We start from the raw sequence: 144,179 nt of genomic DNA, 5'->3' as shown, positions 1-144,179 counted from the left end.
TTAGTCACATTTTAATTTTTATTTTTCATTTATTTGTCTATATGTATTAGATATATTATGTATTTTGTAAAAATCTATAATTGGGCTCAGATGTTAATTTGGTGGGTTTGGTGCATCCGCTCTAAAATCGCCAGATAAACGAACGACAGATTAACAGAACGGCAACTTTAAACGTAATTCTCGTTTTCTCGAATGATAGATTGCACATCAGATGACGAGTAACCTTTCGATGTGCACAGATGCAATTATTAAAATTGAGTTGGATCTTTCTGGCGAGTTTGATAAGGCAATATTCGGAACTTATCGAATCTTGCCTTATTAAACTCGCCTGAAAGATCCAACTCAATTTTAATAATTACCATTTTAATAATTGCATCTGTGCACATCGAAAGGTTACCCGTCATCTGATGTGCAATCTATCATTCGAGAAGACGAGAATTGCATTTAAAGCAGCCGTCCGTTAATCTGTCGTTCAATTTGTCTGGCGATTTTAGAGCGGATGCACCGCATCCTATTTTGTTATATTTTTTCTTTATTTTTATGAATTTTTACATGTGAGGCCTGTTGATTTTTCAATACATTCGTAAATATTGAATCATTAATAGTTGCAAATAATAATGAAACGAGAATACATACCAATGCTCATACCAATAACGATCATAAGTCTACATATCAAAAATATATAAATTTAGAATCCTACCGATATCGAAATAGGCCATCTATATATGTATGTATGTACATACGCAATTCCAATTACTATATGTAGAAAAATGTTCACCGGAAGTGGAAAACGGTCGGACATTCCGGTCTCGGCGTTTGCTTATCCCTGGTCTCAGACGAGGGCGTAGGTTCTTGCATAGGGCCAAATCGAATTAAGCCCAACGGGCGGATGTTAAGCTGAAAGGTTCCGAAGACTTCGACGCCGCCAGGAAGCAAATTGAATTGTACCGCGCCCTGCCAATTAACAGCCTCCGCTGTAAATTCCAATGAACACCCACAACCTCACCCCCCCACCCCCACCCCGAGCACCCCTCACATCCTTAGGGTGAAATATTGATTGATCGATATTCCAATATTTACCGCATGGTCGTCGCTGGGGTTTCTTTTCAATTAGCGTGATGGCTATACTGTCAGGGTAGGAACATTAAGGGTGACACATGTTTGAACAATGTTCAACGGGTAAATACATTCATCTTAATCCTTCCTGGTCAAATGACATTATCTATCATAATATGTAGATATGATACATCCAGCAGCGTGGTCTAGTGGTGAGTGTTGTATTCTCTCGTGCTAGGTGTTATGGGTTCGATTCCCACTGGAGTCTCGTTGTTGGCCAGACCTTGGCTTGTCGAGTTCGGTCTGATTTGAAACGATTCCTGTAAAAAAATGGCTTTTCCTATCCAATTTTCTATTGCTAAAAGCTTGAGTTATTCGTATTTCTTAGGTTTTTGCCAGATTTTCTCTCCACAGATGTCTCTATGGATGATTATTGAAATGTAAAAATTACATAATGGGTTTGGTGCAAACGATCGAAAAGCACCAGACAGATTGAACCACAGATTAACTGGATGGCTGCTTTAAACGCAATTCTCGACTTCACGAATGAAAAATTGCACATCAGATGACGAGTAATCTTTCAATGTGCACAGATGCAATTATTAAAATGGTAATTATTAAAATTGAGTTGGATCTTTCTGGCGAGTTTTTAATATTTTAATAAGGAAAAATTTAATATGAATTATAAAAAAAACTGACTTAATATTTGATTTAAAAATAAAATTATCAGTCTAAAAGTCTAATCTATATAGACTACATATATATACATGCTTAATACTTCAAGCAAGCATTAAAAAACTTTTTAACATTAATAAGAAACACGATCACTAAATATAAAGTAACAGACAACTTAATATCCTTGGCTTTATCTTTAAACAAATCAAATTGCAATTGGTTGTGAACGATTGGGATTTGAAGTTGTGAAGACTATTTTTATCATCACTTTTAAACGGTGAATAGTACCATTACCATATATTCTACATTATATTATTTCCAAATACAATAACTATTACAACAAACGACCTTATTAACTTCACTGATTTTATTTTAAAAGGAAAACCAACAGTCTTAAATCAAAACAGAACGGGTTTGGTGCAAACGATCGACAAGCGCCAGACAGACTGAACCACAGATTAACTGGATGGTTGCTTTAAACGCAATTCTCGACTTCACGAATGATAGATTGCACATCAGATGACGAGTAACCTTTCGATGTGCACAGATGCAATTATTAAAATTGAGTTGGATCTTTCCGGCGAGTTTAATAAGGCAAAATTCGGAACTAAAGTATCAGAAGCACAGAACGTATACAGGGTAGGTACATATGTCGGGACTTCGGGTAGATTTCGCTTAGTGTAAGTGCGAGCAGTGCGCACGCATAAGGTACACGTGTCTTTAATCTGTGGTTCAGTCTGGCGATTTTCGATCGTTTGCACCGCATCGTTACATAATAAATGTTATTATTCGTATTGTTTACGATGTTTGTAATGTCTAAGCATAGATGTCAGATGTTGTTTCGATGTGTATAATATGTATATTATAATTATGTAATTAATAATATATGTAATATATAATTTCTCTAGTCTTAATCTGTTTAGCACACTCGCCGCTTTGGAGCAATCTGTTAAGCGAGTGTGCATGATTAATTGAAAACTAAATAAATGTCTTTTCTATCATAATAAAAAAACGATAAAAATTCAGAATAGTGTATCGAAATTATTCAAAACTCACTAAAAATAGATACATTATTCGGGAATCAATGGGACGTATCAAAAAAATTGATATTTCTGATCAATTAATTAAAAATTTCATTCCGTCCTTTAAATGTCCGTTTGGCCAAGTTTCCGTTCGGTCAAACGTCCGTCGGCCTAATGTCCGTTCGGTCAAGCGTCCGTCGGCCAAGTGTCCGTCAGTCAATTGTCCATTCGGCCAATAGTCAGTCAACCCATAGCACACTCAAAATTTTGCCTGATGAAAAATAGCAGAAAATCTTAATTAAAAAAAAGGAACTCATCAATCCGTCGTGCATTATACAGGAAATACAAAACACGGTACAGATTTGTGCAAATCACATGACAACAACCGTGATATTGCGTAATCGTTTCGCGACCGCTCGTTAATCATCTGTGCACAATATTGCTATGAATACATATAACATATTATGACGGTTGGTATATGTTGTTTGTTCCGTTACAACGAGCGCGTGTCTCGCTTATAGCGAACTCCTCTCGAAGGACGCATGGCACTAATGAGACTCCCTTTGTGTGTTTTGCATAAGAGGCTCGCATTAGGATGAACTGGAATAACAGATTCTGGACTGGTTTTCTACACGGTGCTAATTATGTACATCGTTTATCAATGTAGTCGACTAACCAGTAGGGATAAGACACAACATTGATTTGTGGCACATCTAATTTAATAAGTAGCACCATTGATTTGTGGCACACCTAATTTAATTAAGTTGCACCATTGATTTAAAGCTCATCTTAAACACTGACAGACATACGGGAATGTCTGTCCCGGGTCGACCCGGGTCAGAAACCCTAGTGTGGACAAATGCGACAGTATGGACGATAGACGTCACCGCGAACGAAGATGAAGTATTTCCAAACGTGTCTATTACGATTATTTTTCACCGTCGTAATTGCGGACGTCATTTCCACTTAAACTGATGACCAAACTGAGCAAAATGGCAAAGTTTGAAAACGATCGGATAAGAAACCAAACTTCGTCACACGACAGAATCGTTTCTGAACTACATAAGAAGAGGTTATTAAAAAAGAAAAATTATTTCATCTTTCATTGGAATGTGACATGATAACGGGAATAAAATCTGATTGATTGATACAGTGCTACCAACCCTTTTGGGCTGTGAATTTACGACACTGGCGAACATGCGCGGCCGATTGATTACACTGTTCGACACGAAAAATGGTTCAGAGGCGAGATATGACTTTTCTTATAGATCTATGCCCAGTGAAGATGAATCTGGTAATAAAAAATGTTGATTGGCTCGAGATTCGGAGATATATGTATATGTTTTTTAAATCGCGCGATTTTTCTATATCTTGGTGTTGTTCGGTCGATGTCTCAAAATCTGTCAATTTTCTGTTTAAAATGAATATTGAAATCTATAGCCGGGTATTTTATCTTTCATTTGTAGTACTTTTCAACTTTAATATATCTCTAAGTAGTCGTCCAGTTCAAATCAAAAGTCAAAAGTACGTATTTTGACTTGGGATTTTTTCCCACTGTTAATACTATATTATATTAAGTATTTTCTATTGAAACATGTTTATTGGAATAATGTTCTGGCCACACTATTTTTTGTTTTCGTTTAAAAGGGTTAATTGGAAGTGTGCTGAGCTTTAAATCGGTAAAATTCGAGCTAAAAGCTCGTACTAGTATTTACTCGTATTTACACGAATCTGAATTTGAATTAATAGGGATAATATATTTAATTGTCTTTATATTAGAATTAAATAAAATTTCACTTTATATTAGAATTAAATAATTCTTGTGAATTGATAACAAAAATTCTATTGATAACTGGCTTACCTCGATAAAATAAACGAATTTTTGTTATTGATCCACAAGAATAGTCGAAATATGATTTTTCATTACCAGATTCGTGTTCACTGGGTATAGATCTATATGAAAAGTCATATCTCGTCTCTTAACCAAAAAAAAGTCGTCATTTGTCGAACAGTGTTATTCGTTACGTAGCTATTTAACGATTTTGCTTTAATTAAGAACGGTCAGTTTTTCAATTTTGATTCGTTATTTGGTTTATTTGAGAATGCAAAACTATTAAATACATAGTTTGCAGTGATTTGACCGATACTATGGTTTGAATAAATTATTGGACATCGGTCCTTATTGGCGATCGGCGATTGGGCGTGCGACAGATAAAGTTTAATTAAACCGGAAACAACGTTCGTGCACGTCCACATACAGGTTTGCAGGTTTGTAAACAAATTTAGTTAAGTCTATTTTGGTTGGACGTGCCCAGAATCCAGAAACGCCAGGGGTGCCACCACCATCGAAAACCACCCCCCCCCCTCCCCTATTCTCCCACCCATTAAACAGTTAGTAGGGGTTGTGCTGAAACTCTTCTGAACACAACATGTACACAACCCTCGATATTTCCTTTCTCATCTAGAATTCATTTCGGCTAGGATTCGTGACCTACTCGTATTTGCCATACGCTCACACCCCGCTCATTTCCCGCTTTTTCATTTCACTCGGTCTTTCGTAAGATCAACTCCTTCTTTCACCCTGTCACAATAAATGGAAGACATTTTATTTGCTTGCGCTAATTTTATGAAAACTTCAAGCCTGGCCTATTTTTGAACTTCTGTACATATTGAAATATTGAATTTTTACTTTATCTATGTACGTATATAGTGATAATAGATGATGTTTTGTGATAATGCGAAAATTCGAACCCGAGATTTTGACTGATTCGAACTCAGAATCGACCACTGATCACGTTTTCATGATCTAGAAATTATCTCGCAGATAAAACCCAGTGAAGAGATATACTTTTAGCCGTGAAATGTCAAATCTGACATATTTGGCCAAAAATCAATATTTATTTTATTTTTACAAATCAATATACACTCGCCATTACAGATTTGCTCAAATGCGACGGGTGTACGTTAACGAAATACAGAATACATAAACAATCAGAAATCAGAAATACAGTAATACATACATATACAATCAGAATATATAGCATATAACAATTTATCAGAAATAATAATCATAGAGACATCTATGGATTATTTTTAGATTTTTTTTTGTATACAATTTTTATACATATAATAAATACGAAATTAAAGAGATGTCTATAGAGATATCTATAGATTTCAGATTACTGTGTATAATTATTACAAATTATATACAGGCAGATTTTGTGACAACAGGATTAGATCTAATACCAATTTTCAGGAACCGTTTCAGCAATGATCAGATAAAATTGGCAAACTCTGATAGAGAAACGATCGATTTGGAGTCACAAAACCCCCAAATCCAACCAGCAGTGGCGAGGAGTCGAACCTTTGACCTCGGTGGTGCTAAATATATACGCTACCACTAAGCCAAACTGCTGGCTATATAATATATATCGTGTATTACTCTACAAGAAGCTACACGCCAAATTTGAAATTTATATATACATATGAGAGTTAAAACTATAAATATTTATATATTAGAGATAACGAGAACCAATAGAGCAAATTTCATAAAATATAGAGTGAATTATAGGCGTTTAAACAATTAAAATCTTATATCGCCATATCAAGGCGAACAGGTTGGAAGATACGGGACGAACGCTTATTAAACCTCAGGGAGATTTACTTTCCGCGTGTTTAAAACGCGTTGTATACGATATTTTATCTCCAACATAATGGCAGACGATACATTAACGTGTATTGATGACCAAAATGAGCAATATGGCAAAGTATGAAAACGATCGGATAAGAGATAAAAATGACCACTGACACGAAAGCCATGTGAAACGTAAAGGAGGTATGTAAAAAATGTATGTGTGTGTCTGTGTATTTTGGGGATTTTTTAAACACTATTGGTCGTATCGAACTGAAACTTAGTATCCGTTACTGATATTTTTATCGATACGATGTTATTTTTTTTAAGTTGACTGGAAATGGTATCTTCCTTTATAAGTGTCCTCTTTTTTTTTATGATTTTGAATTTAACTATATCTCAAACAGCTAACCAAATCAGACTGAACGCTTTTTACATGTAATATAAATTATAAATTTTATACCTTAATATTTTTACTTCAACCGGAAGTAGTACTTTTACTCTGGAGAATCGAGGTTTTTTATGCTTTTCTCATTAACGTTTCCGTTTATTGAACTAAAATTTCATATCTAGAAGTTTTAGCTTAATAACAATTTATGTATAAAATTTGGTGAGCATTTCTCAATAGAAAGAGACAGTTTACTCTTGTTCCATTTCTATTCCACTTTTTTCAACCCCTTAACCATTTGTGTTCTTCACGAAAAAATTCAAGTATAATTCTTGTATCAATGTGATGAAAATAAAAATAAAATATTACATATAACAAACCGGAAGTGGGATTTTATCATCTTAGAAAAGTCATAAATTTTGTTTCCAACGATTTTTTTCACACCCCTGAACGTATCAAGCTGAAAATTTATATTTGTATTCTTTATGTACTAACTTGCTGATAGGGTTTTGGTCAAAATTCGTTATCCGGAAGTAAGTACTAATTTCTTTAAAAACAATATTTGATTATTTTACTTTGACCTTTTAAACAATTCCTATATTTTTGATATTGTGTAAGAAGCCTTAAATTTGCGCTCAATTTTGTATCGAAAATGCTCTCATAGCCAGTATGTGTAAACATGTATGTATATGTTTCATTATCAAATTTTGTTTTTTATCCTTCTTATATTCCTCAAATACATAGATAAAGTCATAGGTTGATCACACCCGAATTTTTTTAATACAACTTGTGAATCTTTTTGACATCGAAACTTTTGAAGTGAAAATATAGGTGAGATCCAGTGTAATGTACACATATACATATAATACATACTACAGAATATTAATCAAACTCAAACTTATTTTTTAATATACTATGTATATATTTTTTGATTTTTAAATGCTTTTTATTATTATGAAATTATGTTCACAATACATCTTATATCTATTTTAATAGCTACTGATCTACTGATCATTTTCTATTTTACAATTTTAATTTAATTTGGTTGGTAATCATAGTATTATATTATTCTAATGTTTATGTACAGCAAAATAGGAAAAAGAGCTCAAAAACCTATTTACAATTATTTTTTAATATATGAATATTCGTATATATATACGTATAATATATGTATATGTACATATGAACAGGAGTTCTTACCCGGTAGAATTGGTCGGAGGGAAGGAGGAAGGGAAGAGGCCGATCTCGCAAACTGCGTTAACCGTTTGAATTATGACCTTTTGATATTTTGACCTATGTTATATATAAATTATGGCCTGCAGGAAAGTGACAGCCCCGACAGGCGCAGGGTTAAGATATTACTTAGGGTTAATCCGATATAAGCGCGTTCGACTTAATACAAGACGAAAGCTCGCATACATACATACAATATCTAAGCATGTTTATAAATACGAAGGACGTTCAAAAAGTTCTTGGAAAATTTAAACAAAAATAGGTACAACGACTATCACGATGAAAGCTCTGTGAAAATCCTCTGTGCTAATCCGTCGGATTTGCCTAAAGTCTAAGCCATAATTTACACTTTTACTGCAGCACGGATATTTTCACCAGAAATCGAAGGTGATAAAACAATCAATCCACTGATAAAGATTGGCTTTATTTAATGCATTACCTCTGATATATTTGAAGTCGCCATATATTGTGCAATTTCTGAGAGCATTAGGTTATTATTAATTCATGTACATATATCTAAAGAAAAGTATCCGGGGGGTTACAAGTCCAATTAAATTCCTGTAAAGGGATTGTCAGATAAGATAAGAGTGCCGGAATTCGCCCAACCCAAGAAATAAAGAAATCATTTATATACATATAGATCGCCATTCGATCACATTAGTTAGTCATCACCATCGAGACTCCGAGAGTGGTAGTCATTAATATCGACCCCGCGAGTGACGGTCAGCACAGCAGCAGAAGAAAAGCGAACCAAAGTTAATTAGTGAAACAAAGTTCTACATTTTAAATTCACCATCGCTCCATAATTAAATCTGTAGTTTTCGAATATATCTACCAATAACATACATAAATTTATCGTTTTTATGATAATAAAGAAATCTTGTTGTTAACCAAGTAATTTAAAAATATATAAACTGCGTTTTGGAATATGACAGTGCATATGTATGTATATTGCAGATTTAATGCAAATTTACGAGTAATCACTAAGTGTAAAGCGGGCTCTTCACTCGCCCGTGAACATCGCGCCGCGACTCAATGAGTGTGGTGACATCTTTTTACTACTTTTTACTTACCCCTTAGCGCCAGTGGCGTAGCTAGAAATTTTGGGCCCTGATGCAAAAATTTCTCCCCACTTCCTGGGCAGTTTTTTCGCTCCTGATTTTATTTCTTCGTATGAATTTTGTAATTTTCTAACATTCTCATATATACGATTCAACACCAAAGTGGTTTCGTCTCAACTTTAAAGTAAGATCTCGTTTCTTCAATATTTTCGTACTCGAGCGGCTACACGCCTGATTTGTTATTGACAAGCCTACTTAGCTTATGCAGTGGCGTATGGTGAAATTTTTTCATATCGAGCGTGGGCCGTGATGCTTTGCATCGTTCTGCGCAATGGTAGCTACGCCATTGGACTTCGCGAGAAGTTCTCCACCAAAAATGGGGATCTTCGCAAAGCGGTATGCGACAGCTCGGCGACGTGATTCCTTCGTCGCCGAGTCGCTTCGTCGTTGTGACGTGGTCCCTTAGTTGCGGGACAAAACACGGGGGACGCCGCGAGGTGCGAACTCGAACGCGCGAAACGCACACACTCACATTTCGACTCACATGCATGCTGTTCACTGCCGCGCACGGCGCCAGTGTAGAGCCCGTTTTAGAATCACACAACAAGTTGCGAATAACCGATAAAACAATTATCAAAGTATTTTATAGTAAACAATCACATTTAGAGATTATTTGAAAGCCCTGCATACCAGTGGCGTAACTAGGGATTTTGGGCCCGTAAGCAAAGAATCATCTTGGACCCCACGAATTTTTAAATCGAAATACCAAATTTTTGGTTTCGCTACGCAGTATTAATATAAATATAATTATTATTAATATGTAAGTACATAGTATAATTTTCTTAATTTAACTCACCTATTTTAAAATTTCTTCTTTCCAACCATACTGTTAACAAAATCATGAATTAGTTGTTTGAGGTCCAATTTAACTGCATATTTGTGCTCAATTGTAAGCAAAGATAGTTCATTGAGTCTGGTAGGACCGATCGAATTACTTTTGTAATCTTTAATTATTTTTAATTTATTGAATGTTCTTTCTTCACTAGCGACAGTTACTGGAAGAGTAAAAATAGCATACATAAGTGCGGTATATCCATACTTCTGAAAAATCACACTTCAAACAACTATGCTTGGTAATAAGTAATTCTGTAAATTGCCTTATGGTCATTGTTTCAGAAAGAACATGAGCAAATTGGGATTTGAATAAATCTGAGAAAACTTCTGGATATTTTTTTCTAAGATTCAAACAACGGTCTGTAATATCTGTTTCCAACATATTAATAATTTTTCTAGTTTCAAGAAAACCGAAATAGTCACTACCCACATTCCCGCCAAACTTGGTTTAATTTAGCAGGGGTAAGCATTGCTTACCCCTGCTATGTACATACATAGTAGTTACGCCACTGCTGCGTACATTACATGTACTATATTATGTATACCAGCGGTTTCCAAACTTTATGCTACTACGCCTCCCTAAAAAAAAATTTTTTTTCCGCGCCTCCCTACCTTTTATTTTTTAATAGATATAATAATATAGACACGTTTTAAATAATAAACCTTTATTAAAAAATGAAATAATGAACTCTACAATAGACAGAATAATAAATAGGTTTTGCTATAACATAAATTTATACGAACACGTACATATATTTATTTTTATTTTAAATTACTAATTAAACTACATCTAACACATCAAAATTGAATGCGAAGGATGTTGTTGTTTATTGACAAAGTTTATCAAATCTTGGGGGCAATATAGAGAGTGCCACTCGTAACTCCTTTTCGACTATTAACCTGATTCGATATTTGGTTTTCATTGCAGCTAGTGCCGAAAAGCCCGTTTCGCATAAATAAGACGTTACGAACGCTAGCAGCACTTGCATTTATTTGCAATACAAAGATTCATACTATCCACTAGGATTCACCCAAAATTTAATTATGGTTTAATTTTGAAACTTTTGTTTTAGTGAGCTATCGCATGATAATTCTATCAATTTTTATTTTTCGATGGTTGTCAGCTCACATTCGTCTTCTTCATTGTAGTTAAATGGATTCTGTATCCACAAAAACTTTGAGAAATCAAGGTCTTTGAAATAATTGGAAAAATGCAGCACTAAAACATCCAAGTGGTCGGTAAAAATATTTTTACTTGCTTCAATATTGGCTGTGGCCCAGAAATCTTTGGAAAGTGAAAACCTATCCAACCCATTCTTTTGTAAATTTGATTTCCATAACTTAAATTTTTACATACCTCCTTTACGTTTCACATGGCTTTCTTGTCAGTGGTCATTTTTATCTCTTATCCGATCGTTTTTTTAATGAAAGCTTTTACTTTGTCTTTTTGAACAAGTGGGTGTATTTGTGATCCCTGCATTGATTTATTTAAACCGCTCAATTTTCCAAAAATTTCAACCAAATAGGCAAGTTTAACAATAAAATTATCGTTCGTCCACAAATGTGCCTCTTCATGTTGGTTTTCTTCGAGAAAGGTTGCTATTTCTTCTTTGAGTTCAAACATCCTTTAGAATCATTTTTGAACGAGATTGCCAGCGAACTGCACAATATTACAAAAGTGAGGTATAATTAGCTTCCATATCAGCACACAGCTTTGCAAACAGCCTTGCTCTCAAAGGACTATTCTTAATGTAGTTTATAATTTTTATAAAAATGCTGTTCAGTTCCTCGCTCATATTTTTTGATAATAGAGCTGCTCTGAGAATCATACAGTGTGTCCACATAGCATGTGGTGCTTTCTTATTGATCAATGCTTTAAGACCTGCTTTGTGTCTGGACATTGAGTGAGCTCCGTCGGTACACAGTCCAATTATTATTTTATGTCGTTCACAACGCAATTATTTCACTTTATGTCGTTTTCTTCAAAAAAACTGTCTATTATATTAAAAATTTCAATGGATGTGGTCTTCCCAAGAATGTGTTTGCAAAATAATATATCTTCTAATATATTATTATCCACGACATATCGAACATATGCAATTAAATGGGCATCTTTAGCTAAAACAGAGCGTTTGCAAAGGTGCAATTTTTAAAATCTTCTTCTCGGGATAATTTTTTATAGGAATTAAATGTATATATAAAAATGAAAGAAAAACAAAAATAAACATTCATGCATTGAATTTTTACTGTTAAGCTACGATATGAAGTTTTATTTATTTGTAGATATTATGGTATGAAAATTATTTTTTTACTAAAAAGTTTTGGCGCCTCCCCTGGCAATAGTCCGCGCCTCCCCTGGGAGGCGCGCCTCCCAGTTTGGAAACCGCTGATGTATACGATAATACAATTTGTGATGCACTATCGTCGTTGCGCTCGTTTTTCCGATCTGAAATTTTCATTTATTCACGCATCGCGAATTCGAATCGTTTGCATTCTGTCATGGCGAATACAAAAGCACGCAAAAATAAATACACGACAACCCGACATGGGCTTTTCATGGGATGCATCCCATCGGTGCAACGAGCGCGCGTTTCGTACGTGTCGTGAATTGCAAATTACACGCGGAAAATGCATTTTTATTGCGCATACCAATGATTTTAACTGGTTTTATTTCTCACGCCAATTTCCGCAGTGGAAATTCGAAAATAAAATAATTAAAAAATTATTGTACCGACGATGTGCGAATGCTTTATCATTTCGGGGAAAAGTTAGCCGTGTTTTGATTAGATAATGAATTATTTTCAGTGGCGTAGCGTGAATTCCTGGTGCCCCCCCCCCCATATATTCATATTATTTACTTACAGCAAAATAACTTTCCAAATTAATAATTTATACCTTTTTTTACGTATCGGTATATGTACCTATGTATGTATATATCGAAGTGCATTAATAATTTAATATGGACGAACAACAAGCAGTGCACAATCTGTTTAATGTAACTGATGGTGAATTTTCCTTAAAAACTTCCCACCTGTTTAATGGTGACAGCGAAAAATTTATAGATTTTAATCATATAATTTTGTTTTATTGTTTACACATTGAAAAAATATATGAAAGAATAAGAGAGAATTCTCAGAAAATAGGTTGAAAAGTTGCACTGACGTTCAAAAGATGGAAAAAGACGGCAGTCTTCGAGCCCTATTGGCATAGATCAATTACACAATGAGGATAAATTCAAAATATATATTATAATGTACATATGTACATATATATAGAACAGTCCGACCGCTGTACTCTGTGAGGTGAAAATATCTGACTATTGATTCCAATACTCACTTTGAGCGTAATAATCCTAAATTTTGAGTTTAAGACCGCAAAAGCTAAAAAACTGTAAAAATCGCGGATTTTTTTAAACGCTCATATCTCGTACACGATCACCCACCAACAAGAATCAATATCATATTCGAATTCAGTGGGTCAAACTTAGTAAAGATTGGCTAGTCTCCGCTCTGGTAACTCAAAAACGTGATTTTTTGTTGCTCAGTGTAATTAATTAAATAGATTTTCAATAGATGGCGCTAAATGCTCCGAGACAAATTGCCCTAGAGGAAACATTGGTAGCAAACAGTATATGTACATACAAAGAAGTTTTTCTTGATCTGTTATTATATTCGTACGAAATTTGACGGTAATTTTGCAACCCCTAATCGTAACCGACCCAAATAAATTTCGATAGTTGAATTTTGAATGTCTTTTTTGTTTACATAAATAGTCAAAAAATCAAAACTATTCTCAAAAAGAGAAAGAAAAAACTTAATTTATATCATTTCTGTCGATATTATCTAAAAATCAAGGATTATTATCTAAAATCAAGGATTATTATCTAAAAAGACACAGGATATTATCTAAAATCCAGGATTTTTTGGCCCTTTCATCAATCAAGGATCAAGGAATGTGTCCGACTACGTCCATCGTAATTGTGATTGTAATTAACTATCAATCTATTTAAATAAAAAGTATAAACAATTATAAAATAAGTAAGTAATAAAATATTTGAATTTTATAAAATTATAATTCAACATTCGGAATTCATCAAATTATTAAGTTTTTATTTTATTTTTTAAATAATTACAAACCGATTGTGATCTAATTCCATAGCCAAGCGAAAATATAAATAAATAATTCCGACCAAATTGTCTATACATATGTACATACATATCTCTCTTTTATATACATGTACATACATACTTTTGTCTTTTTTGTAAATATTATTCCAAGCTTTTTCGCGGACCCAAAATAGCGATGGAATCGTATTGTCATAAATTCCCCGACTCCGAATATAATATATCTGATGTTTTTTTGTATGTAAATACGTTAGGGAATTTCCTTATCTAATCCTTTAGAATGAAAAATGCCAATTTCTACGGAATTCGGAACCGTTTGAGTATGCTTAATCTCGTAATGCCGAGTGCACGCATGCTTAAAAGATCTCGTTTCGGCGATTCATTCAATTCGGAACGGAAGGGAATAAGGGCCCGACGAGCCCATACTCCGTCGATTTTCACTACCCCCCCCCCCCTCTCCACAGATACACCCCACCCGGAAAAAGGAAGAGAAAAGAAAAATCATCGGGACGAGGCGAAGAAACGCCTTTGTTAGCGCAGGACACTGGGCATGGTTCGATCCGATTATCACTTTCCAGAGGGATCCTGGAACCAAAAGAACCTTCGGAGAGTGAGAATGGGGTTGGGGGGAGGGTCTGTGCGTTTGTGTGTTTGACAAATTGGGCGAGAAGGCCAAGACCGAGTTGGCTTCTTTTGGAAAAATAATATTTTCTTTCTGGGTAACGACCCACTTAAGCCGGGCATTAGGTGCGACTTTCCCGATGGCATGGCCGCAGAACGAAAGGTGGCCCTTCGTTCGGACTTCAAGGGTGGAAATAAAATAAAAAAATATATAAGAAAAGCTTTAAATCACGCGATACGAATCGCCTTCGGTTCGAATAAGCACCGGGAACGGTTACAAACTGCCAAAGGGCTCGGATGGGCCATAAACATGCGGAAAAACATTCGCGAAAATTCGAAAACTATTCAAATCGAACCGATAGCGGATCTATTGGTATATATTTTACCGCTATTTGTGTTGAATTTCAATCGGGACGTGTGAAAGCGTTGAACCATCAGCCCTTCGAGACACTTATTAACATTAACGATTCTCTGTCTGAAGATGTCTAAGCTCAGGTTTAACCTCAGAATGTCATGTGTGATGAAACGGAGTACCAAGAAATATGCCAAGCCTTGGAGGAATTAAGCCATTGTTATAAATACATTCATATACATAGATATAACGTTGGTTTGTAGATCAAATATATTATAAAAGTCAAATCCATAAATTAATAGAAATTACGTTTTGAAAGATTTGAAAATTCTGAATTGACGATCGTATGTTTAGAAATTAGTAATGAGTAAATAATTTAGCTTTAGATTAAATTAATCGTTCCATTACTCAGGATTTGTATCTCGTTTCTTCTTCGAAATCCTTTCTATGGTAGAAAGGATTATACCAACTTAAAACATAAATATAATACAAATTACCTAAACACAATCTGCTTTAGATCGCCGACATTAGAGAGTATTTAATTAATATTATGTATTAGATTTATTATAAACATTTATAAGAATTGTAAATAGGATTTTGAGCTCTTCTTCCTATTATGCTGTACATTGACATTATAATAATATAATACTATGGTTACTAGCAAAATTATATTAAAATTGTAAAATAGAAAATGATCAGTAGATCAGTAGCTATTGAAATAGATGTATTGTGAACATAATTTAGTAATAATAAAAAGCATTTAAAAATCAAAAAACATAATTAAAATACTCAAAGCAATACAAAAAATCATTTAAATATCATCACGTCCATTTACATACCATTAGCCAAAATCGATTACTATTCCAAAAGAGCATACCATTTTTCATAGATGTTGCAAACAAACTAACAACGAGATTCTATGAAAGAATCACTTACAACCATACTTATAAAATTGTGAGGAGTGTCGTCTACATACATATGTATACCCTTGAGGTATAAACACAAATTACCAAAAAAACTTTTACCATAATTTACATATGAATATGTATTATTAACATGTATAAGAATTATTAAAGGGTTTTTTTTTCATTCATTGTTTAGAGCTTTTTTTTCATTAACAAAAGATGATATATGTATGTAATTACTAACAAGAATTATGAAGGAATAAAAAATTAAATTTGAGGTTATGAGTTGCTGCCGGCAATATGTATACTCACTTATGCCGGGAACCTTACAGTTTATAGTAATAGTTTATTAATAACCTCACAGTAATAGTTTATTAATACTAATATTACTTAAAAAATAGTTTATCAATGTATGATTGCCCATAAATGAGTTTATGTATTTACAGAAATGAACTTTTCAATCATCAGATAAATTAAATCAGCTGATAACTAAAAATAATTGTATGTGATGTATGTATGTATGTAAGCATATTGTAAAAAACTAAATGTATGTAAGCTTATTGTAAATCATATTAACAATTAGATACAACATAACTTCTTATTGAATACTTATCTCGCAGATAAAACTCCGTGAAATGTCAGATTTGACACATTTGGCCATAAATCAATATATATCGTGTATTACCCTACAAGAAGCTACACGCCAAATTTGAAATTTATATATACATATGAGAGTTAAAACTATAAATATTTATATATTAGAGATAACGAGAACCAATAGAGCAAATTTCATAAAATATAGAGTGAATTATAGGCGTTTAAACAATTAAAATCTTATATCGCCATATCACGGCGAACAGGTTGGAAGATACGGGACGAACGCTTATTAAACGTCAGGGAGATTTACTTTCCGCGTGTTTAAAACGCGTTGTATACGATATTTTATCTCCAACATAATGGCAGACGATTCATTAACGTGTATTGATGACCAAAACGAGCAATATGGCAAAGTATGAAAACGATCGGATAAGAGATAAAAATGACCACTGACACGAAAGCCATGTGAAACGTAAAGGAGGTATGTAAAAATAATGTGTAAAATAGACATTTATCCATATTTTAATAGCTACTGATCAACTGATCATTTTCTAATTTACAATTTTAAATTAATTATGTTAGTAATCATAGTATTATATTATTATAATGTTAATATGTACAGCGTAATTGGAAAAAGAGCTCAAAAACCTACCTTTAATTATATGAAAATTCTATTTATTATTGAAGTATGTTGCAGGCAAATTATAAATAAAAAAAATCAGTTCCTTTTAAGGTTTCATTCAGAAGTATAGTAAACTTCCACTCTTATATGTACTTGTTATGGGCTATACCGTCTGGTGGCTTCATTAAGAGAATTTTCAAAGAGGATTTTCTATAATATTCGACCGGATTTCATTTCCTCTTTATATCTCATTTAATGCTGTATATCCTTGATTATATCCTGAAAGACATAGAGTCGGTTTCGTGTGTGTGTGTGCGTCATCGTATTTGATTTGTGCTGGTTCGAAGCGATACGACACGTACTGGGTGAATCGAGAACTCCACTGATTGATAATTAAGATTAGGCCGCCTTTAACTAACAAGTCCTCGATCGCTAACGTTCAAGCGAAGCATATTAACAGGGCTGTCGCGAAATAACGTCCCGGCCATCCATTTAATACGGCCTTCTCTATGATTCAGAAAGTTTTCGAGCGGGGGTTTATTTCCCGTTCGCTCGAATTTCCCATTCGAATTTTCCGAGAGTTGCGCGTCGGCCGCGTTCGATTTTTTAACTCGGATGTTTGAAATATTGCCGCGAATCCTTTTTCTTTTTCTCGGCCGTCAAAAGAAATTTTTCCTTCCTCCTTTTTTTATGTGTCACGTTCGACAATCATCCTAATGGACAATGTTCACATTTGTCAACATAAGTGACAGGGGGTCCTCCACGACGAAATTCTCGGTCTGGTTATTCGAGACGATGCGAAAAGATGACTCTTCATCTTCGGACAACGTCGTCCATCCCTCCCTCTGCTTTCCTTTTTATTTTATTTTATTTCTGTTGGAAAGAGGCGAAAATTTTCGGCTATTCCAACACTCTTTCAGTCGAGATTCGTCGGTGATTTATTCTCAGAGCTAGCGTGCTATTAGTATTGTATAACCACTTTTTATTTTGGTTTTTCTTGTCTAACAATCTTTTTTAAATATACAGACTATTCACGAACCGTTCCTTTGTTGAATAGTCCTCGATGAACAGTCTGTTTATGTATCGTGATTTGTTGAACAATCTCAGATACCTTTTGTTGTAAATATCTTTCACAAAGGTAAGAAATGCCTGCCATCTTTAAAATTTTGTAATAAAATTTCATTTTAATAAATACTGGAGCGGAGACTTATCAATTTTTATTAAGTTTGACCCACTTAATATGAATATAAGAATGATTTTTGTTGTCTTCTTCTCGTTTATGAGATATAAGCATTAAATAATGTGATTTTTGCTTTTACAGACACACTCAAAATAGTAATTTTGCGCCAAAAGTGAGAATTGGAATCAAATAGACGGATGTTTTTTTCTAATAATTTTATTTTTACATACCTCCTTTACGTTTCACATGGCTTTCGTGTCAGTGGTCATTTTTATCTCTTATCCGATCGTTTTCATACTTTGCCATATTGCTCATTTTGGTCATCAATACACGTTAATGTATCGTCTGCCATTACGTTGGAGATAAAATATCGTATACAACGCGTTTTAAACACGCGGAAAGTAAATCTTCCTGACGTTTAATAAGCGTTCGTCCCGTATCTTCCAACCGTATGTTCGCCTTGATATGGCGATATAAGATTTTAATTGTTTAAACGCCTATAATTCACTCTATATTTTATGAAATTTGCTCTATTGGTTCTCGTTATCTCTAATATATAAATATTTATAATTTTAACTCTCATATGTATATATAAATTTCAAATTTGGCGTGTAGCTTCTTGTAGGGTAATACACGATATATATTGATTTTTGGCCAAATATGTCAGATTTGACATTTCACGGCTAAAAGTATATCTCTTCACTGGGTTTTATCTGCGAGATAAGTATTCAATAATAATTTATGTTGTATCTAATTGTTAATATGATTTACAATAAGCTTACATACATTTAGTTTTTTACAATAAGCTTACATACATACATCACATACAATTATTTTTAGTTATCAGCTGATTTATTTTAATTGCTTTAAAATACTTATAATTAATTATCTAGCGAATTTTAAATGTTAAAAATATACTTTTTCACACATATTTTTTGCGTAATATTATGTATAAAATATATTTTTGACATTTAAAATTCGCTAGATAATTATAAGTATTTTAAGGCAAAAAAAAATCAAAATCAATAGTAAAATCTATCCATGGATTCGTATACTCACTTTTTGTAAAGCAATACTAGATTTTGAGTTAAAGACTGCAAAAGCCAAGAATCTATAAAAATTTGCGGATTTTTTAAACGCAATGTATCTCATAAAAGAGAAAAAGCCAACAAAAATCAATGCCATACTCAAATTTACTGGATCAAACTTAGTATAGATTGATTACCTTTCGCTCCGGTATTTTTTTTTGTCGCTTAGTGTAATACATTACAGTCAAATTTATATTATACTAGTTGTTTTACCCGGCTTCGCTCGGTATTTGTAATATAAGCTGCTTAAACATGGCTAATCTAATTGTAAAAATTTTATTAAATTTATTTGAATATTCATTTATTTTATTATTAAATTTATTGTCACGGATTCTACGAACCAAAACTTACATACATACAAACATACAAAGTCTCTTTCGAAATTATGTATATATAAGATTAAAAATCCACCAGTTTACCACCAAAACAGTTTGAAAGACATACATATTTGTTTATGATAAAATTCTTAGATAGATCTCCGTGCAAGTGAGGACCATTCTTATTGACAGGGTGCATACCTAAATACACATAATTTCAATCGAGGTGCCTCGAATCTCCTTTGACTGGATTTCGTAGTGCTTCAGGGTTCTCGAGATCTCGACAAGTATTGTGTCGTGGAGATCGTCAGGTCCAGATAGGGTTCAACCGTGAAAACTGGGTCTCGTCGCCCCAGGTCACCTGCCACCGCAAAGGTGATATAATTATTCTAAGCGGTGTTTGGCCCTTGGGACCTTAGCCCCTGTCAAACGAGCCCAGTAAGTCACTAATGTTAACCGCACAAACGTTACAGGACCTTCCAAGACGATCGTGTTGCCTCTCCCCCCTATTTATCAACCCTAAAGGGTCTCACAATCCGATGGTATATCTGACATACATTAACATAATAAATTTTGATCCAACGTTACAATTATTCGGATGGATGCGTTTACGCTTCGTTCAATAGTAGTTTGAAATGATTGAGAAATATTAAAAAAAAAAAATTGTCATGTTAAAAAATTAATATGCTATAGATATCCACCATAGGCATGTTTCTGTGGTTTTATTTTTTTTATTAGTTATTTTTTATATGAGCTAGGAGCCGCCAAATATCTATAAAATCACCTTTTTTTACACCCACGAAAAGAGTCCAGCGTGCTTATTTAACAGTTGATTTTTAAAAAAATACGAGCACACAAACATAGAAAATATCTTTCTCATACCGATGATGAAATTTTTTTTAAAATTGGTCCAGTTTCGGAGGAGAAAACTGGAGAATACGAAACCTCGATTTTGTCAATTTAAAATACGTATTATCTGGTCGAAGCGCAACTGTCACATTCACTCAATATATGTATATATTTATTTATTTTATTTTATTTTATTCTAAAAAGACCATTGTTGCATAACAGGAATTCCTAAAGTGCCACACATATTGTCGCATTCACTCAATATATATATCAAAGAAAGGAACGGAAACAAAATTAAGGTTTCGGGTATTTATTTTTTATTTTATTTTATTTTATTTTATTAATTGAAAAATCAACAGACAGGATGTACAGAGATAGGTATAAAAAACACAAAAAGTAAATAAATAATATATGTAACACCCGAGTCCAATAATAGATTTTTACAAAAATGAAAAAGATAAATATAAGGAAAACAAATTAAAAAGTAAAGAATAAAGGCATGACAAAATATGTAGTACATTGCATAATTAAACTATAGTATTAAAATAATTGGAAAAGGTTATAAGATAGAATATAAGAAGAAATTGAAATTTACAAATATAAAAAACAAATGAAAAAGGTAAATACAAAATAAACAAATGAAATGGAAAGGAATGAAAGCTATAATATGATTAAATAGCACATTACATAACTAAACTAAAGTATAAAAATAATGGAAATATTGGAAAAATAGAATAGAAGAAAAAATGAATCAATCGGTCAAGATTCTCTTGATGTTAGACCTGAATTGATGTAGGGAAATACCAAACAGATCAACCTCGTTCAGCTCTCCGTTAAACATACGATAAACGCGCTGCAGATAAAAATATTTTTGGGAATTAGTATTGAAAGGATCAAGTGAAAAGAGTGTAACGCGTCTAGGGTATCGAACTGGGATTCTGAAATTAACCTTATTCAGTAAATCAGAACAATCAAGGAAACCATTTATGAGCTTAAAGAAAATGGTTATGAGCTTAAAGAAAATGAAAAGGGTATTCAGCCCTCTGTATAAAAAGTGAGAATTAAAATTAATATTCAGATATTTTTCATATTAATTTGACTTTTTATTTCCTTTAAAATACTTATAATTAATTATCTAGCGAATTTTTAAAGTCAAAAATATACTTTTTTCTAACAATTTTTTTTACATACCTCCTTTACGTTTCACATAGCTTTCGTGTTAGTGGTCATTTTTATCTCTTATCCGATCGTTTTCATACTTTGCCATGTTGCTCATTTTGGTCATCAATATAAGTAAATGGAGCCTCCGCCATTACGATGGTGCAAATATATCGTGTAAGACGCGTTTGTAATTTGCCCGCCGACATTCTATTTGACATTTACGGTTGACATTTGTTTGTTAGTTTTAAACATAGATGGCGATAGTAAAAAAAAAGTATTGGTGTTTTTATTCAAAATAATAATTTTATATACAAATTATAGAAGAGGTATGTTTTTAAAAAACTTTTTTTCGTAATGCTATTAGCCTATTAATTGAGTTTAAAAAACCTTGTTTTTAAAAAATAATTTGAAATACAGTTTTTGAACTAAAAATACTTTAATACTAAAACTAATTTCTGGGACAACGCAGCATGTAAATACGCTGGAGAAATTCGCATATGAATAAAGCAATCGAAAAATATGAAAAAGCAGATCGATTTACAAATTTAAGGTTATGTACATATTCGCTGATGACTGTCAATCGAAATCGATGACGCAATACTAAAACAAATATCTAGGCCTGGTTTGGATAAATTTTTTATGTATATATACCTCGCAAGTTTTATTACAAAATGTGTGGATCGCATTTTCAAACTCATTCTGGATAGCATTACACAACAAAGTTTGACGCAGATAACTGTCAGAATGCAACTAGCGGGATTTGGCCGTAACACGTATGTATGTATGTATATCAGCATTATAATATGAACATTTTTTCATTCATTATATAATCTATTGGTGAAGTAAAAATATACATATATGAGATATACATATGTAATTAGAGCGGATAATGCACATTTTATAAGATATAGTATAAGATATAGTATGAAAAAGATTAAGTGATTGAGTTTTAAACAATTAAAATCTGAAAAAATGAGGTTCTAAGAGACACCTCATTTTGTCAGATTCCGCGAGGGACAGTACATTAAGTAATTAAGAATGTATTTTTAAATTAGCTAAATAGCTAAAATTATATAAATAAATAAATAAAATAAAATGCTTGGGGGGAGGGGGAGTCAAACATGTATGGGCAATCACCCAAACGTAATCAAGAGCTGTCACCGACTCATCTAATTTTCATTGTAACGGTCCCAAAAAATTGGCAGCCTTGCCCATTTTCTCGCAAAATCTCAAGTTTTCAGCAATCTCGAATTTCGCTGAATTGTATTAAAATGCTGCAAATTTACAAATTTGATCATAAATGTCTGTGGATATTAATTGATATATATTTATGTACTTTGTATAATACATATCAATGGTAAGCGGTACATACTCACTTAATTTGCGCGAGCAGGATACAACAGGAACAAGAGGAACAGTATTTTCCTCCCGTATTAATGTGCGCGCGCAGAATACGGGAGGAAAAGCCTGTTCCTCTTGTTCCTGTTGTATCCTGCTCGCGCAAATAAAGTGATTATGTACGTGAGTATAGACCGTTTACCATGCACCCTTTTTTTTTGATCTTTCGACTTAAGATCTTTCGATTTTCGATCTTTGCCTTCCGATATTTGCGTTTTCGGTAATTCAACATTCTGGCCCGTGAGGTAGCTTATTTTATACTTTTGTCTCAGCTTTTGCCATTTTAAACTTGCCAGAAAGATCCAACTCAATTTTAAGAATTGCCAATCATCAATATACATCGAAATATCATCTGCGTAGCCCCATGAATATCTCGTCTTTCGAACATGCTGAAATTCCAACAGTTAAAATGTAATCGAAAGAGCATGCAGGCTTGTGGTTTGCAATCATTTGCAGCAAACCCGATTTGTATACGTACTTCATATGTAAATTGATCGCTTATCTTTGAATACAAAACGGCATATTTATATCGTTTTTAAAATTACAAAAAATGATAATTCATAGATAATTTATCTAGTGGGTAAATTCAGCGAAAGTATTTGTAAATTCTATTGTATTTGATGTGCATTCTGTGACGAGCAACAAAGGCGTGGTAAACGGGAAACGTTTCAACGCCGTTGTAAAAACAAACCAGGGAAAATATTGACATCGGCCGCGTTCTGTGTTTTCCAATTAATTTTAATTGATTTCGCAAAAAAATAAGCAACTCCAGATATGTATATTCATAAACGATCACAGCCCTTTTTTATAAAAACAAAATTATGGTAATAATATTCTCACCTTCGTGTCCCGACTGCCTTTGTGAGCTCATCCTGGTGACAGTTTGAGAAGCCGTTTGACCAAGGGAAATATCGTCGTACGTAGACCAAGGAAAATTGTCCAATTGGTGCGGAAGACCAGGCGTTACTGGATGACAGCTGTTGCTCTGACACGGAACATACATACATACATACACGCCCCCGTTATATAAAACAACCCCTCGGGTTGACAGGCGTTGACTGCTTTTTTATTTATATTTCGCGACCGTTGTGTCTCTGAATATTTGCATAGATTTCTTTTATCGAATGGCCCGATACATTGACCGAAAATAAAAATACACGACATCGTAAACAAGTCCGAACCGTAGTGTCAATTCGAGGATATGTATATATGTATTGAAAAATTTCCTTTGGGACATTTTTCATACGAAATATAATACTGACGTAATATTTTTTATAGAGTACTGAATTTAAAAATTTATTCGATTTAAAATAAAGTTACAATATGAATAGTAATGTGGGATTCTGTAAGGGAGAATCGTGGATTGAAGAAATGATAGGCGACTTTAGGGCAAGTCTTTTATTTACGTATATGAATATACATACAGCCATATCGCGCTACATCATACCAAGCATGGTACATCGACTCGCTGACACGCTAATACTGCGATACTGCCGACCAATCAGCGTTCACCCGCATTCTGGGGTACCAACTGTCAATTTGATTTTTGATTTTTAAATGCTTTTTATTATTACGAAATTATGTTCACAACACATCTTATATCTATTTTAATAGCTAATGATCTACTGATCATTTTCTATTTTACAATTTTAATTTAATTTGGTTAGTAATCACAGTATTATATTATTCTAATGTTAATCTAAAGCATAATAGGAAAAAGAGCTCAAAAACCTATTTACAATCCTTATAAATGTTCATAATACATCTAATACATAATATTAATTAAAGACTCTCTAAAGTCGATGACCTAAAGCAGATTGTGTTTAGGTAATCTGTGTGTTATACCTGAAGGGTATAGACATTTTGTTGTAATCACCGAGACTCTTCACAAGTGTGTTAGTATGGTTATTAGTGATTCTGTCATATAATCTACTGGTTAGTTTGATAGTAATGTCTGTAAGTAGTCTGTAAGGTTAGTATTCGAGGCGTTATTCCATACAGGTGAAGCATAGGTTAATAATGGTAATATGAGCGCGCGATATAATTTTATTTTATTTAGCGTTGATAAAGAACTATGGCGATTAAATATTGGATATATTGAGGATATACCCCGCATCGCCTTGCATTTCGCTGCCTCAATGTGAGGTGCCCATCTCATTCTTTTATCAAACGTTACTCCTAAATATTTTATTACTGACTGCCATTTCAGACTTTCTCCAGAGGGGATTTTCAGATCTGAACTTGGCTTATGCTTTCTAACACTAAAGAATATGGCGTCTGTTTTGGTTTGATTAATTTGAATTTTCCACTTAGTGAAGTGTTCAGTCATTGTTTTAATTGCAAATTCAAGATTTTTAAGAATAGTGTCTGGTTTTTTGCTACTTGTGAAGCAAGCTGTATCATAACCAACTGTCAATACTAACACACATATGTACCAACTGTTCGGCATTACTCTCATTCAATATACATCAATTATAATCATTTATATTAATATCCTACAGTAATAATTAATCGGAATCGGGAATCGAAACTGAAACAGGGATCGGGAATCTGAACTGAAACAGGAATCAGGAATTACAACTAAAGCAGAAATTGGAAATCGGAACTGAAATAGCGATTTGGAATCGGAATTGAAGTATAAATCAGGAATCGGAATTGTAACAGGGATCGGGAATTGAAACTGAAGCAGGGATCGGAAATCGGAACTGAAACAGGAATCGGGAATTGGAATTGAAGCAGAAATCGGGAATCGGAACTGAAACAGGAATCGGGAATCGGAATTGAAGCAGAAATCAAGAATCGGAATTGAAACAGGGATCGGGAATTGAAACTGAATCAGTGATCGGAAATCGGAACTGAAACAGGAATCGTGAATTGGAACTGAATCAGGAATCAGGAATTGGGAATTGGAACTGAAATAGGAATTGAGAATCGGAACTGAAAATGGAATTGAGAATTGGAACTAAAACAGGATTTCAGATCCGGAACTGAGATGGGAATCGGAAAACGGAACTTTAACCTTCCAGTGGGCGCGCTATCGTAAAATTTACGACAAATGCGCTTTATCGCATCTCCTACTTTTACCACTTAGTGATAAGCATCGAGCTTCGAGCTATTCGAAGGTCAGTGTTTCCCGAAACTGCAGGCGAATCGGTTGTGCTTAGTTGTGCGAAGTTTTTGTGAGTCATCGATATTTGGGAATTTCCGTTGAGCGTTCCGTTGAATCATTTACATGCAAGTAGCATTCTGCAGTTGATGTGGTTTGTAATAATTTTAAGGATGAAAATATTAATTCTGACTAATAGGTAATATTGATTCTGATTAATAATTCTAACTAATGATCGAATAGGTCGATAAAATATTTTGTATTTAGAGTGTTGTTTTGGTTTTGTGTTTAGAAAGTAAAATATATATTTTTTAAAGTATTGTCATTTATCATTTTTCATTACCTTACAATATTTCCTTAACATTTACATAAAGAAATCACCATTAACATAAATAAAACAGCATTTACATGGAGAAAACTTGATGACGTAAAATTTACGACATGCGCCTGCTCAAAGGAAATAACTCCGCGCGCCCGCTGGAAGGTTAAAAGAAATTCAGATCCGGAACTGAAAAAGGAATCGAAATCGATATATTATATTAATTAATAATACATACATACATACATACTTACATACAAACATATATCGCGTCCGTTTTTATATACATATGTATATTATACTGAAAACTTTTAAAGCAAACTATGCACACTTTTACATTTAATTTTTAGTACTGTTTTGAGATGTATCTTTTTATCGTCCTTTATAAAAAGATTATTAAAAGGACTCATTCAATTTTTCGCAATCGTACAATTTACGAAGAGTGCTGATTTAGAATTTTCTTTTCGTTTTCGTGTACTTTTGCCTTATCAGACAATCGTCTTTGGAATGCTTTGCACTTTTTGTCGATTCGCCGTTCTTTGGCAAAAGCCTTCCTTAATTCGCCACGAAAGGGGAAACAAACGTTTGATATCGCGAAATATATTCCACGTGCACGTCAACATACATATACGTATTTTTATAAACATGAACCATTTTCTTATAAAAAAAATGTACCCGAAAAAGGAAAATAACGATTGATTTGTGGGGAATTCCTGAAGCAAATCTTACGTTGGCGGTCGACAAGAATTGATAGGTTTTGCCATCTCGTCACTGTGACATCCCATTTCCTACGTCAAATCATTATGTCAACTTTATGGACAGACCCCTGAAATTCTAACCCCCCCACCCCCCTCCTCCCATCGCCCATTTAGAGTTTCGAAATGATCACGTATATACGTTTTCGGATAGTATCAAATTTATTTGAACACATTCTTACCCTTCAAAGTTCCCCTTATTAATGCGATAGCATCGATTGCTTTTTGAATATTAATACATAACTATAACCATAAACGATGCGTGGAATAATTATAAGCACTTTCACTCGATTCAACAAATTTTAGCATTCGATTCAACAGCAACATAGCTCAGTGGTTAACGTGTAATGCTTTCAACTGCGAGGGCATGGGTAAATTCCATGGCCTGGTGTTGCTGGCCAAACTTTGGATATACATACATATGTACATATGTATGTATGTGACTTCAGGTTGATCGTTTCCTAACAGAGTTTGCTAATTTATTTGATTTCGTTGTTGAAAAGGTTCCTTTAAATTGCCAACCATTCCCCAAATTTATCGCAAATTTGAGTTTCTATCATCTCGAATTTGTTGATTATTGTAATAAATATGCTATCCACTAAAATATTCTTTAAAAATGTGTGTATTTCTCACAAAAAATTGCTGTATATCGAAATTTTCCATCGATGTCTATGATATTGTATAAATATAATTGTATTTGTAATTTTTGTAATGTAAAATTGGATTTACAAATAAAAAAAAGTTAAATGAAAGTGGTGCCTTCTCTTATACACATGTACCTAGATTTTTTCTTTTTATTTTTATTTTTATTCGAAGCCTGAACATACATTCATATACATATGTACTGTCACGTTCCAATGAAATATTAATTTTTTTTAAAATACTTGGTTAACTAACCAAGATTTCTTTATTATTATTAAAGCGTTACATTTACATATCTTATTGGTAGAATTTAATTATGGAACGGAGAATTTAAATGAGATACGTATAGCTGTTTCACTATAACTTTGCTTCACTAATTAACTTTGGTCTGCTGATGTGTTGACTGCTATCCTCGGAGTCTCGATGGTATCGACTACCACTCTAGGAGTCTTGATGGTGATGACTGTCACTCTCGGAGTCGATGGTGATGACTAACTTAAATTCTAACAGTAATGAGTTTATATACTCTTCTTTAAAACAATGAATTGTTGAAGACACTTGTCGTAAGATTTCGGTTACTCAGTGTTTAAGGTGTGCTATAAATCAATGGTGTTACTTATTAAATAAGGTGTGCCACAAATCAATGGTGTGTCTTATCCCTACTGGTTAGTCAACTACATTGATAAGCAAGGTACATAACAGTACATATGTACAATATAAGAGGTACCGTATATCGATTTTCACAAAACTATATTTCAATAATTTTACTCTTGAAATTTTAGGCTTTTATATTTTTCTCTAAAATAGTGAAAGTATGTGTGTACGTATGTGTATAAGTTTCAAATTCAGATATGGTAAAACAGAAATTTTGTTACTTTAAGTTTTATAATTTTAATTTCGCTGTATTTGTACACAGGTAACATTTTTCATAAAAAAATTATTACTTACATAAATTTTCAATTCGCTTTATTTTACAGTTTTCATGTTTTTATTCATTTGGAATAAATAACTGATATGCATATAACTATTTTCGTTGTGTGCTTTGACTCGATGTGTAGACTTCTTCAGATTTTTTGAGGTAGTCAAGCTAGGGGACAGTCAGTCGCTTTTATTTTGGTTTTCAAATCACCGTTGTATACAAACTGCTATAAATGTCCATAATAAAGGGAGCGTTTAGGCAAATTCAATGATATTTGCATGTTTTATGCAAAGTGGCGTCTGTTTGCCTACTCGAAAACGGGTGAACGTTTTATTTTTTTTTCTTTGTTTTCCCCACTGAGGAAAATGTACCGTTACAGTTTTCCACCACTTAATGCGAAATATTTATAAAAATATATATATTTTTTTGTTTATTGAAGACACCTTTGATATCTCACAAAAATGCGATCTTTGAGGTTCAACCAGCTTTAGAAGGCATTAGAAGAAAAATCCTCACTTAACCGGTAAGTTTTAACCGCTTTTTGTTTGCAGTTCCGCTTAACTTCTTCTCCCCTCTTATTCATCTTGTCTACTCGACTTAACTCCTATTTTGTTCATCCGGAGCTACACATATTAGCGTTTAAATTCTCAATTTCGATTAAACATCCACTTTCATTCATATTTAAAATATATAATATAACTATAATATATACAGGAAGTAGTGAAAATTCAAATTCCGTCAAAAAGTTTTTCTTTTTATTGTGTTATTATTATAAAATTTCATTATATAACATCAGCTTAGGGTAACTAATATAACACACATAAAAACCAACGTTTGTAAAAAGAACGAGTCATATCACCTATAGTAATAACGATTACATTAACATATTTCCAATACATTTATCAATAGATCGACTAGTTCATGATTTGATTCGTTATAAAAAAAAAAAATAACAGGTTTTTATAATAAATATAATATTTATATAAAGAACACAGTTTTAAACGATGATATGTACTAAATGTTTTATATAATATATATGTAATTATAGAATGAAATATTGATGGAAAAGTTTTGTCGCATACCTGTTGCGTCCTTTTAGGATAATTATTTATGTACATAAATCTATAATGATATTGAAGTTGTGTGTCTTGACTAATTCGATTTAAATAAATGTTTACATTTATATTTTTTTAATAAATATTGTATATTTTGGTGCGACAAAACTTAATATCTACCTGGTAATATCGATGGTTGGTTATATACAATTTTATGCAGTACAAAATTCGACAACGTATTTCAATTCAGAATACTGTAAAATATACACTCAATACAAAAAAGGATTCAATACTTTATAAATCAGCCTTTTTATATATAAAATACAATGTAGAAATGGATTCCAATATTTAAAATGTTATATTGATTACTGTTGACGCACTCGGAAAACTCAAAAGAGGTAGTTCATTTGATAAACATTACTTTTTTTTAAAAAGTAAAAATGAATAGTATACGCTTTGGCTATTCGATATTAATTGACACATTTGTATAACATTTTCAATACGCCAACAGTGTGGAATACATATTTTGGCACAACGAATAAAATAATACTTATAATAAAAATGCATCAGAGGCACATAGTAAGGAAAAAGCGTTTATTTTTGTCCCGATTGATTATTATTGATTGTTTTTATATACGTTAATTCGGACCAGAACGATAACCTTTTATCGCATCGATTGCATAAAAAACGCATATTAAAATTTTAAACTTTTATCGATGTTCAAAGTATCAAATGTCACAAAAAAATCAACACTCATATTTACATTTTTATCGTGTCTACAGTCATACAGATCATCGTGTGTAAAAAAAAAACAATCGGTCCAAAATAAAGACAACAAAAATGGAATTGAGTCTAAAAACATGCATATCTTCATTTTAAATAATTTGTATTGAATTTGACATTTGAAAACTGTTTCAATATTCATATATATATAATATCTAGAAATGTATAGTAATCCTTCGCTATTATTAGACGCTTGATTTTTTGAAATTTTTCTGAAGAATGCGAACTATTTGTATAAAGGAGATTAATTATTCTCAAGTTTTTCTAAACAAATCAATTTTTGATTTAATTTCGACCATTTCAATATTCAAATGAATTATTCATTTCGCTAAATATATATTTATATACATTGTAATTCTTTCAAAGCTATAAAATACAAAGCTTGACAGAAGCATATCTTAAACAGAATACAATATAAATATATATAATGATAGTACAACAAATCGAAGTAAAAAAATAATAAGAAAACAATAAAACCATAAAATAATAAAATAATAAAATAATAAATAATAAAATAAAATAAATATTAAATAAATAAAATAAATAATAAAATAAATATTAAATAAATAAAATAAATAATAAAATAAATATTAAATAAATAAAATAAATAATAAAATAAATATTAAATAAATAATAAAATAATAATTAACAGAAAACCTTATATATCATAAATATAATACTGTGCGTGTGTCTGTGTGCGATAACGCACGCCATACTATAATAGTTGTTTCGATTCGACATGCATATGTACGTCACAGCTAAAACACTGCCAGCAAAATGTACGAATATAATAACAGATCAAGAAAAAATTTCTATATATATATATATGTACATATATCTATATATATATATATATATATATATATATATATATATATATATATATATATATATATATATATATATATATATATATATATATATATATATATATATATATATTTCACTACCAATTTTTCCTCTAGGAAAATAATCTCAGAGCGTTTAGGGCCATCTATAAAAAAATAATTTAATTAATTCATTTTCTATTGCTGTTTTATATTGTATATATGTACATTTATATACATATGTAGGCTGGTAGGTAGTTTTTACTTATAATAAAACCGATTAAATTTTCATCAAGTCTATCAAGATATTACAGGTTAGAAATTGCTTACGTCACGCCATATTAAAAATACATAACGGTAATTTGATTAAGCGTGGTTATGAACCATTTTTTTCATATTATACAATTAAATATAAATATTAAATAAATTATATTTTAAAGGTATTTGAAAAAAATATGACCGCGATGCGGATCGAACACAGAACCGACACATTTCTTTCAATTTTTATTTTATTTAATAACTTAATATGCCATAACCCATACGATGATATTTAATCGGACTCAACACTAGTGTATATAAGAAAACAACGTTAGATTTTTTTATATTTATAATCAAGGCAACCTTAAATGTATTTTACACCCTTTTTCATCCGTTTATTTGATTAATTTTAATACCACCAAGCCTTGTAATAAATAGCGAAGGATTACTCTGATTATATTTTCGTATTATCGAATAAACATATTTATTCCTACTATCACTTCAATCCGAATTGAGCACTCGCATTGCTGTCACACTGTTTATTGTAAAGCTTTCACACACTGTCTATTAAATTAAATTCTATCATCTAAACTGGTGTCGTCCTCCTAAGCTTGTCCGTTCCTGTGCCAAAGTCCTTTTTGGCAGGCTGCGACAGGATAACATTTGGCCTCATCTCCAGCGGCCTGTCCAAATTGAACGTTACAAACTCTCCCATTTCTCTATTCCCGGAAAAATCCTCAGGGAAAACCGACCCAAAATCGTCACACGGATTTATGACATCGGCCGTCGTGGATACTGTATTCGTCGTAGCATCTCTAGGGAGATTATTCGAACCGACCATGTGCAAAGATCTGGTACTTCCTATACCGTTTGTGAAAGATTCGTTCCTATAGTTTATAGCACTGACACTTTTGGGCATGTCGGAAGCGTATGGATCACCATAGGAGGTGGATGGTGGTTGAAACTCGTAGCAGTTAGAATTCGTTACATCTCTCATAGACGTGGATACATAGACACTTCTGTGCCTGTGTAAACTACACGAAGGTGACATAGCAGGAGGTAAAGAGTCATCTTTATCGAAGAAGTATCTCCTTTGCTTGCTAGGACTCAGATAAGCGGTGGAAGTCGAAGGTTCGCATGGTGCTCCTATAGGTTGGGTCCTTTGCAAGGTGTAAGCTTGAGGATGCTTCCTGCATGGGTACACGGAGGCTTGCTCCAGGTTTGTGTAGCTTATGCTGGACTCACTACCTGGAGAATATTTATCAAAAGTTCTTTCGGCCAGCTTCACCAGCCAGTCTTTTTGGTACCAGTAGATGAAGAGGAAAACGGCAGAGGTTCCAGCCATTTCGATGGTGATAAAGCCAGATACGTACAAGATAAAGGAGTACCCATAGCGGTATGTAAATGATGGTGGTTGGGTGAAAGATGGCTGCCTCAGCTTGTAGCCGACTTCGGCTTTGAATACCGAGATGTACATGACCAGACCGACCAGCATAAGAAGTCCTGGAACAATAAAAAATATGTGTTATTTATTATCCATGGCAAATGATCTATGCATGTTGTAAACTATTGGCGTATCAAAAATTGAATACTTAAGTTATTTTTTATTTATTAAAATTTTTCCATAAACATGAAAATAAAATAAAAAACAATTTGAAATAAAATAAAATAAAACAAATACAATAATATAACATGTTGCGATCTCAAACTGAACAATCCCTTAAACAGATCAGCATATTTTAGATTGAATAAATTCAAGTTGCAAAAATCTGGCTGCGGAGCTTGATGCCCCTGGCAATAGGCAACGAAACCATCAAATTGGTACGTGCCCTAAGATAAGAGGGTAAATTGTAGCATCTAATGTACCTGAATTGGCTGGGAACATAGAAGCTCAATTCTGCAAGAATTTGAGGATTGCCAAACCAACCAGTAACATGTTCCCCATATATACTTTAATGTTCTATAAAAATGTTACATTTACCCCATATATCTATGTATACTCTAATGATGTTCTATAATTTAATATAAAAAATGTTCCCCATATATACTCTACGCTGTGACTCGAGGGAATTTTAACCTAGTGCTCCCAGCAGGTACGCATTATGATAGAGTCAAGGATAGCGACCGTAAATGTATCATGTAGGTATATACATACATATATGAGAAACCGTTTCTGTACTCTTCCAATTATCAAACAATGAACCCTATCATTAGGACTCCATATAACAGAAGAAAACTCAAAAATACTTCATACTAACGAATCATATACTAGTCGTACAAATGCACTCTGGAAAGGTTTACTTGCACGTATGAAACATAACATTTTTATAGCTCTAGAGTAAATATTATCAATGTCTGTTCAAAATTGGAATTCACGCAGAATGAGATTCCCAGGTCTCTTAAACTCACAACCAAATTTAGCCTAATGCCGTTTACATAGTAAGAGTATTAAAGTCTGTTTCATGATCTGGTAAAGCTTAGAGAACAGCACTTCTCAATGTTAAACAGTGACATGTTTAGCGTTGATCAATTGAAAATTAACGACCGAGCCAGCAGCGTGGCTCGGTCGTTAAGCTTCTGCTTAACACTGAGAGGCGCCGAGTTCGATCCCTTGAGCTGACCTCGATTGAAAAGAATTTTTGAAATTGAAAAGAGTATATCTGTAATGCTGCTGGTCAGACTAGGATTTGTGACTCCTGGTCGATCGTTTCCTATCAGAGTTTGCCAATTTTCTCTGATTTCATTGTTGAAATTCCTGATTAAAAATTGGCTAAAAATCCTTCCTACCCACTATGTCACCACTATTTGAGTATGATTAATGTAAATATTACAATAAAAATGTATGTACAATTCATAGATGTCTCGTTGATTGTCGAGTTTAAGTCAGTGTCTCGTAATTTAGCGACTTATATAATAAAAAAATGCTGTATTGTTTGTAATTTGGCCAGGAAGGCGCATTGGGGTTTACCTGTAATGCCTTCCTGGTATGAAATAAATAAAAAAAATAAAAAAATAAAAAAATGGTATCCAAATCCGATTGAAGCTCGACCGAATCACTAGATTTGGGCATCAATAAATTTGAATAATCTGAGATCGTCAGCCAATAATAGAAGTTCAGAGTGCTTAACTACCCCAGATATATCATTGATGAGTATATTGAAGAGCAGGAGACCTTAATTATAACCTTGAGGAACACCAGAATGGGTAGGGTATTTATCGGAAGCCCTATCACAACATGACACATATTGCCTCCGATTCGTAAAGTAGAATTTCAATGGGCTCAAAAAGTTGTATGATAGATATATGTATGTAGACGACTTTGTCCCAGAGGCTGAAGCTACCCCGAATATTATACCAGCTTGTAGTAACCGGGAATCTATTGTGTATTTATTATTCCCTGTAATTAGCCCCATTAATTAGCAATTCTTTACAATATGCATTATTTTATTTACCTTTTTTCCTATGCAAATTCATGTTCTTAGTATTTTTTTTCAAAAAGTTTGCATTCCATTGATGTTATCCATTATCGTTATAGATAAGTATGCATACAACCTTTGTAATGTTTTAAATAATGCGAAACATAATTTGTGTAGGATTATGCTAAAGAGCAATAAAATTACTGCTTTCTATTCATAGATAGTACGTGTTCCATTAAATATTGTCCATTGTCAGATCTAACCTAGTATAATTCTGAATAAACGAGCAGTAGAAATGCACCTCGCTTGCATCGTTGCGTTTCTTAAAAGAGCAGTCGGTCCAAGTGAGTGGGTACCTTATTCGGAAGATGATTACAACGAGAGCGAAAGAGGAAATGGAATATTGAGCGTGTGGATACCACTTTCAGAGAAACGGAGGGGAGGGAGATCGTTCCGAATAAAATGTTATTACGATCGGGATGAAAAGATAGGAAAATAAAAGAGGAACGGCCCCGAGTTTGAATACGGCCGCATTGACGCGAACTACTTTAAAACGTTGTAGACCATTGAAAATATTCTAAAAGCCGAACAAACAAGGCCGAGCTGAAATTTAAAATCCATGTGTTTTTCAATATGTATGATATCAGTCAAATTTCTAGGCGCTGCTTGGAAATTTGGAATAAATGTAAAAAAAGCCTAAACTTTTCAGAAAAATTGTGTAGTCTACGGTCTAATTCATACCAAATTGGGTGGTTTAGTATTAAAACCAGACAAACGTTTTTGTATAGGGTACTTTCAAAATTTATCTTGGGTCTAAGTTAGAGTACCGTGAAATCAGAGGCAGCTCGTCCTGGAACCTCCAGTCAAAATTAACAAACATATAGCACTGAAATAAAAGAAAATCACTTAAAATGAGTGGGTATTTTCGAAAAGTTACGCGTATTCTACATTGATGACACAAATAGGATAATAGTACATAAAATTGTTCCCGCCGAGCCTAGTGCGTCAATGGTTTAGTTCGGATGTGCGTTTTGCTTTGCGCTCCATTGGAAAATTCTCCATACAAAATATCAAATAAAAACCAACGAGTGTGAAAGCATTCAATTTTTCTCATGTTTTTGATATGTATTTTGATACTAAAAAGTCTGATATGGATCAGCATTCAAAAGTTACGATTTTTTGCGATCGATTTCTCCAGTCGTTTCTTATTGCATTTTTTTTTGTTTTTTTTACAGATAAACCTCAATGCGCCTTCCTGGCCAATCACAAACATTGGAGCATTTTTATTATACAAGTCAGTGAATTACGAGACACTGAAAACTCGCACATTAACGAGACATCTATGAATCGTATATAAATTTTATTGTACATTAATCACACTCAAATAGTAATTAAATGAATCAATATCAATTAAATCATTCAATCCTTAACACCTCATCTTCTATTAAGGATCTTAGTGTAATACTCAATAATAAACTAGATTTCTCTGAACATATTTCTTTTATTACCAACAAAGCATTTAAATCTCTTGGATTCCTACTCCACCTTTAATGATCCTTATGTACTAAAATTACTTTATTTTTCCTTTGTAAGGTCTCACCCTGAATTTGCCTCAATTATCTAGTCACCTTTTTATTTATCCCATATTAATTGTATTGAGAAAGTTCAACTTAAATTTATTAAATCCTTACGCTACCTTTTTCCTACATAGCTACATATACCCATTCTACTGTTTCCGATATTTTAAAAATCCTTTCTTTTGACAATCTTTCTGTCAGGCGACGACATACTGATGCTATATTCTTCTTTAAGCTCATAAATGGTTTCCTTGATTGTTCTGATTTACTGAATAAGGTTAATTTCAGAATCCCAGTTCGGTACTCTAGACGCGTTGCACTCTTTTCACTTGATCCTTTCAATACTAATTCCCAAAAATATTTTTATCTGCAGCGCGTTTATCATATGTTTAACGGAGAGCTGAATGAGGTTGATCTATTTTGTATTTCCCTACATCAATTCAGGTCTAACATCAAGAGAATCTTGACAGATTGATTCATTTCTTCTCCTATTCTATTTTTCAATATTTCCAATATTTTCATACTTTAGTTTAGTTATGTAATGTGCTATTTAATCATATTATAGCTTTCATTCTTTTCCTTTTCATTTGTTTATTTTGTATTTACCTTTTTCATTTGTTTTATATTTGTAAATTTCAATTTCTTCTTATATTCTATTTTATAACCTTTTCCAAATATTTTAATACTATAGTTTAATTATGCAATGTTCTACATATTTTGTCATGCCTTTATTCTTTACTTTTTAATTTGTTTTCCTTATATTTATCTTTTTCATTTTTGTAAAAATCTATTATTGGACTCGGATGTTACATATATTATTTATTTACTATTTGTTTTTTTTATACATATCTATGTACATCCTGTCTGTTGATTTTTCAATTAATAAAATAAAATAAAATAGTGGTGACATAGTAGGTAGGAAATATTTTTAGCCAATTTTTAATCAGGAACCGTTTCAACCGTTTCAATTGGAAAACTCTGATAGGAAACGATTGATCTGGATCACAAATATCCAGGTCTGACCAGCATCACTACCAATATACTAAGAAAAATTCTTTTCAATCGAGGTCAGCTCATGGGATCGAACCCGGCCTCTCGACGCCAAGCAGACGCTTTACGACCGAGCTGCTGGCTATTGTTATTCAGCTATTAAGTTATTACCGTTGCTCGAAATGCTCGTTATTTTGGTATTCATTTTTGGAACTGGTTCATCAGCTGCCACTGTATGAGATACAAAGTTAATTTGGTGGTTCTAAAATGAAAATTGTGGATTTAAATAGAAGACAAATACATATGTTCCGGCGTGACCAATACGTTTTTGTATGGAGGCCCTTCGATACCAAAACCCTTCCAAATCCTGTTTGCAATCCAAATAAGGATACTACGGGATATTAAAAAAATTAAGGAAATTACTATTCACACTTGCCCGGAGATGCCCTAAGCTAAAAAACGAGTTTGGTGCAAACGATCGACAAGCGCCAGACACACTGAACCACAGATTAACTGGATGGCTGCTTTAAACGAAATTCTCGACTTCACGAATGATAGATTGCACATCAGATGACTAGTAACCTTTCGATGTGCACAGATGCAATTATTAAAATGGTAATTATTAAAATTGAGTTGGATCTTTCTGGCGAGTTTAATAAGGCAAAATTCGGAACTAAAGTGTCAGAAGCACAGAACGTATACAGGGTAGGTATGTCGGGACTTCGGGTAGATTTCACTTAGTGTTAGTGCGAGCAGTGCGCACGCATAAGGTACACGTGTCGTTAATATGTGGTTCAGTCTATCTGGCACTTGTCGATCGTTTGCACCGCATCGCTAAAAAACCTATCTATAGTATAATTCATAGTATTACATGTACACTTGGTATTCATAGTATTCATAATTCATAGTATTATAGTAATTCATAGTATTATATGTACACTGGTTTCCGCTAGCCAAATCTTGGATTTGTGATTCCAGGTCGATCGTTTCCTATCAGAGTTTGCCAATTCATCTAACTTTCATTGATACGGCTCCCGTTTATTTACAAATTTACAAATTGATTTGTATTTACTAAATTTTGCTAAATTGTTTAAAAGCTGCAAATTTACAAATTTTACCATAGAAGTCTAGGTGGATATTGATTGAAATGTTTTTATGTACTTTGTATAATAATAGTATTTGTATCAAATTTACAATGTTCCTGGCCAGGAAGGCGCATTGGGGTTAACTGTTAGGCCTTCCTGGTATAAGTTAAAAATAAAAATTTAATAAAATCATAATGAGTCGTATATTAGTTATTATAATGTAAAGCAAATTGTGAACGATTTGTATATGTACTTCATATGTAAATTGATTGTTTATCTTTGAATACAAAAAGGCATATTTAATTGTTTTTAAAATTAGGAAAAAATAACAATATCATACAGAAACAGTGGCGGGGTATAAAAATGATAATTCATAGATAACTTTTCTAGTGGGTAAATTCAGAGAAAGGTCTATTGTATTTAATGTGCAATGGGGTTACTTTTCAGGCCTTTCTGGTATAAATTAAAAATAAAAATTAAATAAAATTATAATGAGTCGTATAATAATTACTATAATCTAAAGCAAATTGTGAACGATTTTTATATGCACTTCATATGTAAATTGATCGCTTATATTTGAATATAAAAAGGCATATTTATCTTGTTAGTAAAAATAGAAAAAAATAGCAATATCATACAGAAACAGTGGCGGGGAATAAAAATGATAATTCACAGATAATTTATCTAGTGGGTAAATTCAGCGAAAGGTCTATTGTATTTAATGTGCAATGGGGTTACTTTTCAGGCCTTTCTGGTTTAAATTAAATATAAAATAAAAAATAAAATAAATAAAACATATACTAATTTGGTAGTTCTATGAAAAAACTATGGATTATCAAAGCTGATAAACACACAAAAACATTTACCGTTTTTATAAATTTGATGAAGTAAGTTTATTAAATTGTATTATAGTACTTCTTGGATTGTTAGTATGAACTTTCACCTTAGAATAGGATAAAAGGTGAAATAGAAAAAACGTAAGATACTTTCGCAAATGTTGGATTTTATTAAATTCGTCGGAATTTGCATACATTTGACGTTTTGAGTCGAGGAAAAATAGAACGTCATCGATTTTCGCGACTTTTCCGACCTGTTTCAACCGCGGAGCAATTTAAATGGGAAACGTCTCGTCTCGTCCCTTTTCCCGTTACGCTCTCCTCCTTCCCTCACCTTTCTACGTTTTTTTTCCTTCTAGTCTTTTTATTTTGATCGTGTGCCACTCGGCAACAAGATGGTGTGCTAGGAAGTGGCTTCGGAGGCAGGAAATGAACCTCAAAACAGATTTATGTCTTTTCATAAGCGGCGATTCTTCTCGCCGAAACTATTCGCGGCGTGGTTTCATCTTTTCAACCTGTTCGCGCATTCTCAGATTACACTTCCGGTCGTACATTTTCCTCGTGAGCTTTTCCCAGATTTTCCCGAAAAATAGAAGGAAGGTGCATTAGACTATAATGCGTGTTCAGAATGTACATAAAAAAAAATAATGGCATAATGATGCATTGTTAGATTGAATTGAAGTTAATAGAGTCATTCAAGCTATCATTTTCTATCTGAGCATATTTTTGATTTATAAGAATAAACATTTATGCCTGACTTGTTTGAAAGTATTCATTCATTTGATGTAATTAAACTAATATAGAATTCTTCAACTTTTAACGGTAGGCGGTTTTATATATGTATGTATATGTACCTTGTCCAATATTATGCTAAAATGGGAAATTCCTTTCGCATACTCGTCATTTGAAAAATATGTAGGCCGCAAAAATGTTTAAATTTAATATAAAAATATTTCGACGCATTCTTCATAAACCAAATTAAATTTAATAAAAGTGGTAGATTTGAAAAAACGAAATTCTACAGTATATGTAAAAATGTGGATATGAATTTTTCAAATATCTGTTCTTTAAAAATCTTGATCGCAATCTGTCAAGATAATTAGCCGAAATTTCACTGCTATAATTAATTGTGAAAATTTTCTATTATTGATCATTTCATATCAGCTACAGACAATCTACTCGATGCGTTAAATTAACGAAGTCGGCTTAGCGAATGTTTTATCGGAAACAAACTTAACTGGCTTTAAATTTTGCAAGTATTTACGTAAGATTATACGCATTTAAGATTGATCTAAGTATTTGTCGGAAATAAATAAACCACACTATTTCAATAATGGATATTATAAATTGATGTCCGACTGATTAGTTAGTTAATAAATATATTTTATTACCCTTCATTACCGCATTTAATAATACAGTGTTTAGTTTTAATCCTTGTTGGGAAATTACTTTTTAAGTGAATTTTTAAATGCTTTTTATTATTACTAAATTGTGTTCACAATACATCTTATATCTGTTTTAATAGCTATTGATCTACTGATCATTTTCTATTTTATAATTTTAATTTAATTTGGTAAGTAATCATAATATTATATTATTATAATGTTAATGTACAGCATAATAGGAAAAAGAGCTCAAAAACCTATTTACAATTCATATAAATGCTCATAATACATCTAATACATAATATTAATTAAAGACTCTCTAAAGTCGACGATCTAAAGCAGATTGTGTTTAGGTAATCTGTGTTTATACCTGAAGGGTATAGACATTTTCATGTAATCACCGAGACTCTTCACAAGTGTGTTAGTATGGTTATTAGTGATTTTGTGCTAACGGAATAATATTTATGGTATGCAGTTTTTTCAAGTTAGTATATGTGTGTGTTATAAATTAGTTTTCGGGATTTATTTTGTATTATTTGGAGCTTGGAAAGGTTAGTATTCGAGGCATTATTCGTTAATAATGTTTGGTTTTTTGTTACTCGTGAAGCAAGCGGTATCATCTGCAAATAGGGCTTTGTGACAGTTTTATGGAATAGGTATATCATTTAATTAAATAAATATAGTATGCAGCTGATTGTATACAGATTATTTGACCAGATTACTCTGTCGTTGGATAGCTAGACTAAGCTTTCTTTAGTTGACTTGGCAGATGGAAAGGATACGAAAATATTTGTTGAGAAACGTCGGTTTGCACAACCGGAAACCAACTCTGTCAACACGTAAAGCTTTACGGGTCGCCATGGGAAAACTATGTTGGTCACGACGAGTGCCGTAACATAAAGTATGTACCGACATCCCCCATCAAATCCCCATTGGATTAACCGCACCCCATATACATAGGTTTGCACCTCACCGTTGTACTCGTATTGAATTGAATCGTTGTTTACTTTTATATTTTTGAATGCTTAATAACAAAAATCCTATTTATAATTGGCTTACCTCAATAAAATAAACGAATTTTTGTTATTAATCCACAAGAATAGTCGAAATATGATTTTTGGAAGTGGAATTTTATTTAATTCTCATATAAAGACAATTTAATATATTATCCCTATTAAGTCAATTCAGATTCGTGTAAATATGAGTAAATAATAGTATGAGTTTTTAGCTCAAAATTTTACCGATTTAAAATTCAGAAAACTTCCAGTTAACCCTTTTAAACGAAAACAAAAAATAATGTGGCTAGAACACTATCCCGATAAATATGTTTCAATAGAAAATAGTCAATATAAAATAATATTAACAGTGGGAAAAAATCCCAAGTGGAAATAAGTACATTTGACTTTCGATTTGAACTGGACGACTACTTAGATAGATCTGAAAGCTGAAAAGTACTACAAATAAAAGATAAAATATCCAACTATAGATTCCAATATTCATTTTGAACATAAAATTGACAGATTTTGAGACATCGACCGAACAACACGAATATATAGAAAAATCGTGCGATTTAAAAAACCGGTAATAATCAACATGTTTTATTACCAGATTCCTGTTTACTGGGCATAGACCTATAATAAAAGTCATATCTCGTCTCTGAACCATTTTTCGTGTCGAACAGTGTAATCCATCTTCTGTTCAAGAAGATTATAATTCAAGAAAAGTTATGTACCGATGCTGCTGCACGATTTGTAAGTATTCCGTATTCTGGTCTTGGCAAAGAAGTGCTCTTTAAAGGCAGCTTTCAGGGAAAATAAAGCTGGGAATTGAGTTGGACATCACGACTTGGACTATATAAATTGAATACAGACTGGTCACTGCTTGACCGTTGAAAGTGCACATTGATGGAACGTTTAGTGGAAAATTCACGGAAAAGCTTTTCTACCTCTCGATGCACTTGGAGCTTCTTGCATCTCGAAAAATATACATATTTATTTATTTATTTAAGTTCGGACCATTGTGCCATTACAAGAGTCCCTAATGCGCCAAAATAGTCGAAAATATAATAAAGAGAAGACAGAAAAAAATGTATATATACAGATATAAATATATATTTACTCATAAAAAAACAATAGCAAAAAATCAAACAACAGAATATATATTAGGGAATGTGTTGCATCCACAGCCAGCACCAATATATAAAATCCAGCCCCACTATTTCTCGGAATGGCACCTATTATGGTAAATATAAATATTATATATTTAGCTAATATTTACGTTGATTTTATGGTTGTTTTTATTTTATCCCACGATCCAACTTTGACGAATGAGGTGTAAAGTTTCACTCGTTGCGTTGTTTGGCGGCCTTTTTAAAATGTAAAAAGTTATATTCAAATCCTGTTACGTCCTTGCCTTCCCTGCTAACTCTGATTGATAACGAAACTTTTTTTTATTCCGGGCTACGCATTGTTTCGCAGACAAGTATTCATAATAACATTATGTAGGCCGATGGAAAAATTGGATGAGTTTGCCGAAGCGAATAATGTTCTTTATGCAAAATATATACTACACTACACTGTAATTTGCCTGGAAATTTAAATACTACGGCGTCTTCTTGTGTGACCCTGATATTGTGGAATGGAATTTTGCAAAAAGTAAATTTTCATCCATTATGTACATATGTACTATAATAAATATTTGAAAATTATTATTATTAGATTCATAAATTCGTTTTGTTTTACAAATGGTACAAAATTAAAAAAAAATCCAATAAATTGTTTTTATTAAAATATAAGTATTTTATCAATGTTTTTTATATTACTAGTGTTGTACCCGATGACACCCATCATCGCATGGGTGTTAGCATATTAGGTTATTAAATAAAAAATTATTTATGTATTTCGACTATTCTTGTGGACAGTTATCAATAGAATTTTTGTTATTAATCCACAAGAATAGTCGAAATATTATTTTTCTAAGTGGAACTTTATTTAATTCTCATATAAAGATAATATAATATATTATCCCTATTAATTCAATTCAGATTCGTGTAAACACGAGTAAACACTAGTACGAGCTTTTTGCTCGCAATTTTACCGATTTAAAGTTCAGCACACTTCCAATTAACCCTTTTAAACAAAACAAAAAATATTGTGGTCAGAACACTATCTCAATAAATATGTTTCAATAGAAAAAACTCAATATATAATAGTATTAACAGTGGGAAAAAATCCCAAGTGAAAATACGTACTTTTGACTTTTGATTTGAACTGGATGACTATTTAGAGAGATTTGAAAGCTAAAAAGTACTACAAATGGAAGATAAAATATCCGACTATAGATTTCAATATTCATTTTGAACAGGAAATTGACAGATTTTGAGACATCGACCGAACAACACTAAGATATATGTAGATAAGAGATAAGAGATATAAAAATTACCACTAACACGAAAACCATGTGAAATGCAAAGGAGGTATGTAAAAAAATCGCGTGATTTATAAAACACATATATCTCCGAATCTCGAGCCAATCAACATTTTTTATTACCAGATTCGTGTTCACTGGGCATAATTCTATGAAAAGTCATATCTCGTCTCTGAACCAAAAAAAAAGTCGTCATTTGTCGTTATTGTGTTATTGGCTTTCATGACGATTTTACCAGTCACAATTTTATGACACGACGATTGACAGATTTTTAAATTAAGAGCAAAAAATGCTTCTCCAAGGTGAAAATATTGGCAAAGGAGCGTGTTTTAATAATTTAATAAGGCCTAAATACGTTACTTTTGGCACTTATTGAGTCAAGTGTTTGCCAATTTATCTGATTTCATTGTTGAAACGGTTCCTCCATTAAATTGCCAAAAATCATCCTACCTGCTATGTCAGAAATATCTGAATTTGATTTAAGTGCAAAATTTAAAAATTTATGTACAAGTCTAAATCCATGGATTAATTTGTTTATTAATTAACATTTAATTTCGTATTGAAATACAGCGATTTATGTAATAAAAAATGCTGCAATGTTTATAATTAATTGTCTAGGAAGGCGCATCGTTAGACCTTTCTGGTATATATGTATCTACATATGTATGTATGTAAAATTAAATAAAAAAATAATAATAAATAAAAATATATAGGTATATATGTACATATTTATATATGTATAAATGACTTGGGAAGCTTGACTGCCCGATCGTTTTCTCAGATTATCAATTATAAGTTCGGGTTTTTACAATCGTCTAAAATTCAGCATATCGGCTGCGGGACTTTTGAGTCGATGAAACGATTGATGGCCTTGCTTTTTATGAATACTGGTCTCACTACAATGGATTCATGTGCTTTCGGGGATTACTTGATAAACACCTTACCAGATAATAGCTTATATTTGGATACAAACGATTGGAATTGTGATTGTTATTTGAAATGGTTAAGGCAACTGGTACTAAGACACAAATTGAGTAACCTTCCATTATGTGCATCACATTCGTGTCAAGCCTTACGAGACGTTGATTTTTGCCCTTGAAAGGTCAATAATAAAGATGTAAAAAAAATTAGATTAACAGTTTAATATATATTTTTAAAATGTAGTTCACTTTTTTTACTTCGTTTAAGAAGTCATTTTTTATTATATCTATTATCTCTTATTTAAATTCTAACTTCTGTAACGATAAATTTATATTTTATCTTAATTTTGAACATATTTTTTTATTGTAAGAAATTAAATGATTTATCGCTGAATTTTGCATTATTATTTCTGAAAACTATGTATGTACATATGTATATGCCACTGATTAATTATAAAAATATTTCTACAATATAAATAAATGTATCGATTTTTAAAATATTTCGTACACAATTTCTAAACCTAAATGAATGAAAAACTGAAGGAGGTTTATCAATGTTAAAGATATACAGAGATATGATAGGTATATCAAAAGTGCTGCCAATAATTCCGACACTCAGATAAAAATTATAATACGTATATAATTTATGATGAATATTAGTCAAGATATGAATATGTATTTTAAAAATAAAATTCCAAGTAACTACGAATATCGATGTTAATTCACATAATTCACAATCTCAGATAATGCTTTGTGATATAACGAAAAATTCATTTATATAGCAGTTGCACAATTGTGATCATTCATACGGCCAAAGAGCCGCTTCCAGGAGCCACGGCCTTGAAAGGATTGAAGATGTGCGCAATAGGGTAAATAGTTAGCATCTTACAAATACACAAAATATAAAGCTACATACACAAGACATTTACATATTATATGTAATATAATTTAACAAAATTCCTATTATAAATTCAAGAAAAAGATCGACGCAATGGATCCAAACGATGACAAGAATCGTTTGTTTATTGGCTTTTGTGATGATTTTACCGGTGACCCAATCTTATGACACGACGATTGACAGATTCTTGACTTCCGAGCATCATATGCTACTCGCTACTCAAGATAAAAGGATTGCCAGAGGAATATGTTTTGATTCAGAGCCAAGGGACAAATGCACAACAAAGTCTGGATGGCGGGGAATGGAAGTATCATGTTCAAATATTGAACCGAAAGATGACTTAACAGCCCTAATAGAAGAACAAGTACAGGTACTTTCACTTTATTTATCAATAAACTATAAATAAAAGCATGTTTTAAATTATTTTTTCCGAAATTTGATAAGAATTTTATTTAATTTACAATGTAATCCATTATTCAAAATATTAATTTGGTGCTTATTTTCATAAATAAATTATTAATATCATTCAAAGGCATTTAAAATATTATCGATGAAAGTTTATACGGCTTATAGTTCATCAATAATTAAAGTAGCATTTTTTAGAATTCAGTGAATTCAAATTGATATGTATCTTTATCTGATAAGAATTTTATTTAATTTACAATGTAATCTATCATTCTAAGCATTAATTTTGTGATTATTTTCATACATAAAATATTAATATCATTCATAACTTCTCCATTTAAAATATTATTGATGAAAGTTTATAACGTGTATGTATATATATATATATATATATATATATATATATATATATATATATATATATATATATATATATATATATATATATATATATATATATATATATATATATATATATATATATATATATATATATAAATATCATTAATTTTAAATTTTATTTATTTCCAATTCAGGAATTTCCGAATGGTGAACGAACCATAAACGAACTCTCCATTCATGGTTTATTATTAGTAAATAGAAAATTAGCCCAAAACTGGATTCGAACATCAAGTTTCCGCATAATAAGTCTTGAAATCATTGCCCCTGAAATCGACGACATTGAAAATGGTGCATTTAGAGGATACGCTTTTGAGCAACTAGCCGAATTGAGGCTGGACGGAGTGACCATTGATACCTTCAACGAGGGAACTGTTGATGGTTTGCTAACGTTTCAACGACTGCATATATTGAGAAGTAGAGTAAACAGGATCAACGAAAACGCTTTAAGACCAGTAGCATCAACTTTGGAAGTAATAGACTTCCAGTCAATGGTACTGCCTCTGGATCTGACTAACTTAACAGGATCAGTCATATTACCTAAAGTAAAAACGATTGATTTTAGTAGCAATGACTTGGGAAGATTGACCTCTCGGTCATTTTCTGGACTTATAAATTGTAATTTGCTGTTTTTACAATACTCCAAAATTGAACATGTTGGCTGTGGAACTTTCCAAACGATGACTAAAATGACCGGCATGCTTCTGATACAGACCGGTCTTACTACTTTAGATTCGTGCACTTTCGGTAATTGGATGTTAAATAATATGCCAAATTATACTTTGTATTTGGACACTAACGATTGGAATTGTGACTGTAAATTGACCTGGATAAAGGAACTTGCACTTACAGACAAATTAAGGGATCTTCCAAGGTGTGCATCACATAACTGTCGGCCCATACAAGAGACGGCGTTTTGCGGAGTTTAATTCAAATTAATTTTTTTTAAATCTAATTAATTCTCTTTTGGTTTCTTTCGTTGTATAACGATTAATTTAAGTTTTTTTTTGTTTTAAATTATATTTTATTATTGTAAATGTATGATTTACCGAAAAATTTTGCATTATTATTTATTATAATTTTTTTCTACTTTTTTCTTCTAAAGCAATCTTATTCATCATAACTGGAGACACGTATTTTGGGCATCTATTTTTGTCAACTTTAGCATTTTAGCGTTTTAGAGCATTAAAAATGTTCAATTTTAGCATCTATTTTTATGAAGAGTTTAATTTTAAATAATAAAAAATTTCGCTGAATTTTAATAAAATTTATATACATATGTACATACATTATATACAATTTAAAGACAATACAACAATTGAAAAATAATAGAAAAATTCAAAAATGTTTTGGAATTAAAATTACAATGAAAAAAACATGAATATAAAAATACACAGACAAAAATTATGAATATAAAAATATAATACCAAATAAAATTTATTAAAACTCAACATGAAGCATATTTCTACAGATTATTTTTTGAGATTCGTGCGACGATCGGTAACAATTATATTGTATTTACTAAAATACTTTTCAGCATCCCACTATTGACGGGACACCAAATACATTTTAGAGCTGCACAACCAAACTCTTCATATTTTTGTTGCCATCAATAATAGCAATATATCCGGCGTGGATTCACTTTTTATATTCTCTATTAATTGTCTAAAAAAGTGCTGATATACTTCCAAACATTGACCTTCTGTTTATACATTAAACAATGGCAGGTTTCTAAAAAACAAAACTGTTTCTTTAACATTAATATTAGATTTTGTAGCTGCCACAGATGGATTGAATAGTTTACCCAATGTTTGGAGGAATAGATTTTTCTCATTTAGTCTTGAGTGCAAGTCTAGTTATAAGACCCTTTTTTGAGCAACCTTTTGGATACACAGCTCCAACTGTCTTCTTTTGTTTATTGTAGTAGACAAAAGCAATGGCTCGGTTTCGACAGGAAGAACACTGTCTATGGTAAACTGCAAGCTCTGTTTTATCCCCTCAATTTATTCACGTAATAAATGGGCAAAGGGATAGAAAGACCCTTCTAAATTGTGTATTAATTTTATAGATTTTATGCAAATTTTTCTTATGTTCTTTGATTGAGCTCTTAGGGAAATAGAGTCGGACTTGTAGAACTCAAGAATGTTGTCTTTTTTTTCACTCTGTAATTCGGTGTTCTTAAAATAAATCCAATAATGAATCAAAATATCTGTCCAAGTACTTAACTGACTTGAACCATGACTCCCAACGAGTAACAATGGGGCTTGGAAACAAAACTGCCGGCATATCGGGATAGTTATTTATACCGTTAAAAGTTATTTATACCGATTTCATTTTTCTCGAGTGCAAGAATAACATTTTAATTTTAATTACAAATTCATTAAGGAGTGTTAATTCCTTTGTGAATACATTCCCAACTAGGCTAATTTTGTGTGCCCAGCACTGGAAATGTAATATTTAATTTACTAACAGAACTCTTATCGTGTTATAACTAGAGGTAGAGGGCGAATCTGAAACAAAACCAACTACATTGTCATAGGAGATATCCTACTCTTTTAATGTGTCCACTATTGATTGGGTACATATGGTGGCATTTGCAGCAGTTGAAAAATTGCAAGATCCTAAAATTATATTTTGTTCACACGATGGTGAAATTGTTCTAAACAAAACTGCAAATACAAAGCGTCCTATCCTGCCTGTTGTTTCACCCACTAATACAACTATGTCTTTCAACATTAATTTAATAAGAGTCTATGATTTCGCCCCACAAATTGATAAATAAACTCTTCAGAGGTGATCCGCACAGAGCAAATCTCCAAACTCTTCGATTTATTCTAATTCCTAGACACTCATTAATTATAAAAATATTTCTACAATATAAATAAATGTATCGATTTTTAAAATATTTCATACACAATTTCTAAGCCTAAATGAATGAAAAACTGAAGGAGGTTTATTAATGTTAAAGATATACATACAGAGATATGCTTCGAATAATGCTTCCAATAATTCCGACACTCAGATAACAATTATAATACCTATATAATTTATGGTGAATATTAGTCAAGATATGTATATATATTTTATAAATAAAATTCCACGTAAGTACGGATAATGTTAATTCACATAATTCACAATCTCAGATAATGCTTTGTGATAAAGCGAAAAATTCATTTATATAGCAGTTGCACAATTATGATTATTCATACGGCCAAAGAGCCGCTTCCAGGAGCCACGGCCTTGAAAGGGTTGAAGATGTACGAAATAGGGTAAATAAATATCATCTTACAAATACACAAAATATAAAGCTACATACACAAGACATTTACATATTATATGTGATATAATTTAACAATATTCCTCTTATAAATTCAAGAAAAAGATCGACGCAATGGATCCAAACGATGACAAGAATCGTTTATTTATTGGCTTTTGTGATGATTTTACCAGTGACCCAATCTTATGACACGACAATTGACAGATTCTTGACTTCCGAGCATCATATGCTACTCGCTACTCAAGATAAAAGGATTGCCAGAGGAATATGTTTTGATTCAGAGCCACGGGACAAATGCACAACAAAGTCTGGATCGTGGGGAATGGAAGTCTCATGTTCAAATATTGAACCGAAAGATGACTTAACAGCCCTAATAGAAGAACAAGTACAGGTACTTTCACTTTTTTTATTTATCAATATACGTAAAAACATATTTAAATTATTTTTTCCGAAATTTGATAAGAATTTTATTTAATTTACAATGTAATCCATTATTCAAAATATTAATTTGGTGATTATTTTCATAAATAAATTATTAATATCATTCAAAGGCATTTAAAATATTATCGATGAAAGTTTATACGGCTTATAGTTCATCAATAATTAAAGTAGCATTTTTTAGAATTCAGTGAATTCAAATTGATATATATCTTTAATTTTTAATTTTATTTATTTCCAATTCAGGGATTTCCGAATGGTCAACGAACCATAGACCAACTCACCATTTATGGTTTATTATTAGTAAATAGAAAGCTAGTCCAAAACTGGATTCGAACATCAAGTTTCCGCATAAACAAACTTCAAATCGTTGCCCCAGAAATCGACGACATTGAAAATGGTGCATTTAGAGGATACGCTTTTGAGCAACTTACCCAATTGAGCCTGGACAAAGTGACAATTGATACCTTCAACGAGGGAACTCTTGATGGTCTGCTGCTTGAAAGATTGTCTATAGTGAGAAGTAGAATTAACAGAATCAACGCAAACGCTTTGAGACCAGTAGCACCAACTTTGGAAGCATTATCCGCCGAGAAAATGGTACTGCCTCTGGATCTAACTAACTTAACAGGATCGGTCACATTACCTTTAATTCATATCGTTGATTTTAATGGAAACGACTTGGGAAGACTGACGTCCCGGTCATTTTCTGCGCTAGGAAATTGTAAATTGGTGTTTTTAAATAATGCCAAAATTGAAAACGTTGGCTGTGGCACATTCCAAACAATGCCTCAAATGATCGGCATGCTTTTGATAAATACTGGTCTTACTACTTTGGATTCCTGCACTTTCGGTAGTTGGATGATAAATAATATGCCAGATCTTACTTTGTATTTGGACACTAACGATTGGAATTGTGATTGTAAATTGACCTGGATAAAGGAACTTGCACTTAAGAACAAATTAACGGATCTTCCATTGTGTGCATCACATAACTGTCAGCCCATAAGAGATACGAGTTTTTGCGGAGTTTAATTTAAATGGATTTTTTAAATTTAATTAATTCTCTTTTGGTTTCTTTCGTTTTATAAAGTTTAATTTAATTTTTTTGTTGTTATAAATTTGATTTTATTTTTGAAAATATATGATTTACCGAAAAATTTTGCACTATTATTGATTATAATTTTTTTCCACTTTTTTCTTCTAAAGCAATCTTATTCATCATAACTAATCATGTTTTGTATTTTTGAAAATAAATGATTCACTGCACAAACTGTTTTTTAATCTTTTGAATTTACTATACTAGATTGTTTGATATACTAGATTTTTAATATACTATACTAGATTTTGATATACTATACTAGACTGTTTACTATACTAGATTGTTGATAATTACTAAACTTCTTTCAGAATCAGTTTCTATTATATAATTTATATCTTTTATTGAATGAAATATACGTTCTTCTATTTGACTTTTCTTATCTAAAAATAAAAATACTGAAATAGAAAAAAATAAAAATACTGCTATGCATATATGTATTTTAATATTTCTATTCTGTCTTTGGCAATACTAAGCATTTTTTCCAATAATTACAGTCTGTGTTATGGAATGTGTGATTAGAAGGATAGAAGAATTTGAAGGAAACACTTCCAATGAGTATCAATTGACGATTGCATACTCGTTGGAAGTTTATGTTTAGTGTCCCGTTTTAATAATTAATTAACTGATTAAGTAATTTTCTTAATATTCCAGTCGTTTGAATGATGTAATTTGTGGTGTCCTTTCTTTACCATTATTTTCTATTAGTTTTATGCCTGTTGAAATTTCAACGGGTGCTTTCGGATTGATACATGATTTAAAATAAAGTAACAATATGAATAGTAATAATTAAGCGGAATCGAAACTGAAATAGAAATCGGTTATGCCAATTAAATTATGCAATAAAAATAATAATATAATTATAAAACTCCAAGTCGAAATCCGAATCGGAATCGGATAATATGAAAAGTACGTATGTGTGATTACAAAACCCAATACCCACAATTATGTATAAACAAACCCCGGTCATTGACCTTGCAAGCTCGAGTATTAAAGTTATTTAGAGCATTTTTCCTATCGGGGCCATAGCATTTTTCCTATCGGTCAGCGTATACTGCTCTGGTCGCAAGGGGGTAGGTTATCAAAATATAAATTAATTTCAATAGTTTCAATTAAAAAATATACATATTTAATTGTTTAATATGAAAACAAAAAAAAATGGCTAAAAACCTCGCTAAATAAAATTATTATATTTACGTATTTTTATATGGCGAGAACGAAAATTTTCAATTAAGGTTTAAAAACAAAGACGATTTCAATTTCGGACAATTTCGTAATCGGTTAGCTCACCCAACTCAGATATACCTATAAGAGAATATTTGTGTTCAAGAGTTCACGGTTTCGACACCGCCGCAAGTCTCGACGAAATGAATTTATACAAAGTTTAGGTTTTTTATCGATTCATTAAATATATTCGGCTAGCGTTAAGAAACACAAACTGAAACACACACACACACAGATTAGCGTCTTTATATATAATAATGTTTTTTGGTTGTTTTATTAGATTTATAATCATAAAATGAAATCATAAATTGCAGCATTTTGATGCATATTTCATATTTCGTTTACCTCCCAAACGATTTATTATTGCTGGTCGTAACTATTTCAGCATTTGATTTTTTATTCTATTTCTTATGTATGTTGATTTTAGTTTCTAAAATCTTATGTATATTAGTTTTAGTTTAGAGTTATTTTATTTAGATAATTTTTAATGTTATTAAACATGACGATGCTAAAAATAGACCGACGCCCAATATATGATTCGACCTTAATGATTATGTTTTGATTTTTATTCGATTTAAAATATAATATATAGGAGTTTATTTTTTTCCTGCGCAGATTTGTGGGGTGCCGGTATAATATGACATGGTATATATATATTTTTTTGATAGACTCATCATCTAGTTCTACTGTATGGTGATTACATACTAACTACATATGTACATATATATGCTTATGAGGATATAAGCGAAGGTATAAAGAAATTTTGAATATTGTAAAATTAATAAAGAAGGATTTTTACCAATGTTTAATATATACAAAGATACGATAAGTATAATAAAAATGCTGTCAATAATTCCAAAACATTAAAAGATAAAAATTATAATACCTGTATAGTTTATGGTGAATATTTGAAGATAAGATATCTATATTTTTTACAAATATAATTCCACGTAAGTAAAGATGTTAATTCACATAATTCACAATCTCGGATAATACTTTGTGATATAACGAAAAAAACCCATTTATATATCAGTTTCACAATTATGATCATTCATACGGCCAATGAGCCGCTTCCAGGAGCCACGGCCTTGAAAGGGTTGAATATGTGCGAAATCGGGTAAATAATTATCATATTACAAATACACAAAATATAAAGCTACATACACAAGACATTTACATATTATATGTTATATAATTTAACAAAATTCCTATTATAAATTCAAAAAAAAGATCGACGCAATGGATCCAAACGATGACAAGAATCGTTTGTTTATTGGCTTTTGTGATGATTCTACCGGTGACCCAATCTTATGACACGACAATTGACAGATTCTTGACTTCCGAGCATCATATGCTACTCGCTACTCAAGATAAAAGGATTGCCAGAGGAATATGTTTTGATTCAGAGCCACGGGACAAATGCACAACAAAGTCTGGATCGTGGGGAATGGAAGTCTCATGTTCAAATATTGAACCGAAAGATGACTTAACAGCCCTAATAGAAGAACAAGTACAGGTACTTTCACTTTTTTTTATTTATTTATCAATAAACTATAAATAAAAGCATGTTTTAAATTATTTTTTCCGAAATTTGATAAGAATTTTATTTAATTTACAATGTAATCCATTATTCAAAATATTAATTTGGTGATTATTTTCATAAATAAATTATTAATATCATTCAAAGGCATTTAAAATATTATCGATGAAAGTTTATACGGCTTATAGTTCATCAATAATTAAAGTAGCATTTTTTAGAATTCAGTGAATTCAAATTGATATATATCTTTAATTTTTAATTTTATTTATTTCCAATTCAGGGATTTCCGAATGGTGAACGAACCATAGACCAACTCAACATTTATGGTTTATTATTAGTAAATAGAAAGCTAGTCCAAAACTGGATTCGAACATCAAGTTTCCGCATAAACAAACTTCAAATCGTTGCCCCAGAAATCGACGACATTGAAAATGGTGCATTTAGAGGATACGCTTTTGAGCAACTAGCCGAATTGAGGCTGGACAGAGTGACCATTGATACCTTCAACGAGGGAATTGTTGATGGTTTGCTATCGTTTCGACTACTGTATATATTGAGAAGTAGAATAAACAGGATCAACGAAAACGCTTTAAGACCAGTAGCATCAACTTTGGAAGTAATAGACTTCCAGAAAATGGTACTGCCTCTGGATCTGACTAACTTAACAGGATCAGTCATATTACCTAAAGTAGTAATGGTTGATTTTAGTAACAACGACTTGGGAAGATTGACCTCTCGGTCATTTTCTGGGCTTATAAATTGTAATTTGCTGTTTTTACATTACACCAAAATTGAACATGTTGGCTGTGGCACTTTCCAAACGATGACTAAAATGACCGGCATGCTTCTGATGAAGACCGGTCTTACTACTTTAGATTCCTGCACTTTCGGTACTTGGATGATAAATAATATGCCAGATCTTACTTTGTATTTGGACACTAACGATTGGATTTGTGATTGTAAATTGACCTGGATAAAGAAACTTGCACTTACGAACAAATTAAGGGATCTTCCGAGGTGTGCATCACATTCGTGTCAGCCCATACGAGACACGGAGTTTTGCGGAGTTTAATTTAAATGGATTTTTTTAAATTTAATTAATTCTCTTTTGTTGTTTTTCCTTGTATAACGAATAATTTAAGTTTTCTTTTGTTATAAATTTGATATTTTATTTTTGAAAATGTATGATTTACCGAAAAAACACGGGGGGGGGGGGGCAATCAAATATTGAAACAAATTTTATATATATGTATTATTATAATAATTGAAATGTGATTTTTAGATTTTTTATTAATACATTAGTTTTATAAAAAAAAATTTTTAATACACTACTAAATCTTTCCATACATCACTGACTCCTAATAATTTGAAAAACATTGTAGTTTTGGTTTAATTTCTTCGCATTACTACTTGAATTTCTTTCAAACTTCATAAATTCAATTTTAATAAACAAAAAAAAAAAAAATCGTTTATAAGTCCGAAAAACACGAAAATATGAGTTTTTTCGAGGTGGACACTAGGGTTTCTGACCCGGGTCGACCCGGGACAGACATTCCCGGAAATTTGCGGAATTTTTGTTGTCCCGTGTCCCGGGAATTTTTATCTGTAATCCCGGGAATTGGATTTAAAAAAATTCTTGAAAACATACAACATTTTCACGACTACACGAAGGGAAATAATAAATCAAATACACAAAGAATCGTAAAATATTCTCAAAAATTAAAATCGAAGAAAGAAGAAGCCTAAAACTGATTTTTTTAACACAAATTTTAAATAATTCTGATTTTATACCGAACAAAGCATTCTTTAAATGTTGTAATAAAAGCGAATGTATATCCTACGGTAAAACTATTATGAAGCGAGTATATCCTTCTTGTATTGACGATTCCACATTGGAAGAAACTCTTTTATATTCGGATGAAGATGAAACAATTGTGTGTTTGACGATGAATGAAGAATGAAATAAGGAGTTATCAAAGACGAATATACAAAATAACGTAAATAAAAATAGCCTCGACTTTAAAAAAGAAATTAAAATATACATGCTATATAAAATATACAAATTGTTTTCGCCCCTTTTAACAAAAAAACCAACTTCGACCGAAACTGAAAGAGTTTTTTCCAATGCTGGAAATTTTGGTACCAAATCTAGAAATAGGCTTTTGAATTCTCATTTAAATATTATAGTATTCTTAAGAAGCTTCTTCGAATAAGTTTACTTTTATAATTACATTTTTTCCAGTTAATAGATACATATATTATGTATTGTTTACTTTTTTATATTTTTTTTATTAATAAAAAATATATTAAATTGAAAAAAAAAAGTTTTTTTACATGTGTCCCGGGATCCCGGGAATCCCGGAACGATGCCGGGCTCCGTCCCGTGTCCCGGGAATTGCAAAAGTCCGGGAAATCAGAAACCCTAGTGGACACTTTTCATCGCCCGTTACTGTATTTGTTTTTTTGAATCTATTTGAAACTATTTATTAATTTACAATCCTTTTTTGAATAGACTGCGCAATATTCCTCCTATGTATTCTTACTATTTTATTTGTTATTTATTAAATAAAATAAAATAAATTTTAATCATTTAGCGTTATCTCATAAGATGCATTAGGCATGTTTAACAGAAACATTTATTAATAAAAAATATTAAATATCATAATTTATCATATACTAGCTGAACCCGGCATGCGTTGCAATGCCACAATAACGCATGCAATTCCCGTTCCCATTCCCGTTCTCGTTCCCGTTCCCGTTCCCATTTGTTGGAAAAACACAGGCAGCGAAAACATTTGAAATTATTCAATTATTTGTTTATTTTACCCTAACAACGCATATCGCGACGCGAAAACATTTGAAATTATTGCGTTGCAATGCCACTCATTCCCGTTTTTCCCTTTTTCGTTCCAGTTTTTGGCCGATTTTTTTCACAGTAAGGTTCCATCATACAATAACGCATGCAATTCCCGTTCCCGTTCCCGTTTCTCGATGCATTTCGATAAGTGTTTCAGTTTCAAATTAATACTTAATAATCAAGTTAAATTATAGTAAAGTATAGGAACGCATACGTGACAGACATACAAACATTGATTTATATAGATATGTAGGATTGTTATGAGTGGTACGTAAGGTCAGGTTGGTACATAAGATCTGACAATCTCGTCGATATTGAATATCAAAAGCATTTTGTGAAATTTTTGACACATTCCTTACAAAATTGATAAACATATCAAAAAGGCTGATAATAATTCCAAAAATTAGATAAAAATTATAATACCTGTATAATTTATGGTGAATATTAGTCATGATCTATGTATTTAATAAATAAAATTCCACGTAAATACGGATATCGATGTTAATTCACATAATTCACCATCTCAGATAATATTTTGTGATATTACAAAAAACCCATTTATATAGCAGTTTCACAATATTGATCATTCATACGGCCAAAGAGCCGCTTCCAAGAGCCACGGCGTTGAAGATGTTCGAAATCAGGTAAAATTTTAGTATTTTACAAATAAACAAAATTTAAGGCTATATGCACGAAACATTTAGTAACATCTGATATAATTTAACTACATATATTCCTATTATAAATTCAAGAAAAAGATCGACACAACGGAACCAAACGATGACAAGAATCGTTTGTTTATTGGCTGTAATGATGATTTTGCCGGTCACCCAATCTTTTGACACGAAAATTGACAGATTATTGAGTCCCGAGCAACATATGCTACTCGCTTCTCAATATAAAAAGACTGCCAGACAAATATGTTTTGATCCATGGCCAGGTCCTGGCAGATGCAGAATTTCTGGAACATATGGAGTCTCGTGTTCAAATGTTGAACCGGAAGATGACCTGACGGCCCTAATAGAAGAACAAGTACAGGTACTTTCACTTTTTTTTTTATTATAATCAATAAACTATAATTACATACATATTTTTAAATTCAATTATTCTGAAATTTGATAAGAAGATTTTCATTTAATTTAAAATGTAATGCATCAATATGTGTATTTTCAAAAGAAAATTTTAATAACATATTATCTATGCAAGTAAACAACGCAAATTGTTCATCAATAATTAAAGTAACATTTTTTAGAATTCAGTATAATGAAGTTATTATTATATCATTAATATTTGAATTTTGTTTATTTTCAATTCAGAAATTTCCAAATGGTGTACGAACCATAGAGCAACTCTCCATTCAAAGTTTACTATTATTAAACAGAAAATTAGCCCAAAACTGGATTCAAACGTCAAGTTTCCGCATAAAAAATCTTGAAATCATTGCACCAGAAATCGACGACATTGAAAATGGTGCGTTCAGAGGATACGCTTTTGAGCAATTGAACGAGCTGAAGCTGGAAGAAGTGACAATTGATACCTTTAATGAGTTAACTCTCGATGGTCTGTCAATCGAAGGACTGTTTATGATGAAAAGTAGAATAAACAGGATCAACGAAAACGCTCTAAAGCCAGTAGCATCAAATTTGAGAGCATTATTCGTCGAGAATATGGTACTGCCTTTGGATGTGACTAACTTAACAGGATCGGTCACATTACCGTTGGTAGGTATCGTTGATTTTAATAACAACGACTTGGGAAGATTGAACTCTCGGTCATTTTCTGGGCTTATAAATTGTAATTTGGTGTTTTTACAATACTCCAAAATTGAACATGTCGGCTGTGGCACTTTCCAACCGCTGACTCGAATGAGCGGCTTACTTTTGATAGAAACTGGTCTTACTACTATGGATTCCTGCGCTTTCGGTACTTGGATGATAAATAATATGCCAGATTATACTTTGTATTTGGACACTAACGATTGGAAATGTGATTGTAATTTGAGATGGATAAAGGAATTGCAAGTTCGGAACAAAGTAAGGGATCTTCCATTGTGCGCATCACATTCGTGTCAGCCCATACGAGATACGAACTTTTGCTAAATTCAAGTGATTTATTTTGATTAAAATTAAAATTTAATTGATTTACTTTTTGTTTTATAACTTTGTTAATGAAATTGTTTTGTTTATAAAATTTGATGTATTATTTTTTAAATTAAACGATTTTCCACCCAATTTTGAATTGTTATTTATTGAATTAAAATATATCTCACACTTAAATCAAAAAAAATATATCTATATATAATTTCGAAAGAGACGTTGTAAGTATGTAAGCATGTAATGTTGGTTGGAATGTAAATTTCTATGACAATGATTAGATATATTTTCTTTCGATTCAAATAAATTTAATAAATAAGAAGAAAAAGTTATTAGTAAAAAACAAATTTGTTTATTTATACAGGTAAAAACCCAGTTAATAAAATCACGTAATAAAAACATATAATGAAATCTTATGTGTAATATAAAATTAACAATAAAACAAAAAAGAAAATCAGAAAAGATAGTAAAAAACCCTTTAATATTTACTATTAGATTCGCCATGTTTAAGCTGTTTATATTACAAATACTGAGCGAAGCCGGGTAAAACAACTAGTATTCAATATTTTTATAGCGTTAATTTGTTATGTTAGAATCTATGCAGCTTATGAAAACATCTAATATACGAGGACATCTAATATAAATCAAATATAATAGGAAAATATCTAATATTATATAATAGGAAAGAGAGCTCAAAAACCTATGTACATATATAATAGTGTTTGTACTTTTTCTGTTTCATATTCACTTTACATATATTTGCCTTCTTGAGTCTAATAGTTTCATATGTTATACTGTATATTTATTTTACAGCGTAATTATAGTTTGTCTCTCATTAAATGATCGTAATTAAAGCAACAAGAAGAAAAACTTTATCTATGTATGCATAGGTACATACATACATACTCGTATATATAGTCATATGTACATATGTTCAATCAATGATGTATATTTTAATATATATACGTTTCATAACCTCTTATACGTTTCACATGGTTTTCGTGTAAGCGGTCATTTTTTATATCCCTTATCTCTTATCCGATCGTTTTCATACTTTGTCATATTGCTCATTTATATTATGTACATATGACTATATATACATATGTTCAATCAATGATGTATATTTTAATATATATACATATATATACAAAACATTTTACTTGAAATATTAAGGTCTTTTAATAGGCAAAAAATATACATTGATATAATAAATTCCTTTTTTATATTTTTAACAATAATTGATGTTCATACATACATACGTATATTGCAAATGATATATGTATGTATATGTCAAAGATTATCTGATAATTATAATACAGTTTTGATTTAACCAATCGAGATTTATACTACCTATATAATACATACATATTCATGTGTACAAAATTGGAGATATCATCGCTAATCCCCATAATTCGCAAACTCAGATAGTACTTTACAATGTAACGGAAATAATTCAGTCATAAGCATATATTTATCAGTTCATAAGTCGACGAACGAAGTGAACGTGTCAATTCGGAGATTTATGAACACAGATTGGCGGCCAGGATTTTTCTTTATTACAATATATACAAAACACTATAATTATTTTCCGAGATAAACATAAACTATCGAAAATATATAGTAAGAATTGATTTCTAAATATTTTATATGAATTATAACAATATGTCCCGTTTATTTATGTATACAATATAAAAACTCCTGTTCAAGCAGACGAAAAGTTTAGAAAACGAGTCTCGAGATTGAGAAAACGAGTTTCGAGTTGGTAGAATGGGCGCACCGAAAAATCAGGTTAAGTTCTATTGCGGTTGAAAATAAATAATCTGCTTGAAATTTTGAAATAAAATTTATATTTCAATCTTAAGACAAACCCAATAGAATCAAGTAATTACCTGAAATGTATGCTTATTGACTTTTATAATGATTTTACCGGTGATCCAATCATGTGTGATGGACAGAGTTTAAAATTTAATTATGAATTTTGCCCTTGAAAATATAACCGAAAACTTTTTAAATAATGATTTACTAAAATGACAAACATTGATATCAAGTAAATAAATTTAGTTTTTCTTTATTAAAATTACCCTCATCCTCCCTTTTTCCGACATCTCATTTTCTCCATTCAAATCAAGTCGCGTTTTGCTTCTAACTCGGTAGTCTAGATTACGTTTCACTTACGATTACAATTCAGGAAAAAATTTGCTTATTATCCGATCGTTTTCATACTTTGCCATATTGCTCATTTTGGTCATTAATATAAGTAAATGGATCCTCCGCCATTACGATAGAGATAAAATATCGTATAAGACGCGTTTGAAGTTTACAAATTTGAAATCTGGGTGACGTCTATGTAGTCTTTAATTTTATACATAGATGGCGGTAGTAAAAAAACATAGATAGCGTTATTAAAATAAAATTATTGGTATTTTTATTACTAACCTCTTATACGTTTCACATGGTTTTCGTGTAAGCGGTCATTTTTTATATCCCTTATCTCTTATCCGATCGTTTTCATACTTTGTCATATTGCTCATTTTGGTCATCAATATAAGTTAAGGTATCATCCGCAATTACGATGGTGAAAAAATATCATATTAGACACGTTTGAAAATACTGCATCGTATTACACGGTGACGTTTATCTGTCACATTCATTATTCACATCGGAAGTTTCATTACTTTTCGCCCTGCCATCTCGCTGTCAAATTTTAATTATTTAAACGCCTATAACTTTTTCTTTTTTCATTCTATATTTTATAAAATTTGCTTTATAGGTTCTCGTTATCTCTAATATATAAATATTTATAGTTTTGTGGAGGCTTGCTGAGCCAACGGTCTTGGGTGTTGCCACACCGGCCTTTATGCAGGGTGGCAACACTTTTCGGTGAGTCTGACAGAATGACGTTTAACCCATAACCTCAAATCAAAACAAACTTTCTAACCAATACAGGCTTAATATACAATGTACACATATCAAACAGTGATAGTTTTATTTTTAGTTATTAGTTATTCAAAATAATAATTTATATATCTTAATATTATATACCAAACTATAAAAGAGGTTTGTTTTTAAAAAACTTTTTTTAATGTAATTTTTTACATTTTGCGAACTTATATACACTTGGCTTTTTACAAAAAATATGTAATCAGTAAAGTGTCAATGATAAGCCACACAAAATATTTCAAATTTGATACTCTTCGTATATTATACGTTTTCTCTGATACTATAATATAATGGGAAAACTGTCTGCGGGGAATTTAAAGAGGCTAGAAAGAAGAGCGTAAATATAATCCGTATCCTGCAAAAGAATCGTCCTGGAACATTTCCAACTGCAGTGAACACACCCTCTCGCAGAAAACAACCCCTTCCGGCATTCCAATCGACGAAGCCTACATCCTCCGGTAGCCGGAATGGCTTAACAATTTTCTCCGAGCAAGATTTTCACGAGATCATAAAACTAATAATACGACGGCCGTCACAATTTTTCCCGCGCCGAAATAAAAGCGTCGGTTTTCTTGTTCTTTTTTTTTTGATATTATTATTTCTCTTTTATTCCTCCCTTTTCCCCATGCTTTGGCTTGAACACGATGGCCGTTTTTGTCGAACTGAGGAAGGAAGTAGTCTCGTTCGTTTTCGTTTGTATCTTTCTCAGAAACATGATCTATTAGCCTTAATGTTGTTTATAATGCTATTATGGGTTTTCATATTGTAAATACATATGTATATACGTAAAACGATTTGAACAACACTCAAAAACATATACATATAAACAGTACGAGACACAAATTAAGGCTGTAGTATTCAAATTCAAATTTTGTATATACCTAGACATATACATATTTTACATCAAATTCGTGGGATGTCATGAAAATGTCGAAAAATACATACATAAATCATGATACTGAACACGTACTTTATTGTTTTTGATATATTTTAACAAAGGAAATATTTTAAAAATAAAACAATAAGGTTTTCAAATAAGAATTGTTCTCATCAACTATTTGAAGGCAAAGTTTTGAAGGTCTAATAATTTATGGATCGCTTCCCTTGAGTTGGCCGAAAACTTTTAGCACAACTGAAAAGCCTATCATAAACTACACCGTCGAATTTGTGATTTATAGTGATTCGTACGAATCTCAATCTACCTGTTATAATACTGAATGTACACATATACAAATAAATACGAACTCTGCATAATTTATGTATTGTATATGATAAGAAATATTAAATGTGTCCAATCGTTCCACTCATCCCATTTATGACCATTTTACAATCTTTTAAGAGCCATTTGAACAAATCAATCACGTCGAATTTTCCTCCAATATTCTAGCTGCATAACCAGCAGAATAGACTAGTGGCTAGCATATAAGGTCGAAATCACACAGAGAAGAACAGCACGTCGTGTGCTTGGCTGCCCGCTGTGGGGTGCTCCTACATTTATTCAGATACATATGTAATAAACCGTTATCAATCACTGTCAAGCAAGAATTCAAGGATACAATTTTTCCAAAAACACTCCAGGGGGTGATTTTGGGCCGGTGTGTGCTGGGCGTACCATGTGCAAGGCATTCCACATTATTTTCGCTTGTTTAAAACTATCTAAAAAATGAATGCTTGTGCTGTCCATTATGCTAGAAATTATACCTCAATGTAGTCAAACTAGTAGCGAAACTATTCAAAACTTTATCCAAGCTCCAAATATGACAAAACAAATCCCTAAAAATAATTTATAATACATCAATATATACTTGAACTTCAACTTGAAAAAACTACTAGCCATAAATAATATTCCGTTAGTTACAGTAACAAACTAACCAGTAGATTCTGAGACAGAATCACTAATAACCATACTAACACACTTTTGAAGAGTCTTGGTGAATACAAAAAAAAATGTCTATACCCTTCAGGTATAAGCATAGATAATCTGAACACAATCTGCTTTAGATCGTTGACTTTAGAGAGTCTTTAATTAATATTATGTATAAGATGTATTATGAGAATTTATAAGAATTGTAAAAAGGTTTTTGAGCTCTTTTTCCTATTATGTTGTACATTAACATTAGAAGAATATAATACCATGATTACTATCACAATTAAATTAAATTATAAAATAAAAAATGATCAGTAGATCAATAGCTATTAAAATAGATATAAAATGTATTGTGAACATAATTTAGTTATAATAAAAAGCATTTAAAAATCAAAATCAAATACAAAACTTTATGAAAAAGGCTTTTTTTGTATATATTTTTAAATATTTTTCTCTAGTGCAGTGTTATTAGCAAGTATCAAACGAGCAAGGAGAATATGGAAAGGGTTCCATTTATTCAGTTTCCACAACTGTTCCTATTTAATGGGGCCCTCCCTCGTTCTGGAGATCGCATTCGGCGATTGTTCGGGGGCCCCACCGCACAATACGGAAGTACTCTTTCGCACAAAATAGCGCGCATTTTAAATATCGCGACAATAAGATTACGCTTTATTTAAAATTGGAAAGCGTAAAGGGATAACCTAAAAAAAATAACGAACGCAAAGTAAGAAAAAAAAGGGATAAATAATAATATAAAAGAAACCCGCGGCGCTTATTTATCCCTTAATGAGATGATTCGTTTCGTACGAAAGAACGCTCAAATATTAACTTATATGTATGCAAACCCGAGCGCTTTGAGATATTGAAAATTTCATAAAATTCCCAAATAACCCAAGGCAAACAATATAAGTCCCCCCCCCCCAAATCACCCCCCCCTCTTATATTTTCGACTTTCAAATTTTCGATCTTTAATCAGCGATGCCAATTTTTAACATTGCCCGTTGTGGTTTTGATTGTTCGATCTTTCGTTTCGTTCAAAGTTTCGCAAATAATCGTTCGGCAAGCATTCTCAAAATCATATTTTTCAGTTCAGCAATTCAGTAAATTTATAATGTTTATATAAATAGAGTCATAAAATGTAATACTTTTACAAATAATTTAAGGCAAGAAAACATTTTTCTTATATTTTTTTCGTATACGTATATCATTTGGTTTTATTTATACTTTCACAATAATTATATTGTAAATATAATTATTGTGTCTGTCTGCGATAACGCTCGCTGTACCATAATAGTCGTTTCAATTCGACATACATATGTATGTACGTCACAGCTAAAACAATACCAACAACACGTACAAATATAATACGAATATAATAACAACAAAAAAACACTACTATATACACTGTTAGCTACCAATGTTTCACGTGATCAAGTGGTAGAGGAAGTGCAGGGAAGCGGGATAGTGGGAAAGCATAGTAGCGGGGAAGTGGGGGGGGGGGTTGTAGAGCGTCTGATATGTGCGACGTCAGGCCGAGCGACGGATGACGTCAGCTACGGAAGCGTGCACACTGTTATGTACCTCGCTTGTCAATGTCGTTCCCACAATAATCGAATTCCCTTTCTCACATTCATATACTTGAGTAACAATTCCATTAAAACTCCTATAAAAGGATAGTCAGATAAGATAGGAGTACCGGACTATACCCAACTCAGGAATGCCGGACTTTGCCCAAACCAAAAGATAAAAATCATTTAAATAGACCACAATTTGATCACATACGTTAGTCATCACCATCGAGACTGCAAGAGTGATAGTCATCACCATCGAGATTCCAAGAGTGGTAGTCATTAATATCGACCCCGCAAGTAGCAGCAGCAGAACAAAGTGAACCAAAATTAATTAGTGAAACAAAGTTCTACGTATCTCATTTTAATTTCGTCATCGTTCCATAATTAAATCTTTCTATGTAATAAAATAAATGTAATGTTTCTATGGTAATTAAGAAATCTTGGTTTGTTAAACTATGTAATTTGAACTAAGTTAAAACCAAGTAATTTAAAAAATATATAAACTGCTTTTTGGAACATGATAACACATACACACACCCACGAAGACACACACATTCATTCATCATTTCAAACGGGTGAACGGGTTGGATTGGTGAGCGTGTAATGCGCATACTCAACTTCTTACGATTTAAGGTTTGTTCATACTTAACAGCACTGCACGGCTTCAGCACTGCACGACTCCGTTTCAAATATGTCATTTTATTACATTTCTATTCATATCTACCTACACGTCGCGGTCACGTCACGTTTACAGCAATTTGGCCGAGTGCAAGGCAAAATCGGCTTACTTATACATTACAGGCCATGACGATACGGCACAATATTGCTTACGTCGTATTGTCGAGTAATTAAAATATGAATGCATACACGTGCATTCGTAGCTACGTGTCAGAAAACAAGTCAGCAAAAATGTTTCGGCGTTTATCGAACGAAAAATTATGTATAATCGCGTTGTTGTTGGAAGAAGAAGCTCAAGAAGGCAATAAAAAAGCACGGAGGCGTTATGATGTGCATCCCATGTTAAAAAATAGAAAAACCGAAGGAGAGTTTTGGACACTGTATAAGGAGCTTGTGGATGATGGACAATTTTTTTTTAAATATTTCCGTATGAACCGATACCAATTTTAAACAATACTGGATAAAATAAAAACACAAAAAACCAAAAAATCTACAAAATTTAAGGAAGCATCGTCAAAAAGTCAGTGTCGCAGACCAAAACCATGTCGAAAGATTGAACAGCTGTCAACTGTCACTATCGATAATTGGTCCAAAACAGCAAAGCGGCAGACTCATGGCACGTAATTCGCGTGTATATCTCCACGATGTCCGAAAGATGGATACGATATGTTGACGGATGCTGTAAGGTATGAACAGGAAATGTCGGGTACTGCTGTAAGCCTGCCGTGGCGTAAACGTGACGGTTGAAATGAACATACCCATACAAAATGTATCAAATAATACTTTTCGTACGGCCGGATACCTGCTGAAGTCGGTTCGTGCCGACTAGGTATGAACAGACCTTCAGATGTGCGCGCGCGTCTATAAATTACCTTACATTATATTTATATATAGCATAAAACTTTATTTCAATTTGTGAATCAATTAATTTCCAAAACCACTCGTTGACATTAACGGGTACAATTGAACCAGCAGAACAGAGTGGTCACGGGTACAACTCCCACTGGTTTCTGCTGGCCAGACCTTGGATTTGTGACTACAGGTCGATTTTTTAGTTTCAGAATCTAATTTTCATATAAAGCGGTTCCAACAAATTAGCAACCTTATCCATTTTCTCGCAAAATCTCGAGTTTTCAGTTTCCATTTTCAAAATCTTGAATTTTGCTGAATTCTGCTGCAAATTTACAAATCTCACCATTAATGTATCTGTGAATGTTAATTGATATGTATTTACTGAATTGTTCAAAAATGCTGCAAATTTACAAATTTGACCATATATGTCTCTGTGGGTGTTAATTAATATATATTTACTTTGTATAATACTTATATCAAACTGTACAATGTTTCTAGCCAGTAAGGCGCGTTGGGTTTACATGTTAGACTTTCCTGATAAAAAACACAACAACACTAGTATGAATATATTATTGTAAAAGCATATTGGATTAAATAATAATATATTCTTCCAACATTCAGTAGAAAATCTTTTATTTATTATCAAAATACAATTATTATAGGCAAAGAAAGGGTGGATTTGAAGTTTAGCACAACAGGGAAACAGTAAAGTTGGTGGATGCGAATTTTGAGAATAGCTGGGGGCGTAATTGAGTGTTTTTAAAAATTGCCTATAATGCCGCGGGTTTTCCCCGCGAGGGTCTCGTCGTCGGATTTTCGATGAGGGTCGCTCCGAAAGTCTCGCGCCTCGAGGTGAAATTGCGCGAAAGCCATTAAGATAAGTGAGATCACAACACACGCCTCTCCCTCCCCGAAAACATCCCTTTACTTTTGGTCTGAAAATGGTAAAAAGTTTCAGCTGAAAAATTCCACGCGCGCCCCGTTTGTGCTCTCTTTATGTGGTCTTCATTGTGGCCTCCAATTAAAAACGATTTGGAAAGATGTCGACTACGTTTTTTTTTCACCTCGTTACTTTCATTCGCGTTAACCCTTTCGAGTCATAATCCTGTATATATGTACGCAAATACATACGTAGCACATTTATATATATGTATATATATATATATATATATATATATATATATATATATATATATATATATATATATATATATATATATATATATATTATTTCAATCGAACATGTACATATACTCGCCTGTGCCTAAAGTGTACAAATACAGAAAAAATACGATCCATACAAGAATTTATGTAACGCGAATTTATGTGCCATAAATTATATGGTCAAACATTGCAAAGTAGCATAGCAAACATTTATACAATACGTCAATACAAGCTTTATACAATGCGAATGCATACAAAAAGGATGCGGTGCATCCGCTCTAAAATCGCCAAACGAATTGAACGACAGATTAACGGACGGCTGCTTTAAATGCAATTCTCATCTTCTCGAATGATAGATTGCACATCAGATGACGGGTAACAATTGCAATTATTAAAATGCAAACAGATGCAATTATTAAAATGGTAATTATTAAAATTGAGTTGTATCTTTCAGGCGAGTTTAATAAGGCAAGATTCGATAAGTTCCGAATCTTGCCTTATTAAACTCGCCAGAAAGATCCAACTCAATTTTAATAATTGCATCTGTACACATCGAAAGGTTACTCGTCATCTGATGTGCAATCTATCATTCGAGAAAACGAGAATTACGTTTAAAGCTGCCGTTCTGCTAATCTGGCGATTTTAGAGCGGATGCACCAAACCCAAACAAAAATCATCCGCAGTGACATCTATGGAGAAATTTTTGCAGAATTTTATTATAGAAATTAGCAACATAACGAGTACGAGTTTTTGCAATTTTACCGATCTAAAATTCAGCACACTTCCAATTTACGCATTTAAACAAAAACAAAAAATAGTGTAGCCAGAACACTATCCCAATAAACATGTTTCAATAGAAAAAACTCAATATAAAATAGTATTAACAGTGGGAAAAAATCCCAAGTGAAAATACGTACTTTTGACTTTTGATTTGAACTGGACGACTACTTAGAGAGATTTGAAAGCTGAAAAGTACTACAAATATAAGTTATAATACCCGATTATAGATTCCAATATTCATTTTGAACAGGAAATTGACATATTTTGAGATATCGACCGAACAACACCAAGATATAAAAAAATCGCGCGATTTAAAAAAAAACACATATCTCCAAATTTCGATCCATTCAACATTTTTATTACCAGATTCGTGTTTATTGGACATAGATCTATAAGAAAAGTGATATCTCGTCTCTGAACCAAAAAAAAGTCGTCATTTGTTGAATAGTGTTATTGAGCTTTTTCTAATGTAAAACATTATTTGTGTGTGTATAAATAAGCTTGTAAAAAATGTAATAGTCGCTGGAAAAAGTTGAAAAATTAGTGTATGTAGACCTAAGACATCGATAATGTATCTTTTGAACAAAAAAATATACCTTTGAAATGAAAATAAATCAAATAATATTAAAATTACGTACGTGTACGTGTACATACATACATACATACATATAACACTAAAAGCCATTACCAAGCAAAATTTGACACCAAATCGAGCATTGATACACAAGTATTTAGTTAAGATCATTATATATTCCCCTTTATATATTCTATATGGTTCTATAACCTACATATGTAGTTTCATTACCTTTTAAAAATATATAGAGAGCATTCGGAAATACATTTTCTATAATATTTAAAAACGTTCATAACGTAGAAACAATCTCGTTCAAAAGTAAACACGTGCTATTAAATGTGAATAAAATGGTTTAAAATCACTTTTTATTATTTAAAATACATTGATGAGCATAATTAAAATCAGCTTAAGTTTGGGTGTGTACTTTTAGCAAGCTATTTAATATTCATTGTGTTTGAAAACAAAGCGTTATTTATTCGATTATATATTGAAAAATATGCTTCCGAGAATGTAAAAATACATACACTTTTCCTGCTATTCACGAAGTTATTCAAATTACTAGGAAAAGAATAACAGCAAGTGGGTGTTTCTACCCACATTATAAACCTCTAATTATACATGTACATATATAAATTTCGTTAGAATTGAATTTTGTGCGAATATAAATTTCAGTGGAGTGAAATGTGGCTCGTAAATTAATTTCGTTAAAATACTACGTAGCCCTAACTTTTCATCAATCAAGCGTAGTGGTTTTTAATTGAATTGTGTAATTTTAAACGTAAACGAGCTGTTTCAAATACACACACATATACCACTTGTAATTAAGTTAATTAAATAATAAAAACGATGATAAAGTACGGTTAGGATTGGCGAACATTGCAATGGGACTCGAGATGACTTACATATAAAGTACGTTGAAATAATAACAATAGATATAAAGTTCAACACAATTATTTAAAATTTGAAACATTGGAAAATTTGTAAGATGCGTATAAAATTTAAATAAATGCTTGAAAACCCGTTTTCAGTCATAATTTATTTAATGTAACTCTTGAAGAAATTCCGGCAAATATTCATCTTATCCACCAAATCCTTTACTTAATTCAAATCCTATTCTTTTCAGCAAACGACTGAGGTCTTCCGAAAAAGTACTATTCTTAAAAGATTTCCGATTATTTTCATTAAGAAATTGGGTACAATTTTAATTTTCCTTTGAAAACTGAATACAATTTTTTGACTACTTTATCGCATATACTACATATAATACACATATGCAGATTTGAAATAAAAACTATAGTCAATAAAAACAATTAAAAAGATAATAAAATACAAATATTTGGTCTAAGAACCTTTTTGGTCCTGCCCCTGATCCTGGGTCTAAAATTTTACACGACGAAATTGATTCTATCATTATATGATCAAAAACTTGGTTGCTTACTTTAAATTTTAAAAAACGTACCATTCTTTATCTAGGATACATTCATTTAAAATTTACTTATATATAATTTAGATTATAATTAAGTTAATACAGTTGAAGCTCAGTCTGATCTTGGAGTTATTACCACTTACATATGATTTAAAATGGTCAACTCATATTGATTATATCATAACAATTGCTATCCTTTATTATATTTATTTATTTATTTATTTATTTATTTATTTTAATATACAAGTATACCACAGAGTCTTTACAGGTCACCCCAATATGACACTGTGGCCAGACAATACATAAAAGATCAAATACATAAGAAAAAATAAAACAACAATAATAGAAAAACAAATAAAATAAAACATTTAAAAAATTGTACATAAAAATTAAAAATTGAAAAATTGAGAATTAATAAATTGAAAAATCAAAAATGAAAATAATACACAAAAAAAAAAACACATATATAAATAGTTTAAATTGAATTAAAAGTAAAAAACAGTAAAAATACGGATAGATTATCCGGTGAAATATTGAAAATATCAATGTGATTGCTGACCAAATTCAAGCAGCGTAAGACTCGAGCGATTGGTGAAAAAGCAAGAACATTAGTTCTTGCTTTAATAGTTTGGAACAATGGACGCAATCGATAATCAATGAGGCGAGATGGAACCCAAAATTTCATTTCTTCCAATATAGTTGGGTTGTAAATATCACCTCTTAATAATTTGAAGAAATGACACACAAGATGCATATCCCGCCGATGAGATAGGGAAGTATAGCCAACAGAACCTTGCACAAAAGCACTAGGAAACAGTTGAGGGTAGTATCCAAACTCCCTCATATATAGATAGCGGAGGAACTTCCTTTGAACTCTTTCAATTTTTAGAGAGTGAGTTAATTCACTGGGACTCCATATAATGGCATCAGATTCCAAAATGCTTCGGACCAATGCGTTATAAAGAAGACGCAAAACTCTTAAATTATTGAAATTGTGAGCATTACGTAAAACGAAACCCAGCATCTTTGAAGCTTTATTGCACATATTGGAAATATGGATACCAAACTTCCATCTGCTCTCAAACGTAACGCCAAGGTCTTTTTTGGATAATGTTCTACACAGTGGAGTTCCACCAAGATTATACTGATATAAGGTGGGGTTAGAAGACCGAGAAAAAGACATAATATTGCATTTACTAACGCTAAGAGGTAAATGATTATTAGTCGCCCAGCACCATAAAGAGTTCAAATTACTCTGAAGGACCTCACAGTCAGAAACACTATCAATTTTCATGAATAACTTGAGGTCATCAGCATATAGTAAAAAATTTGAATCTGAAAGTACCGAGCCAATATCATTCACATATATTAGAAACAGTAAAGGTCCCAAATTAGAGCCTTGGGGCACGCCAGAAGATGTGAGGTATACATCAGAGAAATGGCCATCAAAACAAACAAACTGACGACGATTACTTAAATAAGAAGTAAAAAAATCAGTAAGATTATCCGATAGACCAAAATTGGCCAATTTCTTAATAAGTATTGAATGATCAACCTTATCAAAAGCTTTAGCAAAATCGGTATAGATCACATCAACTTGATGCCCTGCATCTAGCGATTTAGTAATGAAGTTTGTGAAAGACAAAAGATTAGTAGTCGTAGAGCGTGCTGAACGAAAACCATGCTGTTGGTCTATGATAAACCGACTGCAATGGTTATAAAGTAATCTCTGCAAAATTATTTCGAATAATTTGGCTGGAGCCGAAACAATATAATAATATAATATTAAACGTAATATAATATATTATTAAACGTGTATTTAATTGTCTTAGTAGCAGGTTTTTGGCCAAAATCTATAAAACCTATGTATATATATATTAGATCAAATCTTGAATTTGCTTATTACATTTGGAGCCCTTATTTTAAAAAATACCTCATATGTTTAGAATGGGTCCAATCACTGCAATCACTTTCATATGATATGAGAATGCGAATAATACGAGGCAATCTAATTTTGGAGTCTGTAAAATTATAAATAACCATTACGATTGTCTTATGATAAACCTTCTTTCGTTAAACAATAACAATTATCATACTTTCAGACTCCAAAAAAATATTTATTACAAAATAATAAGAGAATCCTTCTTTCCAAATAGATTGGTTAAAGTTTGATATAGTCTATCCAACGAATGAGTTACTTAAACCATTTTAAAAATAAAACTGACGGTTTCCATAAAATAAATGGGTTTTTGTAGTTTTTCCTTTTGCTTAAATTTAAATTTATCTTTTGTTTTTTCTCATGTTTGTTTTATTTTTATGTATTTTGAGTGATCTTTTCGGTTATCTTTGTTTATCTTTATTTTCATTATCTTATTTAATATTTGTATTTCTGTACTACTGTATATTTATCAGATCCCTTGGATCTCTTTAGGAATAAACAAATATAATCTAAACACAATCTCCTTTAGATCGTCGAATTTAAAGTCTTTAATTTATATTATGTATTAATATAGTGTTCCAAACATAGTTCAACTATTTGCTAAAGTGTTTTATGAGTATATATAAGAATTGTTAATAAGTTTTTTATGTTGCTTATAATAATAGGTTAATTATGCTGTACATTAACATTAACAAAGAAAAAAGTAAAATGGAAAATGATCAGTAGATCAGTAGCTATTCAAATAGATATAAGATGTATTGTGAACATTATTTAGTAATAATAAAAAGCATTTCAAAATAAAAAATTAAAAGCCCCTTGGGTACATCTGCTTTACCGCCTTCCCACGCATTCTTAAGTAAATAAAATATTTATGCAATATTTTGTTTGATAAGTGACTGAAAAAACTTCCAACTCATAAGTATTTAAGTAGGTACATGATTGCAAAATTTCCTTTACAAATTTTTATCTAAATTTATAATGTAGGAACAAAATATAACAGGCGAGGAAAGCGCCATCCATTGTAGGCCGTGACTTATTTATATCGATAACGTTGAAAATGTGTCGGTGTTTTTGTAATATTTTTTAGACTAGACTAGCGCAATGTTGTTAAATGGACAAAGGGTGTACTGACCTGAAACGATGAATAGAACCCCTGATGAAAATGTGAAAATTCTTCTATGGCGGGCGCAATGACCTATTGTGCAGCACACGTAGCCAGCGAACATGATTGCGGTTGCCAATAAAAGGAAAAACGACGATTTCGTAACAGCATCTGCGGAAAACACATGTATTACATCACAAAATACACTGCAAGCGTTGCCGTGTGACTCACACTCTATTTTATCTAAACTGAATATATGGGTACGTACATCATCATTCAGGAAAATTACATTGCAACATTATATTCTACACACGAAGTCAAATTCTTGACCTACATAAACATATATATGATTTTCATATTTTTTAGACTCGAGAAGGTTAACAATTTAAGACGACATCATAACCATCTTTCACCATCCAATGCTGGATGAAAGCCTCTCCAATACGCTTCTACTCGTCTCTGTTTTGCGCAACTGTCATCATCTCACACCACACATTTTCCTGATTTTATCTACCCATCTTCCTTGCGGTCTTCCTTTTATCTTTTTGCATTCTCTTGGGTACCATTTTAGCATTTATTTTGTCCACTTTTCGCCCATTATTCTAGTCACGTGGCCTGTCCATTGCCAATTCAATCTCTTCACTCTATCCACTTTATCCACTGTATCCACTACCTTTGTCATACTTCTCACCAACGTATTCCGTTTCCTGTCTTTTATCGTTATGCCACATACATATACCACGTTCCATACTTCTTTGAGTGCCTTGGACTTTGAGTTGCAACTTGGCGTTCAATGTCCATGTTTCACATCCATACGTCATAATTTTAGTCTTCCTTTTAACCTGTTGCATTCTCTCGGGTACCATTCTAACATTTCTTTTGACCACTTTTCGCCCATTCTTCTAGTCACGTGGCCTGTTCATTGCCATTTCAATCTCTCCACTGTATCCAATATATCAACTACCCTCGTCATACTTCTATTCAACGTATTCCATTTCCTGTCTTTTATTACATGTGTACCTCTTATACAGTTCACATGGTTTTCGTGTAAGTGGTATACCTAAAGTATCATTTTCGCGATGAAAACTGTTCCAAAAAATAATAATTTTTAATCAAAACGAAATCTCGTTTGGTGGGTTGTAAACTTTCGACGTGTCGGTCAGAGTGATGTTTTACGTGGCTCCCAGGGATATTAAAACTTTTATTATTTCATCGCAAAATTTTAACAGGCGGTCCCGGCGACAAATTGACGACGGAAACTTTCAGGTCAATTTCGCTTTTAAAAATTGCTAAAATTCAACGTGAGCCATCCATTATTGCGACTCTTTCAAAGTCGTCGACGAATCGAATTTTTATATAATATATAAAAATATGATTCGTTCATTACTTTCGGCCTCGGCCGATATGATTACACGAGTATAAAAGCCTATCGAAAAAAAACTTCGACTCCACAGAACACGCTCATAAATGGAGGACGGGGGAAAAAAAGTAAATAAAACGCCTACGGAAAGATCGTTACTTACTCTCGCAGCATCTTATTTATTACGAAGCTTTCTTTCACTCGGGCGAAAAACCGATCTGCCAATTAGGAATAAAAAAAAAAATAATAAAGAGCATTCATAATATGAGTTAAGCATAAAATTTGCGGGTAAGTATATAAAGGTCGTGGAAAATTATCTGGACCGCTTTTCTCTTTATGAATAAGAAAATCCGTTTTAAATATTTAACCGGCCAAAGTCGCCAAGGAAACCGCGGCACATTACGAGAATTGCTTTATTAACGTATTCAAGGCCCATTTGAATATTTTAATCCTTCGAAATTGTTATTTATGTATGCTTAATGATGAATCATGACCCGAATTTACAATTTAACGATTCTCGTCGCCCTCCCCCGTTCAACTGTGAGATATTCCGAGTGTTCTTCATTTAAAAATTAATCGCTCGGCAATGATGCATATCGCATTCAAACAGTATTACAATCGAAAATCAATTTAAAATATAACCGTTTTGTTTTCGGCACTTTTAATAATAGGGGAAATTTCAAAGAAAACCTGATTTCCGAAATCATTCAAGGAAGATTTTTTATAAAATTAAACTATTGCATATTTACTATGGCAACTAAAGTTTTGGACAGATATTAATAACAGTTGGTCAAAACTATTTAATATATTTTTAATTACATAGTTTTGTTATAAAAAAACATTCCGTTACACACAATGAAACTTGGTAAATAAAATATCGAACCAACTGTCAAAATGAATTGACAATTCCTGACCGTTTATTATTAACTGACCATAACTTTATTTTGTGATCAATTTCTAATTGACCATTTAACATATAAGCCGTTATATTTGAAAATGGCGAAAGTCCAATTCTCAGATCCAAAAACACTATATCTGTTTGACTTAATTCACAAATTATTATCAATTATTTTAATTCGACCACCAGTATTTTTAAATATTGATTAACGCAAATCATTATATTAAATGTTCTGCGAGATACTTCTCGAAATAAAGAAAACTGGACTTATGATTTTTAAATTATAACGGCTCATATGTACATACTTTTGTATTTTTAAATACAGGCCAATATTTATATACATTATTAAACTATAAATAAAATTTAAAGATAAAAACAAAACCAGTATTATTACACACTACATTTAAAAATAAATAAATATCTACAGACATATTTGTAAATGCTAATTAATTGTTTTATTATAAAAACGGTCGTACATATTATGCATCTCAATTTAAAATCAGAATATATAATACAAAAAGTTAGAACGTTATAAAAGAAAAGAAAATGTAATGACATGTGATTTTTTCTATATACGAAGGTATTATTAGAATGAAAATATATAATAACAATATTTTTTGATATAGTATTGAATTTTATTCCGGTGTATATATATAAAAAAAACATTTATGAATGTTTGATCGCTTACGTGTATCAAATATAATGACATCGAACTCTCGACGTCTAGTAAAAAAATAAGAAAATGCAATCATCTTAAGATGTCAAAAATACTTATTATTTTAATACATCCACGTGGATTATTTTCTCATCGCGTTTCCGGCCGAATATCTAAAATGTAATTCGATTCGATACGAGAACGATGACGAGCGAAATGTGAGCATTAAAAATTGTATAGACATGTATAAATATATTTACATGGTATGGCCATGGTGGAGTCGTTGGGATCCGGCGAATACTCCTCCTTGGGAAAGTAATCAATCTTGCTGCATTCAAAGTTCTTCTCTCCGGCTGAAAAATGACAGAAAAAAGGAGACATATTAATTTCGGCGAGCTGGAAAACAAATTCGCAAATATTTTTGCCGCCCCTTTTCGAACCACACCCCTTTCTACTACTGGAGAGCTTTCTCGTTTGAAATTGCGTCGTAAAATATGCGAATTTACGACGAGCCGAAAGCCGTTTTCGTTTGCTTCGAATTTTTCCCATACACTGTGATACAAATACAGGCTGTCTCAAATGTAATCTATCCGCTAACCACTAGTAATCTATTTAATTATCACAAATCAAGCATTTTTTATGCATACGTATGTATAATATGTAGATTTTGCCTATTTCTATTATGAATTTCGTACATAGTACGTCAAAACGGGTGTTTCGCAATAAATTATTAGCCGCTTACGTCGTTATCCGTTAGCCTCGTCGGTCGTTATCTGCCGTTAAACGGCTCGAACCTCGATTATTTACCGGCACATCACTCATTTTTATACGTAATCCGATCCTTGCCTACGTAAATAGATAAATACATGTCAATGTACATATATAAAACGTAAACAGTGATTCTCAATCTACGATCCGTTGACAAAAAAAACTAAAAATAAATATTAAAATTTTAAATTTTAAATATAATATTAAAATTTTTTATTTTAAATATTAAAATGCATGCGATGTATGTATGTTTGTGCGAAAAATATATTCGCGCAGTCGTGAATCATATATGTAACTATGTATCAGCGGCCAGTAACCGTTGTGCAGCCAACATTAAACAAATATATATGAATCAGCGGCCGCATGGTATTAAAATGCACGCGATGTAGGTATGTGGCGGACGCCTCGACAAGTGTTTAAAAAAAGGTTTAAAAAAAAAACTATGCGTTATGTATAGAGGTGTGGCGTGACGACTGATCGTGTCGAGAAGACGCGGGGATGCGAGGCATCGGAGAAGTGGGGACCTGAGCGTCTGACATGTGCTCCTGATATTGAGCACCTGACTTGGAACGGGAGACTTCAGCGTTAGATGCGCTGTACGCATACAGACACTCATTTATTATTTCAGAAGACACATACAGACATTCATTCATTATTTCGAACGGGTGAACGGGTTGATCAGCGAGCGTGTAATGCGCGCACTCAACATTTTACTATTAATACGTGAGCGCGCCTATAAAATACTGTAAAATATATTTATATTTTATTTTATTTTTACATATGTAGATATATACCAAAAAGGAAGACCCCAATGCACCTTCCTGGACAATTAATTATAAACAATGACGCATTTTATTATTACATAAATCACTGTATTTCCAGAAGCTGAAGAACACGAAATAACAATTAATTAATTAATCACAGAATTAATCCATTGAGACGTCTATGGATTTAGATTTTGTACATAATTTTTACAAATTATACACAAAAGATTGGTGACAACAGGAAGAATGATTTTTGCCAATTTTGAGGAACAGTTTCAACAATGATCAGATAAAATTGGCGTACTCTGATAAGAAACGATCGATTTGGAGTCACAAATACCCCCCAATCTAACTAGCAGTATGGGGGATCGAACCCACTGATCACTTAGTGCTAAACATACACGCTACCATTTAACCATACTGCTGGCATATATAACATTTAACTTTATTTTAATCCGTGTATCAATTCCGTTCCGAAACTTTTTATGTAAGTAGTTTGAGGTTAAAGTCAGCTTCCCAAATAAGTTTTATCAAAAAATTAAATTTAAATCATTTTTTAAGACCCAATAGCAAAGGTGATTTCATAAAAAAATATAAAATAATGGATATCATAAAATATATCTCGATTATATTAAATAAAGTTGACACTGTCTTATTTGGTTACGTTGATGCTACTCAGATTTATCATTCACACATTATGTGTGAATTTTATGACGTGCAAATAAGTTATTGACACGTAGTCTTGGCGAATTCTGAGCTGGAGCCACCCTGAAAAACAATAACTCGTCTGGAAACCTTTGAATATGAAAGAGACAAAGGGGGAATATATGCCGAGAGAGTGTGGTAAATACCAAACCATAAAATAATTTATTTTTTGTGAATTTTAAATATGCATATATTATATGTATGATATAATATAATACCAGCAGCGTGGTCTAGTGGTGAATGTTGAATTATCTCGTACTTGATGTTACGAGTTCGATTCCCGCTAAGTCTCGCTATTGGCCAGACCTTGGTTTGTCAAGGTCGATCGTTTCTTATCAGAATTTGCCAATTTTTCTGATTTTCATTGAAACGATTCCTGTAAAATTGGCGTTTCCTTCCCAATTTTGTGTTGCGAACCTTTAGTTATTGTTATATCTTAGGTTTCGCCATATTGCTCACCATAGATGTCTCTGTGGTTGTTTATCGAATATAAAATTCGTATTGTTACATGAAAGTTATTCATCGTTATTTAACGTATTAATACGATAGTTGTAATATCTGACGATAGATGTCAGATATTGTTTAGATTTACATGTTTCTATGTAATAATTATGTGGACCAGGAAGGGGCATTCGGGGTTTACCTGTTAAGCCTTCCTGGTATATTTGTATATATGTATGTAAAAATATGTATGTAAAAAAAATAAAAAAATAAATACGCATAATATGATATGATCGACGTAAAAATGTATACTGATTATGGGTTTAAATGTATACGAGCCAGTGCAAAAGAATGGACAGGCGAAAACAAAACAAAGAGTGCAAAGTTGTGTAGTTTTGTTTTTTGTACGCGTTTTTATGAAGCATAAGCAAACAGTGTCTGAGCCTGAAAAAGGGTCAACAAAACCCCGTTACCGAGACGCTACGTGTCACTTTTATTTTTTACGACGCGAATTTATGAATACGTTATGCTCCGAATACACATACCCACTTGGAGTCGTGTGCGAAACGCGTCGGAATTTCAATCCGGAAATATTTTGCAGAATTTATGCAAAAAGGGCGTGATTTACGCCGAAGAAACGTATTCCAGGGTACGTCAAGGTCGAAGAATCATAGTTCGATCTGTAAAATATATGACACATACATATACATATAAACACACTTTTATATAATATATTGTTACGTAGGGGTGGGTGGAGGATCCAAAGAAAAGGCCAAAGTCGCTTCACAGCATTTATTGGGTGATAAAAGAGATCCACGCACTGCACTGCAAGTGCTCCATCCAGAATACCTTGGTATAGCCTAAGTACCTGCTTATAAGGCGCAGGTCGCTCAGTGCGTCTTCAACCATTATCCAACCAACAATATTTACATAAAAGTCTCTTTCGAAATTATATGTATTAGATTAAGTTGTTAGACTAATATTCCACAATACAATACATCTGATAGGAAACGATCGACCTGGAGTCACAAATCTAAGGTCTGGCCAGCAGAAACCAGTGGTATTTGAACCCGTGACCACTTTGTTCAAAGCATTACGTATATGCTAACCACTTAATATGATAATTTTGGGGAAAATATAAAACAATTTACCAGTTCGATTCAGTCAGGAGTGATCCTGCTAAGATAAGAATCCGATCAATAGCTATAACTATTGTTGCGTAGGGGTGGGTGGAGGATCCAAATAAAAGGCCAAAGTCGCTTCACAGCATTTATTCGGTGATTAAGGAGATCCACGTACAACCAGTGCTCCGTCCGGAATACCTTGGTATGGTCTAAGTACCTGCTTATAAAGGGCAGGTCGTTCACTGCATCTTCCTCGACACATTTGTTAACCTATTGTTATAGTCACGTACCAGATATGGAGTCTCACGGTCTCGCGCTGTCAGTTCTGAGAACTCTAGTAGGAAGTGACCGAATGCCGTTACCGACCACTAAGTCAATTCAGGGGTCTCCGTTATATGTATTGTCTTAACATTTTATGTATTGTCTGGCCACAGTGTCATATTGGGGTGACATGTAAAGACTCTGTGGTATACTTGTATATTAAAATAAATAAATAAATAAATAAATAAATAAATAAATAAGCCGACTGCACTTAAGCCTGGAGATAATCCTCGAAAACCAATTAAAACGACGGCTCCTTTTAGCATATGCTACAATCTCATTATTTAATTGAAAATATAAAACTTGTATGTTTTTGATCTGAATATACGAATATATTCGGCCTATTTTGAACTGTTTCGTTCTTCGAATATTTGAGCAATTATTCGAATAATATTCGTGAAATTTGTTTATTTTAGAAATTTAGAATTTTTTTAACATAATACAAATTTATTTTTAGGTCGAAATGTGTAACTCAACAGCGTATTGTGTGAAAGACGTACTAGTCGTCGACTCGGAGTCATTTTATTGCCTCAGTGCAATGGATTCGTGGAACTTGACATTGGAATTCCTCGCTTTAGAAATTGAACTTATGTATTTTTCGAAAGAGAACTTATTGCAGCGTTTATTTGAAACGGAAACTAAAATACTGTCCGAAGCGGGAACGCAATTTTTATGGATAAGCAGAAATATTTCGTTTCATTTTCCAGTTTTCACTCGTCCGAGCAACGCCGTGCTGTACGTGTATGTACATATGTTCAATTACATATTTTGTTAATTCATATAAACAATTAATAAAAAAAACACTAGTTATAATATTATATATTTGCTTTTAGTTATAATATTATATTCTGCCTTTTTAAAACATAATTTATATCAACATATAATCCATTTGCACTTGCATTAATGTAATTACGTCTACTAATCTCTAAGCGGATTAATTTTTTTATCACTTTTATAAACCTATAAGCCGACACAAAGTCAACTTTTATTTATTATAGACACTGAAGTAGATATTTTGTAAACGCGTACATCGGATGTTTTCCCGTCAAAAATAATATCGAAAGGCGTGCGTGTTTTATAGGCGAGGAGGAGGGAGGGGAAATGGCGGCGAATTTTTCCGCATTTTCCATCACAATTTTATTGTTTTCCTAATCGATTTTGAAACCAATTTTCCGTAGATGCTTTTAGGCAAAAGGTGGGGGCACTTTTTACTGCCTAAAACATATATAGGCACGTGTTCACTTTTGACGAACGTCAGGCAGACATGTGACTGATGTCGGTCTGTTCAAGTCGACCTTTTTAACCGTTTATATGCCCTGGAGATCTGAATCGTTCATTGATGCACATCTCGAGGTGAGCTGTACTTTTCGGACTTGACGAATGACGATCATATTTTTACTAACAATCCATTCTCATGTAATAGATGATAGCTATGATGGGAACGTCTCAATAGGATTGGATCGGGATTGAGACAGTCAAAACGACGATAAGCCAAATATAATTTTTGTAAGCTTAAAAATATTACTTCCAAAGCATAAATATGAAACAAAAAAATCGGGTGTGACCCACCCATGACTTTATCTATGTATTTGAGGAATATAAGAAAGTCACAAAACAAAATTCTATATTGAACCGTACAGACACATTCACACATACCGGCATCATTATGAAATACTAAGCATTTTCGATACAAATTGAGAGCAAATGTATAGACACTTGCACAAGACAAAAGTTTTACTTCCGGTAGTCGGATTTTGTTCAATTTATTTTTATTACTTAAAATCACTATCAGTATTATACACAAAAAATATCAAAAAGATTAAAATAATTTAAAAGGTCAAAATAAAATAATGAAATATTGTTTTAAAAAAAAATAATACTTCCGGTGTACAAATTCTGACCAAAACCTTTTCAGCTCTAAGTTAGTACATATAGAATAGTGGGCACAACATTTTTAACCTTTCTAAGAGAAAAAAACCCACTTCCGATTTATTAAATTTAATTATTTATTTTTTATTTTCATAACATTAATACAAGAATTATACTTGATTTTTTTCAGGAAGGACACACATGTTTAAGGGGTCGAAAAAAATAGTGGAAGAAAAATCGAACAAGAGTAAACTGTCACTTTTGGTTGAGGGATACATACCAAATTTTAGACTTAGCTTGGTATTACGCTTAAACTTTTAGATACGAAATTTCAGTTCAATAAACTAAAAGGTTTCTGAGAAAAACATAAAAAATCTCGATTCTCTAGAGTAAAAGTACTACTTCCAGTTCAGATAAAAATATAAAAAAAATATATAAAGTTATAAATATTATTAATTCTATTACATGTAAAAAAAGTTCAGTCCGATTCAGATAGTGGTTTGGGAGATAATTGAATTCAAAAACTTAAAAAAAAGAGGACACCTATAAGGGGAGGTATTTCCGGTCAACTTAAAAATTTACGTCGTATCGTTAAGAATTTCAGTAACCGATACTTAGTTTCAGTTCGATAGAACAAACGCTGTTCAAAAAATCCCCAAAATACACAGACACAAACACATTTTTCTAGATCATGAAAACGTGATCAGTGATCGATTCTGAGTCCGAATAAGTTAAAATCTTGAATTAGAATTTTCTCATGATCACAAAACTTCATATATTGCTACTACGTACATATGTAGATAAAGTAAAAAGCGACCGATTAAACTCAAAATCAAAACTAATACATTATTTTTTATATATAATTTACAATAAATAAATAACAATATGAATTGCTCAATGTTCATATACGTATATTCATCGATGCCCGAACAAATATCGTTGAGCGTACACTCCACTTAAATATAAATTGAGCAATAAATCACAGGTAAAAATGATGAAATGTATACCATAATGGGTATTGATAAATTGAAATTTATTTGCACAATAAATTAAACGAGATCGTCGTTATTTTATACGCACTTTGTATAATTCGCAAGACGTGACGAACGGTTCGGTCAAGCGCGCAATGAAATATATGCTACGTTTAATTTTACACGCTATTTACACATTAAATTGTTCAATCGTGTAAAAAATAAAAGTCTCACGATTAAATTCCGAAATTCTGCATGCAGATTTAATTTGAATATTTCAATTGCAATTACATAACAAAAAATACGTTGTAATATTTATAACGTATGATGCAATAGATATTTTGAAAGTTTGTGCTGTCTGTATTGAATATGATATTTTTTTTTCGTCACTGCTTTGCATATTGGGAATGTATGTATGTGTGTTTAGTTATAGTCAGTCGTGCAAAGTGTGGGGCTTATTGGCGAATACTTGGCTGAATGTTTCGCTTTAGATTATTGCGAGTTTTGGTCGAAAACCTTGTTGCTGCTTCGAGAATATTTTGCAAAAGCCAAAGCTGTGGTTTTATTTGGCGTTTGATATGCGCTTATTAGTTTTGGCCGACAAAATTCTAGGATTCTGGCTCACATGTGCATGAGAATCGCCAGAATTCGATACAGAATGTATCGCGAAATGGCTGCATTCGATTCCCAGATAGCCATCTTTTACTATTTGTACGAATAGGAAAAATAACAAAGGTTTTGTAACTTGAAATTTTATATGTATTACAAATTCGAGATTATTTTATGTTGGAAAGTAGGATCAAAATTTAACGTAGATAAGATCAAACTAATGTTTAATAGTTATTGCATTCCTGATAGCATTTCATTAAGTAAATAATTATATATATGTAGGCAAAATAACAGATATTTCTGGTAGTAAAGAAAAATAAGTAAAGAGACGTGAAATTGGCATGGAGTGCATTTAAACGAGTGAATATTGTTTTTAAATCAAAAATGCCACTCTGCCTGAATAAAGAGATCCTCGATCAATGGGATCAATGCTAGTGATGCCACATGGATGTGAAACTTGGACATTGAACGCCAAATTGCTACACAAAGTCCAATGCACTCAAAGAAGTATGAAGCGCTGTATGTTTGGCGTAACGAGGAAAGATAGGAAGCGGAATACGTGGGTGAGAAGTATGACAAGGGTAGTGGACATAGTGGATAGAGTATAGAGATTAAAATGACAATGAGCGGGTCACGTGACAAGAATAATGGACGAGAGGTGTATAAAAGAAGTGCCGGAATGGTACCCGAGATAATGCAAAAGGGTAAAAGGAAAACCACAGGGAAGGTGGGTAGACAATATTGGAAATCTGTGTGGGGATGAGAGTTGCGTAAAACAGAGACGAGTGGAAGCGTGTTGGAGAGGTCTTCATCTAGCAGTGGATGGTGAGTGGCTGTAGATGATGATGATAATATAAAAAGACGCTATTCTGTATGTGCATTTGTGTGTTTATCAAACGCTCCAAAAATATTTTCTATAATAAAAAAACGGACGTGATTTTGGTTTCAATTTCAGTTCCGAATCTGGTTTCCTTTTTCAGTTCTGGTTCCAGATTCATATTTCAGCTCCAGATCCGGATTCCTTTTTTAGTTCCGGGTTCAGATTCCTCTTTCAGTTCCAGGTCTAGATTACTATTTCAGTTCATGCTCCGGATTCCTTTTTCTGTTCCGGATCTTAATTTCTTATTCAGTTCTGGATCTTAATTCCTTTTTTAGTTCCGGTTCTTTAATCCTTTTTAGTTCCGGTTCTACATAAATTCCTCATCAGTTCCGGTTCCATATTTAATTTTCAGTTCCGGATCTCGATTCCTATTCCAGTTCCGAATCTCGATTTATTTTTCGGTTCCGCTTCCAGATTCTTTATTCAGTTTCGATTCCCGATTCCATTTTCCAATTCGGATTTCAGTGCCAATTCTCAATTTTCATTTATATTCTATACTTTTTATTGAATAATTTTATATGCTATTATAACCCATGATGTGATATTATATCATCGGAGTTATCACTTGTATCTATATAATACTGAATCAATAAATTGTAACGGCGATTATTAATGTCTTACCAATTTGAACTTAAATATAGAAAATTTAATGGTGTCTGTTTAAATACCATAATCTTTCATGACATCGTAGTCAAAATGTGTAGTAAAATAACTTCATTTTTGATTGGCGAAATTCAATTAAATGAATGTATCGAGTGTTTTTTGTAAATATTATTTATAGTTTGCAATTTGAATAATTCATAATTTTAGAGCATTTTTATGTGAAAGATACCATTTAAACTACATGTGTCAACTCAAAATAAAATAAAATTATATCGCGCGCTCATATTACCATTATTAATCTATGCTTCACCTGTATGGAATAATGCCTCGAATACTAACCTATCCAAGCTCCAATTAATACAAAATAAATCCTTAAAAATAATTTATAATACACCCATATATACTTACTTAAAAAAACTGCATGCCATATGTAATATTCCGTTTGTTACAGACATTACTAACAAACTAACCAGTAGATTAAATGACAGAATCAGTAATAACCATACTAACCCACTTGTGAAGAGTCTCGGTGATTACAAGAAAATGTCTATACCCTTCAGGTATAAACACAGATTACCTAAACACCACAATCTGCTTTAGATCGTCGACTTTAGAGAGTCTTTAATTAATATTATGTATTAGATGTATTATGAACATTTATAAGGATTGTAAATAGGTTTTTGAGCTCTTTTTCCTATTATGCTGTAGATTAACATTAGAATAATATAATAATATGATTACTAACCAAATTTAATTAAATTTTAAAATAGAAAATGATCAGTAGATCAGTAGCTATTAAAATATATATAAGATGTGTTGTGAATATAATTTAGTAACAATAAAAAACATTTAAAAATCAAAATCAAACTACATGTGTATGTATGTAGATACATTTTATTATCCATTATTAAAATGTATGTCTGTAATTTATAGCGAATGGAAACGTGTAAATTGAAAGCGCAATATTATACGATGTTTAGTAAAACACCGTTGCCTTGAAATAATATCACATGTAATTATAAAAATGAATTTAAACTAAAAAAAACAAGTGTAAATCAAATCGTGGATTCAATAAAATATTTTTTTCACTTATTGATCTTAATTATGCACGGTGATAATGCTTAATTTTTTATTCATGCCTCATCAAAGTAATGCAAAAGAAAACAGACCGAACAACAATAGTCGATAGAATTAATCTCATAGCGGAAATCTTCGGGCCCATTGTCTTTGACCGTCTTTGAATTAGCGTCCCGTTGAGTTTTCATGGTGTTATAATGATATCATAAAGAGAAACTTCGGATATTAATACAGAAACTGTACCAGTAATGGTATTACTTAAACTTTGCCGAGGATAATAATTCTACTTAACTTTCTATTAAGTCGAGTTAATTTCTTTATTATGTGCACATAACCCCGTAATGTACAAAATCACATACACCGTTTTTGATTGCGATTTTCTCCTATTCCGAATTAAATATTCGATTTAATTACCGTTTTGTTGACGATGTCCGTCCTGCAAGTCGAATTTGTTTAACTTGTAGTGGTCGACTGACGAGACCAAAGTTCGCCTTGTTTACTAATGTATTTTAATTAAATGCATGCAGAGTGATGTCAAACGCGGTTACTCCCGTGGGAAATTCTTCCTTTGATACTTTTCCCGGATGTTGCCATGAAACACGGCGACACTTTTCCGATATCAAAGGGTGAGGGCTTTTTACTCTTAGATACTGATGAGTAACGAACACGAATGTTTTCATGGCAAATAAATTATTCAATATTAGCACTGAAGAAATTAGAGCCGGCTAATACGTCTAAAGCCTATTTATCTTTGATTAAATTATTTGAACAAATTTTATCTTTGAAGTTCTATAATATATTTACCTATTCGTTTCAACTGTTTCATAAATATTCCAAATGGGAATAAAGTGGATTATTGATGAAACCTAATCAGGGCAAATAGACTGCCTTTATAATAGGTAAATTTTTCGAAAACAAACTGATTGAAATCAATAGCTCGAACCTCTCGAATTAAATAAATATTTTTAAAATATTAAACTAATAATTTTTTAATATTTACGTTACGTTATAAAAATAGTTTTTTTTTATAAAAATCAAGAAAAAAAACAAAAAAAAAATAAATCATAATATTTCACAAAAAAAAATGTACATATGTAGTTAACATAATGAAAAGTATACTTTTATTCGAACTGATAATTGTATTTCGAGCAATATACATACATATATTGGGGAAACTTTTATATCAAACGACGTGACTGTCGAGCGATTTATTTAATAAAAATGGAATAAAGAGGATTATTTATGAAAACTATTTGAAGACAAATTAATTTAAAATGCACAAATAGTAAAATATATTGAATAATAAAAAATATATAAAACCAAACAAGCTTTCTTTATATAAGGTGAATTCTCAAATAAAAAAGCTTTCTTGAAATCAATTGTTCAAAAAATTGTATAAATGTTTTTTTTCGACCAATTGATTTCATGCAATTCATTTTCAATATAATCACCTATTTAAAGAAAGTTTATTTGGCTATATATATTTTTATATTTTTAAATATATTTTACTATTTACATTTTATTATTAACGATAATTAAAAATTGATTTCTGATTGACGATTAAGATTTTGATTGACATTAAGAAGAATTGCATTCGAAATTTATAAAATAGGCTATATATTTTATGTAAATATATTTTAATTATCTACCATTACAAACAATTTTTAAAAATAGTTAAGAAAAAAAATTATCTTAAAGATAAAATATCGTACATAATATATTTTTTCAAAATTATTGTATTTCGAGCAAATTAAATTCAAAGAACAAGTATTTTGAATAACGTGACATTTGGAGTAATTGATTTTCGACCTACTGATTTCGAGCAATTTACCGAACAAAATCGCATTACGATCAAATAAAAAATGTAATCATCTCCTGTGATTCCATTTTTGTAAAATCGCAACAATTTCAATTGAACGTGTGCATCGCTTACATGCGGTCCCTCACCGTTTACACCGCAAGGGGTGTTTTTTCCGGAAAACGTATAAAAGGGCTAGTCGGTTATGCGCGGCATATGAAAATACTTTTATTCATCATCAGGGAATACCTGTCGGTTTCTGCCTACATCTGTTGGCTCTCAAGTTCGAACCGGAAGTGCTGGTAGGAGAAAGGGTGGGTGGAGGGTAGGGGATGACTGTTTTAAAATAACGACCCAGAGACCCTCCTTGCATACCGACTCCGTGTGATTTGGGTCGGTTCCCAAGGGCAAGACCCTTTCGCAATGCGTAATTCGGCACGGCTATCTTGATATTTTGATCATCATAATGCCCAGTTAGGGGCCAAGGATTCAAAATGGGGAAAATAATAAAGAGGAAAAAAATAACAGCGATACGTGCCCCCCCCCTTCCCCTTCCCCACACACACACGTCGATGAAAGCACCCACTTACCAAAAACTCGTTCAATTATGTAATAATAATATATGTGTGGGATTTTATGTGTGTGAGTGAATTATGTAATGAGTAATGTTGAGGAGTGATGGACAAACAGTGGTACACATGAGTGTACACTGTTTGTGAGTTGGAAGAAGTGTGACGCCAACTGACAGTCGAGCCGCTGGCCGGACGGCCACCGGTAGGTGCGTACGCGCACGTGTGTATACTTAATGTACAATAAACGTACATTGATGGACCGACATCGTCTTTGATTATCTTTCCCGCAATCCTCCCTATATCTTCGAACTCTACATATGTAAATACATATTTGTCTGGTAGCCTACACTCATAATTTTTTTCTTAATTTAATGTGATGTATGAGTGGAATTTTGATATTCCCTCTTCCATTTGGGGCTAGCAGGGATGATTTGTATATGTGGATGGTTCATATATGTATATGGCTATAGGTCAGTGGTTTCCAAACTTGATGCTACTACGCCTCCCTAAAAAAAGTTTTTTTCCGCGCCTCCCTACCTTTTATTTTTTAATAGATGTAATAATATAGACACGTTTTGAATAATAAACCTTTATTTAAAAAAAAATACTGAACACTACAATAGACAGAATAATAAAAAGGTTTTGCTATAACATAAATTTATACGATCACCTTTATTTATTTTTATATTAAATTAATAATTAAACTACGTCCAGCACATCAAAATTTAGTGCGAAGGATGTTGTTGTTTATTGGCACAAAGTTTATCAAATCTTGGGGGGGCAATATGGAGAGTGCCACTCGTAACTCCTTTTCAACTATTAACCTGGCTCGATATTTGGTTTTCATTGCAGCTAGTGCCGAAAAGCCCGTTTCGAATAAATAAGACGTTACAAACGGTAGAAGCACTTTGCTTTGCAATAGAAAGATTCATACTATCCACTAAGATTCATCCAAAATTTAATTATGGTTTAATTTTGAAACTTTTGTTTTAGTGAGCTATCGCATGATAATTCTATCAATTTTTCTTTTTATATGGTTGGCAGCTCGAATTCGTCTTATTCATTATAGTTAAATGGATTCTGTATCCACAAAAATTTTGAGAAATCAAGGTCTTTGAAATAATTGGAAAATTGCAGCACTAAACCATCCAAGTGGTCAATAAAAAGATTTTTACTTTCTTCAATATTGACTGTGGCCCAGAAATCTTTGGAAAGTGAAAACATATCCAACTCATTCTTTTGTAAATTTGATTTCCATAACTTCAACTTTTTAATGAAAGCTTTTACGTTGTGTTTTTGAACAAGTGGATGTATTTGTGATCCCTGCATTGCTTTATTTAAACCGCTCAATTTTCGAAAAATTTCAACCAAATAGGCAAGTTCATGTCTCTTCGTGTTGGTTTTCTTTGAGAAAGGTTGCTAATTAAATGTGTATATAAAAATGAAAGAAAAATAAAAATAAACATTCATGCATTGAATTTTTACTGTTAAGCTACGATATGAAGTTTTATTTATTTGTAGATATTATGGTATGAAAATTATTTTTTTATCAAAAAGTTTTGGCGCCTCCCCTGGCAATAGTACACGCCTCCCCAGGGAGGCGCGCCTCCCAGTTTGGAAACCGCTGCTATAGGTGCAAGACATTCACTACTTTGTATTTTATTATTTGGTATTTTTACTTTATCTGCTTATCTTTTATTATAATGCTGTTGTTTTTTATGATTGTGTATAAACTAGTGAATAGCCCGATGAAATATCATCGCATGGGTATAAAATTATTATATACCCGTATAAAACAAAAAAAAAATCCGGAACCGGAACCGTTATTTTCGTAGACTCTCATAGATAGTTTTCAATTCTTTATTTGTAATAATTTTCAATTCTTAAAGTTAACGTTAACAAAATGTAATATTTTCCGATTATATACAAACGGTCATTGACCTCGTAACGTTGAATATTATTATTACACATCACAAATTACGTGCATATACATATGATGTGTATTTACAACACGTATTCCGGGCGAGGATATGGCGTACGACGCGAGCTCATGAAGACATTGCGTTTGAATCGGAGGGTCCGAGGTTCGATTCCCGGCGCCCGCGGTGAATGAAATCAATTTTTTTCTCGAATATCGTCAAAATATAAATAATTTAAATTATAATTATAATTTAATTGAAAATAAATACATAAAAAAATGGTTCAAAACCTCGCTAAATGAAATTATTAAAATTACGAATTTTTATATGGCGAGAAGGAATATTTCAATTAATGTTTAAAAAAAAAAGGCGAAATGAAAAATTGGATTTAGCGTGATGTCCGAGACCATTAGCTCAATTTAGACCCATATTCATGCTATTTGGGGTGATCGGTTCGAGTCGCGACAAAGTCGTCTCGTCGAAAAATGAATTAATCGATTTTTATCGATTCGTTCATTATGTTCGGTGAGAGTTAGGACACACACACACACACACACACACACAGATTACCGTCTTTATATATATATGATGTATGTAATGTATTTTTATCTTTGTACATATACATACATGTATATATTTTTTTTATCTCATATCTCTGTATTTTTTCGACCATTGTGGCGCATTAGAGACTCCTGTAATGCTACAAACTTAAACTTAATAATAATAATAATAACTTTTTTATTCCAGACGAAAGAGAGAACAGTGCGATCCTCATCGTCCTTCTAAATAATTTATAGATAATATGTACTAAATACAATAGTATTGTAGCATATGCTAAAAAGAGCCACCGTTATAATTGGTTTTCAAGGATTATCTCCAGGCTTAAGTGCTGTCGGCTAACAATGGAGACGCTGAATGGACCCCGAGTGGTCGGTAACGGCACCCAGCCACTTCCCGCTAGAGTTCTCAGAACTGACAGCGCGAGACCCTGGGACTGCATATCATGTACGTGACTATAACGATGCACTGAGAGACCTGCGCTTTATAAGCAGGTACTTAGGCCATACCAAGGCATTCTAGACGGAGCACTGGCAGTGCATGGATCTCCTTTATCACCCAATAAATGCTGTGAAGCGACTTTGGCCTTTTATTTGAATCCTCCATCTACCTCAACGCAACAGTAGTATAGAATAATAATAAAAAATATAGTAAAAAAAAGAAATAAATATATAAATAGTAAAAATAATAATAATAATAAATAATAATAATTAATTATAATAATAATAATAGGAAGAATAATTAATAATTTATCAATGAATAAATAATAATCATATAAAATACGTACATACATATTTTATATATATATATATATATATATATATATATATATATATATATATATATATATATATATATATATATATATATATATATATATATATATATATATATATATATATATATATATATATTTAAAATAATAATATTGCAAACACATAATATTTCTAAAGAAATGAAGATAAATATATAAATAATTTTTTAAATGAAATATTATATATACATTTTTGACATAGCAAACGTAATAAATCGTTGATAAATGGATAAAAAATAAACGCCATCTCGTTTATGGATATAAGAATGGGAGAAAACGGTGTTGAAACATATTCATAACAGATACATCGTACAAAAAATGAGAAGGCTATGATTGGATGATAAATGTATGCTTTTTCGTCCTCATTCCATGTCCTCGATTCATAACCCTCGTTGAGAGGAAAAAATATATAAAGAAAAACCATCCGGCGATGAAAATTACGAGACGCGTTTTCACTGTTTTTCGGAGGCGTTTCTGCGATTCTCAAGGGAATAAAAATACCGATATAACGAGATGATATACTTTGAAGACACTCTACGAGAGGATGAGGCACAAAGTGAAGGTACGTGAAAAGTAACCCGATTCTTGAAGCCATATTTTTCAACTTGAACGCATGTCAAAAAATTGTAAAGTAGGACTAGAATTTTGTGAAAATGGTATCATAAATGAAATAAAAACGATGGCTCTGCTCAAGATCGGAAGCTTATGAATATGTAATGAAATTTGAATTTACAAATGCCTTCCTCCTTCTGGCATGTATGCGAAATATATTCCGACACTTGAAACCGTATGAATATTGGTACATATGTATCCAATTACGTGAATACATAACTGTGATAATATTGATGTAGGCAAAGATAATCATATGCAAATAAGGAACGTTGGGTAATGACATATGCTCCCTCAATTTAACGAACGTGTGCTTCTTTTTGAACATTGAATATTTGATCAATTGAATCGAACAACGTATACAACCAAAAAAATTAAATAATAAAAAATTAAGTCAAAAAGGTAACATTCAGACGAGCAAAAATATGGGTCTACTACGTTTAATCGATTTCGTTTTTCTCAACATAAAAATACATACGTACGTATGTATGAAGCCGGAATTTTTTTTTAATAAAATCAATGGTATCTCAAACTTTGCGAATTTGATTGATTAATCTGTGTTTTTTATTCAATTTGACTTAATGCCTTTGACAAAAATCAAATCTTAACTCTTAAGATCATCCATCATACAAAATCGATTTAAGTTTGCAATGAAAAATATTGTTCTATAAATAAGTCAAGATAAACTGTTTAGTATTATGACAAAGCGTATTCCATAAAACGTTTCCTTAGATTGCAAAAGTTATACATAGCTCCAATTTTTTTCTAAATTAAGTTATCGATGCAGTTTGGTGCCTGTTTTCATATTCTATCAGAGCGCGTTGGAAAATTTTTGGAAAATTACATAAGTTTTATCTTTAATTGAAATCACACATCCTTCCATATAAAACAATCAAATTTTTGCCGAGCAAACTTTCCGTTCTTTAAATACTTTATTAAAAGACTAGTGTTGTGTAGTTATTTGCTATATATAAATATAATGTAAGGTAATTTATATGCACGTGCACGTATTAATAGGAAAATATTGAGTACGCGCATTACACGCTCACCGATCCAACCCGTTCACCCGTTCGAAATGATTAATGAATGTGTGTGTTTCTTCGTGGATGTTTATATGTGTGTATGCTCCCACCCAGCGCATATGACGTTGACGGCACCCGTTCCAACACGCTCAATATCAGGAGCACATGTCTGACGCTCATTTCCCCCCTTTCCCCACTACTCTGCTTCCCAGCGTCTTCTCAACACGATAGATCGTCACGCTATATCCATACAGCGGATGCTTAAAATGCATCAGTATGTACCGTAGTTGCTCTAATTGGTCCAACATTGTAGTCCACGTGGACCACTTCACGCTGATTGGTTGTGCGCCTCGTTCCCGTGTATTTATTTTATTAAATATCTTTAGGCACACCATTTACTCCTGGCAATCTAATTTTAGTTTTTAATCTCCATACTGGTCGACGCATCCGCCACATGTTCACATACTTTTTGACAATAATTTGATATTTAAAAACCATATTTTAAATGTTGTCAATAAGTCAAGCATTTGTAATCAGGCAATCTTACTTGTTGTCTAATTCCAATTCTATTATTTGCCTCTACAATTCTATTTTGGAGTTTGACTGCATAATTTGGTCACCCAACAAAAATTTTTAAATTAATTTATTAGAAAAAGGTCACAAAAAATTCTGTCGGTTTCTCTATTATAAAATGTGTGGATACTAAGCTTGGTTATATCCAAGCAATTTTTTTTGGGGAATGACGGACTTACTCAGTTTGGAATCTTGTCGTCGTATTTTATTATTACGACACATGTTCCTTGTTCTTCGTGGAAATATTTATAATCCACCAATTCTTAGCGAATTTACTTTATATGCACCAGAAAACAATTTTAGAATACGCAAACGTGTTCTGCTTTCGCCAATTTATAGCGAAAACTAACGTTCTTTAAAATACTCCTATATGTACAGCCATAGGGCTTTTTAAGCATTTAGCAGATCAGACGGAAATTGACATATTTAGTGTTAATTTTGGTCGGTTTATGGGATCTATTCAGAATATTGCGTTTCCTTAATTTTTACTATCTTTTCTGATTTTCTTTTTACTTTTTCTATGTACGTAGTAACAATAGATGAAGTTTTGTGATCATGCGAAAATTCGAACTCGAGATTTTGACTGATTCGAACTCAGAATCGATTACTGATCACGTTTTCATGATCTAGGAAAAATGTGTGTGTGTGTGTGTGTGTCTGTGTGTCTGTGTGTTTTGGGGATTTTTTGAACACCGTTAGTCCTATCGAACCAAAACTTGGTATCGGGTACTAAAATTCTTATAGACATGACGAAAATTTTTAAGTTGACCGGAATTGGTACTTCCCCTTATAGGTGTCCTCTTTTTTTTAAGTTTTTGAATTCAATTATCTCCCAAACCGCTGACTGAATCGGATTAAATTTTTTATACATGTAATAGAAATAATAATGTCTATTACCTTATATTTTTTAAATATTTTTATCTGAACCGGAAGTAGTAGTTTTACTCTAGAGAATCGAGGTTTTTTTATGTTTTTCTTAACCTTTTGGTATATTGAACTGAAATTTTATATCTAGAAGTTTAAGTGTAATAGAAAGTTATGGATAAAATTTGGTAAGCGTACCTCAACCGGAAGTGGCAGTTTACTCTTGTTCGATTTATTTCTTTTATTGTTAATTTTATATTATAAGATTTCATTACATGTTTTTATTATGTAATTTACTTAAATGGGTTTTTCAAAAACGACTTATGTACATACATAATAGATAAACAAGCATAGCCACAGTTAGCGAGTGACATTCTCCATTCAAAAGGTTCCAAAGTCATTGGTATACAACATTTAAGGTAGAATGTAACATATGACGTCTTCTCTGAGGGAAACGGCTTGTCTTCGACTGAGTAAACCATCGTTTTCCCACAGGATAGGAAAACCCCATGCACGTCCAGGACTACATACATATTTATTATATGTATGTGTATACTTCCACTGCGATATCCGTACGGTGAGCTTTGAAACGGTAAACAAAATAACCACTTCCTCTAGCACAACATAATCTTATACAGGGTTTCATTTTCAGCAAAACACCCACACATTATATCTACGTGTGCGCTGGTGTGTCTTGAAGTGATCTAAAAATAATATATATATATATATATATATATATATATATATATATATATATATATATATATATATATATATATATATATATGTATATAATAAAACGTGTCTCAATTTAGCGAACTGTGCATAACCCTCGTCAATAACGTTTCCTCCCGAATCGGACATTTGTGGCGTGCCACATTTCCCGGAAACTTTTCTCCTCTTATGAAATATTCATTAAATTTTATAGTCAATGGAGCTACGCACTCGTTCGAGGCGAATTTCGCCAATTTTTCCCGGAAAAATTGACGCTTATTCGACGCCCGCAGAAAATAGTGATCGTTACGAGTCGGAAAACAACGACAGTGAAAGAGAAAAACGCCAGTCGTTTACAATAAAAAAAAGCGTCGTTTCGTAAAAAATCTATGTCTATTTCAAATTCGCTTAAGATTTATCATAATAGCTTTTATATAATATAATTGTATAGGCGTTTAATTCAAATTGCTTTAAAATTGTGCGAATCGAAATTAAATATCATGCTCAACATTTTTAAATTGGATTATTTAAAATTAATCAAATGGCATTAATTAAGTAAGTAAAATCTTAAGTAAAATCTCCGATTAATTTATATGTACATGTTTATTTTTTTTAAATTTAACTACATGCTTAGATTAAATTTGTAATATTTAAGAAAGTACATATATGTAATATGATATTTCCAACTTTAATAAAACATTTTCCGATAGTCTTCTTGCAAATCCAATTTAATTGATACTTATTTCACAAAGAGATTCTGATATTGATTCAATTATATTCAAAGTTATAAAACAACAGAGATGTTGTATTTCGTCTAATATATACGATGAATATAAGAATTGTAAATAGATTTTTGAGCTCTTTTTCCTATAATAATATGATTAGTAACAAAATTAAATTTAAATTATAAAATATAAAATGATCAGTAGATCAGTAGCTATTAAAATATCTAGATGTATTGTGAACATAATTTAGTAATAATTAAAAGCATGTATAATTAAAAAAAATACGATAAATATTCATCTCTCTTATGGAATCGAAATACATACTATTACAAAAATTACTATTATTTTTAAAACTACTATTTTTTAACATACATAGATAGAAGATCATGCAAATCTATTATATATAATATAATAATATTATAATTATATTATATATAACATAAGTTTTATAATATAATAATATTAATGAACTATATTTTAATTATTATTTGAAATTATTTTATGCTTCTAGAAACAGTGCTTATATAATTGAAATACTGATTAATATAATTGATTAAAATTGAGGTGTCGAATTAAAATTTGAAATAACAATTGAAGTATCCCCTCTATAAGATGACACTCGTTATCATTTTAAAATTTTCTGATTGATCCAATAAATTGCATATTAACATCTTTTATAGCTAAAATATAACACAGTGATGTGACATGAAATAATATTTGATTTGATTTTTAAATGTCTTTCAATTGTTACTAAATTATGTTCACAATACATCTTTTATCTATTTTAAAAGCTACTGATCTACTGATCATTTTCTATCTTACAATTTAATTTAATTTGGTTAGTAATCATAATATTATATTATTATAATGTTAATGTAGAGCATAATAGGAAAGAGAGCTCAAAAACCTATTTAAATTTCTTATAAATGCTCATAATACATCTAATACATAATAATAATTATAGACTCTCTAAAGTCGACGATCTAAAGCAGATTGTGTTTAGATAATCTGTGTTTATACCTGAAGGGTATAGACATTTTGTTGTAATCACCGAGACTCATCACAAGTGTGTTAGAATGATTATTAGCGATCCTGTCATAGAATACACTGGTTAGTTTGTTAGTAATGTCTGTAACTAACGGAATATTAATGAAATAATATCGTATGGAATTCATATATTAAAAATACGAAATAATTTCGCAATATAATCAAATTTAATTGGTTATCATACTTGAATATTCTAATCGAAATATTTCGAATCGCATAAACGACAATTCCCGGAATGTATCATTTGTATATTTGCACATACATATACCTTTAATATGAACTTATATAAACAATTCGCATTGAGTGAGTGTAAGGACACATTTCAAGCATAGCATTAGCATGAATATCTATGTATGTAAAACGATGTGCATTGCATTTCTTGTGTTCAATTTCACGCTTTGACGCTTTCGACTGACTGCTTGAGAAGTATTGCATTCTGGATCGGAATAGAACTATGGCATTTATATACATATGTATGTACATATGTTCAACACGCCTGAGAGAATTCAACACGCCTGTTTTTCTATTGTCTTTTAGAACATCATAACGAAACGCTTTGAAACGTATTTTTACGTGTAATTATTACTGAAGTTTTATCGACGATACATTGATTTCTTGTTTTTTTTTTTTTTATTCCAATCGAACATGTACACACGTCTTTACAGATCGCTCCAAAGCGACGAGTGTACTAATACATATACAACAATACATTTATGTAGAAATTTGTGCAGAATTTTATTATACAAATCAGCAGTGACATCTGTGGAGAAATTTTTCAAACAGACCAACTTTAAGAAATTGAATTACTTGAGATTTGAAAGAGAGATAGGAAAGAGTATGCAAAGTTACAGGAACATAAAATCAGAAAAACTGGCAAACTCTGATAGGAAACGATCGACCTGGAGTCAAAAGCCAAGGTCTGGCCAGCAGCTACTAGTGGGAATCAAACCGTCGCTACTCACTAGTAATCACTAGTCCACGCTGCTGGTATACATATTGTTATGTACCTTCCTTATCAATGACAGGAGTGCTGGACTTTGCCCAACCCATTGTTACATACCTCGCTTATCAATTTAGTTGACTAACCAGTAGGAATAAGACACACCATTGATTTGTGGCACACCTAATTTAACTAGACTTATCATTGATTTGTGACACACCTAAATTAATAAGTAGAACCATTGATTTATGGCACACGCAATTTACTGACTAACTTAAATTGTACGACACGTGTCTTCAATACTTCATTGTCTTAAAGAAAAGTATATAAACTCATACTGATAGAATTCAAGTCAGTCATCAACAACGACTCCGCAGATGACAGTCGTTAGTCATCATCATCGACTCTGAGAGTGAAAGTCGTCATCATCAAGATTCCGAGAACGCGACCGCAAATGACGGTCAGCACAGCATCAGAACAAAGTGAACAAAAGTTAAAGTTAAAGTGAAATAGTTTTACGTATCTCATATTAAATTATCACCGTCCCATAATCTATCGTTTTTCTAATATATCTATAATATAAGATAAATGTAACATTTTAATAATAATAAATAAAACTTGGCTAGTTAACCAAGTAGTTTTAAAAAATAAATAAATCTTTCATTGGAACGTGACAATATATGTATATATAGGTTGTAGTGAACACGGATTCGGTTAAATTTTAAATGAATATTAAATTCTTAGTTACATTAGGTTGGAAAATACATGATATTATTAAGACTATCACTATCAGGTCTTTGTAGAGGTAATACACTAAAGAAAGCCACTCTTTATTAATGGATTTAACCGTTTTAATGAACGTCGAGAGAATATCGTCGCTTTAAGGATCGTTAGCTTCAAGCAATGGAGACTATATAGTGTAAAGTGAAACACCAGTGCAAATTATGGCTCAGATTTTAAGCATGTCTGTAGAATTATCAATGAGTAGAGACAAGAATTTTTTGGGCATTTTGCTATTAATGCCAAAATTCGGAATAGATGCTAAATTCGTAAAATATGCGAATAGATGCTTAAATAACAAACAAAAGTGAAATTTGCAAAATAATTATAAAATTAATAGAAAAATTTAGTAGGGTCTTCCTATCCCTTTGCCCATTTATTATGTGAAGAAATTGAGGGGATAAAACAAAGCTTGCAGTTTACCATAGACGGTGTTTGTCATGTCGAAACCAAGCAAATGCTTACTGCAAAAAAAAGAAGACAATTGGAGCTGTGTATCCAAAAGGCTGCTCAAAAAATCGTCTTAAAACTAGACTCGCACTCAAGACTAAATGAGACAAATCTGTTCCTCTAAACATTGAGTAAACTATTCAATCCATCTGTGGCAGGTAAAAAATCTAATATTAATGTTAAAGAAACAGTTTTTTTTTTAGAAACCTGCCATCGTTTAATGTATTAACAAAGACTCAATGTTTGGAAAGATATCAGCACTTTTTTAGACAATTAATAGAGAATATAAAAAGTGAATCCACGCCGGATATTGATGGCAACAAAAATATGACGAGTTTGGTTGTGCAGCTCTAAAATGTATTTGGTGTCCCATCAATAGTGTGGATGCTGAAAGATATTTTAGTAAATACAATATAATTGTTACCGATCGTCGCACGAATCTCAAAAAAGAATCTGCAGAAATATGCTCCATGTTGAGTTTTAATAAATTTTAATTGGTATTATATTTTTATATTCATATTTTTTGTCTTTGTATTTTTATATTCATGTTTTTTTTCATTGTAATTTTAATTCAAAAACATTTTTGAATTTTTCTATTATTTTTTAATTGTCGTGTTGCCTGTAAATTTTATATATCTATGTATATAAATTTTATTGAAATTCATCAAAATTTCTTATTATTTAAAATTAAACTCAATTAAACATTTTTAATGCTCTAGAACGCTAAAATGCAAATTGACAAAAATAGATGCCCAAAATACGTGTCTCTAGCAATGAGTGTTCTAAAAGAAAGTCTAATTTGAAATAAGCTTGTATCGTAATAGGGGGTGCCAAATCATTATGTGACGTGAAACATTCTACACAAATTTCTGTATTTGAAAGACATTGCGACTGATGTAGTTTAATAATAGCTTATTGGCGAGACGTGTGTGATTTCAGTGACACGTGAGAGTTTGTTTCAGCCGCAATTTAATTGATTTACTCGTCTACTTATCTACGTATGCATACAGAGATATACTGGGAGCATATATGTATGTACATACATACCTGGGGGCACATATCGTCACAATGCGACTTAATTAAATTTATACGAGCAAGCTGTGAAGGGTAGGTGGGGGAATGAGAGGGTCGTTTCGGTACTTCGTGTGTGTTTGTTCGAGCAAATCGCTCACGACCGCGACAGAAGGCTCCGATCGATAAATTTCCTTTGAACTCGCCGGCTTATCGTCTTAAAGACCTTTGCGAATTTTCACAATGCACGCTGGAAAATTTCGACTTTGGAAAAACCACTCACTATCGGATTGGACCGATTGAATGCGTTAATGCTTATAGTGTTTAAATATAAATCGAATAGTTCGCTTGTAAAAGTAATATATTTATTTGTCAAATTTTTTATGCATTTTAATTCTTTGTAGTTTTTGAATATACTTTTAATCTTTAATCACCATAAATCTTCGAACTGGTTGATGGATGTTCGACCGTTATTTTGTAATTTCATAAGATTCGGTCAACTTGAAGTGGTGTCATTTTTACAAACCTCCTTTACGTTTCGCTTACGCTTCCAATTCAGGAAAGAATTTGCCTCTTATCTGATCGTTTTCATACTTTGCCATATTGCTCATTTTAGTCATCAATATAAGTAAATGGATCCTCCGCCATTACGATAGAGATAAAATATCGTTTAAGACGCGATTGAAGTTTGCAAATTTGAAATCTGGGTGACGTCTATGTAGTCTTTAGTTTTATACATAGATGGCGCTAGTAAAAAAACATAGTAGTAAAATAAAATTATTGGTATTTTTATTCAAAATAATAATTTATATATATTAATATTATATACACAACTAAAAAAGAGGTTTTAAGAGTATTTTAAAAAACTTTACTTCGCTTTCGATTTTTTCGTCTGACGAAATTTGGGTTCTTATCCGATAATTTTCAAACTTTGCCATTTTGCTCGGTTTGGTCAGCTTTTATATCATTACATATGTATTTACGCGGCCCAAGCCTCTTGGTAATATATTTAATTTCATTAGTTTAAACCGGGATCATAATTTTGATTGAAATACCAATCATTGAAATCTTTTTGATTAAAATCATAATCATAAAATCTCACACTTTTATATATTTATAGTTTATATTGTCGTACATTTGTTATTGAAATATTGTTTAAATTCCATTTTTATTTTATTTTACAATTATGTTTTATATTTTATTTACATGTCCTCTTTTTGATGCTAAATTAATTTGAAAATATGAATTTCGCCATCTTCTGTGTGGTGAGTTCTTTTGCATTCTATAAAGAACTATGAACAATTATTCAATTGTCATAATGTATTTGAATAGTATAGGTATCCGTTTTTAAAAGATTTTCTCAACCGCCTTTTCTATGTAAAGTAGTGTGATTTCTATATATAAAAATCGAACAAAGCTCAAGAAAAACTGCTCTCTATTCATTGAATCGTTTCGAGTTTTCCCTTTGATCGGAAGTAATACATTTTTATTCATGAAAAACTACAATAACCGTTATACGCTTTATCTCCCTTCCGTATATCATAGTATTTTCTTTTTCGGCAAAATAAATTCGAATACATTGAATTCCTTGAAAATGTTATCGCGCTCAATAAACAATGTTAAATTAATCGTAGATGAGTAACGGTTGAAATGTGAAAGTTTCCGCTGGAAAAGCATAGGAAAATTCTTGCGAAACTTCAAACTCGATAGCGAGCCGAGTGATTTTACTTTTCAATTAAGAGTTTTCGAAAATACCATAAAATGTAAATAAAACGGCGGCGATTATTTTATCAAAAAACAATTTGTACAAATGAGTGCAAAATTTGAGGGAAGGAGAAAATTTTACGAATTTGTTTGTATGTTTAAATTCAAAACGCTTTTCAAATACAGAAACGACTTTCCCCTTCAAATTATAACAAGTTTTTGAACGGATTATTTGGCCAAATTGATTAAATTTATTCTAAAATACAAAGGGTATATAAACTCGAGGTGTATAAGACGCGACGTCTTACTTTTTTAATTAAATTTTTAAATTATTAATTTTATTTGATATGTAAGAGCGGAAAGTTTTGTGATTGTGAGAAAATTACTATATATGTATGTATTATACTGTAAGGTAAGGTTAGGTAAAGGCGCGCGCCCGTACGTATTAAGGTCTGTTCATACCTATCCAGCACGAACCTGCAACTGCAAGTACGGACAGTATTCTTTGGTACATTATACATATATGGACGCGTATGAATGCTTGAATGCGCATGCGCGAATGGGGTATGAATGCGTGCCATAGAATACTGACCGTTCTTGCAGGATACCTGCTGCTGCCGGTTCATGCTGAATAGGTATGAACAGACCTTTAAATGTAAGCAGTTGAGTGTGTGCATTACACGCTCGCCGATCCAACCAGTTTACCCGTTCGAAATGATGAATGAATGTGTCCGTGTATGTTTTTGTGGATGTGTGTATGTGTCACTCATCGCTCGGCCTGACGTCACACATGTCAGATGCTCTAAACCCCCCCCCCCACTTCCCCACTACCCCCGTTGCATTAACCACTTGATCACGAGAACCACTTGAATCTGATTGGTTGTACGCCTCTGTGACTCTGATTGGCTGTGTCTAACAAACGTCCGTCACAAACAAACCCACATATGTACATCGCGACGGTTTAAATATCTTCATATATGTATAGCCAGCAGCATAGCTCGGTCGTTAAGCTTTTGCTTAGCGTCAAGAGGCGCCGGGTTCGATCCCATGAGCTGACCTATATTGAAAAGAATTTTTCTGAGTATATATGTAGTGCTGCTGGTCACACCTGGATATTTGTGACTCCAGGTCGATCGTTTCCTATCGGAGTTTGTCAATTTTCTCTGATTTCATTGTTGAAACGGTTCCTGGTAAAATTGGCTAAATATCCTTCATACCTACTATGTCACCACTATTTGAGATTGATTAATGTACAATAAAATGTATGTACAATTCATAGATGGCTCGTTAATTTCCGAGTTTTTCAGTGTCTCGTAAAGGGGGCATTGGGGCTTACCTGTAAGGCCTCCCTGGTATATATGTATGTAAAAATATAAAAAATAAATATACTATCGCTATTCTGTCTGTGTGTCTGTCTGTCTGAGATAACGTTCGGCCTACTATAATAGTCGTTTTGATTCGACATAAATATATACGTCACAGCTAAACCACTGCCAAACTATATATACAAATACAATTACAAAAGAAAAAACTTCTACATATATGTATATAATACTATTAAGGGTGAAATCACACAGCAGTGAATGTGGCACGTGGTTTTTTCTAGATAGTTTTAAGCATATAGAAAAAATGTGACGTTAATGGCACGCATGCATGGCACACGGTAGAACACGTTCTTTCAATACGACACTTTTGACCTACATATGTATATCGTTGAAATTGTATGGTAGTATTTATCGTTGCTTGACAGTGACCTACACCAAAACGACCCTTTGGACCATTTTCGGTAAAATTGTATCCTTGCTTGATGAAAGTGATCGATAACGAATATGGGATACACCGTTAGAGTATTTTCCGCCATCTATTGATAATTTATTTAATTAATTTATTAATTAATTTTTCTATTGGTGTTTTATATTGTTTACATGCAGGTAGATAGGTAGTTTTTACAAACCTCTTCTTACTTCAGAAACGATTTGGTCGTGTGACGAAGTTTGGGTTCTTATCCTGGTATACATATAATATATACCAGGAAGGCTTTACAGGTAGCCTCAATGCACCTTCCTAGCCAATTACAAACATTGCGGTATATTTTTTTTACTATACAAATCGCTGAACTACGAGACACTGAAAAACTCGCAAATTATCGAGACATCTATGAATTGTACATAGATTTGATTGTACATTAATCATTCTCAAATAGTGATGACATAGTAGGTAGGTAGTATATTTAGCCAATTTTACCGGGAACCGTTTCAACAATGAAATCAGAGAAAATTGGCAAAGTCTGATAGGAAACGATCGACCTGGAGTCAAAAGCCAAGGTCTGGCCAGCAGATACTAGTGGAAATCAAACCGTCGCTACTCTACTCGAAAGCATAATATGCTAATCACTAGTCCACGCTGCTGGTATACATATTGTAATGTACCTTCCTTATCAATGACAGGAGTGCTGGACTTTGCCCAACCCAGTGTTACATATCTCTCTTATCAATTTAGTTGACTAACCAGTAGGAATAAGACACACCATTGATTTGTGGCACACCTAATTTAACTAGACTTATCATTGATTTGTGACACACCTAAATTAATAAGTAGAACCATTGATTTATGGCACACGCAATTTACTGACTAACTGAAATTGTACGACACGTGTCTTCAATACTTCATTGTCTTAAAGAAAAGTATATAAACTCATACTGATAGAATTCAAGTCAGTCATCAACAACGACTCCGCAGATGACAGTCGTTAGTCATCATTATCGACTCTGAGAGTGAAAGTCGTCATCATCAAGATTCCGAGAACGCGACCGCAAATGACGGTCAGCACAGCATCAGAACAAAGTGAACAAAAGTTAAAGTTAAAGTGAAATAGTTTTACGTATCTCATATTAAATTATCACCGTCCCATAATCTATCGTTTTTCTAATATATCTATAATATAAGATAAATGTAACATTTTAATAAAAATAAATTAAACTTGGCTAGTTAACCAAGTAGTTTTAAAAAATAAATAAATCTTTCATTGGAAAGTGACAATATATGTATATATAGGTTGTAGTGAACACGGATTCGGTTAAATTTTAAATGAATATTAAATTCTTAGTTACATTAGGTTGGAAAATACATGATATTATTAAGACTATCACTATCAGGTCTTTGTAGAGGTAATACACTAAAGAAAGCCACTCTTTATTAATGGATTTAACCGTTTTAATGAACGTCGAGAGAATATCGTCGCTTTAAGGATCGTTAGCTTCAAGCAATGGAGACTATATAGTGTAAAGTGAAACACCAGTGCAAATTATGGCTCAGATTTTAAGCATGTCTGTAGAATTATCAATGAGTAGAGACAAGAATTTTTTGGGCATTTTGCTATTAATGCCAAAATTCGGAATAGATGCTAAATTCGTAAAATATGCGAATAGATGCTTAAATAACAAACAAAAGTGAAATTTGCAAAATAATTATAAAATTAATAGAAAAATTTAGTAGGGTCTTCCTATCCCTTTGCCCATTTATTATGTGAAGAAATTGAGGGGATAAAACAGAGCTTGCAGTTTACCATAGACGGTGTTTGCCATGTCGAAACCAAGCAAATGCTTACTGCAAAAAAAAGAAGACAATTGGAGCTGTGTATCCAAAAGGCTGCTCAAAAAATCGTCTTAAAACTATACTCAGACTCAAGACTAAATGAGACAAATCTGTTCCTCTAAACATTGAGTAAACTATTCAATCCATCTGTGGCAGGTAAAAAATCTAATTGGCAAACTCTGATAGGAAACGATCGACCTGGAGTCACAAATATCCACGTCTGACCAGCAGCACTACAGAAATACTCAGTAAAATTATTTTTCAATCGAGGTCAGCTCATGGGATCGAACCCGGCGCCTCTCGACGCTAAGCAGAAGCTTAACGACCGAGCTATGCTGCTGGCTTATATATTTTAAAATAATTTACAAAACCTTGGAAGGCTACAAGGGCTTATTAATACTTTTAATTTGACTTCCGGTCTCTCAGCACACGACAAAGTGTAATGAAAATCAACAAGCGACATTAGTATGCAAACGCGCACACCCCGAGCGCATTATGGTTGTAAATTTGAACACCCCCCGGGAAATCACTTAATCGTCCGCAAAAGTCTCCTAGGGTCATTATACTTTGAGATTAAACGTGGCTAAAGGGGACACCGCAAAAACGGCTGCGGGGAAAAAAGAAAATGCAAAACAAAATAAAAGAAAAATTGCGTCGAAGCACTAAAGCGAAACTGTGGACACGAGAGCGTATAAAAGTTTACTGTTGTTCGACGACAGATAAGTTTATCTCTTCGCAGAAAATGTCGCCAGAAAGTTGGACGAGAGGGAAAAGTGAAGCGGCACATGTGCCAACCCGGTACAAAACGACGACGGTTTTTCAGTTGAAAATCTTCAGCGGAAAATTGACGTTGATAAGCCGACCCTCGCCGGCAAACATTTTCTTCGTGTTTTATCCGTAAGAGTTGTTATGAAAAGCTCGCTTTGTATCGTTTGATTTATTAGTTTGGTAAAAACGTTTCAATTCAACTTCTATTTGAAAGCATTCGTTAGTTGTAATGAATCTTTAGCGAATTTATTTATGAATTTCAAATACGGACAGGTATTTCGGACGCGAGGATGTGTGCCGAATGAAAAGAGTTGAAAATTTCAATTTAGATCGTGTTTTGTTAATGTTCGTTCGTACATTGAAAACTCATCAGACGTGTATTGAAAGTACGTTTGTTTGTAAAACAAACAAGCTAAATACATACATATATACGTTCAAAGTTGATTTTATATTGAAATACATTCGCTTTCATCATCAAAACATAATTATCTCATATTTGTATAAAAACATTTCATTTCAATTCATAGTGCGACCTATATTATAAATAAATTCATATAAAACACTGCGATGCGGTGCAAACCATCGAAAAGCGCCAGACAGACTAAACCACAGATTAACGACACGTGTACCTTATGCGTGCGCACTGCTCGCACTTACACTAAGCGAAATCTACCCGAAGTCCCGACATACATACCTACCCTGTATACGTTCTGTGTTTCTGATACTTTAGCTCCGAATTTTTCCTTATTAAATTATTAAAAACTCAATTTTAATAATTACCATTTTAATAATTGCATCTGTGCACATCGAAAAGTTACTCGTCATCTGATGTGCAATTTTTCATTCGTGAAGTCGAGAATTGCGTTTAAAGCAGCCATCCAGTTAATCTGTGGTTCAATCTGTCTGGCGCTTTTCGATCGTTTGCACCAAACCCAAAATACTATACAGATTCAATTGAATATGAATTTATTTAAAATATATAAACTTTATATGACGTCACGACCGATCGAACCAAGGATTCATAGATACATACAAAGTCTCTTTCCAAATTATATATTAGATTGACTGACGAACAAACCAACGTATACAGTAAGTGTCTTATTTATTAATAGTTTTGGACCATTGTGGCATTACAGGAAGAACCTAATGCGCCACAATGGCCTACATTTAACAAAGATATGAATACAAGTAAAATTAATAAAAAACAGAAAAATTAAAAAGCAGAAAACATGGTAAAATAAAATAATAATAAAAAAGTAACAAAAAAAAAATAATTATACAATTAAAATAGTACATAAAAATGTACAAAGGAGAAAGAAAAAGTAAAATAAATAAAACAAAATATGAATAAAAAATAAATAAAATCACAGCGAGGCCCAAATGGAAGAGAGTAGATTAAGATTCCACTCATACATCACATTCAAATTAAGAAAGTAATGATGAGCGCAGGTTACCAGATAAATATGTTAAAACAACATCCGATAATCTACGCTCCCCAAGTTGGAAAATATCACATTCAGGGACGGCAGTAACGATTTCATTGAGAAGTCGAATAGCTCTTGGAATAGGAGCCATTCGAAAAAGAACTGTGCGAGCAGCAGGTACAACCATAAAATGAAGATGTCTACCACGCACATAATTATTAGGGACATAAAGTCCCAACTGTTCCAGCAACAACGGTCATGACGTATTACCACGCAATAGCTGGAGAACGAAACGAATTAGCGAGAAGTTTCTCCGAAGTTCAAGGGAATTATACCCAAGCATGCCCAAAAGGAAAGGAGTTGGATAGAGATATGGGTAGTACCCATACTCTTTCTTATAAAGAAAACGAAGAAATGCTTTTTGCACTTTATCGCTGATAAGAGAGTAATTTGCTTCATGTGGATTCCACACAATCGCATTATACTCTAGCTTACTTCTAACAAGCGAGTTGAAAAGCAAGCGAGAAGACAAGGGGTTGGAGAATAATCTAGCATATCTCAAGATAAATCCAAGTCGACGAAAGGAAACATCAGCGACTGTCGGTGGTTGTGAAAGGTTTGTATAAAAAAATATATGTGCACCCCCGGCGTTTGCGCCCCCTAGGGCTCCACCCTTAGCGTCTGCGCCCCCTAGGGCTTCGTCTTCGGTGGCTACGCCCCCGGGAACTTATTAAAAGAGTTAATTATTTTTTCGATGACGTCACGGATTTTTACGACCCAACGAACGAAGCATACATACGTACATATGTACATACAAAGTCTCTTTCCAAATTATATATTAGATTTTATATTATAAGATTTCATTATACGTTTTTATTATGCAATTTACTTAATGGGTTTTTAACCTGTATAAATAAATCTAAATCAGTGTAAAAATAGTTTGCCGAAATAGTTTCTCACTCTCTTAACTGTGCAGACTTGGAGACTCACGTCGTTGAACTTTTAATTGGTAGCCGAATGAAAAAAGAAGAAGAAAAAAGACATACGGTTGGAAAAGGCGGCGGCAGCGGCTTCGAAACGTCCCGGAAGCCTATACGTTACTTATTTATGTGCAATTATCGTCACACAATAAAAGAGCACAAGGAAATAGAGCAGACGAACAAGAGAGGAGGAGGACATCGCAGAGGAGAGGGCCATTAAAAGAGGGCGAAGAGCTCATCCGGCCGAACGTATGGGCACGGTAAGAGCGCTTCGAATTTATTTGCGACCGTTAAATGCTCGCAAAAATACATACAGACCTAGTATCAGTTTTGTAGATAGCTACTGTACCTATATAAAAGGTACTTTCGGGAACTTTTTAGGACTGGCCAACTTGTGCAAGCTTAATGTACCGCTTTACGGTTTCACTTAATCCAACCCTGTCTTTTTATGTTGCAACATAAAGTTAGGTGCTCTCCAGCGAGGGGCCAATCTTTGGACGACTCCAGTACATGTATATTGTATCAAATACTTATGTTGTTTTAGTTTAAATTAAAACGTCATACAATGGTTTTTTGAAATTGAACTTTAAGCCCCATACATATGTACATTATTTAGATAAATCTACCTTTTATAAATCAGATCCAATTAGATCTATGTACATAGTAACAATTAATGAGGTTTTGTGATCATGCGAAAGTTCGATCTCTAGAATTTGACTGATTCGAAATGGCTTATTTTTTTATCAAATGGTTTAATAGGTGACTCAACAAAGCATAACTCTCCGTACTTGGTGGTTACATGGAGTCACCGGTACATCCTGTGCTAATATGAATAGACCTTTATGAGAATGTTTTTATTTTTCTTCGATTTAAAATATAATATGTAGGAATTTACTTTTGTCCTGCGCGGCTTTGTCGAGATGCCGGTATAATATGATATGGTATAAACTTATATTTAATTTAATGTTTGTGATTCATTAGAAATCTATGTAACTATTTCAAACTGTTTAATACTGTTGTTAAATATTTGCGTTGTTGCGATGTTCCGACAACCGGAAGTAGAACTTTTGTATTGTGTAAGTTCCCCTACATTTGAGCTAAATTTACATCGAAAATGCTCTGATAGCCGATATGTAGAGATGTTTCACTGTATAATTTTATGTTTTATACTTCTTGTATTCCTTAAATAAATATATAAAGTCGTGGGTTGGAAACATTCAAATTTTTAAAGCTTGTTCGCATTTGAAATAAATTAAGTACAATTTAAATAGTCTCAAATTGTGTCTTATAAATGAAAGTAGCAGCAAAATCGGATTTTCGGAAAAAGTAGCAGCGAGTAGTTTATTGTTCTTAATTTGTCAACCAGCTTGCTCCGAATGAAGCACGAAACGAAACCGCCAAATATTTATACACGGCGTGTACTCTCAAGACAGAAAGGTCATTAGTCGATAGGTCACGTGACCTTATTGGCTATTGTATACGGTTTGTTCATACTTCTAGGCATTTTAGCACGATAAATAAACCAGTGTCTCCACGAGTACCAATTACACTATCTCTACATTATAGTAGTATCAATTTTTTTAAATAATAATCCAAATTTGATTATTGTATTGTGTAAAAAATCCATTTAAATTTATATAAAAAAGTACTCACGATTAGTGTAGCAGATCTTCCACAATCCAGAAACGGTCAACTTGGAGAGGTAGTCCTTATCACCGGTGCCGTTGTATGCAGGATTGCTCATCTTCTCCTCGGTGTGCAGCCACTGATTGGTGGTGATGGCGACCAGGACAATGACAGCACTGACCGTGGCGGTCAGTGGCGTCAAAATCCACAAACAAGTCACCGTGGCGTCCAACTGAGCACTAGAAGGCAGCGTGATGGTTTCGACTGGAAGCACAGAGGCTGTCGAAGCAGCAAAGGACGACGAGTTCATATTTTGCAAACGGCACAAGGATGCTTGGTTCCTAGGGGACAAAGTGGCACTCCTGTGTGGGAAGGGCTCGATGGCATCAGTGACGTCGAAGGTCCTAGTGCTCCTGTAAGGAGTGGTAGAGCTTTCGAATCCTATGGTGTAGAATGAGGGAGGACTGACTGTGGAGTTTCCAACACTCCTTGAGGATGGCTGGTGCTTTCCTGTGGGTGATGGAGCTGTCCTGTCAACTGCTTGGCGGTAGAAGCGATCCCGCTGGTCCAGCTCGTGCGAGGCACAGTGCATAGTTGGCGGACTTTTGTGCCACCATGTATTCAATAAGTTGTGTTCGATGGTGCTTTACGATGTGCCAGGACCTTGTCGAGTATCCAAAATAAAAGTGTATAGCTGACGTTATGAAAATTCCAATGGAATTCTTATGGAATGGTTCCGCTTTCGACGTTCTAGGCGTATGTCGTAAGTCATGCTTTCATTCGTGTTTCGCGTTTCTGAAATTTAAATAAACATAGGTTAGAACTAGTCTTTATGTATGTATGTATGTACTTATATATCAAATTGAGCTCAGATTTCTTAATGTAGAAAATATACTCTTGTTGCTTAATTTAATATTTACATCATAACTAATAACTAAAAATAAAACTATCAATGTTTGATCTGTGTACATATATTAAGCCTGTATTGGTTAGAAAGTTTGTTTTGATTTGAGGTTATGGGTTAAACGTCATTCTGTCAGATTCACTGAACAGTGTTGCCACCCTGCATAAAGGCCGGTGTGGCAACACCCAAGACCGTTGGCTCAGCAAGCCTCCACAAAACTATAAATATTTATATATTAGAGATAACGAGAACCTATAAAGCAAATTTTATAAAATATAGAGTGAAAAAAGAAATTAGTTTAAATAATTAAAATTTGACAGCGAGATGGCAGGGCGAAAAGTAATGAAACTACCGATGTGAATGATGAATGTGACAGATAAACGTCACCGTGTAATACGATGCAGTATTTTCAAACGTATCTAATACGATATTTTTTCACCATCGTAATTGCGGATGATACCTTAACTTATATTGATGACCAAAATGAGCAATATGGCAAAGTATGAAAACGATCGGATTAGAGATAAGGGATATAAAAAATGACCGCTTACACGAAAACTATGTGAGACGTATAAGAGGTTAGTAATAAATGAATAAACTTTTGCCTAATGGAACTAGTACCTATCTATGTAGTACTATTTATTAGTATTTTATTGGTTCTTGGGCAATCAATGCATTAGTTATTATGTATGAGTTTAGTTTGTTAAAATTGAGTGGTTTTAAATAACTAATTATAACTAAACACAACATTAATATAAAGGTTAAAACAAATCTTTGAAGTTTAGTTAAAGTTTAGAAAAGTTAATCAATACTATGAATGACCACATTTTCTAGGTTAGACTTCAGATTTCAGTTAGATATATCAGCTTTACTCTGAAGAAACTATACAAAACTATAAACAACGGTAAGATAAGATGTATCTGAAATAGTTTTAGTCCCATTTATCGGATATTTATGACTGTAAGTTGATTGTTTCGTATCAGAGTTTGCCAATTTATCTGATTTTCATCGTAACGGTTCAAACAAATTGGCAAAAATCATCCAACTCAGTATGTCACATATGTATATCTGAATTTGATTTATTTACAATATGTAAAAATTTATGTACAAGTCTAAATCCATAGATGTCTCAATGCATAAATTAATTAATTAAATGTTTGTTAATTTCGTGTTCTTCAGCCTACCGCGAAATACAGCGATTTGTGTAATTAAAATCCTGCAATGTTTAAAATTAATTTTCTAGAAAAGCGCATTGAGGCCTACCTGTCAAGCTTTCCTGGTATATATCTACATATGTTAAATAAAATATATGTATTAATTGACAGTAGTTTTCTGTGCCCAATTCGTGTATGTATACATGTTTCAGTGAGATTATAACAGCACTGAACTCAAAATTACACTAATATTTCAGTGAATTCATATCCAACTACACATTCACTTGTTGAAGTTATATTTTAACTACGGAAATTACATATTCACTGGCCCCTATTAGTGAAAATATAATTTTTGACGAAAAAATAATTTGGTCAAATGTTAGTAAAAGACTTATATATTCACTGACTGTCTGACCATATTCACTGATAATAATATAACATTTTCACTATAACATACGTACATACCATCAAGTATGTATAAAAGAATTAACGTATATAAAAAGTTTTTTATTCGTTCACTTTTAGTATGTCTTATAACCAATAGTTAAATTCCGAACAAATCTGTCAAATAAAATCAACAAATTTGTCAAATAAAACTAGTCATTTTTTTTGGTTTTTAATTACCTATAATAATATATATATATATATATATATATATATATATATATATATATATATATATATATATATATATATATATATATATATATATATATATATATATATATATATATATATAATATCGCTATTCTGTGTATGTGTCTGTGTATCTGAGATAACGCTCGCCGTTTTATAATAGTAGTTTCGATTCGACATACATACATATACATATATGTACGTCAAAAAACTTTAATATATCCAGTTTGCTAACAATGTTTCCTCTGGGCAAATAGACGGCGCCAAGTCATTTTGCCATCTTTTGGTAATTTATTGTATTGTTTAATTAATTAATTAATTTTTCTATTAGTTTACATGTAGGTGGGTAGATATTTTTTACCATTTTTTTCATATCAAACAATTAAATGTAAATATTTAATTAAATATATTTAATAGGTATTTGAAAAAAATTCAACCGAGTGCGTATCGAACACAGAACCGTCTCGTTTCTTTTAATTTTATTTTATTTAATAACTTAATATGCCAACACCCATGCGATGATATTTCATCGGGTACAACACTATGTAGTTTTAAATAAATTTGAGGAATAAACACAAGTTGATAATTCAAACAAATATTTCCTTTCAGAGTTTGTTACGAATGCATTCATTTTTATAAACGAAATAAATCATTGATTTAATTTTAAAGTTTCAAACATATAAAATATAAATGATAATACGTAATAAGAGAACCGATATCAAATATCAATTTCACATATTTTATACATTACGTATGATATTTTAAAAATTCAATAACTGTGAAATTGGGAATTTTTCAAAGTCGTAAAATTCACACACACGCGTCATTGCGGTTCGGAGCGGAAAAGCTCGCGATTTTCACAACAGTTTTCCGGACCCTGATATCGACGCGGTAGTCGTGCGAAACCATTTTTTTCAATCAATGCATTGCGAAAACCCTCAGTTTCCATTTGCGGCTTCGGGACTTTTTTCACATCTGTATTGTACGTATTATGTACATATACCTAGGGGTCAGTTTCGGGAACAAATTGGCGTATAAAATCACAATGGGTTCCACTTTCAATCGCCAGGATACGATTCGTCCTTATTGTTTTATTTTATCGACGAGGAACGTCCTTCCCTTTTTCCCACCCATTTCCCCCACCTTCCCGTTAATATTATCAGCCGGCTACGAACCCAAATGAAACCAATCAGTGCTTTTATTCTTGAGTCGGCCTTTATGGGGACATCATAATGGGAGAGGCTTTATTTTGTGGAAGAATTCAATAAAACGAAATTGAGGCTGGCTCTTCTCCCCCACATGCCCACAGCATCGGTCGTGACATTTAACCAGATTTATATATTTATTTTGGCCTACTTATGTGTATTACATACCATGGGATATAGGTATGCCTTTAGTGGTTGTTATCCTCAATAAAACTTCCATTCTGCGTAAACTAGGGACAAGTGTGGCCAATTTTCATCATATCTACGTAATCATATATGTAAATATATGGTGAGGGTTGGTTTGTTTTTAGATGACGATCCATCTTTTGCTCGTTTGACGTTTGATATTTATAGTTTTGTATTGAAATTGTGCGTTTAAATTAGGCTTTCGAACCTCACCGAGACCCTTCGGTTGGTCCCTTTTCAATTAGTAACGATTAATCAATAATCTAGGGATCAAACAAGGCGGAACTTTTGAGCGAATGGATAGGATTTTATGACCGTTTGAAAAGTTTCATTATTTTATACGCATTTCTATTATAATATAAACTAACCTATTTGATAGCGTTTATACTATATAAATTAATTGTATAATAAAATTTTATTATATTAAAGAATATCAGAAATTGACACACTTCACTGTAATTTTCAACACACCTTATAAAATCAAGTTGTATTTTAAATATATATTTTTTTAAATCGGTAGATCGAGATTTTTTAGTGACTTTTCTGGTGAATTTTTCAAATAATATAATATGTATATGAAATATTTATTTATTTAATAGTTTTGGACCATTGTGGCATTACAGGAAGAACCTAATGCGCCACAATGGCCTACATTTGAAAAAGATATAAAAACATGATATAAAAACAAGTATACTGTAAATAAAGGAAAAAAGCAAAAGCAGAAAACATGGTAAAATAAAATAATAAAAAAAAGTAACAAAAGGAAAATAATACCTCATTCAGAGAGAAAAAAAAAATAACAAAAGTGTAAAAATTAAAAATAAAATCCATAAATCCCATTCTTTGTTTACACTGAGCAAAATTAAAATAGTATATAAAAATGTACAAAAGAGAATGAAAAAATAAAATAAAATAAAACAAAATATGAATAAAAAATAAAATCACAGCGAGGTCCAAATGGAAGAGAGTAGATTAAGATTCCACTCATTCATCACATTCAAATTAAGAAAGTAATGATGAGCGCAGGTTACCAGATAAATATGTTAAGATAATATCCGACAATCTACGCTCCCCAAGGTGGAAAATATCACATTCAGGGACAGCAGCAACGATTTCATTGAGAAGTCAAATAGCTCTTGGAATAGGAGCCATTCGAAAAAGAACTGAAAAAGAATAAAAGTATCGAGGGGATTAAATATTCGACAGCATTTTTTTATCAAATTTAAGTGGTTCTTAATCATTTTTTTTTATCAAATTTACCGTCATATGTATAGAATATCCGGTGTGTACATAAGTTAATCCATGTTTTTTTAAATTGAAAAATCATTATGTTTGAAAAATATTGTATTATATGTACATATGTGAAATCATTTCAAATGATATCAAGATCGGATTATCTTAATACGTTAAAAGTTGTCTGTATTTTCGAATTATTCATGGCCATACTGTATTTTAATCAAGAGCATACTGTATTTTAAAAATTTGTAGGAATTTATCTTAATCATAATTCATCTTTTCGTAATCTAAGCCTCTTTAAAAAAAACTAAATGAGTTTTTATAGTTCTTCTTTTTTGGTTTATTTTAATGATTTTTTTAATGATTATTGTCTGATTATTGTGTCTATATTTTAAATGATTATTGTGTCTATATATATAATGATATAAATATAATGGTTATTGTGTCTATATATATATGTATAATGATTATTGTGTCTATATTTTTTTCGTTATTATAAACAACCCTTTCGGCTTGGATTCATCGGCTGTATAGCCAAGAATTTTTAAATAAAAATTAATTATAATCAATAAAGGTTCCACTGACTAAATACATTTTGTTATTTATTAATTTTAATTTGATTCATTTAATCAACAAGGGATTAGATGGTATTGTAAATAACTATTATTATTAATTTTCACCTTAAATTATTAAAAAAATGGACACACGCATACATATATATATATGTATATATAAAACTGCATATTAATTTATTTATTATTAAATAGAAAATTAGTATAATATATGTAACATAGTTAACAAAATTAGCAAAATTATAATTAGTAACCATAAAATAGTATATTTCCAAACATAGCATTTTATCAAACTCACATACATATATAATTACGTCATCTTCCAAAGAGGTATCTATTAACACCCCTCAAGAAAGCACCAATGCTACCTCTAAGGCAACTCTAATGCTCTCAGGAAGGGCATTGTATATTTAAACACCTCTGTGGAAAACACCTCCTGCAATTTTTGCTTCCTTAACTCTACCTATAATTAATTTATTCCTATTTCTAGTTTTATAATTATATACATGTATCTCTATTCCTAACTACATAAATGGTTTTTAAAATATTTGGGTAATAGATTCTAACCTAGCTTATATAGAAATTTTAAAGTACTTAATTTAAGATATTTCAATTCATCTTACAACCTTCTAACATTCATACGTTTCCTCTAATTATTATATAGTCATTTGTTTGAAAAAGCAAAAAGTTCTTTAATGGGGGGGTTGAATTTTTATTTCTACAATATTTACTTATATACATACATATATGCATGTACATACATATATGTTCATAAATACATACATACAAGAGTTGCTTGTACTTTGTAATATGGGTAGTAAAATTTATTGAAATTAATTAAAAAACTTATAATTTCAAAACTTATTATCATTTATATTTCAACGTTTTATTATACAAAACGAACCACTCAGTCTCACAATAAAACAATCTCTCGCTACAAAATTAATAATTATCCCGTTCGCTTGTGACGCGAGACTCACGAAAACAAGGTACTCTCGCTGTCCAGGAGTAATTGGAGTAGGATTTTCCCGCGGCGAGTTTTCCCACTGACGAGTTATGTAGGTGTACACGTGGAAAAACAAACGGTTCGGTCTAATGGTCCGAGGGCAACAGGTACACGGTACCTTGTCGTCAGGAAAAATCATTTTCCCTCGTCGGCTCCGTGTTTACCTCAGTTTTCACGCCCCTCGTCTTAATTATGACCGTGTTTGTGCAACGGTGGCGACAAGCGTAATTAAATCGCTAGCTAAAATTACACGCGATTTTCGACCAAACCCACCCCTCAACAACAACTCAAAATTGATGAATTTTAAATCACCAACGCAGTCTCCTTCGAAACTTTGTTTCGCAAAAATAATACACAGGGGCTTTTGGGCTAATGCTGTCCGGAAGAATATTTCGTGATTAAATTATGGATGTTGTTGAGATGTTCCACTTCTGCCTAAGGTTATTATAATGGTTTTCGGTATTATTTTTTATGTCTTATTGTCTTATTTACATCCCACATACTCCATTATTTTATAATACGAGTAAAAAAGACTTTTGAAGGCTGTTTATTGTCTTTTTACTTCCCTCTTATACAGTTCACGTGTTTTTCGTGTTAGTGGTCATTTTTTATATCTCTTATCTCTTATCCGATCGTTTTCATACTTTGCCATATTGCTCATTTTGGTCATCAATATACGTTAATGTATCGTCTGCCATTACGTTGGAGATAAAATATCGCCAAGCTACCATAATCTATCTTCAAACTTTTCGCCTTGATATGGCCATATCAGATTTTAATTGTTTAAACGCCTATAATTCACTCTATATTTTATAAAATTTGCTCTATAGGTTCTCGTTATCTCTAATATTTAAATATTTATAGTTTTAACTCTCATATGTTTATATAAATTTCAAATTTGGCGTCTATCTTCATGTAATGTAATACACGATATATATTGATTTTTGGCCAAATATGTCAGATCTGACATTTCACGGCTAAAAGTATATCTCTTCACGGAGTTTTATCTGCGAGATAAGTATTCAATAAGAAGTTATGTTGTATCTAATTGTTAATATGATTTACAATAAGCTTACATACATTTAGTTATTTACAATAAGCTTATTAATAACTATTTCGTTATAGACGTCGATTGTATTGGATGAGATTTGTAAATTGTTTTATAAAATATTGAAATTGAAAAATATATCTACATATGAGCCGTTATAATTGAAAGTCCACTTTTCTACATTTTGAGAAATATCTCGCAAAATATTAAATATAATGTTTTGCGTTTAACAATATTTTAAAATACTGGTGGCGTGTAATACGTTTATTCTGCTTTTCCGATATCACATCCCACACACTCCACTATTTTATAATACGAATAAAAAAGTGTGCTAAATCGGAAAAAGAAAATTTATGTACAAGTCCAAATCCATAGATGTCACTGTGGATTAATTCATTAATTAATTATTTGTTAATTTCGTGTTCTTCAGACTCTCAAAATACAGCGATTTATGTAATTGATTTATAAATACAACGATTTATAAATAAAAATCTGCAATATTTGTAATTAATTGTCTGGGAAAGCGCATTGGGGTTTACCTGTTAGGCTTTCCTGGTATATATCTTATATATATATATATATATATATATATATATATATATATATATATATATATATATATTTTTTTTATATATATATATATATATATATATATATATATATATATATATATATATATATATATATATGTGGGATCCAAAGATATAGGGAGGATTGCGGGAGAGATAATCAAAGACGATGTTGGTCCATCAATGTACGTTTATTATACCATTGAGTATAAACACGTGCGCGTACGCACCACCGGCGGCCGCCCGGCCAACGGTTCGACTACTCACCGTCAGTTGGCATCACACTTCTGCCAACTCACAAACAGTGTACACTCATGTGTACCACTGTTTGTACATCACTCCTTAACATTACCCATTACATAATTCGCTCACACACATAAAATCCCACATTCGGCCATACCTGACATAAATACGTCTCGGATTTACAGTAGTACATAAACAATAGAACAGGTGATATGTAATAATTGAAGAAAACACAAATCATCTTTCATTCTTTGTAGTGTTTCATCTTTCATTCTTTGTAATGTTTCATCTTTCATTCTTTGTAATGTTTCATCTTTCATTATTTATTCATTTAAAATAAAAATAGTTTATCAGCATTAAAAATAACATATTTCGTCGTAAACAATAAAAATATTCGTGGTTCGCAGCTATACATTAGCGTTTCTTCGTTCTTCAGCGTCACCTCACACGTGGCACCACCGACCCTTGACACCGATCCCCTCTCCAAACCCTCAGGTACCGTCAGGTCCAACCGTCTGTTGAAACCTATAGAAGAGTGACCGTGCCAACAAGCCGTCGTGATAGACCACCGTGGATCGTCAGCCTTGGAATTCGACGCGCCTCTGCACCGCCAACAAAACGCGTTTACCTTCACTATATTCGCAATGAACAACACATTCAAACACACACACAATCACACTATGATTCTCAGCTGATGGTCGTCTGTAAGCTCGTCTCGTCATCTGTCATCGTCGCGGCGATGTCAAATTGCGCGCGGCTTGTGACGTCACGCTCCGTCCTCGACGCTGACGCGTCATACTCCGTCGCGGCTGATGTCATCGTCGATGTCCTTGTCATCTTGGTAGTCGTTGGTCATCACAGTCATCAGGGTCCTCGTAGCACACGTCCGCCACTATGTTATGATGATAGCCGCCGACTCCAATTTCTCCGGAACACCCGTGGAATATTCTCGAACACGAATGGCCGCCATCTGTCAGATTGCCGGCGTCTTCTCCTCTCTCGCAATCTTAATCCCTATCCCGGAACCGAGCCCCCATTTGTGGGATCCAAAGATATAGGGAGGATTGCGGGAGAGATAATCAAAGACGATGTTGGTCCATCAATGTACGTTTATTATACCATTGAGTATAAACACGTGCGCGTACGCACCACCGGCGGCCGCCCGGCCAACGGTTCGACTACTCACCGTCAGTTGGCATCACACTTCTGCCAACTCACAAACAGTGTACACTCATGTGTACCACTGTTTGTACATCACTCCTTAACATTACCCATTACATAATTCGCTCACACACATAAAATCCCACATATATATATATATATATATATATATATATATATATATATATATATATATATATATATATATATATATATATATATATATATATATATATATATATATAATAAAATAAAATGAAATATTCTTTATATTTTATCTGAGTAGATCTTCAATCTTTTACCATGGATCATATGATTATGAAAAAGTACTGAATTATACATTTTTGACAATAGATAAAAATTAATTTAAAAGTATAAAAAGTAATATTAAAGTCTTGAATTTAAATTTGTAATCACCGACTTGGTACACAAGCTTAGTTTGTATATGTACATAGAAAGTTTTCAAATTAGGGCTAGTATGAATATTTCCATAATACAAGTTTGAATTGTAACAATTCATGAGTTACAAAACTAATATAAACCTTGTAAAAATAAGTATTTTTCCTAGAAATAATATTAAAATTATAATAAGAACTCTTACAAAAATTTGAATATTTAAAATGTATCAACCTTTTAGACAATTATTCTTCTGAATAAAAAATAAGTTTGTAGTTAGTTGTTTTTATTCAAAATGTCTACATATATCAGTCCGTAAATTTAAGATAACATTTTTGAAAAATATTAGGCAAAATATCATACCATTCCAAAATATGACGTCTTTTTACCACGAATTGATAAAATTTATTTTTCCGTAACACACAAAGGTTCGTTTGAAATATGAACACGCGAAATAATTTAATCTCGCGAATGTTCATCCGAACACCCTCATCTTATTCCGCAATTGATGAACTCAAATACGTATCGGTGACGCCCTTTCAGTGTAGTCGCTTCGCGTAGCTTTTCTCGGAAAATCGTTTTTCCAGCAGCTCCAATCTCGGGAACTAAGTGGCCCGATCAGGTCATCGGAGATCGGTCTAAAAGTCGGCTTTTCCGAGCGCGGTCTCGTTGTATCGGCTTTCAGCTGAAACACTGTCATTTTCCGAGACTTTGGCCACGTCGTCAGATACATCAATCACGCAAAAGCTCACCAGAGCCTTCCACGACCTCAGTGTTTGCTCTTAGAAGAGTGCTAGTTTTCTATATAGAGCGAAGGCTTTCATTGTACTCTTTTGATATATTGACGACGTCCGATTGATCAAACCATTTTGTGTGGTAAAATCCGATGTTCAACGTTCCACTCTATCAATATTGCTTATACTATTTTATACATTATTAATACGTGACTTATTTCGTACTACAAATGATGATCAAAAAGTACATATGTATGTACCGTTATGTACCTCGCAATCAATGATATCGAATAACCAGCACCTATTTTAATATGTAGCACCATTGATTTGTGACACACCTAATTTAATAAGTAACACCATTGATTTATAGCACACCTTAAACGCTGACTAACCGAAATTTACGACACGTGTCTTCAACACTTCATTGTTTTAAAGAAGAGTATATGAACTCATTACTGTTAGAATTTAAGTTAGTCACCAGCATGACTCCGTGAGTAGCAGTCAATACATCAGCAGCAGAACAAAGTTAAAGTATAATAGTTCTACGTATCTCATTTAAATTCTCCGTTCCATAATTAAATTTTACCAATAAGAGAAATGTAACGCTTTAATAATAATAAAGAAATATTGGTTAGTAAACCAAGTAGTTTTAAAAAAAGAACATTATTTAATATTTCATTGGAACATGACAATAGGAATAAATATATGTAAAAAATACTTTAATAAAAAAACGAACTTCTCGGCCAACGCAGCATATATGTAAATATGGGGTCTACCTCACGAGCTGGAATGTGAAATTACCGAAAACGCAAATATCGGAAGGTAAAGATAAAAAAGGGTGCATGGTAAACGGTACATACTCACTTAATTTGCGCGAGCAGGATACAACAGGAACAAGAGGAACAGGCTTTTCCTCCAGTATTCTGCACGCGCACATTAATACGGGAGGAAAAGCCTGTTCCTCTTGTTCCTGTTGAATCCTGCTCGCGCAAATTAAATGAGTATGTACCGTTTTCCATGCACCTTTTTTTTGATCTTTCGACTTAAGATCTTTCGATTTTCGATCTTTGCCTTCCGATATTTGCGTTTTCGGTAATTTCACATTCCGGCTCGTCACGGAGACCGGTAAATATGCTAGAGAAAATTGAAACTAATCAAAGCAATCACACCTAATTTAATAAGTAGCACCATTGATTTGTGGCACGCCTACTTTAATAAGTAGCACCATTGATTTGTGGCACACCGACTTTAATAAGTAGCACCATTGATTTGTGGCACACCTAATTTAACAAGTAACACCATTGATTTATAGCACACCTTAAACGCAGACTAACCGAAATTGTACGACACGTATCTTCAACACTTCATTGTTTTAAAGAAGAGTATATAAACTCATTACTGTTAGAATTTAAATTAGTCACCATCATGACTCCGTGATATCAAGTCAATACATCAGCAGCAGAACAAAGTTAAATAGCGAAGCAAAGTTAAAGTATAACAGTTCTACGTATCTCATTTAAATTCTCCGTTCCATAATTAAATTTTACCAATAAGATAAATGTAACGCTTTAATAATAATAAAGAAATATTGGTTAGTAAACCAAGTAGTTTTAAAAAAAGAAAATTATTTAATCTTTCATTGGAACATGACAATAGGAATAAATATATGTAAAAAATACTTTAATAAAAAAAACGAATTTCTCGGCCAACGCAGCATATATGTAAATATGCTAGAGAAAATTGAAACTAATCAAAGCAATCACACCTAATTTAATAAGTAGCACCATTGATTTGTGGCACGCCTACTTTAATAAGTAGCACCATTGATTTGTGGCACACCTAATTTAATATGTAACACCATTGATTTATAGCACACCTTAAACGCAGACTAACCGAAATTGTACGACACGTGTCTTCAACACGTCATTGTTTTAAAGAAGAGTATATAAACTCATTACTGTTAGAATTTAAGTTAGTCACCATCATGACTCCGTGATATCAAGTCAATACATCAGCAGCAGAACAAAGTTAAATAGCGAAGCAAAGTTAAAGTATAACAGTTCTACGTATCTCATTTAAATTCTCCGTTCCATAATTAAATTTTACCAATAAGATAAATGTAACGCTTTAATAATAATAAAGAAATATTGGTTAGTAAACCAAGTAGTTTTAAAAAAAGAAAATTATTTAATCTTTCATTGGAACATGACAATAGGAATAAATATATGTAAAAAATACTTTAATAAAAAAAACGAATTTCTCGGCCAACGCAGCATATATGTAAATATGCTAGAGAAAATTGAAACTAATCAAAGCAATCACACCTAATTTAATAAGTAGCACCATTGATTTGTGGCACGCCTACTTTAATAAGTAGCACCATTGATTTGTGGCACACCTAATTTAATAAGTAACACCATTGATTTATAGCACACCTTAAACGCAGACTAACCGAAATTGTACGACACGTATCTTCAACACTTCATTGTTTTAAAGAAGAGTATATAAACTCATTACTGTTAGAATTTAAGTTAGTCACCATCATGACTCCGTGATATCAAGTCAATACATCAGCAGCAGAACAAAGTTAAATAGCGAAGCAAAGTTAAAGTATAACAGTTCTACGTATCTCATTTAAATTCTCCGTTCCATAATTAAATTTTACCAATAAGATAAATGTAACGCTTTAATAAAAATAAAGAAATATTGGTTAGTAAACCAAGTAGTTTTAAAAAAAGAAAATTATTTAATCTTTCATTGGAACATGACAATAGGAATAAATATATGTAAAAAATACTTTAATAAAAAAACGAATTTCTCGGCCAGCGCAGCATATATGTAAATATGCTAGAGAAAATTGAAACTAATCAAAGCAATCACACCTAATTTAATAAGTAGCACCATTGATTTGTGGCACGCCTACTTTAATAAGTAGCACCATTGATTTGTGGCACACCTAATTTAATATGTAACACCATTGATTTATAGCACACCTTAAACGCAGACTAACCGAAATTGTACGACACGTGTCTTCAACACGTCATTGTTTTAAAGAAGAGTATATAAACTCATTACTGTTAGAATTTAAGTTAGTCACCATCATGACTCCGAGAGTGACAGTTATCACCATCAAGACTCCGAGAGTGGTAGTCGATACCATCGAGACTCCGAGTGTAACAGTCAACACATAAGCAGCAGAACAAAGTGAAACAGTTCTACGTATCTCATTTAAATTTGCCGTTCCATCATTAAATTCTACCAATAAGATAATTGTAACGTTTTAATAATAATGAAGAAATCTTGGTTAGTTAACCAAGTAGTTTTAAAAAAGAAAAATGATTTAATCTTTCATTGGAACGTGACAGTACGTATGAGGATATATTCAAAGGATATGTTCACGGAGTAAAATCCAACATTAATATCCCAGTCTGAGAGAAGGTTTTACTTTTTTTCGACCGCATATAATTTATAGTTAGACAGTCATAAAATCATTTCCACGTGTCGACCTTTGCGTTCTCGGCTGGCGCGCAACTATCGAACCGCTTTAGGGTCATCTCCTAGTCGGACGACGACGTGATTTATCTCCATTTTCCGTTCGGTGAGTTTTCCGCGACGGAAAATCGCCACTCGGCCGCCGAAGAGCAAAGAAAATGGACCGAACCGCATATATTTGCACAAGTTTGCTCCTTTTTCTGTTTGCCCACTCTATGATATATTCGTTGCGCGTTGATGATTTACGAGCGTGGACACAAGAACTGTCAAAATATATAAATCTACGAGGTCTTACGCTTATCCTGAGGCCTGGATTTATTATGCCTTTTTTTACAACCTCCCCCCCCCCCTCCCCATGAAAGGCCTCATAAAATTGCCATTTAATTTTCATTAAATCACACATGAGAAGCTGAGTCAATAGTTTTGCGATACCGTTACAAAACTATTTATGTATGTATCTTACCAGTTGTGGTTAAATCTGCTCGTAAAACAATGCTAAAACAATGTTGGTGTGCTTTTGAATGGTAATAACATCTTTTATATATCTTAACAGCTACTGTACTACTTATCATTTTCTATTTGACAATTTTTCTTGTAATAAATTATACGGCCTCATACTGTATACTGCGCTACAGTCCTTAATCTATTTAGTGGTTTGTGTATTGATAAACTGCAGAAAGTGCAGAATAGAGCAATGCGTGCAATTTTGAATGTGAGGAAACGTAAGAATGTAAGAAGTATGTTAGATGAATTGAAATGGTTGGACATTAGAAATAGTCTTAAAGTAAGCACTTTAAAGTTTATATATAAGCTAGATAAGAATCTATTACCCAAATATTTTAATAATCATATAGTTAGGAATAGAGATATACATAATTATAAAACGAGAAATAGGAATAAATTAATTATAGGTAGAGTTAAGAAAGCTAAAACTGCAGGAGGTGTTTTTCACAGAGGTGTTCAAATGTATAATGCCCTTCCTGAAGGCATTAGAAGTTCATAGAACATTGCTGCTTTCTTGAAGGGTGTTATTGGATACCTTTGTGGAAGATGATTTATAATTTTTTGTTGTTATTTTGTATTGTATGTATTAGCAGTTTTGCTATTTGAATAAATAAATAAATAAATAAAAATTATATGTATTATTATATTATTTTAATTTAAATGTACAAGACAAGAGAAAAAAGAGCTCAAAAACCTTTTTATTTTTATTTTTATTCAATTAATCGAAGTGGCGAGTGTCCTAAACAGATTAAGACTCAAGAAATTATATAGTACATATATTATAACATATGTAAATACACATGTAAATCGAAACAACACCTAACATCTATAGTCAGACATTTCATGTAACAATACGAATTTTTACATTCAATAATCATCCACAGAGTCATCTATGGAGAGAAATCTGACCAAACCTGAGATGTAATAATAACTCAAGGTTTACAATAGAGAATTGGATAGGAAAAGCCAATTTTACAGGAACAGTTTCAATGAAAATCACAAAAATTTGCAAATTCTGATAAGAAACGATTGACCTCGATGTCTGGCCAACAACGAGACTCTAGTGAGAATTGAACCCGTGACACCTTGCACGAAAGAATACAACACTCACCACTAGACCACGCTGCTGGTTAACAATTCTTATAACAATGCTCATAATAAATTTTATACCTAATGTTTACTAAAGACTCTCTAAAGTAGATGATCTAAAAAAGCAGATTGTGTTGAGGAAATCTGTGTTTATACCTGAAGGATATAGACATTAAGTTGTAATTACCTAGACTCACAGTATGGCTATTAGTGATTATGTTATAGAATCTACTGGTTAGTTTGTTAGTAATGTCTGTGAATAACGGAATATTATTTATGGCATGAAGTTTTAGTTCCGGTTTGTATATATGGGTGTTTTATAAACTATTTTTAGGTATTTATTTTGTATTATTTGAAGTTTGAAAAGGTTTGGAGGCGTTATTCTATACAAGTACAGCAGAGGTTTAATATAAGCGCGTGATATAATTTTATTTTATTTTGAGTCGATAAATAACTGTGGCGATTTAATATCGGGTATATTGTAGTCATATCATATTTTAAAATTTTCAACTATACATGAATTTATAGAAACGTTAAAAAATCAATGATTGTTGATTGAAATGTGTTCTTACATGCGAATTTTAACGTTTGTGTGTGCGACTGCGAATTGTTAAAATTTCGGAGACTCAAATGCATTGCTAAATTATTCAGAGGCACTCGTTGGGGAGTGTTTCTCGCTCTGTTTCCGGAAAATGGCAGAAATGGGAGAAAGATGTTACCCGGAAAACTCTCTCTCTCTCTCAAACTTCAAAAGAAATGAGCCGGAAAGCCCCGGTCTACGTCATTATAACTTTTCTCAGGTGCTCTTTATAGTCTCGGCACGTTAATGTACAAGTAGGTGTATACATATACCTACAGATAAGCACCCTTTCTTCTAATTCGACGTGGATGATTATATAATATGAAAAAACATGTGTATTTTAATAAAACATCGATTAAAACTAATCAGTTTGGTCAGGAAATATTTTTATCGTCGAAATTATCATTCTATAAAATCAAAAATCATGTGCATCATAAAATAGGCTTATCATTTAATTAATTGAAATAATAATGTTAAAATATTAAATAATAACCATTTATAGATATATGTATACACATATACAAATCTATAAATAGTATAATACCGACACGATATGTGAATATACTGACCATTTATTGCAACAGCTGACTAGAAAAATTTGAAGCTAAATTACAATATGTATGTAGATTTAAGTAAGTACATTCTATATGCTTTTCCGATATAGAAATATATAGTTTTTAATATAAAACCATCTATTTTAATGTACTTCATCTGTAGCTCCCTCAATCTATGTCAAACAATTTTACCAGTGATATTTTATTGTTACAATCAATATACACTCGTCATTACAGATTGCTCCAATTCGACGAGTGTACGATAACGGTCAGAAATACAATAATACATATACAATCAGAATACATAGCATATAACAATTAATCTGTACAGAAATAATAATCATAGAGACATCTACGGATTATTTTTAGATTTTTTGTGTACAATTATTATTACAATTTTTATACATATAATAAACACGAAATTATAGAGATGTCTATAGAGATATCTATAGATTTCAGATTACTGTGCATAATTTTTACAAATTATACCCACAGATTATGTGACAACAGGAAATGATCTAATACCAATTTTCAGGAACCGTTTCAACAATGATCATATAAAATTGACAAACTCAGATAGAGAAACGATCGATTTGGAGTCACAAAACCCCCAAACCTAACCAGCAGTTTGACGAGGACACGAACCTTCGACCTCAGTGGTGCTAAATATATACGCTACCATTAAGCCAAACTCCTGGCATATGTACATAAATTGAATTATTTATGATGATAAAATGATAATGAACTTTTATCGTGGATTTTCATATACATTAATGAATCGATTAATTATAATTATCGATTCCTATATAATTTTTCAATATTAAAAATGATAGCATGTTTGGAATTCTTTTATAAACTATTTTGGGGAAGCGGTGGAAAGAGTTATAGTTGATTTTTCCGGGTTTTTCCGGAACGAGGCTCGAAACAAAGTGGATGCGAGCGGCTTGGCAGGGTTGAGTATTTTGTTTTAAAAACGAGGGGTGGGCAGTATCGGGTGACAAAATGTCTCATTAGCGAGTTTGTGGGCTTTATCCGTCAGACATTTGAACAAGGACGATAAAATATTGTGTAATTTAGATTAAAAATAACCTTTTTGTGCTGCCGCCGTCGTACGAATTGTTTCGAAACAATAAGTGTTCGCTGGGGGATGAATTAAAAGCAAACCCCGCGGGGTTAATCTGTCAAAACACTCTTTCCGTGTGTTATTGTTCCAACCGGATATATTCTATGGGAAAATAAAATGAAAAATTTAAACAAACGAGCGATATTCGAAAATCTTTTAACCCTCACTCACCAAAGTGGGGTATGCGAGTGTCCCAATTTTTACGTTTTTCGTAATTACTATGTGTTTTTCAAAGCTATACACCCTATATTTTCTGTATTCCTAGAATTAACTTACAATAAATTTATTTTAATAGATTTTGTATGATTTAGAAAATGAGTACATCGTAAAAAAATACATTTATACATTTCTACGTTTCAAAGTATGATTTAAAAGCAGTAGTGATAAGTCATATTTTCGACTGTTCGCTTGCAAATTCTTGTTGATCGATGTATTAATGCGAGAGAAAGAGACAGCTATATATTCGTAAGCTATTGTTTTCGTCGCTTTCGGCACGTGGCTGTTGAGTCATACAGTCGCCTGTTGGCCTTATCTATGTGCGTTTGCATTTTGATGCTTGTCATTTATTTTTAATACAACAATAGTAAAAAACATGCTATAGGACTAAAACTTTTTATGTTGATGTATAAAATGATTAATAAAATATATTTTGAACACATTGGTATTAAGAAAAGCTGTATTTTGATTAAAAAATACTGGGGTTTTCTCGACCGTGGTTTGGGATTCTGTCCTTCAATGGTTTATAAGACCGTGTCTTGAAAACTTCTACATAATTAATTATATTTTATTTAATTATACATAGATATTAACCAGAAAGGCATAAAAGGTTAACCCAAATGTGCCTTCCTAGACAACTAATTAAAAACATTGCAGCAGTTTTTAATACATAAACCGCTGTATTTCGAGAGGTGAAGAACACGTATATATCAATTAATTAATTAATTAATAAGTCTATAGTCCATAAATTAATGGATTTAGACTTATACATACATTTTTACATATGTACATCAAATTCAGATATTTATGACAGCAGGTAGGATGGTTTTTTGGCAATTTGATGGAGGAACCGTTTCAACAATCAGATAAATTGTTCAAACTTTGATAGGAATCGATCGACTTGGAGTCATAAATATCCATGTCTGACCAGCAGCATTAAAGATTAGCACGGAATCGAACCAGGTAACCACATTCAAATATAACAACTCAATTATAAGAAATAAATGTTAAAATATACCAGCATATAAATATATATATATATATATATATATATATATATATATATATATATATATATATATATATATATATATATATATATATATATATATATATATATATATATATATATATATATATATATAGATATATTTATATGCTGGTATATTTTAACATTTATTTCTTATAATTGAGTTGTTATATTTGAATGTGGCGGAAGTCCAATTATCAGTTCCAAAAAAATACTATTTCTGTTTAATCTAATGAACAAATTGTTATCACTTATTTTAATTCGATATGTTCAGAATCTCGGAAAAGCAGAATAAACGTATTACAGGCAACCAGTATTTTAAAATATTGTTAAACGCAAATCATTATATTAAATATTTTGGGAGATATTTCTTAAAATGTAGAAAAGTGGATTTTCAATTATAACGGCTCATATGTACATAAAATATAGACATATTTTTCAAATTCAATACTTTGTAAAATAATTAATAAACCTCATACAATTTAAAGAAAAATTATATAAATCGACGGATATAAGTTAATAATAATTAAAAAGACAATAAATAGCCTTCAAAGCCCAAATATTATGTAAATTGGTTGTTTTATTGACTTTCAGTTTTGATTTTATGAAATGAAATCGTAAAATAAATGGTATTTCTATTTTATAGTTATATTATTTCATACTAATAATAATAGCACGAAAACATAATATAATACGTTTTAATTGAGAGCTGGTATTTCCTTAACAAGCATATGTATATATGTAATTTGTAATTCCAAGCAAAAATGATGCTTCATTTCAAAGTGAAATCGACGAGAAATATTCGCAAGTTTTTCTCCGACAAGAAAAGCGCCATTTTCACCCCCGAGTTAATGAACGAAATTTTCTGACTGCTAAACGGCGGCGGAAAACTTTACACTTTTACGCTTTCTCACATTATTGACGAGTACTTTTCCATCTTGATTATATAATTCCAACTCCAATTATATCAAAGGACCTTACGCACTCTCGCCAATTTAAGGATACTCAAGCGAGAAGATCCGGGTTATGTACTTTTGAAATTATATAATATTTTTACGTACTTATAGCGAGTAGAACGATCCGACCGGAACACAAACGAATGCGTGTATTTGTGCGTATTTTTAATTTGATCCTTGTTTAATACCGAACAATTCATTTCTGAAGGGAAATATTAAAAACATTTAACCATTTAGTCCATGTTTATACTAGCGAGGCATAAAGCAGACTTTGCGGACGGTAATTAAAATTCGGTTAAAAAATATGAGTCTCGTAAAAAATCTCGCACAATAATCAAATTAGGTTGTCGGGGGACTGGAGATGAGGGAATGGGGGTAGGCTCTTTGAAATGAGCTTACTTTTATGTTTTAGACGTTAATTTTTAAATTTGATCAAAACCAAGATAAAGCATTAGTTAATATTTAATAATTAAGTTTTTTTTCTGTTCACGCACAATGTTTATTTTCCGAGTAAGCGCGCGTCGAAAAGTTGTATAATGAAAATTTCAACGTATATATTTTATAAATTATATTTGATTCTTCCTACAATGGGCTTAATCAAGCGTTACTCCGGAAATACACCTCAGGGAGAAAAAATGCGAGAGATCAAAGAAAAATACGACACCTTGGGATAAAAATCTGTAAATATTCGTATAGAATGTTGACACGATTAAAAATATATACCTATGTATTCACAATCGTGTATATAATATATAGTTCATGAATTTCATCTATTTTTTCTGTTCTTAATCTGTTTAGCACACTCGTCGATTTGGAGCAATCTGTTAGGCGAGTGTGTATGATTAATCGATACAAAATTTAAAAAGGAAAATTAAAATAGACCATGAACGTTTGCTGTAAAGAATTAGATTTGAATTAAATAAAGGATTTGGTGGATAAGATGATTTGCTTTTGAAACTCTTTGTGAATTTGATGTTTTATTTTTGAAAATAAATTTATTTTAACGTATTGAAAGTTATTATATATTTCTAATTGAAAATTATATATTCAAATAAATTCATTGAATTATGAACATTTAAGAATTTATTATATTATACTATACATATGTATAGAAGAATTAACTCATGTGTATTTTAAAATAAATAAATGTCATTAAATAAATGAAATATTTTTTAATTCTACTTATTTTATTTTTTTTAAAAATCAGTTTAACAATGTACATTATATTTGACGCCAAATAAACTTTTAAAAAGTAAATATTTTCAATGATAATAATTTAAAACAAAATATGAAAGCCTTGAATTTGGGAATATGGGATATATGCGACTAAAAATTAGAAAAAAAAACTTAATTGCAAAATCATTTAAAGAAAAAGTATTGATTTTACGTCCATATGCACATAATTACATATTATATAATATATAACAACATATTATAAAAGAAAATATAATAATAAAGTGGTAATTACTTCCCCTTCAGAAAACTTTCTTTTTATACAAATCTACAAAAAAAAAACCTAATGGATATTTGTTGTATATTTCAACAGTTAAAATGAAACTTTTTCAAATAAAAGTTGTATTGTACGAATTAAGTAAGATTATCATAAAATAGCACATCAAATTTGTTGCGCCCAAAATGGAAAACTGTATATCTGAATAGCAAATATACAATAAACATATATTAAATTTAAAACGTATCGATATTTAAACTTTAAATACGTACATACAAAACTTTCAAACAAGTAAAAAGTGAAAATTAAATAATAGCATAAATTGATCAAATAGTCAAAATTACCTTATGACTCGTCATCAAATTAAAGCACGTTTCGAAAACAAACAAAAGCACACATTCCACAATAGTATTTTTAACAAAATGTGAACACTTTTTTATCACGACATTGTAATTGAATTTATTGGATTATGATTGTGTTGTGTGAAGTTTTTCCGATTTTCCACGTCCGGTCAAGTTATCGTAAGTGTGGTGTGATCGCGAGGGTCGAGCGAAAAGTACGGGCGTCTGTAACGCCGGTCGACGCCCGTCTGAGGGTAGTCCCGGCGTCGAGACGCCCTAAAGGACTCGGAGGACGAACGAACTTCACCGGAAATCACCGACGTGTCTCTAATAGGACCTTTCACACCCCCGCAGCGTGATGACGGCAAAGGGCTTTTCCCCATTTTCACCGTTGCGTTACATCTACCCGTCATATTCAAAATATATCATACCCTTACAGCAACACCCTCGTGTACCTAAATTACTTTATTTTTACATACCTCTATTACCTATCACTTACGATTACTATTAAAGAAAAATTTTGCCTCTTATCCGATCGTTTTCATACTTTGCCATATTTAATTTAATTTGGTAAAAATTAAATCAGCTAATAACTAAAAATAATTATATGTGATGTATGTATGTAAGCTTATTGTAAATCATATTAACAATTAGATACAACATAACTTATTATTGAATACTTATCTCGCAGATAAAACTCCGTGAAGAGATATACTTTTAGCCGTGAAATGTCAGATCTGACATATTTGGCCAAAAATCAATATATATCGTGTATTACATTACATGAAGCTAGACGCTAAATTTGAAATTTATATATACATATGAGAGTTAAAACTATAAATATTTAAATATTAGAGATAACGAGAACCTATAGAGCAAATTTTATAAAATATAGAGTGAATTATAGGCGTTTAAACAATTAAAATCTGATATGGCCATATCACGGCGAAAAGGTTGAAGATAGATTATAGTAGCTTGCCGTCACCGTCATAGACGATGGATATTTGATACGCATTGTATACGATATTTTATCTCCAACGTAATGACAGACGATACATTAACGTATATTGATGACCAAAATGAGCAATATGACAAAGTATGAAAACGATCGGATAAGAGATAAGAGATATAAAATTTACCAATAACTCGAAATACATGTGAAATGCAAAGGAGGTATGTAAAAAAAACCACAATAAAGCCTCGACATTAAGAGGGCTGGACACCAGCACTTTGTCCATACAAACGTATTAGACTTCTCCCTTCCTCAATTATGGCACTAGAGAAGTTATTTTTTCATATGCTAAGGATATCCACCATTGGGATGTATCTATCGTTTTATTTTTTTGATTAGTTATTTTTTATAGGAGCCGCCAAACATCTATAAAATCGACTCTTTTTTATACCCACGAAAAGAGTCCAGCGTGCTTATTTAACGGTCGATTTAAAAAAAAATACGTAGATAGTTGCACAGAAAATATCTTTCTCATACCGATGATGATTTTTTTTTTAAATTGATCCAGTTTTAGAGGAGAAAATAGGAGAATACAAAACCTCAATTTTGTCGATTTAAAATACGTATTATCTGGTCGAAGCGAAACTATCGCATTCACTCAATATATATATTGATATATATTGTCGCATTCACTCAATATATATATTGATATATATTGTCGCATTCACTCAATATATATATATTGATATATATTGTCGCATTCACTCAATATATACATTGACTCAATATATATATCGAAGAAAGGAACGGCAACAAAATTAAGGTTTCGGGTGTACAGCCCTCTTAAGAAGTTTACTTAATATAGTTAAGAACAGCGGTCGCCAAACTTTTGGCCCTCAGGGACTACACAATTCAAAATTATATTTATTTATTTAATGTTTTTGACCATTGTGGCATTACAGGAAGAACCTAGTGCGCCACAATGGCCTACATAATAAAATAAGAGAGGGAGAAACCAATAAATAAAAATAATTAATCCATGGAACAAAAACCAAAAGCAAAAAAAATTCAAAAAAAATAAAAGAAAAAATTAATACAGCATTTAACACAATCATAAAAAACTTTATAGTAAGAATTAAAATTAAAATAAGTAAAATTACAAATAAGGGAATGTCTTGCACCTGCAGCCTGTTCCGATAAATAAAAACGGGCTACAAATACAAAACATACCTGCGAGGCCCAAATGGAAGAGAGTAGATTAAGATTCCATACATACATCACATTCAAATTAACAGAATAATGATGAGCGTAGATTACCAGATAAATATGTTAAATTAATATCCGATAATCTACACTCACTTAGATGGAAAATATCGCATTCAGACACGGCAGCAACGATTTCATTGAGAAGTCGAATAGCTCTTGGAATAGGAGCCATTCGAAAAATAACTGTGCAACCATCAAGCAGGTACAACCATCAAATGATGATGTCTACCACGCACATAGTTATTAGGAACATAAAGACCCAACTGTTCTAACAACAACGGGCATGACGTATTACCACGCAGTAGCTGGAGAACGAAATTAATTAATGAGAAGTTCCTCCGAAATTTAAGTAAAGGTATCATCCGCCATTACGATGGTGAAAAAATATCTTATTAGACACGTTTGAAAATTCTCCCACGAAGATCTGCCTGACGTTTATCTGTCACATTCATCATTCACATCGGTAGTTTCATTTCTTTTCGCTCTGCCATCTCGCTGTCAGATTTTAATTGTTTAAACGCCTATAATTTTTCTTTTTTCACTTTATATTTTATAAAATTTGCTTTATAGGTTCTCTTTATCTCTGTATATATTTTTAATTCACTTAAAGTGTTTTATAATGAATGTTATCGATATCGTTGTCGATCGAAATATCGATTGATAATACTGTTATGGCCAAACGTCACTTTGACGTATAGCTTACATATGTGCTCGGTATTCCTTGTAATAACAGCGCTAACTGCAAAATGGTAGTAATTACATAGATATATTCCTCTTAGTTTTCCCTTGTAAGGTCTCACCTTGAATTGGCCTCAATTAACTGGTCACCATTTTATTTATCCCATATTAATTGTATTGAAAAAGTCCAACTAAAATTTATTAAATCCTTACGCTAGCGTTTTCCTACCTACGCCCATACTACTGTACAAAATAAGCCACACTTTGCACTTGTGTTTCACTGTACACTATAGTCTCCATAGATTGAACCTAACGATCCTTAAAGCGACGATGTTCTCTCAATGTTCATTAAAACGAGTTAAATCCATTAATAAAGATTGACTTTCTTTAGTGTATTACCTCGACGAGTAAATCAATTATATTGTGGCTGAAACAAACTCTCACATGTCACTGAAATCACACATGTCTCGCCAATAAGCTATTATTAAACTACATCAGTCCCAATGTCTATCAAATACAGAAATTTGTGTAGAATATTTCACATCACATAATGATTTGGCACCCCTATTACGATACAAGCTTATTTCAAATTAGACATTCTTTAAGAAGGCTCTCTTCTAATTATACAGACATGCTTAAAATCTGAGCCATCATTTTGCACTGGTATTTCACTTTACATTATAGTCTCCATAGCTTGAAGCTAAAGGTTGATCAAAATTTCTCCACAGATGATGTTTATATGAATTCGCATTGCATAAATGTTTGTGTTGATCATATTGTATAAATGATTACAATGCTACTTTGCAATGTTTAACCACAGATGTCGTATGTCCTTACGCTACCATTTACTACCATACTACTGTTCCCGATATTTTAAAATTCCTATCCTTTAACAATCTTTCTGACAGGTGACGACTCACCGATGCCACATGCATTATTTTTTAAGCTTCTAAATGGTTTCCTTGATTGTTCCGATTTACTGAGTAAGGTTGGTTTCAGGATCCCAGTTATGTAGGTATTCTAGAGACGTTGCACTCTTTTCACTTAATCTTTTCCAAACTTCCCTAAAATATTCCTATCTACAACGTGTTTATCGTATGCTTAACGAGAAGCTGAATGAGGTTGATCTATTCGTAATCCTATCTTACATAAATTCAGGGCTGCCATCAGTAGACTCTTGATTGATTGGTCCATTTCTATTTATATTTCTATTATATGTATATTCTTCATCCAATTATATTATATTCATTATATTATATATGTTTAATTATGCATTGTCCTATTTAGTCATATTTTAGTTTTGAACCATTTTTTTATATTATACAATTAAATATAAATATAAAATCTAATATATAATTTCGAAAGATACTTTGTTACTATGTAAGTATGTAATTTTTGTTGGTAACATCGAAAACAAAGCAAAGTTTCTATGACGACGATTCAATATATTTTTTTCGATTCAAATAAATTTAATTAAAAAAAAATTAATATTTACAATTAGATTCGACATGTTAAAGCTGTTTATATTACAAATACTGAGAGAAGCCGGGTAATACAACTTGTTAATTATATTGTAGAGGTATTTGGAAAAAATACGACCGCGATGCGCATCTAAAACAGAACCGACGCATTTCTTTTAATTTTATTTTATTTAATAACTTAATATGCCATAACGCATGCGATGATATTTCATCGGGCACAACACTAGTGAAATTCATTCGGAGGAAAATTTTCACAGAAGAATACTTTCACCTAAAAAAATATCTAGTGTAATGTCCAACTAAATATAATATTAACACTTACTTATTATATACAGTCGACAGTCGATTTCAAACGAGACAGATGTCGATGCGAACGAAACGGGTGGGTGTTTATTTTTCGCAAAGATACCGAGATCTTTCCGGGATTTGCATAGCATAAGCAGATTTTCACAATTTCCCGCGAGGAAAATACGCTCCTACGCGAAAAACAATGACAATCTAATATAGCCCAGCTACTCACTCCAACCCTAAAAGTAAATACAAAAGCTGATGGATTTTTGCATAAGAATATTATCTCTGTCGTCATGGAATCTGCGTCTATTTACGTATATACATACATACATACATATGTATATTCATAGACATAAATAATTTATAATATATGTATAGGCATAATTGGGAGATGTCTAGTCAAAGACTCCCGTATAATCTCGAGCGAGATGGTCTTTGTCATACAAATTAGGTTCGTTAGGTTATTCGAAGGCTCCCGATGCACATCTTGACTCTGCTGGGAAAGTGCAACGATTCTGAAACAACCACAGAATTGCACTTCTCATTCATTATTCAACGAGGTCTTTGGGGACCGAATTCTCGCACCACATCAGCGATACATACATAGTTGTAATATTTTAATGATTTACATATATAATGCAATGTCTTTAATATGATTAAAACTTGAATTATAATTACATGCTGATATTATTTCATTCGACCAGTAGAATAGACTTGCATATAATGTTTTGAACATAATGGTCACGGGTTCAAATCCCACTGGTTTCTGCAGGCCAGACCTTGGATGTTTGACTCCAGGTCGATCGATGCCAATTTATCTGATTTTCATTGAAACGGTTCCAAAAAATTGGCAACCTTACCCATTTTCTCGCAAAATCTCGAATTTTCAGCGATCTCGAATTTCGCTAATTGTATAAAATGCTGCATATTTACAAATTTCACCATAAATGTCTCTGTGGATGTTAATTGATATGCATTTACTGAATTTCGCTGAATTGTTTAAAATTTTGCAAATTTACAAATTTGCCCATTAATTTCTCTGTGGATACTAATTGATATGTATGTATATACTTTTTATAATACTAATAATATTTAAATCAAACGTAGAATTTTTCTGGCCAGGAAGAGGCATTGGGTTTACCTGTTAAACCTTTCTAGTATAAATTAAAGAAATATTAAATATTAAAGAATAAAATAAAGATGAGCCGTTACATATGTAAGTGGCGGAAGTCCAATTTTCAGTTGCAAAAACACTATTTCTGTTTGATTTAATTCACAACTTATCATCACTTATTTTAATATGAAATGTCCAGAATCTCGGAAAAGCAGAATAAACGTATGAGAGGCCACCAGTGTTTTTAAATATCGTTAAACGTAAAACATCATATTTAATTTTTTTTGCGAAATATAAAGTGGAATTATGCCACTTTCAAATATAACAGATCATATACATAAAAAGAGGTATTCAAGTACTGTAATGAATAAGAAGCAACTGAAAACAAAATTTCCTTGGTGATTTGTATATCATTATAACAACCATTTATCATCCGATAGTAAAAGCTTCAACAACACAGACCCATCAAACACCACACATTATCCTTATTTCATCTACCAATCTTACTTGTTTACCTTTGCAACACTCTTGGGTACCATTCAGGCTCATTTCTGGTCAACACTTATTTCATTCTTCTAGGTCTATGATTCCCAAAGTGGTACAAAAAATACATAATTGACTTATTTGCCAAATTTAACGAAACTGATTTGAAGCTATAAGCTACAAAATCGGTAAAATTTAATCAAAGTAAAAGCAAAATATCAACATACATTCATCGGAAATTCGTTTTCTATATAATATTTCTAATTTTCTATATCGACCCATTAGCTTTCTTTGCACGCTTTCAAAAATTCTGGAAAAAATAATCTACACTCGTTTACTTAAAGTCGTAAATAAGAAATTAATAAATGAACAATTTGGATTTCGCACTGGACATTCCACGACCCAACAACTAACAAGACTAACTGAACACGTGACGAAGAACTTTAATATGAAGAGAAGTACCGGAATGGTATGTCTCGACATAGAAAAGGCCTTCGACACGGTATGGCACGATGGACTCATTCATAAGCTGCTTATTAACAAAATACCCAACTACCTAATTCTCATCATCAAATCGTACTTAACTCGTAGAAAGCTAGTGGTTAGCGTAAATAATGAATTTTCGTCTCCAAAAATAATCGCAGCTGGCGTTCCGCAGGGGAGCTTGCTTGGCCCACTCTTGTTCTCAATATATATAAATGACATACCTATTCCAAAAAACTGTCACATAGCCCTATATGCAGATGATACAGCTTGCTTCACAAGTAGCAAAAAACTAGACACTATTCTTAAAAATCTTGAATTTGCAATTAAAACAATGACTGAACACTTCACTAAGTGGAAAATTCAAATTAATCATACCAAAACAGACGCCATATTCTTTAGTGTTAGAAAGCATAAGCCAAGTTTATATCTGAAAATCCCCTCTGGAGAAAGTCTGAAATGGCAGTCAGTAATAAAATATTTAGAAGTAACGTTTGATAAAAGAATGAGATGGGCACCTCACATTGAGGCAGCGAAATGCAAGGCGATGCGGGGTATATTCTCAATATATCCAATATTTAATCGCCATAGTTCTTTATCAACGCTAAATAAAATAAAATTATATCGCACGCTCATATTACCATTATTAACCTATGCTTCACCTGTATGGAATAACGCCTCGATTACTAACCTTTCCAAGCTCCAAGTAATACAAAATAAATCCCTAAAAATAATTTATAATACACCCATATATACTAACCTGAAAAAACTGCATGCCATATATAATATTCCGTTTGTTACAGACATTACTTACAAACTAACCAGTAGATTCTATGACAGAATCAGTAATAACCATACTAACACACTTGTGAAGAGTCTCGGTGATTACAACAAAATGTCTATACCCTTTAGGTATAAACACAGATTACCTAAACACAATCTGCTTTAGGTCATCGACTTTAGAGAGTCTTTAATTATTATAATGTATTAGATGTATTATGAACATTTATAAGGATTGTAAATAGGTTTTTGAGCTCTTTTTCCTATTATGCTTTAGATTAACATTACAATAATATAATACTGTGATTACTAACCAAATTAAATTAAATTGTAAAATAGAAAATGATCAGTAGATCAGTAGCTATTAAAATAGATATAAGATGTATTGTGAACATAATTTCGTAATAATAAAAAGCATTTATAAATCAAAATATAAACAAAACTTGGGTAGAGGAAAATGCTCTTAGTTTCCAATTTTTTCAAAATTTCAAAAACAAGATGAAGATTTGCTTGCTTATTGTTAACACTTAACAGCTGTTCATTATAACCTCAGCCAAAGATTTCAAGACACTCTTCATTTGATTATTCCAGATTGGGTGTTGGACCCTTTTTTGTAGACCCACAAACTCAGATGAATCCATACTAATGCAGAAGAAAATTTTGAATTATCCACATATGAGGATCTGAAACCAATGTTTAAACAAGGATAACACAAATTCTGGTTATTAAAACAGATACCAATTTTATGGGTCTACCTTACGGGTCCGAAAGTGAAACGCCCGAAAACGCAAATATCGGAAGGCAAAGATCGAAAATCGAAAGATAGTAAGTCGAGAGATCAAAAAAAAAAAGGGTGCATGGTAAACGGTACTACATATGTATATATAATATACAATATGAGTGGCATGCGGTGAAATTATCTCTCTTTTTTTTTGTCATACAGCCTTGTTTAATGTGCGCGCGCAGAATACGGGAGGAAAAGCCTGTTCCTCTTGTTCCTGTTGTATCCTGCTCGCGCAAATTAAGTGAGTATGTACCGTTTACCATGCACCCTTTTTTTTATCTTTCGACTTAAGATCTTTCGATTTTCGATCTTTGACTTCCGATATTTGCGTTTTCGGGCGTTTCACTTTTGGGCCCGTGAGGGAGACCGCAATTTTATATCCTGCATTATGGAAGCTATCGATTGCTCTCCTGTCTTTCTATTTAACGTAGATTTAGTGCAGTTATGAACCAAATCAAGAAAAAAGGAAACCTACTGGAAATTAGTGCTTGTGGAGACGTAGGAATGACATTTGTATTTTAATGTTAATTGTAATTTAAAACAAAAGTTATGATTTCAATAAATACTATCATTCAAGACGTCAAAACTAAATTAAATTTATAATTTTTCTATTATGCAGTTATGTGCAGTCATTTCATTTGAGGGTTTGTGGTCGGGTTTTTACTTTAATAAAGGGTCCATGGGTATAGTAAGTTTTGAAACCACTGTTCTAGGTAGATGACATGCCTTTTGCCATTAAAATCTCTTCTCTTGTTCCACTGTGTATATTGGCTGCTCTTATCATAGCCCCTGACGGATCTTTTATTTCTTATTGTGTGTATATGTAAAAATTCGATATAAAGAATGTGTGAGTATATGTATGTAGTCACGCTTAATATTTACGCAAGCTCGAGTGCTTGCCTTTTTTATTATTTTATGTTCAAAATATCCTCTAGCCAACAAGGGGGGTTCCCATATTAAAATTGAGAATGCGAACAGGATGCTTGCTCGAGTCATTGAATTATACTCCAGCAAAATTACGCTCCGCAGAAAGCTTACAGAAGATGGAGCTTTTACGCGCGCCGCGAAAAGTCGCCTCTACGGACGACTCTGCGAGGTTTTCTCGCAGCGTTTAGCGTTTTTCCACGGTCGGGGAAAATTTCCAGTTTCCATCAGCCACCGAAGTACCATAAAGCCACCACGCGGCCCTTTCCTCGCACTCTCCCGACTGTGCTTCGCTCAAACAAACAAAATCGAACGAGATTTTCGAGTGGCCTCGTCGAAGTTTTTCTTCCACTTTCCTTTCTATTCTCCACCTCATTCCCTTCCGAGAACCCTCTTCTTCCGGTATTTGACGAATATTCGAAGGA

At 32.2% G+C, this 144,179-nt stretch overlaps 5 protein-coding genes across 5 annotated transcripts; 4 read left to right on the top strand and 1 right to left on the bottom strand.

Moving 5' to 3' along the window:
* Positions 1-32,424: 32,424 nt before the first annotated feature.
* stg1 (stargazin-like protein) lies at positions 32,425-112,725 on the bottom strand. The gene is made up of 4 exons (XM_077428776.1): positions 112,161-112,725; positions 77,770-77,862; positions 74,627-74,767; positions 32,425-33,341 (listed from the first exon to the last, which is right to left on the bottom strand). Exons 1-4 carry the CDS (start codon positions 112,723-112,725, stop codon positions 32,425-32,427), a joined length of 1,716 nt encoding a protein of 571 aa, XP_077284902.1.
* LOC143910338 (uncharacterized) lies at positions 46,253-48,625 on the top strand. Its single transcript, XM_077428768.1, has 3 exons — positions 46,253-46,342; positions 46,450-46,741; positions 47,313-48,625. The coding sequence occupies exons 1-3, from the start codon at positions 46,329-46,331 to the stop codon at positions 48,102-48,104; spliced, it is 1,098 nt and encodes a 365-aa protein (XP_077284894.1). The 5' UTR covers positions 46,253-46,328; the 3' UTR covers positions 48,105-48,625.
* On the top strand, positions 50,365-52,419 carry LOC143910336 (uncharacterized). The gene is made up of 3 exons (XM_077428766.1): positions 50,365-50,444; positions 50,552-50,843; positions 51,137-52,419. The coding sequence occupies exons 1-3, from the start codon at positions 50,371-50,373 to the stop codon at positions 51,923-51,925; spliced, it is 1,155 nt and encodes a 384-aa protein (XP_077284892.1). The 5' UTR covers positions 50,365-50,370; the 3' UTR covers positions 51,926-52,419.
* Positions 54,244-55,983, top strand: LOC143910337 (uncharacterized). The gene is made up of 3 exons (XM_077428767.1): positions 54,244-54,330; positions 54,444-54,729; positions 55,034-55,983. The coding sequence occupies exons 1-3, from the start codon at positions 54,257-54,259 to the stop codon at positions 55,823-55,825; spliced, it is 1,152 nt and encodes a 383-aa protein (XP_077284893.1). The 5' UTR covers positions 54,244-54,256; the 3' UTR covers positions 55,826-55,983.
* LOC143910339 (uncharacterized) lies at positions 58,101-60,039 on the top strand. Its single transcript, XM_077428769.1, has 3 exons — positions 58,101-58,254; positions 58,363-58,648; positions 58,927-60,039. The coding sequence occupies exons 1-3, from the start codon at positions 58,241-58,243 to the stop codon at positions 59,707-59,709; spliced, it is 1,083 nt and encodes a 360-aa protein (XP_077284895.1). The 5' UTR covers positions 58,101-58,240; the 3' UTR covers positions 59,710-60,039.
* Positions 112,726-144,179: the final 31,454 nt, after the last annotated feature.

The sequence above is a fragment of the Arctopsyche grandis genome, chromosome 4 (assembly GCF_051622035.1).
Source record: "Arctopsyche grandis isolate Sample6627 chromosome 4, ASM5162203v2, whole genome shotgun sequence".
NCBI classification, from domain to species: Eukaryota; Metazoa; Arthropoda; class Insecta; order Trichoptera; family Hydropsychidae; genus Arctopsyche; species Arctopsyche grandis.
The sequence above is the reverse complement of the archived record's forward strand: the minus strand, read 5'-3'. Positions and strand labels throughout refer to the sequence as shown.

Excerpts from the sequence above, each read along its gene's own strand:
- LOC143910338 (XM_077428768.1), top strand. Across the intron at positions 46,742-47,312 it reads TAATAGAAGAACAAGTACAG|GAATTTCCGAATGGTGAACG; the intron begins GTACTTTCACTT and ends TTTCCAATTCAG.
- LOC143910336 (XM_077428766.1), top strand. The coding sequence starts at position 50,371 with ATGATTATTCATACGGCCAAAGAGCCGCTTCCAGGAGCCACGGCCTTG. Across the intron at positions 50,445-50,551 it reads TTGAAGATGTACGAAATAGG|AAAAAGATCGACGCAATGGA; the intron begins GTAAATAAATAT and ends TATAAATTCAAG. Across the intron at positions 50,844-51,136 it reads TAATAGAAGAACAAGTACAG|GGATTTCCGAATGGTCAACG; the intron begins GTACTTTCACTT and ends TTTCCAATTCAG.
- LOC143910337 (XM_077428767.1), top strand. The coding sequence starts at position 54,257 with ATGATCATTCATACGGCCAATGAGCCGCTTCCAGGAGCCACGGCCTTG. Across the intron at positions 54,331-54,443 it reads TTGAATATGTGCGAAATCGG|ATCGACGCAATGGATCCAAA; the intron begins GTAAATAATTAT and ends TTCAAAAAAAAG. Across the intron at positions 54,730-55,033 it reads TAATAGAAGAACAAGTACAG|GGATTTCCGAATGGTGAACG; the intron begins GTACTTTCACTT and ends TTTCCAATTCAG.
- LOC143910339 (XM_077428769.1), top strand. Across the intron at positions 58,649-58,926 it reads TAATAGAAGAACAAGTACAG|AAATTTCCAAATGGTGTACG; the intron begins GTACTTTCACTT and ends TTTTCAATTCAG.
- stg1 (XM_077428776.1), bottom strand. The coding sequence starts at position 112,725 with ATGCACTGTGCCTCGCACGAGCTGGACCAGCGGGATCGCTTCTACCGC. Across the intron at positions 77,863-112,160 it reads GAAGATCTGCTACACTAATC|CCGGAGAGAAGAACTTTGAA; the intron begins GTGAGTACTTTT and ends GTCATTTTTCAG. Across the intron at positions 74,768-77,769 it reads CTCCACCATGGCCATACCAT|ATGCTGTTACGAAATCGTCG; the intron begins GTAAATATATTT and ends TGTTTTCCGCAG.